The sequence below is a fragment of the Cnephaeus nilssonii genome (assembly GCF_951640355.1).
Source record: "Cnephaeus nilssonii genome assembly, chromosome: 10".
NCBI classification, from domain to species: domain Eukaryota; kingdom Metazoa; phylum Chordata; class Mammalia; order Chiroptera; family Vespertilionidae; genus Cnephaeus; species Cnephaeus nilssonii.
The window spans coordinates 18,695,729-18,839,907 of NC_137081.1; the positions used below are offsets into that span (position 1 = coordinate 18,695,729).

Below are 144,179 nucleotides of genomic sequence, written 5' to 3' on the forward strand. Positions count from 1 at the left end.
GAGGCTAGACCCCGTGGTAGCAGGGTGGCCAGCGTGCCTCCGGGCAGTGGCCACCACAGCATTGCTGGTGAAGGAGGCAGATAAATAGACTCTGGGCCAGGAACTAGCCCTGACAACACCCCATGGTGTGGAGGCCCTCCTTCGAGATGCTCCAAAGAGATAGATGTCAAACACCGGGATCACCCAGTGCCAAGCTCTTCTCCTAGACCAGCCCTGTGTCCGGTTCCATAAGACACTGGCCATCAACCCTGCCAGCCTGCTTCCAGATAATAATCCAGAGGAATCCATTCATGACTGCACAGGAGTAACAGACGCAGTATGAACAGCTCGCCCAGACCTGACAGATGTTCCGCTATCATCACCAGACAAGGTACTGTTCACGGTTGGGAGCAGTTATGCTCAGGATGGCATCCGATATGCAGAGCAGCGGTAGTCACCCTGGACCGCACCATTTGGGTGCAGTCCCTGAATAGGGGAACCATGGCACAGAAAGTCGAGCTTTTGGCCTTACTCCAGGCCCTCCGATGGGGACACAGTACCATCCACCGGGAAAGAGGGTTACCAACTGCAGCGAGAAAAGACATTAAAAATAAAAAAGAGATTTTAGCCTTATTAGAGGTCATCTGGCTCCCAAGGGCAGTTGCAATAGTGCACTGCAAAGGACATCAGAAAGGAGAGACAATTGAAGCCAGAGGAAATAGAGCCGCAAACCAAACTGCCAAGGAAGCCGCCCAAAAACCAATGGGGCCTTTACAAGTTTTAGTAACCCTGCCGTACCTGGACCTACGCAGACCCCTTCTTACACCAAACAAGAGGAGGAATTGGCAGAACAGAAACAAGCCATCAAAGGACCAGATGGTTGGTGGATACTACCAGATGACAGACTGTTGGTCTCAGAGGCTCTAGGTCGGACGTTAGTTGCCCAGTTACACCAGGCTACCCACTTGGCATCACCAAGACTTCTGAACTTCTGCGAGGCAGGTACTACCAAGCTTAGATAAAGTAATTAAAGGCATAGTCACTAGAAATAGTGTCTGTGCACAGGTAAATGCTAAGCAAGATAAGAGGGTCCCCCTGAGATTTCGGGACCCACGAAAATTCCCCAGGAGAGCATTGGGAGGTAGATTTCACAGAAATTAAGCCACCAGCATCAGAGTACAAGTACCTGCTAGTTCTCATAGACACCTTCTCGGGTTGGATTGAAGCATACCCCACTAGGACAGAAACTACCTCTATAGTTGCTAGGAGATTATACCTAGATTCAGGCTGCCAGTAGTCATAGGATCAGATAACAGCCCTGCCTTTGTAGCCAAGATATCTCAAAATATAGCTCAAGCCTTAGGACAGGCATAAGCAAGACTCAGAAAAAGAATTTAACTAAATTTATCCTAGAAACCGGTGAAAACTGGACCAACCTTCTGCCCTTCACCCTCTTATGGGCCAGGTATACCCCCTACCAGAAGGGGTTCCCCCTTCGTTTGTAATCATGTATAGTAGACCTTCCCCCATCCTTCCCAGGGTCAGGGAGAAACTGAAAGCTGGAATTCATAACCATTCCCTTACTCAAGTCCTTACAGGCTCTGCAGTATACCCAGAGAGCCACCCATAGGCTTGTTCGTGATGCTCTGCCAATGCCCACCGCGGACCCTGTACATCCCTTCCAGCCCAGGGACTCGGTGTGGGTAAAGAAGTTCACTGCCCAAGGACTCACCCCAACCTGAAAGGAACACTACACTGTTATCCTAAGCACGCCCACGGCTATTAAAGTAGACGGCGTCCAGACCTGGCTACACCACTCCCAGCTCCTGCACCAGGAAACGGCCTGGATCCTGGCAACCACCCGTGAGATCCCTAGCCTGGGCTCCACGAAGGCCAGGAGGAAACTCGACACCTGCAGGAGAAGAACTGGAATTCACTGTGGACAGTACTTTTGCGGACTGTAGTACTAGAGACCTTAGCTAGAAATAAGAGACAAAATAAAAATGCAAACCGTCTCATGATTGAGCCGGGTGTCCCAAGACAAGGGGGGAATGAAAGGGCAGAGCAGGCCAGCACAAAATGTACTGTACCCTCCATCCTGTGTAACTATGTATATGACTCCTTTTTCTTAGAAAACCGCGAGAATGTAACAGTTGCATAAACCTGCCAATAGGAGTGTAGAGAAGTAGACTCAGTCCAAATTAAGCAATCTCTGTAACCCACGTCACTTCCCTAAGCCCACCCAAATGACCAACCCTTTATAAACTACCCCTCCCCTGGGGTTCGCTCTCTTGCCCCACTGCTGCGTCAGGAGGAGGCTGGGAGCCAAACCCGGGTTTGAATAAAGACTCTTTGCTTTTGCATCGGAGAAAAGGCTCCCTGGTGGTTGATTATTGGGGACCCTGAACTCTGGGCATAACAATGTCTATACTTCCTCATGAAAAGTTAAACTGTCGGGGACTCTTCTCCCACCCCACGTGGGAGTCAGTTCTGTGGGACTCTTTTTCCCCTCCCCATGTGGGAGTCCATTTTGTGGCACTCTTCTCTCTCCCCATGTGGGAGTCTATACTTGTTCTTCAATAAATCTCCACCTTTGCTATAAAAAAAAAAGAAAGAAAGGAAGAAAAGTTAAACTGTCAGAATAAGCAGCTAATCGCGATGTAATTCTCAGGAACCTGGGATTGAGGGATTAGTGTTTGCTAAATCCTTATGAAGATAAATGGTCCTCCTGACAGCTGGAATTTGAAAAGAAATACAGAATTTCAACTATTTAAATAAGCAATGACTTAAGTAGAGCTTAGCATCATTTGTCATCCAGACAAACAGGCAGGTGCCTCTTTCTGCATGGGTTCTAACGAGAATCTGGAGGTCACATCTTAGCTCAATTACGGCCGCGTGGGAAGCCTCTTGCTTTCAGAGCTTGCCAACAGTGTTCCAGCTGCAAATGGAGTCTGCCTTGGTTTTATTAGTAAGGGGCTTTAAAGACGCTTATTGTTTTCAAATCCTTGTCTGATTCTTCTTTCAAAATAAACTCGTTTGTGATGACATTGCCTTAAGGGTTCTCAAGCAGGACCATACAGGGATGTCAATGATTAATTAGATATCTGGAATGCCATCTTATAATTAGCAAACAGGCAGTCAAGAAGACCATATGGATAAAAGCAGGGCTTGGAAAATTAAAATGTTTATAGGGGCAAAGCAAGCTATTTGAATAATTGTAATCGACTGTGTATGGAAAAGAATGCAAGCAATGTCAAATGATAAACAACATATTGCCACAGATTTGGTAACTCATTAGGGAGTGGTGGAGACTGTAGCATTATGGAGTGTGCATGCCCTATCCAAAAGTGAAATAGCTACTCAGCTGTTTGGTGCCATGCAGGAATATGGGCCTTGCATTCCTAGCTCTGTTTCTTTTCTTTTATCTTAAACTAGAGGCCCGATGCACAAAGATTCATGCAAGAATGGGCCTTCCTTCCCCTGGATGCCGGAGCCGCCTTTCCGCCTTCCCACACTGCCCAGAGGCCCAGAGCGGCTGGGGTGGTGCAGAAGCCTGCGTCATCGCCATCGTAACTACACAAGCGTACTGACCCACCCCCGGCTGCTCGGCGCCTGCGTATGCAAATTAACACTCCATCTTTGTTTGGTTAATTTGCATATTCATCCCTAATTGGCTGGTGGGCATCACAAAGGTACGGTCAATTTGCATCTTACTCTTTTATTAGTGTAGATTTGTCTCCTGATGTGTACATTTTGTCAGTTAATTCAACTTTTTTATATAGTTAGAAATATAGGAAATGTGCAAGATTTTTTTGAACAGTGTATTTAAAAATCTGCATAACTAAAGTGCTATTTCATATTTCTCAATGGGAAGACTCAACATTGTAAAGATGTTGACAAGTGGGTTCTCAATTACATATGAAAGAACAGCAAGTTCACTTAAAAAAAAGAGAATAATAATGAGATTTGACTTACTAAAGCCAGAATATAATATAAAGGAACTTAAACAGTATATTTTGGTACAGGAATAGACAAACACATCAATCAAAAAAAAAAAATAGAATGAAAAGTCAGAAATATACAAAAATGTATATACTCCGAGTTGTACACAGGACTGAAATGGAGTGTGAAGCGCTCATATGCTGCAGTGCCTCCCTCCTATCAACAATGCAGCAAGCAAAAATGTATATAGTAAATGTGTCACCTCTAGTAAAAGGGTTCAAGATTTCTCAGTAAATTGCATTTATGACAATTGGTTATTCTTTTGGGGAAAAAGAAATTTATTTTTAAAAAGATAAATATGACTTTTTTGAAAATTAATACAAACTGTGATGATAATGGTGATAATAATATAATTAAGTCAAGTGACATCCCAATATTTTTACTATTTTCCTGTAAATTTAATATTTGAAGCAATTTTTATGAAATATGCACAAATTTCCCTTTTACTATCTCATGGTTTAATTTTTATCACTGGTTACCGCCATCCTGTGTTTATATTCAGTTTTTCCATTGGTGGTTTGCTTGAACTATTTCCAGTTCTGCTTCTAACACTGTTTTAGAGCCAGGTAGCCTTTAGTTTCAGCCTCTTCCAACACATGTGGTCTTTACCTCAATTGCTTTTATCAGAGAGAAGATAACACTCAGCTATTAAGTTCAATTTCTTATCTAGTTCATAAAAAGAAGGGAACCCCATTTATGGCTTCCTACATACTGGCTAAACTTATGACTTCTTTCTTTATTTGTGTTACTCTTCATTTCTTTACTTGTGATATTTTTCATTTTCCTCAGCTTTACTGAAAGGTGTTCCAAAATGTTCACAACTTGGGTTTTTCTATATAAACTGCTTCTATTGAAGCTATTCTTTTAAAAAGCCTACCCTTTTGTATTCCAATCTAAAGTCTTACAATATATTTTTACCTGACAGAAGAAAGAGCTTTCATGTAAAAAAAAAAAAAAATTAAAATAAATGTGGAAACCAAATAAAACAAGCTTATCATAGGCTGTCAACTTAAAACTGATAGAAAAAAAGAAGCGACTTTGCCAATATTTCTCAGTAACACCTCAGTTGAAAGGGGTGACCCCTTCTGATTATGAATATTTTTAATATCTGGCCTCCCATTTACAAAGTGTCATGAATCCTTTGCCCACATGCCCCTGATAGGAGGAGATGCCGGAAAATTTAACTCTTTGGAGCATCCTATCTTTGCAAGACACAAGGCTGAAACACACTTGTGTGGCATTGTCAGTCTTTGTAGATGAATCCTAAGTGCATCCAATCCATTTTTTAATTATTTTTTCAGTGTTCGTTAGGCAATAGCATAAGACAAGACCAAGTGGAAAAGGTGGCCCCTGCCCAAGGGGCATGAAGTCTACACAAGGAAAACAAAACATCCCAGAAATAAAAACACCAGCTGGGGGAACGCCATAATTGATGAAATAGTGCCAACATGATTGTCGTGCTGCAATCACCAGGTGTTTCTGACACTTCAACGGAGACTGATGACTCGCGGAGAAGCGGACAGCCCAGGGACTCCCATACTCCGAGTTGTACACAGGACTGAAATGGAGTGTGAAGCGCTCATATGCTGCAGTGCCTCCCTCCTATCCACAATGCAGCAAGCAAAACTCACTGGCTTGCAAAGTCCTGTAATAGTCCTTAGTGACAGTCATTCTAAGTTACACCACTGCCCTGACCTTTGCAGAAAATTAATAGCTTTTCATGGCCTTACCTCATCCACGTTCAACCCAATTTATTTTTTTAGAGGGTATTGCTATTATTGTCTGAGGTTTTTAAAGGCTTTGGTAAAACATTAGGAAAAGTAGGTGGGAAACATAGACTGTACCAATATACTATGATCCCAATTTTGTTTTTACAGAATGTATGTATGCAAAGAAAAAAAGACTACAAAGAAAGAAACCATCATGCACTGGTTTCTGTGAGTGGTTGTTATCTCCAGGAATTGTTGTTGTAATAGCAAGCAGAAACCAACCATGCTTTTTTTCAGTATTTCTTCCACAAATCCACTCTATGATTTTGCCCCTGGAATGAAATTGCACAGACTTCTCAAATTTTTTTCTGGTGACTCAAGTAATAAAGGGATAGCCTCTCCAGATAATAAAAAGTCCATTTTGGTCTAAGAATCATACAGCTCCGGTCAGGTGTCATATTAAGACTCCAAATTCTTAGCCAATGTATATCTTTGCCCATATGAGCAGTAATGCTTGTTTAGACCAAAGACTGCACAGTAGAAAAGGGATGACAGCTCAAATTCTCCCCTTGCATCCTCCACAACTTGCTAAGTGAAATAATGTAGCCTCTGTGGACTTGGCTGAAGGTGGAAGGTGATGAGAGGTAAAGGGGCAGGGAAGGTTTTTCTTGAATGACTCACCTGTAATCTGGTGTTAGTGCCCTCGGGAAATGGCCCTTGGGAAATGCCTTTGGAAATGACTGTTTCTCTCATGGGGATCTTTTGCAAAGTCCTCAGAGATCCTCCACTGGGCATCTCTGACTATAGTTTCTTCTCACACCCTCAATGCCTATCCTCTAACATACTTCTAACATTCATTCCCTCAGCCCCTGGACTGTCAACGCTCCACATCCAGGTTGGGATCATATTGTCCCTTCATATGATATTCTGACAAAGTCCATTTTCATATAATCCCAGGCTGCTGCTCTCAATGGGGTCAACATCTAGTCCATGAGAAACACTTTGCCCTCCCTGCATCCCTGGTCATTCTCTGACCTTAGGATTTCTCCTGGAAGGCATTCAACCTTAGTTCTGAGTTCACCAAACTCCAGGGGACAAATGGCAACTCCTCTAAGTAGATCTTCTGATACCCCATGTCTCACTTGGCCAAGGTGAAGAAGAAGCAACTCAATCCCCTACTCCCTTCTCGTGGGAGCTCATCCTGGGTTAACACTGCTAACAGATTTACCCATCTCATGATGCATCCCGCTTAAGTGGACCATGTCTCTTTAGACTGAGGGGTATATGAAACCTATTGCACCATTCTTTTTCTTTTTTAAAAAAAATATATTTTATTGATTTATTACAGTGAGGAAGAGAGAGGGATAGAAAGTTAGAAACATCGACGAGAGAGAAACATCGACCAGCTGCCTCTTGCACACCCCCTACTGGGGATGTGCCCGCAACCAAGGTACATGCCCTTGACCGGAATCGGACCTGGGACCTTTCATATTGCACCATTCTTAAGAGTTTCCAGTTTCTACTGAAACTTGGTGATAAGAGAAATAACACTAATATATTGCTGAATTTTCTTTTGTATGTTTTTCTCTTTATTTTCTGATTTTCTTACATTTACATGAATTCTTTGACTGCATATCCAGTGTTAATTTTGTGAAAGCAATTTGAAAGTAGTTGCATATATTTGTTCCATAAAAATTTAAAATATTGTTTTTCTAAAATCATCATAGGATAATTCCCTTGAAATTTGTAATTATAAAAATATTTACAAGTATATCTTAGAAATTTGCCACATGTATAACCACAGCAAACCACCTCTATACCATGTCACCATGCCCACATCTATGCTCTTCTCGCCTCTTTCATTAACATTTCCTATTGTAACTTTTTTTAGGCTTTTAAAGTAACATTTATTTTTTTTAAGTTAACATGTGCATATATAGGAAACTGAAAAACACAAGCAAAGAACAAAGCCATCCATAATCACAAGCAGTTTACAGTTGGACCTGTCCTTCTAAGTCCTGTGTATCTATACAACTAAGCTTTCATTTGTATGTAATTAAGATGGTACAGTTATGTATCATGCTTTCTCACACATCCTATTATAATTTAAAGAGCCATGGTGATAAGATCAAAGGCTTATTAAGGAAAGACTAACAGGCTATGCAGAAAAGGTATTCAAGACAGTCCAACCCCAGAGGGAATGCAGGAGAGGGTGGGTGGGTAGGAAGAGATCAACCAAAGAACTTGTATGCCTATATGCATAACACATGGACACTAACAAAAGGGAGGTAAAGGCCTGGGGCAGGGGGTAGGGGTGGGCTAGCACATCTCTGGTGAAGTCACCATTATCCAGAGACTTAATTATAGCTCTTCAGTCTATAAATTCAATTTGATTAGGGTCACCAGAATTTAACAGACTCGGGATAACAACAAAAAAAATCCTATCTAATAAAAGGGTAATATGCAAATTAACCATCACTCCGTCACAAAGATGGCGGTGCCCATAGCCACATGATGTACCCAGCACATAGCACCAAGTCCTCTCAGCCCTACCAGAGTCCCCCAGTCCCAAGGGGGCAGCTGCTGAGAGCAGGCAGGATGAACGGTCTGGCAGAATGCTTGCTTCGTCGACACAGTGACGAGGCAAGTGTTCCGTACCCGGCCGCGGATGGGCTTCCGGGCCACGGAGAGCCTCTGGGCAGCAGAGAGCCTCTGGTCAGAGGGCGTGGAACAGCCAGGCCCACAGAGAGCTACTGGCACATGGATTCGTGTTCAGGGCTACTAGTAATAATAATAATAATAATAATGTAAGAGTGAATATGTCACACTATATGTAATGGGTCCAAATCTCAGATTATAAACCTAACTTGAGTTCAAGAAATGTTACTTTCTATGTTTCCAATTTGAATTTTTCTTTTATTTTGAGACTTCATGCTGCTGAGTGAAGAAATTTAATATTAGTCATTTCATGGTCATCTTTGGGTTTTCTCTATGGACTCAAGGTATATATACAGGGTGAGGGTGAATGGCTTACATTATTTTGGGAGAGCAATCTGGTCTTCCACTAGTCTTGATAAAACACCTCTTCCTCAGGAAAAAAAAAAATTATGCCTCCCCTGCCTTTTCTTTTTTCACAAATTTCCACCCAGCTCCTCAGGCATTCACAATTGTAGTTAATAGAAGTTGGCAGCTACCTCAACGGGATCACTCTAAAAAATAGCCTAGAGCCAACTTCTATGAGAAAGAAAAGTCTAAACAAATAAATAAGAGGGACAAAAGACAAAGCAGAAAAAATGGGCCAAATGGGATAAGAAGTTTAAAATTTATCCATTGCCTGCAATTTCAAAAGCCATGATAAACTACTTTACCATTTTCTGGTTCCAGGGACATCCATGTGGATTTAGGGACTAGTCTCAAGAAAGAACTCACAATCTCCCCAAAAGACAGTGAAGAGTTAAATATGGGCAACTCATCATCAAGAAAATAACAGTCTGGTAGAGGACCAGTTAATAAATTGTAGCCCTTGTGCATTAAATCCTGTGGCCTGGGAAAGTTAATTTTCCCCAAAAAAAGCTCCATAGGCATCCACCATTCTAGCTACCCTGGTGGGATCTACCCCAGAAACAATGTTGGATCCAATTCTTCAATAATACATTTATTACAAGCCTACAATGGAAAATACCAAGTCGAATCAGAGACAGGGAGTGTTTATGGTTGGGCTCCCAGAGAGCACACGTAACCACATACACAGTGGAAGGTAGGAAGGGCCCAAGAGAAGAAACGATGGAGTGTTAGGTGAGCTGAGAGGAAGGTATAAGTTTTTCAGGGAAGGGAATTGGGGACGGCTTTCTGGGGGTTTAAGCTGAGTCCCAAATGACAAGGATACGGATGTGTGGAGGTGATGGAGAAGGGCAGGCCAAGTAACTGGCCTGAGTGGAGGTAAAGAGCAGGAAGGGAGGGACTGTGAAAGGAAGATAGAATAGGCTGGAAAGGTGGGTTGGGGCACAGACAAGCAAGGCCTTGAAAATCTACCTCAAGAATTTGGAAGATTTTTCAGTTTTTTTTTTTGTGTTTTTTTTTTCCCTAAACTAGGGATGACCTTGTGATTATTGAGCAAGAGAGTGCAAATCAGAGCTGTGCTTCAGAACACAATGGGGCGGAGATTGCAAAGTGGATTAGGGGCAGGGATGGAGACAGTGAGAAACAAGAGTCTATTGAAATAGCAGAAAGCCTCATCTGGGCTGTCACCCTCTACCCACCACTACACGTGCAAAACAGGATGGGGTTAAATGATAGCTGAGTAAAGATTAGGGAGAGTGAATGTGTTAAGTTCTTCATCTAGTAAAAAATTGGAAAATATAACTTGAGTAAGACAAATGAGTTTTTAGAGAAGGATAACATTGATTTCTAAAGATAAATCTAAACCTAAGTGAGAAGGTTAAGGTCACCTGACACATGAGACCTTAGGGTCATGAATGACTGAATGACTGAAAGGATCTTGGACCTCTCTCACTGGCATGCGCTCTCTCTCTCTCTCTCTCTCTCTCTCTCTCTCAGAAAGAATAATTTAACAGGTATATTCTGTAGCCTTAGAATATATGCAACAATTTTCATTAAAACATAAATTAAATTTTTTTTTGCTAGATATAAATATATCACCTGCCCACTAAAGGTAAATAGTTTAATAATTTAATTGATAAATTGGAAAATTCAGAAAATCCCTTGTAATTCTATCTCCAGAGATAAGCACATTTAATTTGTTTAAACCTTTCTAAATATATGTAGATATGTGGACCATAAGACACCTGATTGGTAGATTTACAGGTAAGAGTAATGTATATTGGTAGGTAAACTTTTTATTTGGAGCAGTCATATAACCTCTTCATTATGTGAACTAAATCCCTGTGCTCTTTTGTTATCTTAAAATTTTGTCATTGTTGCTTTTACATCTCACAGAGTCGACTCAAGATTAAAATCTACACCGAAATTAAAGAACCCCTGTTTAGCTATCTCTTGGAGCACATTACTGTCCTTACTTTAATTACTTCTAATATGTATATAGAACATTTGCTGTGAGTGAGCTGGCAGGCCTCCTCAAACTCCAGAAAGTAAATAGGAACTACTTTTAATCTCGGTGCTCATATTCATAAAAGGAGAAATCCAGCAGTTCATAATGAGCTCAAGGTCACCTGGTTCTGGAAATCAAAGCCAGGGTTCTGCTGACTAAAACATTTACCCAAGATGGAAATGTCTTCAAAGCATGTTCAGGCCCGAAGATCTGGACCTGAGAAAGAGTCTTTTCCAGCTCTTATCTCTACCAAGAAGGAAGCAAAGGTGCTGAGAGGTTTGATAGCCTGCATGGGTCATGTGAATGATTGATCTAGATTGTTCTTTTCATTGCTGTAAAGCCAGACAGTGTACAGAATTTGACTACTTTTGGAGAAAAGATATTAATTAAGAAAGTTGCTTTTCAATATTTTTTAAAAAAGTTAATTAAAAACAGATCTTGAGTAGAAAATTAGAGTTCATGAAAAATGAAGATAAGATCTTGACTATTTTTGACTTGCGATTTAAAAGTTAATTTCAATTTTTTAAACTCAGTATCTGCTACTTCAATGAGTTTTTAAATTAAGTTATTAAGTCAATACATATTTTATGATTTTTAATTAACCTTACTCTTTAAACATTGCATAAAGCGCTGCTACACATTTAAAACAGATTTTGTCGATGTGTGATATAATCTATTCTTTTAATAAGGGGGGGCAGTGATTGGGTGTGTAGGTGTTGGAAATATCATACATCAAAATATTAACATTGGATGGTGAGATAATTTTTATTTACTTTTTCTTATCTGTGCTTGCTTATTTCTCATTTCTTATTATATATACATATACATATATATGTACATGTATATACTAGTATACATATGTACTAGTACATATATACACACACACATATGTAAAATTAATGATTTTCCAAGCCTTCGTGGGAAAATAGCCATCGATTGTATTTGAAAAGTAACGTGCAATGGCTCCTTGTGGCAGATACTGTGTGTGGCTTGCCTGCTTGATATCTACTGTATTCCAGCCTCCTTCCAGGACATCTCTCTGTCCTGCAGTGTTTGGAAAACTGAGGATGATAAACTCCTTTGCAGCTAGGGTTTCAGATGAGACTTGTGTTCTGCCAATCAGAAACCCTCATGCCCAGCTAGAATTTGAAAGGAAGACAGGCTGTGGGGTGCAGATCATAGCAGCAGCCCTATGGTTCTGCCATTCCCAGTCCCCAGCTTACTGATTCTGCAGATTCTGGCAACATGGTGGCAACATCATGATCACAAAAGAGGCAGTGGATTCTGGGGCCAGGCATGGCTTATGGAAATTCTACCGACCACCTGCTTCTTCTGCTTTTCCGATGATATCATAAGCCATCTTTTTTTTAAAAAATTATCTTTATTGTTGAAAGTATTACAGAAGTCCCCTTTTTTCCTCCATTGACCCCCTCCTGCCCGCTCCTGCCCCATCTCCAGGCCTTCCCTGCACGATGGTTTGTCCATGGGCTATGTATATATGCATACAAGTGCACTGGTTAATCTCTTCCCTCACCCCCCACCCCCATCCCTTCCTTCCCTCTGAAATACTTCAGTCTGTTACATGCTTCAGTTGTCTCTGGGTCTTTTTAGTTTATCAGTTTATTTTGTTCATTAGATCCCACATATAAGTGAGATCATGTGATACTTGTCTTTTCTCTGACTGGCTTCATAAGCCATCTTATACATAGTAAAATCCCATTCTGCTTAAAACTAGCAATGCCAATTCTATTGCTTGTTCAAAATGTTCCTGTATACCCTTCCTCCAGTCCTTAAGCACTACCATTACTTTTTTTTTCTTTTGTAGTTAAAACAATAATACCAGCCTATTGTAAAAAATAATAGTAATAAAATTAGCCCATATAAAAGTTATACACTAAAAAATAAAAATCAGTCTTCATGGTCCCCACCCCTCATCCTATATTCCAAAGGAATCCACTGTTACTAGTTTGTTGTTTCATGTCCTCCCATATTTTTCATGCCTGTAGAAAGTATGAAAACACAGAGAAGGATTTTTTGCATTTTTACAAAAATTACATGACACTACATATACATAAATCTGGCAACTTGATTTTTTTAAATCTTTTTATATTTGTATGTTCTGAGCTATCTTTTGAATTGCTGTATATTATTCAATACTCTGGAGAAACTCAAACATTCTCCTATGGATGGACATGATTTAACATTTATAAACAATGTTGCAATAATCATCTTTTATCATAGATCTTTGTGTGTACATTTGAATATTTCTTGAGATAGATTCTAAAATCTAAATGCAAAAAAATGAAAGGTTAGCAGATTGTATTTAGCAGTGTTTCTAAAGGATAATGTCTGATTTGCTTATTACTGTATCACTGGTACTCAGAACAGCATCTGCTGTGTAGAAGGCACTAAATAAATGTGTGTGATGTGAATGCCAAATGAATTATTGAAAATAGATTGGGAAATGCATTAATGCAATCCACCACATGAACGGATTAAAACAAGAAAAAATATATATATATCCGTTATGATGGATGTCCCACACATCAGGTAAAACTCCACATTCATTCCTAATTTTTCAGAAACATTATTCACCAAGAAATAGAAGAAATACGATTAACCCGATAAAAGGACTTATCAGAGATCAACAGCAAAATATATTTCTAAATATTTATAAAAGAAATAACAATTACCTCCTTCAAGAACTCAGCAATGAATAAAAATAAACTCACAGGCCTGAGATAGGAAAGAAGGCAAAAATATTAAAATAAGATATAAAATATTAAAGACCTAGACACTTCCACAAAGAAATGCAAAGCAGATCTAATCAGAAAGCAAAATCATGAGCCACAGAGATGCATTGAGTTTACTCTAAAGTTCATCATTTTGGGGGCAGGCTCAGTGGTCCCATTTTAATATCCGGAAAAGTGCTGGTCAGACAGGGATAGGTGCTCAGGGAGCAGTGACTGGGCGGCTGCTATTCTGTCCCTTCCCAGGACTCCAGGCCTCATCAACAGAAACAAAACCTATTCACCTCTTTTCCCTAATGTTCTGCTGTATCAGCTCTAACTGCTTCTTAGCCCCTAATTATGTTCATTTGCAGAATATAGACAGGCCAAGAACAAGGCTCTTTTTAATTTCAGGAAACTGTGCTATAAATTCAAATTATAGGAAACAATTAAGTATGCCATAATTTGGAATATTATGTAACTCTTCAAAAACATAGGCAGCTTTGTATGTTCTGATATGGGTGAAAAAACACCTTGAGATGTATTAAGTGAAAAAATAAGGTGGCAGTATATATAGTGTAATCATATAGTCATCATTTTTGTCTCTACCTAATATTTTTGAGATGTCATTTATATAAGTTTACCTACTTATAATTTTGTGATTTTAAGCATATTAGAGTTGTGCATCTATCACCAAAATCTTATTATAGAATATTTTCATTATCCCCCAAAATAATCTCTGTACCCATTAAAAGCCACTCACCATTCTCCCTCCCCTGTCTCAGGTAACCACTAAAAGACTGTTTTTATGCAGTTACCTACTCTGAACATCTGGTATTAGTGGAGTCATACAATCGGTGGTCTTTCATAACTGGCTTCTTTCATTTAGCATGCTTTCGAGATTTATCCATTTGTAACATATCAGTACTGCATTCCTTTTCATGACCCAATGATATTCTGTTGTGTGGATATATCATTTTATTTATCTACTTGTCAGTAGATAGACATTTGAGCTGTTTCCACTTTTCAGCTATTATGAATAATGCTCTGAGCATCCGTGTAGAAGTTTTTGTGTAGACATACGTGTTTATTTACCTTGATTATATATTTAGGAATGGAATTGTTCTATGTTCAGCATTTTGAGGAACTATCAGACCATTTTCCAAAGTGGTTGCATTTTACATTCCCACCAGCCACACTTGAGAATTCTAATTTCTCCACATTCTCACCAACATTTGTTAATGTCCATGTTTTTCATTATAGCCATCGTACTGGCTGTGAAGTGGCATCTCATTTTGGTTTTGATTTGCATTTTCAAAATGACTAATGATGTTGAGCATCTTTTCATGTGCTTATTAGCCATTCATAGATCTTCTTTGGAGATATCTCTATTCAGGTCTTTGTCCCATTTTTCAATTGGGTTATTTGTCTTTGACTATTGAGTTAAAAGAGCTATTCATATACTTTGAATACTAGTCTCTAATCAAATATATGATTTGCAAATATTCTTCCATTCTGTGAGTTGTCTTTTCACTATCTTATGATGTCATTCAAAGTAAAAACGTATTTAAATTTTGAAGTACAACTTATCCATATTCTCTTTAAGAACTTGTACTTTTGGTGTCATGTCTAAAAAATTTTAACCCCAAGTGTTACATACATTTTTTAAAGGACATGAAATTCTATGTAAGCATATGTGCTTTTTACTCTAAAGAGTCACAGAAATGTATATTAATAGTGGGTAACTTTGTGGGGAAGCACAGAGGAAGGAAAGAGAATTTTACATTTTATTTGATTCATATGTATGTCTTGAATTTTTATCATCTATATGTATCATATCTATTTTAAAGATTTTTTTAAAACCATCTTTTTAAAAAATATATGTTTTTATTAATTTCAGAGAGGAATGGAGAGGGAGAGAGAAAAAGAAACATCAATGATGAGAGAGAATCATTGATCAACTATCTCCTGCATGCCCCTTATTGGGATCAAGCCTGCAACACGGCCATGTCCCCTAACCAAAAATCGAACCCATGACCTCCTGATTCACAGGTCGGTGATCAACCATTGAGCCATGCTGGCTGGGCTAAAACTATCTTTGAATAGCAAGTAGCAATTGACTATTGTTGGCACTTTCGAAGGTCTGATAAGTGACAATTTTGTTTTCTGCCTGAATTCAAAGCCAATTGAGATATAGACACAGGAATCAGAGAGATGGAAGCCATATGCCTGATTTCTAATCCAGCCATATTAAAGGAAATGGCGTGGAATAAGAGCCAAACTGATCTGTTAAAACACCTTGATCTCCCCTCCCCCACCTGATTTATATCTTGAAATGGTCCACCCAAGAAAACATTGGAGTCTAAGAGTGTCCACATTCCCTGAGAATCAGTGCACGGCACTGTTCAGGGGGAAAGAGATCAGCAATGAGAGACAGTATCCTCCAGGCCTAAGAACTTTAACTATATTGGCTCCACCCAAGAGGAAGTTGTAAATCAATGCCTTTTACCCACCAACCAATTAGCTCGCTCTACCTCCATCACAAGAACTAATTGTGGAGATAAGAGGTTTAATACACTTTAAAATAAGCACCTCCCTCTGACAATTACCATGAAATTTTAAGCTATAGTAGATAGAAATTTGTACTTAGATCTTATATCTTGTCCCTGACCATATATTATAAAATTGGTTTGTACATGCTAGTGATTGGTAATTAAGTAGCACATTGAGGACCTAAACTACCTTGGAAACTCCAAGGCATCTGGATAGGTATTACATTTCCTATGAAAGAAATATTGGGGGGAAAAGCTCAAGATTTTAGGGTAAAGTATTTACACTCAAAAAGCAAAACAAGAGTGTTTAGGTTCTAAAGTACATGAATGGAGCTGGGAAGTCTAAGTCTTTTCAACACAGAAAAAAATCAATACAATACAGTACTTACTGAACTGTTTCTTGCCTACCACTGTGACAGGCAATGGATGAGGCCAGAGCCTTCTAACCCATGTTACAGTACCTCATGTCCCAAGAGATTGATGCTATTAGCCCTCAGGAAAGATGGGCAGAGTCTGGAGTCATTAAGGCCCACAAGTTGGTCACCTCCAGCCCGATCAGCTTTTTTCATTTTCTTGGTGGGTCACTGAAGATTAATATTTTTCAGTGCCTGTCTTTATATGAACGACATTGGAAAGCACTGTGACATTAAGATATAGTGAAGACTAAGGTACGGTCATGGCTTTTAAAAACCTCCACTTCACTGAGGAAAACCGATAACTATACTTACTATAAAATTCCATGCACTAAGTGCTAAAATAGAAATGAGCACAGATGAGAACCTCAGTCAAGGTACCACTATAACAGTTTCTTTTTGTTGAGTAATTATTGTGTTGTGAAGCCCGCTGGTAAGCAGTTTACAAACATTATTTCCATTGTGCATTAGAACCCTCACAGGTGGGTTCTATTATAATTCCCTTTTCCAGATGACAATATCAAGACACAGATGAGTTAGGTAGCTGAAGTTCACAGTGAATAAGCAGAGGAAAGAGGATTTGAATCTTGCTGTTTGAGCACTGACCATGGATAAGTTTTAACATCCAGTTGTGATCAAGTATAAAGTATTTAAATATGGCACTGAATGATATCTCTCTAATACCTTCTCATTTAGTTATTGAACATTGTTTTACATTTGTTCTTGTTTGGAATATACCAGATTGAATGAGTAACAAAGGTCAAAATAGCCAATAAAAATATGAAAGCATTGCATACATTTAAAGGTAAAGCTCTAAATGTGGTAGCAGCTGAGCAAAGACTCACATCTTCATGAGGACAAAGCAGGTAGAATACCTTTTTCATCTTTGGGTCCTTAGCACAGTATCGGTGAGAAACTCAACAATATTTGTTGGGTAATGAACAAATAAACAAATGGAAGAACAAAGTAAAAGAGCTGCTGGACACAAAAAATAACAACAGTCACAGAGGAGAAACAAGGACATCTCATTACGCAAACAAAATTAGTAGTGCCTTGAATATCTGCAATGATACAAAACAAAAGCTATATGAAGATCATAGTTCACACTCTTGACATTGGGCTTATTGCATTGTTTGAACTTTAGCATCTATAATAATAAAAGGGTAATATGCTAATTAGACCAGATGACCTTCGACCTTCCAGATGAAACCGTGGCTGCAAGGGAAGCCCGGGTCTGGGTGCTAGCAGTGGTTCTCAACCTTTCTAATGCAGCGACCCTTTGATACAGTTCCTCATGTTGTAGTGACCCCCAACCATAAAATTATTTTCATTGCTACTTCATAACTGTAATTTTGCTACTGTTATGAATCATAATGTAAATATCTGTGTTTTCCAATGGTCTTAGGCGACCCTGCTAGCGGTTCCCACAGGTTGAGAACCACTGCTGTAGAGCCTAAGACCATTGGAAAACACAGATATTTACATTACGATTCATAACAGCAGCAAAATTACAGTTATGAAGTAGCAACGAAAATAATTTTATGGTTGGGGGTCACCACAACATGAGGAACTGTATTAAAGAGTCATGGCATTAGAAAGGTTGAGAACCACTGTACTAGAGGGAAGTCGGTGCTGGCAGCTGTGGGAAGGAAGGCCTACTCTTGCATGAATTTCATGCATCGGGCTTCTAGTATTACATAACCAAGAGACATAGAAGATATCTACTCTGACTCAATTCTGCAAGTTTCTCTTGTGGCCTAACAGGATATCATTAGGCCTCCATTTGAACATGTCCCACTATATAAAAAGCTGCTTGGAACCAGCTTAAATTTTTAGGTATACAGAAGTCTTTCTTATCTTGACCCTATATCTGCTTTCTGGTCTTCTACTGAAAACCACATCTAATCTTTCTAGCTCATGATGGCTCATTAAATATTTGAAGACATTTATCATACTTTCATGTTTGTATTCCCTTATCTTTTCTGTTTTCTTAGAATAGTATTTCTTCCTACTGATTTCATATCACAAATGCATATGTGTTTCAACGGGATGATGGCATAATTAATGGACAGGGGACATAATTGTGGTTAGAGGCTTGAGAAGTCCTTTAACAGGACATATTCAGGAGTCCTTAGAGACAAAATCGCTCCTGGATGGAGAGTTCTGCACGTCTTCAAAGTTCCCTATGGGAGTAACAAGTATAAATACTATCTACTCCTCTTCCCAGAGTGAGAATTCTCCTTGGCGTATAAATCCACTTTTGTATTTTCTTGGGGCAATTTTTATATCCTCATGGCCTCTTCTCCTATCTGCCTAGTCTATAGTTTGTGTTTATGTACTCATCAGGTGCAAAGAAATAATGCAACATGGCCCTGACCCTAAGTGTTTACTGTGAGACTAACTTTGAAATGTCAAGTTTACAGGAGCATCCCTCAGCAAGCCTAGGAGTCTGGCCTGGCTACGTTTCATTCCTACATTCCAGAGTTTTTCTGTTATCCTAATTTTCCTCCTCTACTCTTGCTTACCTTTTCCAATATCCAGTTCTCCATCTCAGGAGAATGAAGGATCCCACACACAGCAGGCTAAATCAGTATTGTTGCAGAAAAAAATCAATCCAGACTCAGAATATAAAAACAGGACTTTGCTATTGGTAAGAACTGCCCTGCAGGCAGTAAGGGGCACTGAAAGAAGGGACCACGGTATCCAGTCTCCTGACACATCTACCACACAGGCTTCCGTTGGTACGTGAGCACCGCTCAAGGCCCTCCCAGGTTTGCTTGTGGTCAGCAGGGCAGGTGGGTGATGTGACATTCATGGAAGGAAAATGAGATTCTCATGACATTCAATTGAACAGAAAGGGTGGAATGTGTTCATACACCTTAGCACACTCCACAAAGGCTATATAAAAAGGGTGTCAATAACATACATCTGAAAGAGGTCACGGGATCATACAAGAAGACATATACCAGTAGTATCTATAAAGGGTCACAGTGTTTGTCCAGGACGAGAGGACATTGTAGATTTATACACATGTCTGACTATCTGCCCAGGAGGATAAACTATTAAGGACCTCTGATAGTTGAGAGTTTTATCTCTTTTAAACTATGACACGGAGTTTTTGGCTTGTGAATCCTGTTTTCATCCTCAGTACAGAATGGGCTGTGAGTCTCATCTCTAAAGGGCAACTTGTCCGTTTGCGCTCCCTCGAGGAAAAGGCTTCCCATTGCTTACTATGCTGGGAGCTGTCCTGCTTACCGGGTGTCATGCTCCCCATCACCATTCCCCCACAGGGGACTTTTAATGTTTTAATGGGGGCAGAGAGGAGTTTCAAACTGTCATCACTGAACTAAAGCCCCATTTTAAAGGGAGAAAGTGTCTACATATTTATCTGGCCCTCTACACTGAAATTATACTAAGGAATTACTTCTCATTTTTTTAGAAGCCATTTTTTTGCCATTTAGCAATGAAACATAATTTACAAATCAATGTTAATTTATGACAATGAAACAATAAAATATTGATGAAATAAAAATCCCTAGGCTTCAGTAATGAGAGCAGGCATTTAAATTAATTCTTCACACTGGCACCAAAGCAATCTTCCCCAAACACTAACCAATTCGTATTTCTTGCTTACAACACTTCACTAGCTTCCCACCTTTTGTAAAATAAAGCCCAAACACATTAGTAAGATAAAATATTTCCTTTTGGGTTGGCTCTTGCTTATTGCTTATATTCCACCACTCGGATCTGCCCTCTTGTTTTATAGTACAGCCATGCTAAGCTACTTCTAGTTCCCTAAATACATCATGCTGTTTTGTGCCTCATCATTCTAATGGAATTCCCTTTGCCAATGTTCACCCAGTAAGATCCCACTCATCTTTCAAAATCTAGCCCAGACTTTACCTACTCCAGGATATCTTCTTTGTACTAATGCTTCTCTAAATGCATTTATCACTTTCTTTTTACTGCCACCTCCGTACCTTATCCATATTTCTATATTTCTATTGTTTCATTGAACTGCAATGTCTCTTAGGCTCTTTGAAAACAAATGAATTTCTGTGTCCCAGAACATAGAACACTCTATAAATGCAAACACTCTATACAAACTTTTCAATTACATGACACAGTGTAGATTATTTGATACACACTTTATATTTTATAGACTCTGAAAAAAATGAATGCAGATACTAGTACTTTAATGTAATATAGCTCAGACATGATCCCATAGTAATCTTGCAAAGTGAGCAAGACAAATATTTCCATATCATTAATACACAAGTTAGTAAGTGGAAATGCTAGAATAAGAACCTAAGACTTTGCCTCTTACCAGGGTTGTTGATAAACCTCCTGCAGTGCACATGACAGCCTTCTACAACAAAGAATTATCTGGTCCAAAATGTCAATATTGCTGAGGTTGAGAAACTCCGGTGCAGAAAACGTAAACTAATCTGTACTGACAGAAAGAAAATCAGTGGTTGTTTAGGAATGTGGGGAGCAGGGGGAGGGGACGATACCAAGGAGACCAAAAAAATGCAGCAAAAACTATGGTATGTCACTCCCAAGATTTATTTTATTTTGTTTTTTAATTTATTTCTTCAAAAATTTTTTTAAATATAGTTTACATTCAGTATTATTTTTATTAATTTCGTGTTTACAGCATAGTGGTTGAGCAATCATATTCTCACTCTCTTCCTCTCTCTCTCTCTCTCTCTCTCTCTCTCTCTCTCTCTCTTTCTTTCTCTCTCTCTCTCCTACATATTCTGGATTAAGCCAACTACCATGTCATGGCCAGCCTTATGGAGAACCCCATGTGGTAAAGAACTGAGTCTGCTGACCAACAGCCATGTGTGTGAGGATCCTCCAGCTTCAGTCAACCCTTCAGATGACAATTTAACTACAACCCCACAAGAGATCCAGACAGAATCACTCAGCTAAGCCACTCCTGACCCTCAGAAACTGAGTGTGGTAATAATAAACACTAGTTGTTTTAAGCTGCTAAATTGTGGGATAACCTGTTATGCAGCAATAGGTAACTAATACACCCACCTACTCCTGAAATGTGGGAGTTAGACGTAAGTCTACATTTGGTGTGTACATGGTCTTAGGATGCCCATGTCCCAACCTATTAGCTACTTCTAGGATGGCATCTCAGCACCTATAAATGATCCAATATGTTCTCAGATGCTGGAACAAAAAAGCAATAAGGGAGCAGATGTAACCCAATCTGGGCTCTCTGGTCTGGTAAAGGAGCTGGGTAAAGGAAGGACACCCCTATGACTGCAAACAAATACCTGAAGCTGGATGGGAAGCACAGCATGGAGACCGTCACGGAGGACCTTCTTATGTTCCTGTTCCCAGAAAACAGACCAGGCTGGAATGGGATTCACAAGCTACGTAGAGGTTTATTGCAAAATATTGCTCTTAAAATATGCACTCTTAGAGCCACAGTTTTTTATGGGGATAAGACATTATCTCCAGAAGAGCCCAATTAAAATGCACATGCCACCTGGGAGAAGAGCAGAAAACCTCTTCCACTGACACTTATAGAAGAGGGATTGGTTAAGAATGTTGTTGTTTTTAAGACACAAGAAGGAGAGGGAAAAAATGAAAATAGAGACCAAGTCTGTATCAAATGTGGTGCTATTAGGGGCAGTTGATTAAGAAATAAACAAACATTAACCATAACAACACCAACATACTGGTTCACAACCTTAGCTGGGTAGAATACTTAGGGGGCTTTCAAATGGCTGTGTTATTTTTTAAGGCTTCCTGGATAATTCCAATAGATAGCCAAGTTTGAGAACCACTAAGCTGTGGGATATGAGACATCTAAGAAGGAGGCTGAGAGAGCGAGGAGGAAAAAACAACAGAGCACTGAATTCAGCAAATTTGTGTCTTTCACAAAGACCGCCGAAATGCTCTAGCTGCTGCTGTTTACTGGACAACATAAACTCATCAAACTATCTCAGTATTGTATTCCTCATTTTTCACAGCACCAAGCATGCTGTTGCCATCCTATAAATGTTAAATAGTAACAATGGTCTGCTGTCAGTTTTTTCTTTATAGTTGTCACTATTATAGAGCTGGCTATCAGGGAAGAGGTTTTGTTCAGCATTTTCCAAGTATTTGGACAACAGTGCTGGTCAAATGAGTCTAACACAAACCCCAGGGCAATGAAAGTACAAGGGGAATGTCAAAAGCAGCAGTTCCTGGAGTGTTACCTTATTTTCCCATAGCGATGTGGATCCATTGGCTTTCCAGAAAATCTTGGTCTCCATCTCTCCTCTCTCATCTTGCAGCTCTGTATTCTTCTCCATTGCTAGGATTTGCTGTGGGCTGAACACCAAATCCAGCAGATCCTCTCCCAGAGAACTGGCCCTCTGGCTCTTCTCCCTCTTAACAAGACATTTCTAAGATCACCTGGTGTCGATGTTCAGGGTAGTTGTTAGAAAAGGAAGACTGAAAAGCATGCAAGGTCTGGGAAACCCTCCAGGTGTTGATAAGCAACAATTAACGATCAAAGTCTTAAGAAAACTACATTTTCAATATCACACATAATGACCTTTCATTGTGAGTAGCTTAGAATTATTGCACGTCCAGGCTCTCATGTGTCTATCTAGAATCTTGACATTACAAAATTCAAGCTTCTGCTTTGTTTTAATAATGTCTTTAGGCTTCCACTGGGAATTTCCTCAATACAAGAAGATGCTAATTGGCGAACAAGAAAAGGATTTGAGAGAATTCATGACCTGCAATCATTCTTTGGTAGAGTTAGATATTTTTAAACATACTTCGACAAAGGAACCTCTCACATCTGTGGGGTCTCTGACTCTCCCCTTGTGCAGGGTTCCCATATATGTGTATGTATGGTTCTTTCTCTTACTAAACATAAATAAAATAAAATAAAATACTTCAGCAAGATAGTATGGTATATATTTGTATGTTCATTATTCTTAACTTATTCCTGTACCCTGGAGGCTAATTAATATTTGAAATGCCTTTAACAGGAATACAAACTTAAATAATAATTAGCATATTAAGCTGTTAATCAAAAGCCCACATTTCACAAACAATCTAAGATAATCATCTTATCAGTCTTGCTTTCTGATCAGTGGCAAAATTCATGTTAGTTTAAAAAAATAAATTTTATTGATTTATTCATGTATTTAGAAATATTTATGTAGCAACTATATAATAACAGGCATTTTTGGCACTTGCCCTACATCAGTGAACAAAATAAAGATTCCTACTCTTGTAGGATCTAATATTTTTAAGATGTTTTTATGGATAAGATAAAACAGATTTGGCTTATGTTCAATAGATTAAATAGTACCTGATTTATCCCCCGCATCCCCCCCCCAAAAAAAAAAAACACAATTGGCAAACCAAACATAATATGAAACAAGTATTTACAAAGACTGAAAATTAGGGAGCAGCCCAGCCAGTGTGGCTCAGTGGTTGAGCATTGACCTATGAACCAGGAGGTCACTATTCAATCCCTGGTCAGACCTGGGTTGCGAGCTCGATTCCCAGTGGGAGGCATGCGGGAGGCAGCTGATCAATGATTCTCTCCCATCACTGATGTTTCTAAATAAAATAGTCATTTTTATCTCTAGTTTTCTATTTGGAATTTTGTATTATTATTTTTTCATAAGGAGCACTCTCAGAACTATTTAAGCTTTAGGCCACACAAGGGGCTGCCAGAGAGCCTGTGAGAACAAGGAGATGGCTCTCCATCAAGCTTTCAGAACAGGTGGTATGACTGTTTTTGTGCTATCAAAAGTTTTACTATCAAAAGTTTTTATATGTGACAGAATTGGGTCTAAGACTTGTTCCAATGTAATATACTGCCCAGTAAGGAGGTTGTCATGGAGGAGACCAAAGCAGGGTAACTGTATAATGTATCATCTAACCAGGACACTTTAAAGAGAGCCAAACTGAACGGAATAGCAGGGTCACAGGTGCAAACAGATTCTGGTCCAAGCAAATGGAATCAATAGCCCCTCATCTCTCTCTAACTACTGGATGCTACAAATAGCTTCCAAAAAATAACTTTTGACAGACCAAATGGGCTTAGATCAGTCTGTAACAGTTTGAAAGTATATATGTATACATGCATACAAAACATACCTATGTATGCATGTGTACATATATCCCTGTATATACATATAAGTGGGCATAAATATGTACCTATATGGGAACACATATGTGTATATGTATTTTAATTTTTCAAAAGTAAAAACTAAATCTGCTGTCGAAATTTTTCTTAAAAATTAACTTGATAATCATTTCAAATATGTAGTGTCGTTGGAAACCATTTAAGAAGTGTTTTTAGCCTGGCCGGCATGGCTCAGTGGTTGAGCGTCAACCTATGAACCAGGAGGTCGTGGTTCAATTCCCGGTCAGGGCACATGCCCGGGTTGCGGGCTCGATCCCCAGTGTGGGGCATGGAGAAGGCAACCGATGAATGATTCTCTCTCATCATTGATGTATCTCTCTCTCCCTCTCTCTTCCTCTCTGAAATCAATAAAACTATATTTTTTAAAAAGATGTGTTTTTTAGTATCACTTTTTAGTCAAAAGACATGGATACTCAAGGACAAAGTGAGGGACTTTTTTAGGCAGAATAATTATATTATTGGTGTTATTTGTCTTCTTTATAAAACCCTGAACTCCCCTATTAGGCACAGTAAGAAAACTATGGACCTCAGTGCTTTCTCAGAATCCCATCAAGGCAGAGATGAGAGTCTTGATGGGGGACAGGGAGGCATTTAAAGGGTTCTGAAAGCAGGAGCTACATTAAATGTTTCTGGGTGTCTTCTCTCTACGTATATGGTTCTCACTTTCCTCTTTATATGTAACTATCCTCAAATGGAATATCATTCAGAGACAGTATACAGTTTCCTTCATTATAATCCCATGATATCAGTGCATTTGACTAGAATTCTCACAATCTTCTATTTTGGCATGATTTCTTTAGACTCTAGAATCTGAAGTCAAACAATAGCCATCAAAAATTATCAGAATTTTAGCATGTAGTTTTAAAGTTTTTAAAACTGTCAAATATTAATGACAGATTCTGTGTTTATTTCCTATTTGGAAAGAAATCTAGCATCTCTTATTTCTCAAAATAGCTGGCAATGGGCTTTCATCAGAGGAGGTTTTGGACACACTTGTCAGTCAACACCCAAGTTTCCAAATGCAAGGTGATAGCAGAGTCATTAGGAGAAAATATAGACTTGGTGTGACTTCACACCTGAATGGCTTTCGATTTCCTGTTTGACAGTATGCTAAAGGCAGTGAAAAGTAAAGATGCGCAACACAGAGAAAACAAAATTGTTCAATCTTTAGTGTCCGTGATTAAATCAACATTTATGTTAAGGACAATTTTTACAAAATAGACTCTCCGTCAATGACTGCAATGAAAAAAGTAAAACCAGAAACATAGATCAATGGAAAAGAATAGAGAGCTCAGAAATAAACCTACAGCTATATGGTCAACTAATGTATAACAAAGAAAGCAAGAGTATAAAATGGGGTAAAGACAGTCTTCAGCAAACATTGTTGGGAAAACTGGACAGAGACATGCAAAAAATGGATCACACTATATGCACAAATAAACTCAAAATGGATTAAAGACTTAAATGCAAGACCATAAAATTCCTAGAAGAAAGGATAGGTAAACTCTTTGATATCACTCTTAGCAATATTTTTTTTATACATCTCCCCCGGCAAGAAAAAGAAACAAGTGGGACTGTATCTAACTAAAAATTTTTGCAGAGAAAAAGGAAACTGTTAACAAAATGAAAAGACAACCTACTGAATGGGAGAAGATATTTACCAATAAAGCATATGATAAGAGGTTAATATCCAAAATATATAAGTAACTCATACAACTTAAGACCAATAAAGCAATCTGGTTAAAAACTGGGCAGATGACCTGAAGAGACATTTCTCCAAAGACGGTATACAGATGGTCATTAGACATATGAAAAGATGCTTAACATTGCTAATCTTCAGAGATGCAAATTAAAACCACGATGAGATATTACTTCAGAATGGCAAACAAGTGCTGGTGAGCAGGAGGGAAAAAAGAGAACCCTTGTGCTGTTGGGATTGTAAATTGGTGCAGCTACTGTGGAAAACGGCATGGAAGCTCCTCAAATAATTAAAAACATATATGACCCAGCAATTCTACTACCATATAACCTAGAAATTCTACTTTGGAGTGCTTATCTGAAGAAAACCAAAATACTAATTAAAAGATATATGTATCGCTGTGTTCATTGCAGCATTATGTATAAGAGCCAAGATACAGAAGCAACCCAAGTGTCCATCAATAGACAAATGAATAAAGAAGTGGTACATAGTATATACAATGGAATATTACTCAGCCATAAAAAATAAAATCTTACCATTTGCAACAACATGGATGGATCTAGAGGATCATTATACTAAGGGAAATAATTCAGACAGTGAAAGACAAATACTATATGATTTTACCTAAAAGTGGAATCTAACTAAGTAAATGAACAAACAAAACAGAAACCAATTCACATATGCAGAAACACACATGTAATTACCAGATAGGAGGGGTATTTGAGAGTTTACTATGATAGGAAGGTGGAAAAGGTAAAAGGGTTTAAGAAGCACAAATTGCCAGTTATCAAAATAATCATGGGCATGTAAAGTACAGCATAAGGAACATAGTCAAAAATCTTGTATTAACTATGTATAGTGTAAGATGGGTACTAGACTTATAGGGGTGATCACTTTGTAAGGTCTATAAATGTCAACTCACTATGTTATACACCTGAAACTAATATAATATTGTATATCAGCTGTATTTGGAACAAAAGGTAAAGACATATCCCTCAAATTTGTTCTTAAAACATGTTTATGCTTATTCATGGACTTTTATTTTTCCATATAAATTTTAGAAGGCCAGTTTCTCCAATTTCATAAAAGCATCCATAGAAATTCCAACTGGAATTGCATCGAATTTAAGATTAATTTGGGGAGAAATTAAGTCTTCACTATGTCACATGATCTCAGCCTAGAATAAACTGTATCTCTTGATGTAAATCTACTTTTACTAACTGAAATGGCTTTATAAGATAACTCTACTGAAAAATTTTGTGCGTTTCGCTAGGTTTATTTCTGAAATTCTTATAGGTTTTTTTTCTTGTTATGAAAGGTATTTTATTTTCTCATTTTGTTCTACTTAGTTTTATCTTTTGCAAAAGAACACCATTGACTTTTGAATGTGGAACTTATACCCACGATTATCTATTTAGCTATTTTCTCCCTTCTGTTAACTCTCTTTTCTCTTTCTGGGACTATATTTTAAAAAGCTTGACATTTTTACCTCTAGTCTTTATATCTCTTTATTTTCCTTTCAAAAATTCCGTTGTTGTTGTTTTTTTTTACCCTTTTTTGATGCTTTCATAGAGAGTACCTCAATCTGATCTTCCAACTTACTATTTTTTACTTGTTTTATTTATTCTTCACTTCAAACCAACCATTAAATTATCTCACCTGCCCAAATATTAATTGAAGACCACCAAATCACTCTAATTGACACCACATGGTATAACAGATTCAGGTGAGTTGTGCCCAAATCCTTGACCCCAAAAATTGTGAGATAAAACATTTTTTTCCCTTAAAGATGACACTAAGTTTGGCACAGTTTGGCATACAACAATAGATAACTAGGTCATCATGAAATGATAGTAAACAACACTGTTACTTTAAGAGACAGATGAATCTAACCATGGTCTAGATTTTGAAAAAATAAAAAGAACCTAAAACTGATTTAATCTAGACTTTACAAAGAAAATAAAAGCAGCCCAGACTGGTCCCAATGCAGGCAATCCTTTCCAGGCTCTTACCGCTCAATGATGTCATAGGAGTCATGGCATCTTAGAAATGTCAAGCCCCCAGGAGCCTTCCACATCACTGGATTCATCTGTGTGGACCATTTGGGAGACACTTCCGTTCTTAGTGCTGAGGCTTGTTTATTAACTGAAGTAGCTAGCCTCATTATGATTACATCAAAATGTGCTTGTGGTTGCTCTTTGGATTCTCTGAGTGATTTTTAAAACACCTTTTTGATAAGCTAAGAGCCTCTAATGAGGACAGAAACCATCAATTCAAACGAACATTAGGCTGCAAAAAGAACAGCTAACTACCTTTTTGGCTGTTGACAGTCCACACACAGGGGTCGAATAATAGATTTTCATTCATCAGCAGGTTTCACTAAAGAAAACGACCTACCACTGACCTTGAAGAAAACAAACATGCATTTGCCTTCAATTTGTCTCAATAATGTAACATTCAAAAGCCTGTTGCCCAGGGGAGAGCATTGAGCCATGATGTAAGGGGAGAAGGGTATGAAGCTGTTAGATATGCTAAACCCAATGTCCACCTGTTAAGGGTAGAAAGATCCTTAGGAAAGTTTAATTTTTTCCTACTTAGCCTCAGTTTCCTCATCCATAAAAAGAAAATAATAATACCCACTGTCAGGACCAATGTGAGAATTTATATCTAAATTGTCTAAGAAGCACTCAGTAAATGGTAGCTGTCACTTTTATCACTAATAAAGGAAGAATGAATCTCAGTAATTCAAAACAGGGTTCAAACCTGTGAAAATGTCACTCCAAAGCCAGGGATGCTCTAGATTGACTCGAAAAACACCAGGTATACCACGATTAAGTCATTATAATCCTCAACAGTAAATCTGTAGGTAGAGGGCAACACAAACAAAATAGGAGGGAGAGATATCGTGATCAAGAACTCCTCTTGGAGAGAGCGCTCACTGAGTGGAAAGAATACTTTAACAAGGGGAGCAGACACCGTCAGTCAACATCTTCTTGGAGTCCTCTTCCTGTTTCTGTGTGTCTCTTCACTCCAGACTTAATGCGCATTTGCCTCCCAGGGCCCACAGGGGCACCTTTTCTTTGAGGGGCTGTGCTCAGGCTACCAGAGCCCTTAACCTGCATGTAATGAAGCCTCAAGCACAGTGGTCCCCACTTCTCTACGGTTTCATTTTCCATGATTTCAGTTAACCATGGTCAACCGAGGTCTGAAAATATTAAATAGAAAATTCCAGAAATAGTTCATACGTTTTAAACTGTGCAGCTTCTGAATAGCGTGATGATATCCCCTGCCATCTCGCTCCATTCCATCTGGGATGTGAATTGTCCCTTTGATCAGCACATCTATGCTGCTTGTGCTATCTGCTCACTCACCATATAATAGCTAGTTTGAATATCAGGCCATTAGCAGCCATGGTATCAGTGTCTGTGTTTGAGTAACATTTATGTAATAAAGGCCCCAAAGTGCAAGAGTAGTGATGCTGGCATTTTAGGTGTGTCCAAGAGATGCCATAAAGTGCTTCTTTTAAGTGAAAAAGTATGTACGTATAGGAAAAAACATATAGAGATGTGGTGCTGTGCATGGTTTCAGGAATCCACTGAGGGTCTTGGAAGGGATCCCTCATAGGTAAGGGGGTGGGAGAAAACTATTGTACCTGACAGTTTATTACCCTTCAGGTTGAACCTCGGCCAGTGATCGATGGTGCCAGAGCACGGAATGCCAGTCTTCTTGCCTCAAGTCACAAACTATGAGGTGTAATTTATTGACCATAAAATCTGGTCAAGTCCAGGACTTCACCTGTGAATACACCTTTGTTTGGCTTCTTCCCCTTCGGTGTTCTGCTTCCCTCACTCCTTTTCCAGTTTCTCCTGGGAGCACCTCACCTTAAAGAAAGCACCTGCCTTAAATTCTCATTTCACGGGTTGCTTCTGGAAACAATGAGCCACTGGGTGCTGGCTGTAACCTGGAAAGGATGCATAGGTAGTTGTTATTGGCCTTCTAAAATGGGTGAGTCCTGTTAATCTGAGGCCCTCTGTTTCAGTGGGTTTGAGGATATAAATTTAGTAGTAGGTGCTGAGCTAGAGCTGGTGACTCATGTGGTATAACCACACCCCAACCACTGCACGCACACATACAGATCATCTCCTCCATGAGATCTCAATTGATGTCTGCCACACTCTGATTTGTTTACACACAAGGGGATTCGTGTGCAGAAATGGACCATGTGCTGAGTTATTCATTGGGATAGGCAAGAAATAAAAATAGAAATTGTTCTTGTTCAGCTACACCAGGCCAGAGAATTCGGGCGCATTTCCCTCTGGTTACACCCATAACAGACAAGATGTTTAAGTCGTGACCAATAAAATGGAATGGAAAAATAACCGTAATGCTATTAGCCTAATCCTTAATTTATTTGTCCTCCCTTTCCATGGACTCTTTAATTATATAAGATAATTAACCCATATGTGCCACACTTGACATCCTGTTATCAAAAGTCTAACATAACTGAAATATTGGCTTCCCTCCTTCCTCCAGTGATCAAACATGACTGTCTACCCAACTTCTGGTAGCTCTTTTCCCATCTTTCCCCTGTCTCTTTTTTTGTGTGTGTGTGTCCTCCCACCTTCCTTTAATTGAAGGCTGATGTCATCTTGAAAGAACATGCACTCTCTATTTTCAGAGGCTCTGTCATCACTGCAGCTGTCTGGCATCCCGTCATTGCCCATCTCTGTCAGTCACTACAGGAGCACAAACCTTCGGTGACATTATGCAAATGTGTAACCTTCCCGGGAGACTCTCTGCCGAGATGAAAAGGTCTAGGTTGCACTGAAATAATATTGTCCATTTAGATAGCTGTAACCTACTCTCATGTGTGGCAAAAAAAAACAAAACAAAAAATAAAATAAAGAAAAATTATCTTTATCTCATTTGCTAAGGGAATCTATAATTTCTACAGTGGAACAGCAGTCTAGATCAAAGATTCCACAGGAAAAATGTCTCTAAAATGCCATAGTCCATGTCATCTAAGAGGTGCCCTCAATAGAAGTAGAATTTGAAACTCATTGAGTAAAATTGCCTCTGCTGGTGCTCCAATAAGTAATGGGGGTTTTTCATGATCTGTACCCCACCCAACCTGAAGGACAGAGGAAATCCACTCTTCCCATTTTAATCAGGCTCCCCAATTCTCCCCTCTCTGTGTTCCTCCCCTTTCAGTGCATTAGGCCAATGAAAGTTATCAAGATGCACTAACATCCCAAGATCAAAACATATAAACTACTGCTATGACCTACAATTGCTCCTCATGGCCATTGTACCCCTCGTCTTCCCTCTTAGCCTACCTTGCTTGTTCTCAACAAATATTTAAGGACTATTAACTGTCTTCAAGCACTTAATATGTCCTGTGAAAAAACAACATGGAGTCACCAAGGGCCTGTTCTCAATGACCTTGCAACTTCGTTGGGGAACCAAGACCCTTAAAATCAGTGCGAGATCATGCATTATTTTGATGACCTTTCAAGGAAAGGGTCAATCACATTTATAAGCAAAGATAGAGAAGGAGGTAATAGTAACTTTCTTTTTGCAGCTCTAAAATATTGCCACAGATTTAGTGGCTTAAAACAACACAGTTTGACCCTCTGGAGATCAGAAGTCTAATATGTTTCAGAGAAACAATATCGAGGCACCAGCAGCAGGGCTGGTTCCTTCTGGAGGCTCCAGGTCAGAATCCAGTCCTTGTCTCTTGTAGCTGCTAAAGGCTAGCTTGGCAGTTCTTAACTCTGAATGGCATCACTTCCATCTCTGCTTCTGTCTTATATCACCTACTCTTAATTTGATCTCTTGTGTCCCTCCTATAAGGTTCTTTGTGATTATATCAGGCCCACCTGGGTAATAAAGAAGAATCTCTCCATCTCAAGATTTTTTTTAATATATTTTTATAAATTTCAGAGAAGAAGGGAGAGGGAGAGAGAGATAGAAACATCATTGATGAGAGAATCATTGATCGGCTGCCTCCTGCATACCCCACACTGGGGACCAAGCCTGCAACCCAGACATGTGCCCTTACCAGAATGGAACTGTGACCTTCTGGTTCCTAGGTCACTGCTCAACCACTGAGCCACACCAGCCGGGCTCAAGATTTTTAACTAAACCATTTCTGCTCAGTCTCCTTCTGCCCATGAGGTAGCATATGCATAGGTCCCAGGGATTAGGACGTGGGCCTCTTTGGGGAAGAAGGGAAATTATTCAGCCTTCTACAGAGGTGTTCCAGGCCATTAAAATGTTCTGATAAAAGGCATGGAAGAAGGGGAGACAGTTATGGCCACTTGAGCAATGGTAAGGTGAAGGTTTATGCAATGGAGGTGGAAAATCTCCATGCACGTGGTAGGACAAAATAGCACTGAGGAGGCTGAAAACGATTTAAAGATAACTAGAAACAACGAAAGTGCGGAGTAGAGCGTGTGTTTAACAATTAAGATAACAGTGATGTGCAGAATGATTTGGGAGAGGCGTCTCCGATATAAATTTGTACCTTAAATGGGTGCAACGCTCTCAGTGTGAAGAGAGCCTGGTTCTGGGGGAACCGGGGAGTACAGGGAAGCACAGGCTCCCTTCCAGGGGGCCAGCTCTGGGAGCCCGAGCCAGCTGTTGCCCCGAAGGATGTAGAGCCAGTTGCCTTATAGCATCAATTTTTCCCAAGAAGCGAAAAATCAGAATTTTCGATAACATCTCTCAAATTTTAAATATTATTCATTGTTGAACACCTTTTCATAAACATTATATTATTGGAACGAAGCCTTCTGTGGGCCGGACAAGCCCCCAGCTGGCAGCTGGCAGCCTCTGGGTCCGAGCAAGGCGAGGCGTGTCAGGGGACCTCCCCACCCAGCGCTCAGGGCAGTCTTTGCTCTGCACATGGAAGTGAGACAGAGACTAGGAACGCGGTTCTGGACTTCATCCCTAAACTGTCCTTTCGCTGATCTTCAAATGCCAAAGTGTTACACACCATTCCCATCTAGTTGGGCAACTAGAACACAGAATGAGAGGATAATTAACTGCAAAAGGTCAGATATGCTAAGTGTCAGTGAGTGTTATACCCACAGTTGCTACAGGAATCAAAAGGACACGCTGATAGCTTGGCCTGACAGGGGGCCTTTTGGAGAGTGTATTTCATCACAACTGATCTCAGTTGTTTGGCCATGGTTCTGACATGGACAATCAAATATCTTTATTCCTGCTTTAGACATGGTTGTGATCTATCCAAGAGCCCATCTCACCCTTCTTCTTGTTAACAGAAACGATTCTATGCAAGAACCTGTATTCTTGTGTTTTATGGGGAAGCTGGGCCCCTCCCCAACTCAGGGGGAAAATCTTGTTTAGTATCAGCCAACCATGGTAACTCCGTTCCCCTCCCAGGAACTGGTTTCAGAATTGGTCCAGCAATCCAGTTCTGACCATTGAGATGGGAAGACTATTCTTCTGGCTTAACTTAGAGGGGAGTTTCCTTTGCTCTTATAAAGGTATAGGCGTTGTTCCAGAGATGGGGAGGGTGCTGTGTGAGGTCTGGAGCTGCTGCAGCCACCTTATGCCCATGCCAGGGCCCCATGAAAACAAGGACCAACATACTGAAAAAGAACATGGACAAAAGATGGCATGAACCACTGTCATGGGTGATACTGAAAGGAATTTTTGGGGGTGAAATAGGCAGGTTTAGGAAATCTTAGGAATTAAGGGGTCCATGGAAAAAGCACAGGCTACAGAACTGCAAAGGGTACATTTCCATAAGATAAGGGAGCTGAGAGTAGCAAAAGGCACACATTTACAGAATAAAGGGAAGGAAGCCCCTCATTCAAAGAGGGAGGGAGAAAAGCCCAGAGGGAATAGGGGAACAATAAGGGAGAAGAAGGAGGGAACCTCAAGTACTTCACCTCAGGAGTTGCTACAGTGACCAAATCAAAGGGGGATAGTGACCAATCAGAGGGGATATAAGGCACAAAAAACTGCAGCCTTTATAAACCATGGAAAAAGGCACTCGGTGGGACTCTTCCCCACTCCCCACGTGGGAGTCTGTACTTGTTTCTCAATAAATTTCCACCTTTGCTATACCATCTTTCATCCGAGGTTTCATTCTTCAACTCCACCGGACAAAGAGCCCAGGAACCATCCTGCCCAGGGGAACATTGCATGTTCCAGTCCAAATTTCCCATATCAATATGGCAAACATGGAACATTGCAAAGGGTGACATGTGGTTGGTTCAAGAACCAGAAGGAAGGAAATCCACCAACTTTCAGAGCAATGGTAGCAGGAGTCAGGCCTCTCAGCGCCAGAGCCAGATTGGTGGGAAGAGCAACATGCAAAGCGAGAAAGCAGGGAACAGATGAGCACAGTGAAGTGTCAAGGGAACAGTTAAGATCAGAACTGGCTGCAGAGCTTCCGTGTAGAAATAATCCAGGGGCAGAAGATAGGAGCACAGCAGCACAGGGAAGGGATAAGAGACAGCTACTCGGAGCCCTGAGGGCATCGCTAGGACCACGCCCGTCCAGGCAGCCCAGCAATCTGGAGAGGATTTAGTGAAAAGGGAATGATTTTGTTGTTGTTAGAATAAGATACTTTATTTCATGTCTGGGTAGTACAAATGGTAGTAGCTTTATTATATTTCTTTAAAGTATATATAAGTTTTCATATGCTGTTTCACACACATTTTTTAAAAAATATTTTATTAAATTTTTACAGAGAGGAAGGGAGAGGGATAGAGAGTCAGAAACATCAATGAGAGAGAAACATAGAAACATCGATCAGCTGCCTCCTGCACACTCCCCACTAGGGATGTGCCCGCAACCAAGGTACATGCCCTTGACCAGAATCGAACCTGGGACCCTTCAGTCCGCAGGCTGACGCTCTATCCACCGAGCCAAACCGGTTAGGGCTTCACACACACTTTTTAAAAACTTTCAGAAATGATTCATATACACACACACACACCCAAATTTTTTTTTAAAGAAAAATTTCAAGAACTGCCTAGACAACCTCAAGTGGCATCACACTGAAACCCTGCATGCTACACAGTAGCAAAATCTGGGGACACTTAGTGAATGGGCAGGTTACTTCCTACTCAGTTAGTAGCAAGCTAAATTCTATCAGCTCAAACTTAGAAATAACTGAGGCTGTAGGGGGACAGGATGCATGGTGAGTTGTGATAAAGCAGTGGGGTAAAACAACAGGGTGTCTGAGAGAAAGCCAAGGGACAAAGACAGAAGCCGCAGAATATTCATCTTAGAAAAGAATAATGAAATTGTCATGCAATTTAAGTAGAATAATTCAACTAGAAAAAAAACTTTTAGCAACAAAACATGATTTAAATAAAACACTAGATAAACTATAAAAATTATAGTCCCATAAAGCTAATAGGAAATACTCTATTAGAAACACAATTTGACTAGATTATTTTACATGATTCTCAATGAAAAAGGAAGAAGTATTCTCTGTCCCCGTTTATTGAAAAATGAATACATACATTATTTTTATTAGCCAATGTATTACACCTGAGTAATATGTCAGAAAGTGCTTTATTGTTTGACAGTCCAATACTGCTTTAAGAAGCTACATGTATTTGGGGGGAAACTATCAGCAAACCATAACAGCAATTTTTCAATTTCAAAGATAAACTTATTACTATTAATACTTAATACGATTTCACAGGTTAAAATGCAATCTATTTAGTGACTATTTAACAAAAATGTTATTCTAATAAGGGCCAGTGAATAACATTCTTAGAGAATTTGACCAGTATAAGGTACAAGGTAGTTACGTGCCTAAATACCAAGGCTTCAGGTATCTCAATAAATAGAGTCTTACACATGAGTCAGAGTTTTTTATAACACAAAATCAGCCTGGGCTAGCATTGCTCAGTGGTTAGAATGTCGACCTTTGCACCTAAGGGTCACGGGTTCAATTTCCAGTCAAGGGCACATACCTTGGCTGAGGGTTCACTCCCTGCCCCAGGTTAGGGTGCGTGCAGGAGCCCTAACTCTCTCTCTTTCTCTCTCTCTCTCTCTCTCTCTCTCTCTCTCTCTCTCTCTCTCTCATCAGTGTTTCTTTCTCTGTCTCTTTCTCCTTTCGTTCCACCCTTGCACTGTCTCTCTGAAAAGCAATGGAAAAAAATATTTGTATTCCCAGATATGTACTATCCGAATTACCTACATTAGTGGTTCTCAATATTTTTTCAGCTTTGACATATGTAATGGACACTATTCATGTGTTCTCATTCCCATGGTTATGTAGACTTTCATGAAACAAAGAATAGCCAGGACCTAAGCAAACAGTCCCACGGATATAATGTAGAATTAAGATTTTCATTCACAGACTCTTTTCCCTTACTTTCTTCCTTATTATAAATTTAACCTTTTGGTAACAAATTTTTAAAAATAATTAGAATTGCAATTGACTAGGATTTAAGTGATTCATAATCGCTCACATATTATCAGTACATTAATAACAATTGAATTCCAATGACAAGGCTGTGAATTAGGTACAATTTCCACCCAGCTAATGAATAACAACTCAACCCTTTTTCTCCCATACCAGAAAGTAGGTGAGAGAGATAGCCTTGGGTCAACCTTAATTTTTAACAAAAGTTAGCTCATTTATAAACTTTAGTATTCATGTTAATAACAAATGACCTATGCCTGGGTTCACAAACCATTTTACTGCAGATATATAAGCGTAGCTTGACATTTTGAGGATTGCTAGCCTGCTAAATGTAAACTAATGTGTGTTTGCAAAGAAAAAAATTCAATTTCATATGTTTGTTCCTTCAGTGGAAAATAAAAGTGTTCAGCATAGTAACTCTGGATCATTATAGAACACAAATTTGGAGAGCGGGGTCAGAGCATATTAATAATTTTTATTATTTTCTGTCTCCCAAAGTCACTGCATTCATTCTACCTATGAACCACAGTTTAATGAAAATAGGAAATGTTATTATAAAAGAAACTGCATAAGAAAACACATTCATCACACAGATCCTATGCAGATTTTAGAAATCTCATTATAATCTTAATATGCAATTTCTATTGTTCTTGGTGCCTGGTGATACTCAGTGGGGGGGGGGGGGAGGGGCAGCAGGTAAGACGTGGCTTAAAGGATTTAGGACTTCAAGTTGATAGTCAAGCTTAGTGTAAGTCCGCTGTGGCAGGAGGCAATCAAAAAGTCTCCCACATTCATTATTAGAAATGTAATATTTGGAATGAGTTCTGTTCCATCACTCAGCCTCTCTCTGGATGGATGCAGGCTGTTTGGACCTGACCTTGAGTGGGACATGGACAAACAGGAGAGAATTCAGAGTGACTGTGATGGTGAGGGGGGTCTGATATCCTCTTGTAAAAACAAACAAACAAACAAAAAAACTGCTTGGGACTTTATGCTAAGTGAGATAAGCCAGACACAAAAAGACAAAAATTGTATGATTCCACTTAAAGGAGGTACTTAAAGAGTATCAACTTCATCAAGACAGAAAGTAGAGTTTGCCAGGGGCTTGTGGGAAGGGGAATGAGAAGGTGATGTTTAACTGGTACAGAGCTTCAGTGAAGAGTTTTGGAGATTGTACAGTAATGTGAATGGACTTAACATAAGTGAACTACCCACTTAAAATGATGAAGATGATAACTTTTATGTGATGTGCATTTTACCATAATTACAAACTTAAAATGTGCTGGGGAAAAAGAAGATCGTTTAATCAGAAAAAAAGAAAGACGCGTGGGCAGCATAGAGAAGGAGGGCACAGCTGTTAATGAAGAGTCACTACATGGAAAAGAAACTGATTTTTCTGACCCTAAGGAAAAACTAGCACCACCTAGTATTAGCTACTGGGCTACACATTTTAGCTCCACATAAATAAGAATAATTTAATAGTCAGAACGCAAGACACTCTGATGCTCCTGTGGTCCACGATCATAGTTGCCCTGGATAATTCATGCCCAGGAGCCAGGCGGTGGCAGGACAGGTGTGGCGTAGTGGGAGAGAGCATTGGGAAGGCAGCCAGAAGACCTAAGCGTAACCCACCTGTCACTTCTCAGATGAGTTACTATCTCTACCTTAGTCGTATTGGTAAATGAAGGGCTTGAACCTCAGAGGGAAGGAGGGGGAGGGAGGGTGGGTGGGAAGAGATCAAAGAACTCATATGCTTATATACATAACCAATGGAAGTGGTGAAGGCCTGGGGCAGGCAGTGGGGGTGGGCTAGAAGGGGTCAATGGAGGGCGAGGGGGAAGGGGGCATATGTAATATTTTCAACACTAAAGATTTATTTATTTTTTTTTAAAAAAAGGACTTCCAAGTTAAATAGCAACTGAGGTGTGTACTTAACTCCACACAGACTTCTATTCAAATAATCAAAAGAAGAAAAAAATTGTATAACTATTTCAGAAACCAGAAAATATTTGGCAGATATCCTACACCTGGGTTAGAGGGAAAGCAGACACCAAGATGCTACCTGCTGTAGCTCTTACCAGCAAAAGAGCATCTCAAGAATAAAAGGGGTCTCCGGAGCATCACATTATCAAGATAATTAATCAATTTAATTTAGAGGAGTCAGCCAAGCTGATTTAGAGGCGTCAGACCTGAATTCATGGCTAAGCCCAGGGAGGGATGGAAAACACCACTTGGAATCACTCTGATGCTGAAGTGCGTGCCAGATCGGCTTGTCCAAGACCGTGGGCTGACTGAACACGTGCTCTCTCTCTCTCTCTCTCTCTCTCTCTCTTAAACCCCATTCAAATGACAGTGCCACAAAGACTAGATGAAGGCCTGCAGCAGATGAGCTATTTCAACATACTAGCATTTCTAGAAGAGACAAATAGATGGAAGAGTGTTGGTAAATGAGATGAAAGTGTGGAAGCTGTAGTCTAGAGTTTAAACAAAGTAGGAGTGGGTGTAGTAGAGAGCTAGTCAAGTCTCCAGACTTAATACAAAGAGCAGGTCAGACAAAGGACATGAGGGAGAGGGGAGGCAGAAACTAGGATAATTGATCATAGGTCTGTGTATGCCACAGAAAAGGTGATTCGCTTCCCACTCTGCCCCCACATCCCCACCCTTCCATGTAGAGTCTAGGTAGCCAGCATTTATATCCAAGCAGAGGTCATGTCTAGATTTCTATTTTTATTTTTTTTAGATCTTAGAATAGGACAGCTAGTCAGTGCGGTGTGCCCTTGAGTATATAGCCCTTCTGATTCTGACCCCTGGCAATAATTGTTTGCTCCCTCAACACTCACTCCGGGAAAAAACAAACAAACCTGGTGTTACTAACTCTGCCCATGTCCATAGAGCTCCCACCCATCAGTCTCCCTTTTCAGAATGCGATTCAATATCAGAAGTCCCCAAAAGTTGGAAAAATCTATAACATTAGAGATAAAAATCAAGATAAACACCCTCAGATGAATCAAAAGCTATTTTGTGTCCTCAAAGATATTCAAGGGAATAGTGCATAGAAAACAAGAACAAAATTAGAATGAGTCTTTTAAGTATTAGCTTTTTAGTAATAAAACTGAAAGGAAATGTTTTATTAAAATTATAAAGTCAGAAACATTCTCAAGGGTTCCAAATTTATGTATTTTTCTCTCATCATCGGTTTAAAAATCCTACAATTTCTAAGAAATACTCATAGATCTAGATAAACCTATTTCCATGTTAATTTTAAGTAAATCTGATACCACTGTAGAAAACATCAAGAAAAAAACTAAGAACATATATTTATATTATATAGAGAACAAGAACACCTAAAATTTAATATGTTTTTGAAATAAAGTTTTCAATAGATAAGATGGAAATGCAAGAAAATTTCCCAGAAGGTAGACTAAAAGGTATAAAAATTTTCAGGAAAACAAAAAATAAAGAAAGAAAGAATATACCCAGAAGTTCTAACTTGGACTGGTAGGCATATCAAGAAGAAGATAAAAAAGAGTACATGCGGGAAGCCACCACTTTCCCGATACTGACAGAAGAGTGCACCAAGGAACGCAGAAGGCCTTCTGATGGACCTTGGATGATTAGCAGGGCTAATACCATGCTCCATTGTTATGTTGAGATAGGGGTGGCTCGAAGCAATTTCATGACCTAATAGCCTCAAAGTAAATGTTTACTGAACCTTACTGATCTTTATTGACCTTAGAGATGGTCTGTCTGCTACCTGTTTGCCATGCTTTACTGAGGGCAAGATATGTATCTAAAACTAAACAAAAAGTGGATAAGGCCAGGTTTCAGTGTGCCTCTCCTAGAGAGAGGTCTCCATCTGGCCTCTCTTGCCTTCTAAATTCATATTTCTTGTCTAGTGTTTTCATTTGTGCGTCGGCCCCTCCTTCAGATCCCACCGTAAACGGTTGCGGCAAATACAGAAAATATATTTTGGCTGCTAGTTTTAAAAATACTTATCTGTATAACGTCATACTCAGAGATTCTGATTCAGAAGGTCAAGGATCAGACCCTGGTAACTATAATGCTATAATTGCCTCAGATCATTTTGACTTTAGTGTTATGTGCTAAAGAAAGCTATTACTATTTAGAATTATTGTCACTTGATAAACTGTAAAGGCTAATGAGTACTCTTCCCAAAAGCACTTCTCCCATCCTTTATTCTTAAATGCTATGAAGTTATACCTATGGAGAAACATAAAAGCCTGTATTTCACCTCAAGGCTGAGCACACATGGTCCAATATCTTGCAGTCTTTATGCTTAGTTTTTTTAACAAAGATCTCCTTGCAAAAGAACAGGACTTTAGGAATACTTATTAGAGAAGATGCAAAGTTACAAGAAAAGGGAAAGACAGGAGAAAGTGGTCCCTCTTAGTGCTGTAAGACACATCCCTCCCATTACAAGTAACCCACATCTCTGAAGGACCCTTGATTGTCTGCTTGACCTACAAGGAGGAATTAGGCCCTTTCAAGTTTACAAAATGTTTTCAAGACCAAAATTTAGCCCAGCCCATGTGGCTAAGTGGTTGAGTGTCGACCTATGAACCAGGTCAGGGTACGTACCTGGGTTGTGGGCTTGATCCCCAGTGAGAGTGGTGCAGGAAGCAGTGTAAAAATCTCAGTAAGACTTTTCTTCTGGAAGTTATTTTGAGTACTTTAAGGAGAATGACACTTACTGATAAGATGCTTTCCTTCAATAATAAAAAAGAAAATCACTTAGCTTCTGGTAATGTCATTTTATTGTCCTATTGAATTGACCTTTGATTTCTAATACTTTTCAGAAAATATTTCCTGTAGCTTAGCAAGTTTATAAGTTCAGAGCCAAATTTCAATTGAATATATTTTTACTCCCTGTCAAGCTCAGACTACATATATTTTTTAGATTCCTCTCATGTGTTACTTTGTGAATTTAATAGTCTATGCCATTAAAGTCCCCCTTTCTAATTCTTGAAGGTGATACTGAATCTATGCATGACTGAGAATCTAATGTAAAGATTAATCTTGATTGCAATTTATGATTCTCCTACACTACTGAATGTAATTATGAGGAATAGCTCAGGAAAATATTTTTTATATACTATGAGCTTTAAAAAAATTAGAGGTCTTAGGAATAAAACATTTTCATCTAAAATATCTTCTTAAAAATATAAATAAACTCTTTCAAGAAATAACTGGCTACCTTAAAGTAATATGAGGAAGGATGATAAATAATTCATATTATCCAAACTACATAATAGTTGTATCTGGTGTACAATAAAGGAATTACATAATTTTAAGAGTGTAAGGTATTTTGTAATGATATCATTGATTTTATTTACCTTTGATTACATGGAATATAAAATATTTCAATTTTAAATTGGTTAATATTTTGACAATATTTCTATTGCAGATCTTTATCTTGGAACTAGAGAGCTCTGGGAGGTGCTGCCCATTTAAAATATCAGAGCTATGTGATGTCAAAAACTCTTCCCATTTCTCTGACAGCCCATCACTTCATCTGCCTTGATCAAGTACATATATTGGCTATTTTTTCCCCTTGATGGAATAAGCCCTGAGTTTAGAAAGGCGAGCTTGGTGTCCTAAGCCTCCTAAAGTATAACTCCTTGTATCAGTGGAGGTCCTAACAATTTACACATCCCTTCTTACTTGATGCTCAAAGCAACCCCATGGGAAAGTCAAAGATTATTACTTTTTGATTCAGGCAAGAAAACGAGACCCTCACTGAAAGGCCTTGCCCAGGTTGGCAGTTGGTAAATGGTCCAGTGGAAGCCAAGCAAAGCAGAACTTCAACTCCTTGTCTCTTGGGCTTGCTACTACATCAGGCTGCTCCAGACCACGCAACCGGGTTTAACCTGAGGGATTTATTGAAGTACCTACAACCACTGACTTAACAGGGAAAGTGTAAATTTATTTTATGTTGCGCTAGAAATTTCAGAATATTGTAAAGGACAGGGACATAAAGTATGGTTATTGTCCAAAAGAGCCTCTTCAAAACAGTATCAGAAGAACATATATTTCCTTCCTGATGTCCTCTGACTCCCATCTGCTTAGTTTACTCAGATAAAATAAATATTTTACTACCGCCTCTTCTGAAAATCCAATATTGCCACAGAAGAGCAAAATGCAAGCTACTCTGCCTCATGAATCAAAACTATTGCTAAATCCTGATTTCATAGTCGCCATTATTGGCAATAGTATACAAACCAAAGGAAACTTTATTTTTTAAAAAATAAATAAATAATGGTTTCTGCCCTGATCACTGTAGCTCAGTTGGTTGAGCGTCATCCCATGCACCTGGAGGTCATCAGTTCGATTCCTGGTCAAGGCACATTCCGGGGTTGCTAGCTCAACCCCCAGCAGGGGGCATGCAGGAGGTAGCCGATTGATGTTCCTCTCTCCCTCTCCTTTCCCCTCTCTCTCTCTAAGTCAATTAAAAAAAAATAAATACAAGAAAAATAAATGGTTTCAATGCTATGTTCTTAATATATAAAACAAAATATCATTTGACAAAATGTTATATTTGAACCATTTCAGAAACCCTTGGATTTGTTCTGATAGAGATGAAAATGCTTGACATGTTAAGGCTTGGATATGAGTGGGTGCTCTGATCTAAGAGTTGCTTTGCAGTCACAGATCTTATTATCAGGAGATGGTGATTCAATTTAATCAAGCCTTGACTTTTATGTGGCAGAAATATGTAGCAAAGCTCCAAGAAATTGAGAAACCTTGTACTGGCCTAATCATGCCTAGCAGTGATTTGGAATTCGTTAGGTAAAGCAGAATCCTTCAAGCCACAGAGAGTACATCTACATAAATATCGGGCGCTCCGGTCCCATTGCATCAGCTCTTCTCATTACAAAAGCAAAACCCAGCGGCGGAAGCCAGCAAACTCCATCAAGGCCACGATGAATCCAGCCCCACTCTTAACTGTGGGACACAAATGTGCCTGTCTAAAAATTCTGCACTGTTGTTCTCAAAGACAGTTCAGCACTCAAATGTATCTCCAAAATTTTAATGTTCCTTTTGTGCTAGATGGGACCAATTTTGCCTCTTTTCTGCATTCTTTGGTTACTAGTCCATTTTACCTAAAAATGCAAGAATATTCTCTAAGGTGGCCTATTTTATGAAAGGGTAAAAATAAATTCTATCAGATCAAAGGCAAAGAAAAAATGCATATAGGCCACTCTCCTCTCTCAAATGTGGGCATATTAAAATTGCATTACCTTCATATTTTAAGGCAGATAGGAGAAAATCATAGTTATCTTCTTTAGCTGGGCCATTTTCCAGCATTATAAGAAATTCACCACGAGCAGTGAACTTAGACAGTATTCTTTGTGGGTTGTATTTCTATCTGTTTCGTCTATTTTGCATTGGAACTCTTGAAGATTCTTTTATTTTACTCATTAGCTACATGGCTGAAAAGAAGTATGGACCTACTTTGTATGGGGAGGTGGCAAAGTTACACTCAGAGGTTGATTTTGTCTCTGCCAGCCAGTTATTTAACACAGGTTTGCTGTGGGGAATTATAATAATTTTAGAAGCCAATAGCATACAGGATAACATCTCTTAATAAGCTCAATTAAGAAGTAATGTACTCCAAACAAGTGACAGATTAATCACACCATTGTTGCAGGCCAGGGGAGAGGAAAGAAATAAAGCCCAAATTTAATTGGAGGTATATCTTTTATGAGTTTGGTTTCTCTGGAGAGGTGGCTTAACCAACCGGGAGGTGACTTCCAGCTGCCAGCGCAAAAAAATGAAAAGTCCCTGTTGTTTGAGGGCATTGGCGGGCACCAGAGGCACCTGTGCTGCAGGAGAGGCGAGGCTGCTCTGAGGGTCATCGCTCCAGGGACCAGAGCCCTTCTTAGCACCACTGCCGACCATCTCCTCAGCCACAGCAGGAGCGAGGGTCTCAGGATCTTTGGAGAACTATGTAGGTCAGCCAAGTGTGCCTGCCCCAGACGGAGTCTCTCGAACAGTCCTCACAAACTCTCTGCTCTCAGAGTCTGAATGTTCCTTGCCACTTTCTTCTCCACATGTTCTCATCAGGAAGACCTGGCGGGGCGGGGCCCCTCAGCAGCTGGGCTGCTGACTGCTTGTCAAGGAAGGATGGCTGCTACTTCATTTTTATCTCCAAACAGCTTTACTTCTAGAAACAACGGTCGGTCATGAACAAGTGAATTTGAAATCCTGTTACACCAAGACACAAGTCCCTTTTGGTGGCCAGAATGCCCACACGCACCCTGTGCAGCTCATCACGGAGCTCTTGTCTTCAGGAGCAAAGACAGTGCCATCAGCCCATTCCCTCTGAAGGGAATGTTTCATGGTTTTGGTTTGCATTTCCCCTGGGAGTGGGGACGGGGTGAGAAAAACTCACATTCATTACTGTCTGGACGACAATCATTCATGAGGTTGGCCAAGGACAGAGGATAAGGAAGCAGGTAGTGAATCCTCATGGAGTTCCAGCCCAATATATAGAGGCTTTTTGTCATCACTCTACCTAGGCAATAAAGGTAACTTCTTAAGGCCTAAACAGGAATATATATATAAACATAGAGACATATGTGTTTGTGTGTGCATGTTTGTATATATTTGCATGTCATTCTTTTGCAAGCTCACTTTTCCTGTCTTAATGTATGTAGCAGGAACATCTCATTCTCTCCCAACTGAGTCCCTCCAGCCTCAGCAGCTGCCCTGCTGGTGTGCTGCTGGCCACAGCTGCTGCTCCAATTCCTCCCTAGTTTTGTGGCAGTTTGTCATTTCTGCTACTGCTTCTGGAACATACTACACACGTGTAATTACCATGTACAAACCCACATGCACACACACATACAGAGTATGCTGGCTGGCCCCTGCTTCCTCACCAACAGCTCCATTTTTGTTGTGGTTAGAGTCAACACCATGCAGATGGACTGGTCGTGTGACTTTCTGGCCAATGAGACATAAGCAGATTTGGGGTGTGGCTGAGAGATCTGGGCATTTGCACTCTTTTCTTCTTTTAATTTAAAATGCAGACATGGTGTCCAGAGCTGAAACACCTGTAACAATGCTGCAAGGTTGGGACTAGGACCTACTTGCCCTAGATTTCATGTTACATAAGACAAATATCATTAATTCCCTATCTGCACTGCTGTTCAGATCCATGTGGCTGATCTATTGCTCAGACTGGCCCTCTGTACTGATTACTCGATTATGTCAAACACATTATATTTCATTTTCATGACCCCTCAATACATTATTGTCCCCGTTTTACAGACAAGGAAAGAAACTGGCAGACACAGAGTTACCTGCCCCAATCACTCAAGTTAACTTTTATACCTTAAAGTTAGCCCATTACTCACCACTGTGGTCTGTGGCCTCTCTAACACTGCTTTTCAGAGTTCATTCTCTTTAGACTTGTTGCTGCAATCAGCTGGGGGGCTGGTTCCTCACGCCAAAGCCTTTTCTGGAGTCATGTCTGGGCTCAGAGATATTGTGGAGGCTGAGGTTCAGGCTCTTGAATCAGACTGAGCTCCACTCTCAGCAGAACTAAAATGAAGTTTTTGGTCAAGCCCCTTAAACACTCAGAACCCAGCACCGAGGACATGAAGGCCTGGAGAGAATCCAAGAACCCCGTGTAACATTTTTTTCCTCTTGGATGACAAGCTAGAAAACAACTGGAGAGCCTCTAAGCTCAGAACTTGAAACTGAATGCCACTGAACGGTGAACGAGGGGCAAACACACAGAGCAAAGCAGGAGAATGGTGACACCCAGGGGAATGGAGATTCGGCGGAAGTAAAAAACAAAGGTACACCAACGACAATGCAAGCAGGCTTCTGTTCAAGACTCAGGACAAAGATGAGGCAGAGGCCTCTCCTTAAGGAAAAACATTGACAACATCTGCTGACGGAACGGGCGAGAAGAAAACACCCAAGCATAAGTGGAGAAAATGGGGAAATCTGATCAGGAGGGGAAAGCTCTGAGCTCCAATTCTGCTGCCTTTCAGCTTATGTGTGACGTAACCTTTTTAAACAAGCAGTAAGCTGCTTTTAGTGATCCTGATGCTCACCTCCAAATGGAAATGATTTATGAAGGAATAAAGTTTTGGAAAAGGTTCAGAACAAGAGAAGGAAATGGCTCAGGCTCAAGTTTCTAATTCGCAATTTCCGGACACTCAGCTCATGCTGACAATTTTAGTAGGAAGGAGCCCATCAGGGGCATGTTCAGTTCTTAAATTCCTCTTTTTTATTCTATGAATTCATTTCCTTCCAAAGTTATTATGTAATATCTAACATATTCCCCAGCGATAACCACCTGGATATATTTCTAGAGATTATTTACTACCCGAAGCAAGCTCGGTGGTTTATTGCCCCCAACTCCCTCAATGCACAAAGAGAAAACTGGATGACTATTTTCTTATAGATGAAAAGCCACAAACCCTACAAACTCATCTTCTAGTGAAGAGGTTTGGCTTACCTACCAATTCTTAAGAAATTATAGTGTAACTTAAAAAGACATAAAGCAATTCTCACACACACTTCAGATGTACACACACTTCAAACGCACACTTCAATGTGCCAATTCTTTCTCCCCATTTCCGCAGCTGCAGGAAATCGACTGGCTTTCTACTGGATGTTCCACCCCCAAAATTTCCAACGGGTCACCATCCATTGTCCTTATCTTTTTGTATTATCAAATGGTGGCTCCTTCCTCCTCTTCTTTTAATATATTTTTATTGATTTCTGAGGGAGAGGGAGAGATAGAAACATCAATGATGAAAGAGAATCATGGATCAGCTGCCTCCTGTATGCCCCCTACTAGAGATTGAGCCCGCAATCCAGGCATGTGCTCTGACCAGGAATCAAACAGGTGACCTCCTGGTTCATAGATTGATGTTCAACCACTGAGCCACACCAGCCAGGCTGATAGCTCCTTCTTTAATGATGGCTTTTTAAAACCCTCATCACCTCCCTACCTCTACGTGACTTTCATCTGCATTTTAGCAGATCTCCTGTGAGTATTGCCTTTACTTTTAGGTTACACAGTTTCTTAATATCTATAGTGCTACCTAAAAAAAAAAAAAAAAAAAAAAGTGCCTTCCCAGAAAACACTAGAAAGGCTTCCTGCTAAAATAATTAACCATGAATGCACTCATATTATATTAAAAACAACCCTGGCTTCTCATGACTACATCTGAATTTATAAAAAAAAACAAAAACCACTTGAATATTTAAAAGATGCAGTAGATAAATCTGGATATCTTTACTGTTTAAATTGTCTTGAGATCAAATTTGCTAATTTAGCAAATCCAACACTGAGAACAAAAAACTCATTTCCTATTCATGGCTTAAGCAGGCTGCATTTCCTATTTCTGACTTGACTTCCTAATTAAAGAAAAAAAAAACAACCTTCTAACAAACTATTGATGGAATGTCATTCTTTTCTGCAAAACACTGAAATCATCACTCAAGGGGAATCAGAAAATGGTTAGTGAGAATAATGGGAAATAGTAATTCATCTGGTCCTAAGAATGAGTTGTAGATATCTTTTCAGAACTAACCTGATTAGGTCCAGAGCCAACACTAGCTGGGTCTTGTGCCCAGCGAGTCATGTGTGGCGAGGTAGCCTCCTCGAAGTGTGTCCTAACCTAGTTGCAGGGGCTGCCGTGCCAAGAACAACAGCTGTGCCACCACGGGCTTACCTGTGTGGCTCTCATACAGTGTCAGCCCCTCCAAGGCTGTAGCCGTCTTGCTCACCTTAGTTGCTCCAGGTGAACAACAAGGCAGGATATCCAGTGGTTTCCCAGTAAGTAGCTCATGAATCAATGTACAAATCAGTAAGTGAATCAGTACCAGGCTCTTGTTCAACCTCTTTTGAAAATGTAAAGCTAGATACATATTTTTTAAAGGAAGAAGGTAAAATGCATATGTCTAATTGCTAGTGAATCTTTGCATAGCCCTTTATAAATAAGAGGGTACATCCTAGAAAAGTCTATTGCCTTTTTCATAAGAAGGCTTAGCAATTCTGTCACATACGTGGAAAAGAAAGGTCAATCGAAATCTCCAGACTTGGTTTACGTTTCAGAACGTCTGAATTCCCTTTTAAAAGTAATTAAACGTTATATTTGTTAATCACCATTCCACAACCCAGAAAAATGATCTGAATTTACCGCCAGGTGTCTGGACTTCAGCAGATGACTTTAAGGCATATCAATCACCATATTCTATAGCAAATGCCTTAGCTTTAGAAATGTGTGTCTTGGGCAATCAGACAGAAAACATACATAATACATGGTTACATTTAGTCAAACACGCACACACACTGCATTGCAATGGGCACCTAAATCAGAAATAAATGGTACCAGAGCAGTGACTTACAACTGTGGGAAGTGCAGGCATAAAAATCACCTAGAGAACTTTTAAAAATTATATTCCTCCATCCTATTCTCGCTCCGTCTTTGTCTCCACCAAAAGGCGATTCCTTTATCCCTCTTTTTTCTGGTTAGTTTCAAACCCCTAAGAGCTGGAATGTTTTCAACCTTATATGTAGTCTCATCAACTCATGAAAATCATAGCAATCAATTAAGGCTCATTTTATAATTTTTATATTTTAAGCATAACTATACATCTTAATCTAAATGTATATGGTGTGCAGTGCATTTTGTAGAAATGGTAATGACAGAAGGTGACAGCATTACATTTAAAAAAAAATCTTCCACTCCCCTCAGGACCAAAATTTATTACTATAAACATACTAGAGGCCCGGTGCACAAAATTCATGCACTGGGGCAGGGGGGGAGGGGTCCCTCTCACAGTCCAGGACCCCTTGGGGGATATCAGGCCAAAACTGGCAGTCAGACACCCCTCTCACAGTCCAGGATCCCTCTCACAGTCTGGGACCCCTTGCTCCTTACCACCTGCCCACTCGCTGCTCCTTACCTCTCGGCTTGCTGTTCCTTAGCGCTGCTGCAGAGGCAGGAGGCTCCTGCCACCACCACCACCACTGCGCTCACCAGCCATGAGCCCGGCTTCTGGCTGAGCAGTGCTCCCCCTGTAGTAGCACACTGACCACCAGGGGGCAGCTCCTGCATTGAGCGTCTGCCCCCTGCAGGTCAGTGCACATCATAGCGAATGGTTGTTCCGCCATTCAGTCGGTTTGCTTATTAGGGTTTTATTATATAGGAATATAAGTATGTTTATATAGCTTTATCTAGAATAGAAATAATCCAAATATTCAACAGCAGGGATTTGGTTAAACAAACTATAACATATGTTGTTGATAGATAGGATGCAACTATTAAAAATCATGGACAAGAATATTAATTACATGGGAAAATATGGAAAGTATATTCAAGGTTTATGCCTTAGTTATAAAAGCTGTGTGTGTATGCTTAAATAAAAAATAAAAGATAAGAATGTTAATAGTTATTTTGGGCTGTGGGTTGAAAATATTTCCAAGGCCCAAGTAAATAAATAAAATGGAAGGGGACAGACAGTAAGGAGTAGTGGGGACTGCAGGGAACTGAAGCACTCGTGCCCTTTCAACAGCATTCAATGAAAAATATTAACACTATGAAGGCCAAACAAAACAATTAGTCACTTTATGATTCCTGAATTTGGGAATTATTTTCTTCCTTGTGTTTCTGTACTTAGCAAATTTTCTACAGTAATTATGTAATACTTCTGTAGCCACATTGGTACAATTCAGGAAAAGGCCTTTATATTTCATTGACAGCAAAGTATTTTAGTAATATTTTAGCCATGAAGCAAATAGGAATGATTTGGTAAATCTGTAGTATTAATAATGTACACGAGTCTCACAAACTATGGATTAAAGGTAGAAAAGACCAGCCTCCCTTTTTAAGAAATATGTCAAGTAAGGTTATTCCAAGGTCATACAGCAGAGGGGCTGAGGTGACTGAGCCCACAACCCAGGCTTGTGACACAATGCTGATGAAAGTCTGGCCAGTCCTTCCTAAGGTGGGTTTCTAAGCAGTCTTGGTATCCAAAGTAAGTGCCTCCAAACAAAATCATAGCTGAATGGACAGGATAGCTACTGATGGGGAAACTTCACTCATAAGTGGGGAGAAAAATCAAAGGTGAATAGTGTAGTGCCTTTCCCACTTCTCTCACAGACCCATTCTTATAGAAACTTCCAGGTATCAATTAAAAAGCATTAGTGTTTCAAAAGATAAGTGTTTATTAGCTGAAAGATTTCCTCACAAGTCTTACTGAGTCTCATTCTCCAGGAGTAGAATAAACCACCTCTAAGAAGATACAGAAACACAAATAACTTTTAATAATTTAAGGTAAATAAAAGGATGCTTGAATCTATGATTAGAAATAAAAATAATTACAAGTATATCTATGCAGAAAGTACAAGTTTCAAGAGTCTGACATCAATCCACTGCCATCAAAATAAGTATTTAAAGAAAGCAAAAATAAAACTGCTGAATAGTGGGGGGAAAAATACGACAAAGAGCGAGGAGGACAGACCAAGAAAAGGAATAAAGAAAAGTGAGCAACATCCCCAAAGGGGTTTTTACAAACAGGGATTCAGATCAGAGGAACAGACACACACCTGTCCAGGAATGCGACCAATGAGCTAATAGAAAATGATGAAAAGTCAGTTATAAATCAAAAATGACAACCCAAATCCCAAAGCATCTTAAATTCTTCCATCCAGACATTATCTAACCCTCAGCTTTGTTTGGTGCTGTGGTGTTCATCATTCTCCATTAGAATGAAATGCAGGACAAACACATTACTGGTTGGAGTTTCAGAGCTAATTCACCCTTGAAGGTCAGGATTAGCAGTACATTACTGTATTCACATAATATATTTCTTGATATCGAAAAGTAACATGTCTAAGAAGAAACTAAAGTAAAATTTATTTTGAATAATCTAGACTCTTCAACTTTAAAATAAATGAATCTTAAAATGTCCATTAACTTCAGGCTCTCAGTATTCCAGTCCAGTGGTCATCCAACTGTCCCTTTGGCCCAGGAGTGACCAAGCTGACAGGTGTCACAGTATCTTCCTTCCATGTCCTTAGAGTTTTAAGAACATTTAATTTGTAGGAAGACTTCTTAAAACATGTCTTTAAATGACCTAATGTACCTTGCAGATCCACAAACGAGAACACTCAGACTGGAGTAACCTCCCAGGTCTCCCCATTCTCAGGTGGCCTCCTGTCCACTACTCCGCAGCCTTGACTATTTTGCTATTGTGAGTAAGTTCTTCCCACTCCTACCTCTAGACTTACTGTTATGGCCTTTTGTGCCATCTGGATAAAATCTGTTCTAAATAAAGTAATCCCCAACTTCTGCCTCCACAGCAACCTAAAAATTTTAAAAGTAGTAGTAGTAGTAGTAGTAGTAGTAGTAGTCGTAGAAAAAGAAAAAGAAAGGAAGGAGGGAAGGAGGGAAAGAAGGAAGAAAAGAAGGAAGGAAGGAAGGAAGGAAGGAAGGAAGGAAGGAAGGAAGGAAGGAAGGAAGGAAGGAAGGAAGGAAGGAAAGAAGGGAGGGAGGGAGGGAGGGAGGGAGGGAGGGAGGGAGGAAGGAAGGAACAACAATAACAAAAAACCTTATGAAGGAAGAAATTAAGACCTTCAAAAATTATTTTAGCAATAGGTAGAAAGGTCTACCATTTGATTGACAATTTGCTAGTCTGATGAGACATTCTAAGAAATATTGATACTAAAATATGTCGGAGAAAATGCTTGAATTATGTATTCATAGAGATAAATACAGCAGCAACAATAAGCAAGTGCATACAATAAAAATATGTGCCATGAGCCAATGCTGACTTTCATCACCAAAGAACAGCTAACGCTAAGGTTCAAATCATGATTTCCTGATAAAGAAGCAAGATAAAAATAAGGGATAAAAATGTAGCTACAGACATCCAAGAAAATTATAAGAAACTAAGTTATAAGAAACAATGTAAAATGAATACAACTGAAGAGAGGAGAAAAAGTTAACACCTACCAGGTACTGTATTTTCATAACAATAAATTATCTGACAATGTTTTGTTTACTAAAGAATGACAATTTCTGCTGGTGGCAGGCATAGATTATTTCATCAAAAAAACATTAAAAGACTGAGACATTACTGACACCATTTGTTATATCAACCAATAGTTCTGATACCCTCTCATTAATCTTTGATAGCTGACAATTTGAGTACAAAGACATGATGAATCAAAACATATATCAGGTTTAAAAAGAAAATCCTTCAATGCAATCTCAGCATCTAAATGGTAAACACAGAATAAATTCCTAATCTGACATAAGATTGTTTTTTAATTCAAGGGAAAAAAATATGAATCAGTCTACCTATTTAAAAAATGAGAATGATCAAAACAGTGAAAAGGCTGGGTCCTCACACTGTCTACATTCAATCTGAAGTGTGCCTGTGGCGTAGTACTCAGCTGTCAAGAGGGAGCAACTCAAAGGAGATCACACAATCTATAAACCAGCTGGAAGGAGCCATCCAGACTTTGCCCTGACGAACCCTCTCTGGGCGGTGACTGGACACATCCTCGTAGATGATGTACTGCGTGCAGAAGCGCTGGTCAGAATCGGGTTTGGCGTGGTAGGCGACTGTGTTGATGGTCTGAGTCACATCACTGTCGGGCTTGGGCTTTCGTCTGAGGATCTGGCCCCCAGCTGCAGTGACGAGCTTAATAAGGTTGTCCTTGGGATGGTGTTTGAAGATTCCCTCAAAATAGAAGTAGCATCCATCAAACAGCTTTGGCAACTGAAATAACAAAAGAAAAAAGCTTGTACCCTAGCTGGTTTGGCTCAGTGGGTAGAGCATTGACCTATGGACTGAAGGGTCCTGGGTTGAATTCTGGTCAAGGGCACATGCCCAGGTTGTGGGCTCCATCCCCAGTAGGGAGCATGCAGGATGCAGCTGATCAATGATTCTCTCTCATCATTAATGTTTCTATCTCTCTCTTCCTTCTTCTCCCTTCCTCTCTGAAATCAATTAAAAAAATATAAATTTAAAAGAAAAAAGCTTGTTAAAAGCAGATCAAAATATTTTAAAACACTGCATATAAATGAGGGAATTAAAAATACAGTCAGGAGCAGTTAAGCAGTTACTTAAGGAGGTGCTAAGATGTGGTGTATTTCAAGTGAACTCTCTGGGTCATAATAAAAGACTTACACATTTATAGGTTTCCTAGTTATACTTTTTTCCCTAAGACTCACTCACCATCTCAGGTACTTTTGACTCTCATCAGATTTTAGATGTGTTTTGTATAAAACAACGACACAAAAAAAAGTAAACAAAAACTGTTCATCAAATTTCTTTTGTCAAAAAATTCCTATTTGGTGGGACCTAAAAGCCCAAGGATTCCTGGGTATCTGAAATATGCTTCAGGGATACGGGCTCAAGTTAAATTATAAGGATACCATCTTTTCCATGGACTTTTATAATTCTGCCCATCTATATTCAGGTCCCTATATATTAACAGCCTAAGGCTCTAGGGCAGCTGCTCGGGAGTGCGGCTACAGGGTTTAGAGATGTATTGCATGGAGCACAATACATTATGAAGCCATGGCCAAGGATCCAATTAGCTATGAAACACACTTCTGTGTGCTTTATGAAAAAAAAAAAATTTTTTTTCAGAATTCCCTTGTATGAAAATTTTTCTTCTTCATCATTTCTAATATACATCAACAGGATAATGGAACATTATCCATTAAAACTGCAATATATGGCAATAAAGACATATGGTAACTAAATCCGAGCAGCAGCTGTAAGTCTTCTTTCAAGTTCCTTCCTGTATCTGCGACTTCACCTCAGATTCTGAAAGGTTTATGGCAACGTTCAAGATGCCAAAAACCCATTAACAGTGTGAAATTATTACCTTCTGGGTTTTACTGCTCTTCGTGATCATCTCTTAGAACCAAGTGCTTGAAATAAGTACAATTAAAATTTTAATCAGTCACCTGGACTTGTTGAAAGGGCAGGAGAAGTTTTTCCTGATGTGATAATAATATTCAGATATAAGAACAATGAAAGTAGTAGCAAAAGGAAAATACCAGCTGTTCGCGGTTGAGCCTGCTTCTCTGTGGTCCTTGAGGAATCTCATATTTCTCTTCCTGTTCGCATTGTTTGCTTTGTAGACATGCCTTCACCCCTGACAAAAAACAAGAATGAGAAATAAATTATCAAGTGAGCATGGCTTCTTTCTCATTGAAAGTAAGCAATTTACCTAAGCGATTCTTCTTCTTCATGGTTAAGTATTATTTCAAAATAAAAATAGAAATTCTACTTATGCTAAAACAAGTGTAATAAAATGGGCTTTCCATATAAAGAAAATATAAATCTTTCCTTCAGAGGACTGAGCAATGAAGTCATACTGACACTAACAAATTTGTTTCCTTTCTGAAAAACCAAAATCAATACACTACTTCATACACAAATAAAACTCTAAGTTATCAAAATGAAGGTGAATAAAAAGTCCCCTTTAGTTCAGCCCACAGCAATCTGAACTTGAATGCTATCATCCGCATGCTCATTCTCCAATCATGTCTCCTCTCCTGTTGGACTATGAGCAAAGTGCTCTGGTCCACAGCACCTGGCTCAGCTGGCCACACTACAGGGCTCCATCTCACAGTGCTTGTTACAATCAGCAATAGGCTTCTCCCAGTCACGTCTCATCTGATAATGGACTATGAGCAATCTGACAAGAAGGGAAGTGATCGGGTGGCCACACTACAGGGCTCCACAGTGCTTGATACAATCAACAACAAGCAGAGCCTGCAACGCAACATGTTTGGGATCCGACAGGTACACACTAAAGTCACCCTCTAGAGATGACTTGGTGAGCGACACCGCCTTAGAGCTGCTTCAATTGAGATGTCCCAAGATGTTGCTCAATTCATAAAAGTCAGAAGACTGAACAACTCCATACTCTGTCTCTCCAAAAGCAGAGCTTTGTCAAGAGGCTAAATATTTTCTAGACTTGGGGCTATTCATGCATATTCAAATGCAACATTAAACCTTGGCCAATCTATAACCCCTATCTTGTGATTCTTAATTTGTTAGTTTTGCCTGTGCTTTGGTGTCACTTTCCCTCAATGTTTTTAATAAAAGAATCCTATTTAGCCATGTTTGCTACACTCAATATCTAAATCTTATTCTTCTCACTAATTTATCATAAATGTCATGGTTCTATAGAAATTGTTTTTGCATGTAGTAAAACTTATATTTTACAAATATAATTTTTAATAATCACTCAATGAGTAAAAAACTTTTTCTAATGAAGCTATTAAAATAGTAACTTGACTGTGTATTAAAAATGAGCCTCAAAATGTCCGACTAGGTCAAAGTATTATCCCAGAAATATTGCCAGTGTGTTCACATTACATCATCTACTATTTCCATATTTAACACCAAACCCCCAAAACATTAGCAATCTAGCTATATCACTGACTTACATCACACTCATTATTTTACATGTAAACTATTACTGCAACTTTTTATCAAGCACAGAGCCCCATTTCTAAATCTCCTTTCTTAATGATATTTGCAGAGCATTCATAACAGAATCTTTAGATAAATGAATATACCAACCTATAAAGCCAAGGAGTTAACCCTGAATACTCCTATGTATCTAATGTAACAAGTGGATGGCTAATGTCTAATTACAGAAATAAATAAATGGGCCATGACTATACTTGTTGCTTATTCATTATGGTTTTATTTACTGTCAAAAAAGCATATTAAGATAGTATCTATCAATGCTGGTAATGTACTGACATTAGTCACTCAACAGAATGTAGCCTTAATAGATACTAGAATGAGATAAGCTGGCATCAAGAAAATGAGATGGCAGACACCATCAGGGAAGCACGGCCCCTCCACAGGAAGATGCCAGTGCCTTAGAGTGTAAATATGCTTCAAGTCATAGACCTTTCAGCTTTATGGCAGTTGTTCAGTAAATTCCTGTAAAGTAAGGCAGAAAAATCCACATTTAATTACTGAGCTGAATGAATACATCCCTCTGATATTCTCTTATTCTAAGGAACAATGTGCCAACTCTCTAGGCTACCTAATGAAGCTCCAACTAAAGAAAAATGTAGTGTGTTTCCCCTGCTGAAAACTAAGAAACAACATTTTGAATGGTGACAAAGTGCTCTGTTAGAACTGCTGCCATAGCATAAGAAACATCAAGAATTTCTTAAAAGCTGGGAGTGACATCTAGTCCAAGGGTTGTTAACTATAATGTCTACAAGGGCCAATCAGATTCCAAACAGCTGTGAGGAGCCTGGTGTTAATTAGCAGGAAGTTGTGGAGACAGCAGTGAATGAGAAAATACACATCATACTCAAAGACACAAAAATTAAATGGGTGTGCTGGACACAACCACATAAATTGTATCTGCTTTGGCCTGATGCTGCATCTAATCAGTCTCTTCCTTTCATAGATAAGGAGACTTAAGTCCTAAGAGACGGAAGCAGCTTTCCCTGTGACACAACTAAGATGAGAACTCATATAGCCTCCAATTCCTAGATTAACTTAAAAATGTTTCTTCTTCTTTAATCTTTATTCTTTTTCTTTTAAAGCATCTTAGGAAATGCCAGGCATTCTCTACTCAGATTTACTATATTGTTCCTCTCTTATAAAACCAGTTATTAAATGAATAATAGGAGGATCCTTATTTGAAAGAGATTAGCCAAAGAGTATATGAAATGGCATAAACTGCTGACTACCTTGGAGAAGGAGGTGTGGGGGGAACAATGCATTTGGCTTTGTCTTCAATGGGTTTATTTAATCTACCTACTGCCAAAGTCGCCACTCTAATTTGTATCCTAGGAGTTTCAGAATGAAGATGTACTGCACAGTAGACACGATAATTACACATTTATATCAACTTCCTAGTGAACCTGTTTTGAGATTAACTGTACTGAGTAACTAAACAAGTAGAAAAACAAGAATGAAAAACTTTAAAAGAAACTTTCAGCAATTTCAATGGTGATACATAACATCAATGAGGAAATGGAAGCATCTCCCAGCCAAAGCATTACCTAATGAACAAGCCTAAATACAGAAGATGTTTTAAGGTTTTGTTTACTCAATAAAAGTTAATTTCTAGCCCTAACCGGTTTGGCTCAGTGGATAGAGCATCAGCCTGAAGGGTCCCAGGTTTGATTCCGGTCAAGGGCATGTACCTTGGTTGCAGGCACATCCCCAGTAGGGGGTGTGCATAAGGCAGCTGATCGATGATTCTCTCTCATCGATGTTTCTAAATCTCTATCCCTCTCCCTTCCTCTCTGTAAAAAATCAATAAAATATATATTTTTTAAAAAGTTAATTTCCAACAGGAATTCTTAAGTCTACTTTCCATGTTTTCCATGTTAAGCAAAATATCAGAACTTTCCCAACATTCCTAGTCATAAACTCACTGAAAATATGATATATACTGTAACATACATCAAAATTTTAAAATAGGCCATTGTTCAACAATTTAAAAATACTTTTGAAAATTTAATATTGTCTTTTTCCAAAAAAGAAGCTTATACTATACAGAAAGATATTCCTTTATTCTAAATCTCTAGTATCCATTCTTACCTCCTACTTCATAAAAGTATATGCATCTATAGGTGTTTATTTTTATTTTAGCTGTGTGAACCAGTAGTGATACCAATGAATCTATATTAAGCTTAGTCATTTTCATCATTTTAGAAGGAAAAAAGAACCATACAAATGGCAAGGGGTAGGAAAAAGGGGGTTCCTGAATGCACTGCTACACACCCATGATTACAGATATAATGAAGACAGAATAATGCTTCAATATGAAGATCTGCTAAATGTCCAAAGGGGGAAAATACCCCTCTATGGAAGGCCCCAGAATTTGCCCAGTCTTTTCAAAAGCTAGAGCTATAAATAAATTCGTATTTTAAAGAATTGTTCTGGAGCTACTGTAAAAGTAAAATGAAAAGTAAATGCTCTACACATGCCATCATAAACATCTAAATTTGTAACTGAAATACTAGTAGCATTGAAACTCAGAATTATGTATCACTCTTAGTTAACACCAAATGTCCTAAAAACAATTAAAATACAGAATCAAACATCACTCTGTCAAAAGCAAAAGTCCTAATAAATACGTCATTAGAGCCCAGCCAGTGTCACTCAGTGGTTGAGTATCAACCTATGAACCAGGAGGCCACGGTTCCATTCCCAGTCAAGGCGCATGTCTGGGGCTGGGGCGTGCAGGAGGCAGTCAATCAATGATTCTCTCACATCATTGATGTTTTTATCTCTCTCCCTCTCCCTTCCTCTCTAAAATCAATTAAAATTAAAAAATATATATGGTCATTAGGTCTAAAATAGGCACTTAACGTAACTCAAGACAAAAGCATATTAATGCATTTTTTGAAGAATTTCCCTTCTGATTCTATTAGAAAAATAACACATTGTAAAAACAAAATAATTCATTTTTAAATGCTTTTCTATTAGTCCTTTTAGTAAACTAGGCTATGATATCACTAAACTTGATAAAAAGAAATTCACAAGAGGAAACTTTAAACCAATGACAAAAAATGGAAAAGCAACAACATACATACAGCAATTTTTTAAAAACTGGGTGACAAGAAAAAGAAAATATAAGGCCAATATTATTAAAATCCACAGTAAAGAGCAAAAGAACAATTAAATAAAGGTTAAAAAAAGTAAAATAAAAGCTAAGTACTCCACCTGTGCCAGCATAAACCTCTAGATTTGGAATATCACAGAAAATACTGTCACCAATCATTAGATTTTTGTGATTCCAGATAAATACTCTTTAACAGCTAGTTATTTCTGGATACATTTAAGCCAGTTATCTAATTATAAACATATTTACATATAAAAACATATTTCCTCATATGATAGCATGCTATATTTATTTTACTTAATGCATATTAAGAAAACAGGTCAAATTCCATCATAACATATTACTGCATTATAAAATTTTCATAGGCAAAATTTTAAATAGTAACTTTAAAACTTTGAGTAATAATATCAAAAGAATTCTCTTTATAGCTGTGGTTAAATGACCAAGTGGGAGTCAAATGTCCAAAATTTTTCTTAATTAAATAAATTTAAAAATTTATAGTTGATGTTTTTCAGCTATATATTTAAAGTTCAAATATTTATGTAAGAATATCTGTTTCCTTTCAGGGGAGGGTGAGGGTGGAGGTAAGAGATCAACCGAAGGACTTGTATGCATGCATATAAGCATAACCAATGGATGCAAGACACTGGGGGGAGGGAGGGTGGGCATGTGCCAAGGGGGTAGGGGAGGCCGGAGGAAGGTCAATGAGGAAAAAAAGGAGACATATGTACTACTATTTGTAACACTTTAAACAATAAAATAACATTTTAAAAAAGAATACCTGTTTTGATTAGAACAATCACCATATGAAATTGTATTTGCTAGGTCTGCCTAACAGGTATAAAAGATCTGGTGGATCAGAGCAGAGAAGTGCACACACACAGGTTATAATTTCCCTGACTGAGACTGAAGCCCTTACCTATCCAATTACTCTTTGGAAAAACTGCAAAGAAGATACTATTATTGCAACTTGAGAAGTAGAATTCCTTTCCAGAGAACTTGAATTCTGCTGAACAGACACACTGTTTTTAAAATGGTTATAAACAAACAGGTACCTACCTACTAATCTACTACTGTTTTCTTTTGATTATTTCTTTGCTGTATGCATTCACACATTTATATATTGATGAAAGTAGAGATATTAGTTGTCCTATACATTTTAAAACTGAAACAATCCTGTTTTTCATACTTCAGTGTTAATAATCATATAAAAATATAATTCTTTTCAGAGAATGTTGCTAAGACTTCCAGAATTTTCTTATTTCATATTTAGGTTATTCCCCCAACTTCTTGCTATCTATAATAATAAAAGCATAATATGCTAATTAGACTGAACAGCCAAATGACCTTCTGGAAGTCATTCCGGACGAAGCCTCATAGCGGGGGCTGAAGCAGAGGCAGTTAGGGGCAATCAGGTAGGCAGGCAGAGTGGTTAGGGGCAATCAGGCAGGCAGGCAGAGGAGGTTAGGGGCGATTAGGCAGGCAGGTGAGCAGTTAGGGGCGGTCAGGCAGGCAGGCGAGTAGTTAGGGGCGATCAGGCAGGCAGAGCGGTTAGGGGCGATCAGGCAAGCAGGCAGAGGTGGTTGTGGGCGATCAGGCAGGCAGGCAGAGGTGGTTGTGGGCGATCAGGCAGGCAGGCGAGCAAGTTAGGAGCAATCAGGCAAACAGGAGAATGGTTAGGGGTGATCAGGCAGGCAGGCTAGTGAGCCATTAGGAGCCAGCAATCCTGAATTGCGAGAGGGTGCAGGCCAGGCTGAGGGACACCCTCCTCCCCCCTCGCCATGCATGAATTTCATGCACCGGGCCTCTAGTTAGAAATAATAACACAAATAGTTTTGTTTTTTGTTCTTTTATCTTCATTACTTGATTAGGATAAATTCTCAGAAGGGAAATTATTAGACCAAAGGATGTTTATTTATTTTTATTTTTAGAGAATTTTGGTAAAGAATTTCTGTAAGCATGAAGTTGCCTAATCAATCTTAGTTGATATAAATTCTTTGGTATATTCATTTTTTGATAATTAGCAAAGTTTGAATAAAAAAATAATTACATTTATTTTTTAAAATTCCACAGCATTCTCAATATTCATTTGAAGAAACAAATTTCAATAGAAAAGTAAAAGCATATTAATCTGATTACAAGGTTTGTAATAAAATGACATAATGATTGTCTTTTAGGTTCCATCTTCCTCAACTTAAAACAAAAAGGAAAAACCACCCTATTTGGCCCTTCCGAACATCACAGACACAAGTCCAATGTCAACTGTTTGGCACATTCCCACAGCAATTCCCTTAGGTGCTGAAGACTTTCAAAACTTCTACAGCAGCAATTATATTTAAACTTAAATGAGAGTGGGGAAGAGGGAGAGATTATTAAAGAAAAGATGACAGCCATCTGTTCTCCCCTTCACAATGATGAAAAATGAAGAGGCAGAATTAAAGAAAAAAATTTTTAAAAGGTTAGACTAAAGGAAAGTTTGAAAGCAGTATACTAAAAGGGCAGGTCAAAAGATATTTTCTCACTGACAGCTCATTTACATCTTTAGGATGCAGTTCTACCTTATTTATACTCTAAGGAATAAATGAAATGACATTTACATATTTTCCATTGTTTCATTCTAGTCACCTCCCTACCAAAACTCACCCTTACACAGAGCTGGTTATAAGTTGCCTATGAGGAGGTTAGTACTAAAACTAGGACTAAAATAGAATCTCAGTCAAAAATTTAATCTTGAAGAAGGAACTTTTCCTGTCTCTAGCTCCTATTTCTATAAAATATCTGAAAAATACATATGATGAGACAGAATGGTTCAATAGCAAAATTATGGCTGATTTTCCGAACCTCATGCTAAATCCATTAAGTGAAACATTCTAATACACTCTCCATATACAACGTAGAAAAATAAGGGTTATTAACCAACAAAGACAAAACATGTTTAAACAGAAAACTTCCAATAAATTGAACAGTTTTTCTTTTTGTTAATTTGTTTAATTTATTAAATAAGTCAATTATCTACAGAGAACATTTAGTTTCCCCTTGAATCTCCGTAGTTTATGGAAAATCCCATTAAAATAGATTATATTAAAGTTTCTACATAGTTAAGCCAGTAAAGATTTTGTCTCCAACAAACTAATGAATAACCTCAAATGCAATATCTAGTTGTAATGAGTTACAAAACTTTACAATTAACTTTGAAAGCTCTGCTCCATATTTTCTTCGTTTAATATACATGGTTTTCAGATAGTTTTGAATAGTCCTGAACTTTTTTTTTAATCAAACTGGATGCCTAAGACTAAGAATATAGAAACTGCAAGAAATACATATTAGGAAAAAGAGGTATTTTGAGCATTCTTACCTATTTTTTTACAAACCCAGTGACTATTTAAAGTAACTGTCTCAAGCCCTAAAGCTATTTCTCTTTGGACTTTGTATTAGAAAGTATAGGGTTATGAACGTCAATAAGAGATTCCATCCATCCTTTACACTGAATCACTGATATTAGTATATGTTATTCACTACTGTGAGAATCACCAAATAGCACCCTATTAAGTCAGCTAGAGTACATCAGTGATTCTATAAAAATGACACTGACAAGCCATTCAATTGACAAAAACTTCCATTTCTTAAAGAAGGCAGATTTTATGGACATGAATCATGTAGCCTGTATATATAATCAAATGCAAGTTCAGCATATTCACAAGAACCATATACTCAAGTTAAGTGGTAAATGCCGTAACATTCAAAATTTCACATGGCTTCTTTATTACTGACACCTTATTATTATGAAAATCTATTCCTTCCTGTAACCACTGGCAAGATTTCTGACACAGATTCAGTACAAAAGCATCTAGAATCATGGAACCATTTTAAATCAATTTTTTAAACATTGAGGCCCAGTAAGACTTGCCATGAATTTGAAAGGGAAAAGAAGTTTCAAAAAAAATAGGAATGAGACAAAAAGGAAAACTTTTTTTTTCCTATGTAAATGGTTAGTCCAATTTCTTACCATATTTTTTAAATTGGTCATGATTGGGAGAGACTAATAACAGAATGATGAGGACAGAGGGGGTGCCATTGCCAGTCACATCCACTTAGCTGGACAGGAACATATCAGTGGAGACCAGCATCACAAGACAAATGGTAGCTGCATTTAAAAAGGACATTAACACCGCCCTGACCAGGTAACTCAGTTGGTTAGAGATTTGTCTTAATAGGCCAAGATTGCTGGTTCAATCCCTGGTCAGGGCACAGACAAGAATCAACCAATCTACACTAATAAAAGAGTAAGATGCAAATTGACTGTACCTTCATGACACCCACCAGCCAATCAGGAGTGGGTATGCAAATTAACACAACAAAGCTGGTGGGTTAATTTGCATATGCAGGCACAGAGCAGGCAGGGGCGGGGCGGGACACTTGCGCCATCGCCATGGCGATGACGAAGGCCTTCTGCACGGCCCCAGCTGCTCCGGGCCTCTGGGCAGCATGGGAAGGCAGAAAGGCGGCTCGGGCCGGAGTGAAGGCATGCTGGCAGCCAGGGGAAGGAAGGCCCATTCTTGCACGAATCTTCGTGCATCGGGCCTCTAGTAAATGAATAAATAAGTGGCACAACAAATCCATCTCTCTCTTTCTCTCTTCCTCTCTCTAAAAATCAATAAATAAAAAGCTTTCTTTAAAAGTACATGAATACAAAATGCTAAAAGGAAAGAGTTTTATAAACCAAATCAACTTCAAAGTATAAATTAAATTAATAATAAAATTAAGAACTTAATAAATCAAGCATTTGTACCATAAAAACTTCAAAGCACAAAGCCATAAAACAAAGTTTTTAAAAACTAATTCTGACCCATTATTTGCTTCTTAAAAAAAAGTTTCATAAAAAAATATATATTATTCTTTGTTTCTTTAAATGTTTAATGTAAAATAATTAGATTCATAGGAAGTCCCATGCAGTTTCCTCCAGGGACCAATGTTAACATCTTACCCAACTATAGCACAATATCCAGTCATAAGTTGACATTGATGCAATCCATAGCTTAGTCAGATCTCATCAGTTACACAGGCACTTATGTGTGTGTGGTATGTGTGTGTCTATAGATCTATAATTTAATTACCTGTGTGGCCTTTGAAAGGTAACCCCCACTAGGATAAAAATACTCAACTGTATCATCACAAGACTCCTCCTTAACCCCTTTACCACCACTATTCTTTTCTACAAAAAAGGTCAATCTATTGTCCTATTTTAGCCACTGTAACCAAAGTAGATAATTTTGCTATTCAGGAGTAGAAAATAACCTTGTGTGAGTTTTCTTTTTATTTGTCTGTAAGTCCTAAGTGAATCCAAGGTTAAGAAAAGCAAACAAGTCAAGAGTAGGGAAGGTGAAAGGCAGCTCTGATGGTGTTATCTGACTACCAACAAGAAGCGGGTAATGGGGATACATTTGCAGCAGGTCTAGATAATAGTTGATATAATTGCCCCAAATCAGGTGTTACACAAGGTAGTCTAAATTTCTCAGCAGCTTCCTAAAATATACCAGATTAGCTGAGAAAGGCAAAAGAGTGTTTACATATAAGTTTTTAGAAATCATAGAGGAAAAGCAATAAAGTACTTTTATTTCCTAACAGTATATTTAAAACATGCATTTATTAATTTAAATTGATCACTTAATAGTAATATGGATTGCTTGGGCTTAAAAAGTCTACTATACAGCCCTAGCAGGTTTGGCTAAGTGGATAAAGCGTAGGCCTGCGGACTGAAGGGTCCCAAGTTCTATTCCAGTCAAGGGTACATGCCCAGATTATGGGCTCGATCCCCAGTAGGGGGGCGTGCAGGAGGCAGCTGATCAATGATTCTCTCTCATCATTGATGTTTCTATCTCTCTCCCCCTCTCACTTCAGCTCCGAAATCAATAAAGATAAATTTTTTAAAAAGTCTACTATACAATCCATTTACGCATTATTAAAATAGTTGGTATTGTAGAAAAAAATACTTTGAAACCAGAATATATCTATGGGCATTTACCAAGAACATCAAAATACCATAAATATGACAAGCTTTTGTAAATTGCAATACTAACCAGAGGTAAGAAAATTAGTCTAAGTTCCTTAAATAATTATTGGCAACAGTAAACTATAAAAAATGAAATTAGTGTACTTAATTCACTTTGTAATTCTCTCAAATCTAACACTTACATTCAAATTTCAGGATCCAGCATCCATTGAGAATCCCAAGCATACATTTCAGGGTACTTTGAACTGTATCACCAGAAATAATGACATGAGTCACTAGAATACAAAAAGAAGCAAAAAGAGAAACAGATACATAAACCAAAATAATTATTTAACCAGTCTGCATTTTATAACTAGTCTGCACCTTATAAACTTCTATCTGAATTTTCTTCAAAACAATTTTTAAGTTTAGAAGCCTTCTTTGGTTATCATTCTGTAGTTGTGCTACCAACATGAAAAATCATTTCATAAAGCAAATATCTTAAAGTCACACTAGCATGTACCATATTTTTTCCTTTATTTTCAAGTCAAAACTGAGGATTTAAAGCATTACATGCACTACAATTTATTTATCATTAGCAAACTCAAAAGTTTGCTTTTCTGATATATTGTTCTGTACTAAACTAAGAGCAAACTTTACATTTCCTAACCAAATTAAGCCTGTAAGTAGTTTATAACTATAGGAAGATTTTAGATTTATTACAACATGAAAAGTATATAGTGATAACCCAATGGAGTTCTACAAAAGAATCACCTATTTAAAATTTTTTTCTACCAAAAATGAATAAAGAATCCTCACCTGTACTGTCAAACTCAGCACATTTTTTAGCCTTAAGAATTGCTGCAAGCTCACTGAGCATTTTCTGTTGTTCTGAAGAAAGCCCACTGCCTATGAGTACAAGAGGTCCATCCCTACGCTGAGCAGCATGCACCTGTGAATAAAAAAGATGCCACAGTGTTAAAAACATTTAAGGACTAGAGAAAGATAATAAGCTGACCTTCACTTGATGTAAGCTTGAATTTCATTACTTAGCTTACTCTGTCTACTAATTCCCAATATTTCCATTCATTCATCACTCAAAACCTTAATGCTCAATTCATTTAAATAACCGCCCTCCTCCCCTCCCCATTTAAAATGTTACCTGGGATAGCTCTTTTCACTCAGGGCATCTTGTTTCCTTGATTCTAAATTGCATCTCTTTAGGGTTTTACAACTTCATTCTGTCACCAATAAGCTTTTTTTTTTTTTTTTTAAAGTAACCCCAAATACCCATTTTAAATGATCAATTCCCTGTCTCCGCTCCACTAACTTATTCTAATAGAGTTGAACTCAAACTTGGTCTATTTAGTTTAAAATAAATTATGTGCAAATAAAATATAAAAACACTAAGACATCTAGTACAGCAGTAATCTCAAAGATAGAAACATATTTTTATCACTGGAACAGTTACTTTTCAAAACCAAGAAAATAAAAATAGATAAGAGAATACAAAAGTTAGACCAGATTCACCTTAGTAGTAAGTCAATGCAGCTCATGGAAAGGAAAGAAGTGCTATAGAAAGACTTAGAACTGTATTACTGGAGATTAAAAAAGACAAAAATAAAGAGAAGTCACCAATGGATGGCATTAGGGAATAGAAGTGAAAGCTTCAAAAAAAAAGTAATGGGACAGATAGTGTATTCAACAGTAGCCAACAGATATTTAATAAATGAAATTGGAATCAGAATTAGCTGAAAGCTATCTGATTTAAAAAAAGCAATGACTGAGCAATGAAGAAAACAAAAGGTAAACCAACACAAATGTATTAAAGAATAAAGCAAAAAAACAATAGTGCAATTTTCAAATATAAGACCTAGGGTTTTCCTCTGTGTGAGTCTCTATGTGTACTGGATATCTGGTATCTCAAAGCTCCAAAGAACGTGAGTGAATCACTGACAGTATGATCACCAACACAATTCAGCAACTAGATTAGAGAAAGCTGGTATTTATACATGCACTTCACCTATCATAGAGATCATTCATCCAGTCTGATGCCCTACAATACTACATCTACATTGTTGGCTATATCTACAAATAGACCTCAATAATTCATTTTTTAAAATATATTTTTATTTATGCCAGAGAGGAAGGGAGAGGGAGACAGTGAGAAACATCAATGATGAGAGAGAATCATTGATAGATTGCCTCCTGCATGCCCCCTCCTAGGGATCCAGCCTGAAACTGGGGCATGAGCCCTGACCCGGAATCAAACAGTGACTTCCCTGGTTCATGGGTTGAAGCTCAACCACTGAACCACACCAGCTGAGTGTAAAGGTACTTTTACTGGACATGCTATGTACATCATACACACATTTACATCACATTCCTGCCCATGTATCTTTCCTACTCACTAAACTATAACACAGGGGTCCTCAAACTTTTTAAACAGAGGGCCAGTTCACTGTCTCTCAGACCATTGGAGGGCCGGACTATAGTTTAAAAAAAACTATGAACAAATTCCTATGCACACTGCATATATCTTATTTTGAAGTAAAAAAACAAAACGGCAAAAACACCCGCATGTGGCCCGTGGGCCGTAGTTTGAGGACGCCTGCATAACATGTTGTAACCATGTCTACCCTAAATACTGCAAACACTCCATAACATGAAAATAGTTCAGAGTACTCTATGGATTGTTCAATTACTATTCCATGGTAATATTAAAAAAAAGTTTTTCAATAATTCTTGTCAGTTATACAAATAGGTGCCATAGGATAGCTCTAAATGAAACATTTTACTATCCAATTTATATAACTTCATTTCAGCTAAATTAATTCTCTACACAAGAGTGAAAAGTTACAACTCCAAATACAGGACATGCAAGTATTTCTACCAACCCAAGGAAAGCACCAAACATGGATCAAGCCTTTTCCTATCACAGTTTTTAAATTTGAATATTTTTAAAAAAGAAACTGGCCATAATTTCTTATAGTTAAGAAATTCTATTAAAAACAAAACATAAAGCAAACAGCTGCTGAAGCCACATGCCTATATGAGACAGTGGTGAAGGGAGAGGGTAGGAGACATTTGGTTTGAATAAGCAGAGGTCTGAGAACCATGAGGTTCAAAAGACATTCAAAAAACACCCCAAGCCCAGCCGGCGTGGCTCAGTGGTTAAGTGTTGACCTATGAACCAGGAGGTCAGGGTTTGATTCTCAGTCAGGGCACATGCCCAGGTTGTGGGCTCAATCCCCAGTGTGGGACGTGCAGGAGGCAGCCAATTAATGATTCTCTCTCATCACTGATGTTTCCCTCTCTCTCTCCCTCTCTCTTCCTCTCTGAAGTCAATAAAAATATATTTTTAAAAAAACAACACACCCCAAGGGGTTCAATACCCTGATTTTATAGCGATTAGATACCATGTACACTGTCATTAAACTCTTATTTAAAGGATAACTGGATATGGAATGTCTTCTTAGATAAATCACTTATTCTTAATTAATGAGTTTATAAAAAATATGGTTTAAAAACTATGAAAAGAAGGAAAAGGACAAAGATGTTGCTCAAAGGGAGCATGGGCAGAGACTTCACAATATGAACCTGGAAAGCAGCTTTTTAAGTCTTTACGCTTAAAGACTGTTTCTCAAATTTAAACGTGCTTTCCAACAGCCATTAACCTTTACTTGAGACTAATAAAACTTCTAAATGGGAAGGAGAGAAACTCAACCCCCACCTACTCATCACCCCTTCTTCTTCATGAAGCTTCCTGAATCAGCTCGCAGAGTTTAGAAATCACTGATTTGAAGGATTTCAGACTCAACAATGAAGCACTTGTGCTTGTTTCAGGAGCAAGTGTGTATATGTGTGTGTGTGTGTGTGTGTGTGTGTGTGTGTGTGTGTATAATGAACAACCAGCCCTCCAGAAGTCATTCATGCAGGCAACACAAACTTAAGAGAGCCGCTATCTGCCAGACACTGTTCTAAGTAAACTAAAGAGCAAGTGCCTGCCCTCACACAGTTTATACTCTAGCTGGGAGGGCTGGGGGGGGGGGGGGGGGGGAAGCAACAAAATAATAATGTCAGGTCAGGGATAAGAAGCACCGGCAGGGTGCTAGTTCATATACTGTAATTCGGAGCTCTCTTTGGTGACTACAGTGGAGTCCAATCTGAAGAGTAAGGAGCCATTTGGACTTCTGGTCCCACATTTGTTCCTGGCAGAGATAAGAGCTAGTGCTGCTAAGGACCTAAAATGGGGCATGTTTGGTGGATTCAAAAAACTGCAAGACAGCCCATGTGGCTGGAAAAGAATGAGTGAAGGGAGTCTGGTATGATTGGAGGAAGGCAGATCCCAGAGCTTAGCTTTTAAGATTGCACATAAAGAAAAATCCCTTTCAACTTAGAACTTATCATTGGTTACGGTATCTACCATTACTAGCAAGTATCTACCATTAGTACCTTAGAACTTATCATTGGTTACGGTATCTACCATTACTAGCAAGTATCTACCATTAATATAGTAAATAATGATATTCATTGGCCTATGTCCATGTGACACACAGAAAGTATAGGTTTCCTACATTTAAGAAAAAACACAATAGTAATTGGATAGTTGAACTGAGAGGAGGATAATCACGTTGCTTTTTTCTGAAGGGCATTAATATCCTCAGACTCAAAGAATTTCATAAAGATATCTTTATTTTTGACATATTTAAAATAATATTTCTCTGGCTTTTACATAAAAAGAACGTTGGCAAATGACAACTTAGTTATGCTATGTCCTGCCAAAAGAGTTCAAGTTCAAATGAATAAAATAAGCACCAATTTATAGTTGTTAAGTATGCTGAGACTGAATGAGCACTGACCTAATAATTTGTGTTCTAATGGATCCATTCAAAAAAATGTTTCCGGCTGATTAACCCAGGGCAAATCACAACCTTTCTAGGTCTCAACTTTCTCATTCCTAAAATGAAGAAATTAACCTGATTTCTAGGTTCTCTTCCAGTTCATTACCACTGCCCTTACTAGACAAGAAGTCTTCTCTAATGGTCCTAGATGTCAACATAGCCCTTTTTCTTATTTCCCCCATCTGAGCAGTTGCCAAATATAGGGAGTCCACCATCCATCTCTCTAAAACGCTCTTCTCCTCCCCATCCCACCTCACTACCGCCACCTGCAGTTCCAGTCCTGACCACTGCACACCTGGGCTCCACCACAACAGCTTCCTCACCTTCTCCAGTCTTGCCCCACTCCCGCCCACCCTCTGCAGTCCCACTCCATTAAAAACACACTGAAGGTGCCCCACTAACCAGGGAAATAAAAGTCAAAACTCCTCCTCAGGGAATTCAAGGCTTTTCACAATCTGATCGCAACCTAGCTCTTCACTGTCAATTCCTCTTTTATATACCTTATGTCCTCTCACACTAAACTCTAATTTCTCAGATTTCCAAGGTCTTTATGCTTCCTTGTCTCTGAGCAGCGGTTCCTTTTATTGGGACTGCCACACTCACTTTGTATAGCTGATTGCAGTGGGCAATGTTGGTGGATTATTTTTAGACTATTTTATTTAGATTAGCTTACACAGTTACAATGTTTCCTATCTCCCACTAAAATGTAAGCTCCTTGAGAATAAGAGTTCTATCAGTCATGTTCACTATGGATAAATATAGAGGGGGGTTTCAACAAATATTTGTTGATACATTTATTCCAATTATGTCTTCATATTCACAAGAGCTAATACACAGGAAGTGCTCAATAATTGTTTCATGAATGAAAGCAATTTGCAAGCTGGAAATTTTTTAATTATGCTTCTTTCATAACCAATTTCAGTAAAAGATATAAATTTCCCAAAGCTAAATCCACACTTACTATTGAGCAATGGCGAGTGGATGATGATTCATTCTTCTCTGGCGGCAGCAATAGCGATTTCATAGTCTCCCTGTCTGCATAATCCACAGGTCGCCGACCAAATATGTTACTGGTAAAATAAGTACAAATGGGTTAAGTACATAAAATATGTGATTTGATTCTTAACTAAGGAAACAGCAAAATAATTTTTTCAACTTCCTTAATACATTATTTTTACTAAAGAAATGACTCAGAATTCACATAAAGCATAAGGATCAAGTATACACAAGCAGCTGAATTCAACGGAAAAAAAAGAGGTGAAACTTCAATTTGACACCAGGCAATCACAGGGGGTATTTTTAGTTGAACAAATTGTTACTTACACATGATTTTTTTTCACAACTCTGTATTCTTGTGTTCATATTAACATTTTAAATCAATCACTATGTGTGAGATGTTTTCAAATGCAAATAAAAATTATTTACTGTAGCAATTATAGGCTCTATCATCTATATAAATAAACACAGAAAACAGAAATCAAATAAATTCACAGGATAGGTAGTTGGGTCCACTAGAAGGAAAACCAATGCCACATGACAAACAACTTAAAGTAGTGACTTTTAAAGTTAACTTTAATAGGTATGTACACTACTCTCTGTAATAACCACACCATCACAGAACACACTGGAATGGTTCAGAGAACAAGCAGACTTCTCAACATGTATTACCTAATTCACAGGTCACAGAATATCACACTGGAGGAGACCTTATACACACAGAACCAGAATGACTGCTGTTTCAAAGATGAGAAAACAGACAGAGAAAGGTCCAATGACTTGGCTTAAGGTCATGTTTTTCTTGTTCATCAACAGTAATATTCATTATTGCCCATCATTAGTCTTTCATTTATTAGTAAATTCTAAAAATTATACAACTCTTGCTACTATCCCACTTCTTTACATACGATTTCAAAATTATTTTAATATACTACACCATGGCAGAAGTTTTCTAAATGAGCATTTCTCTTGTAATCTTTTATAGTTTTTTTAAAAATATTTTTATTGATTTTTAGAGAGAGATCAAGGGAGGGAGAGAGAAACATTGATGTCAGAGAGGAACATTGATCAGCTGCCTTCTGCACGCCCCTATTGGGGATGAAGCCCACAACCCAGGCATGTGCCCTGACCAGGATCAAACCTGCAACCTTTCAGTGTATGGGACGACACCAATGAGACATACTGGCCAGGGCATAATATTTTATGGTTTTTAAGATTATCATATATCCATGTAACAGCCACTAAAGTTCACATGAAAATGCAATGTATTATACAGGATATAAAATGATAAACCCAGTATAATACCAGATTTTACAACTGTATTGAATGTGTAGAAAAAGACCCGGAAGGAAACAGTGAAACATTAGGGAAGAAGGAGGAGGTGGGGTCACCTCTGATACTGAATGGAGGGCACTTGGATGAGAGACACACAGATAAGAGACAGAAGCATCTATTGGGTTCAGGGACAAGTCATTAAAGACCTTAGAGAAAGTTGTTTTGATGGCACAGAAGGGGAAAAAAGAAAATGAATTAAGAAAAAAATGTTTCTCTAATGACTGCTATCCATGACTATTGGGTTTAGTCACTATTCCTTATTGGGACAGTGCCAGGTAAACACTGATAGATTTGTATTTTCAGAGTCCCCTTTGTGCCCAGGTTTAGGTATGTGTGACCTCTCTCTGACAACAGTCTTCTTCCAGACGAGGTATACTACTATCAATTGCACTTCAGCTTTCTGATTTACAACAAAGTGACACACATCTCTGTCCTGGAATTTGGGTCTTCACAAATTCCCATGTAGTTAGAGCAGACAATCTCAGCTTATTTCAAAAGTAGCTGATCTCATCACTACACTTGATACTTCTCAATTGCATTCCCTAAATTATTATGCCCACATGTCAACTATCTCTTCACAGACATACTCTGTAAGTATGATAATCAAAAAATAGAAATCAGAGTTCAAAAACCAACATTCCAGGTCTTAAATCACCAAGTGCAAAAATGAATAAAAACAAAAAAAGTCACAGTATATGCCATCAAAAAAAATCACTGCTCATATAAAGACTTTTTAACAAAGACAAATGTAGAATTTGTACTTCAAAGAAATAAAATGTAAGAGCCCAATCACGTGCACTTGAATGCATAACTGCAGCATACTTACTTTACATGAATACAAATCAAGTCCACAGTAACAACATGAAAAAAATGTTGATGAAAGTACTTCCCAAAGTACCTGGCCATCAGCTAATGAGTACTTTAAACCAAAAACTAACAAATAAAACAATGGTCTCATAAGATGCTTTTACTGTCTGAAGAACTGCTTCATTAATGACTAGCAGGAGTCTAATTTATATTTACACTCCTTTACACAAAGCTTACTATCTCATCTGGTCTTTAAACACTGTGGTTACTCTACTTAGATTGTGATTGGTTTCTACTTATACACAATTCACTAGCCCCTTAGCCTTCCTGTATTGTTAGTGAACTAGAGAATGGCACATTACAAATGCCAGTTTGAGAGATATCAGGTGTACCAGTTAATAATGCGGATTTTATCAATAGATGGAGTTACACATATGTTGATATATATGCGATTTGATATGTATGCTATTTTGTTGTATTGACAGCAAGCTTCAAAACTTCACATGTCAAATTTTCTGAAGGTGTTAACATCATAGATATTTTTACGCTTAAAAATGTCACATTCCGTGCCATAAAAAGAGCATTTGTGGGAAGTTTTAATTCATTACTTTATTTTGAAGAAAAAGTTATTGTATACTTCGGGAAGCTTATGGTGAACATGCTCCATCTCAAGATACTTGTGAACACTGGTTTAAACACTTTAAAAGTGATGATTTCTATGTGAAAGACAAAGAACATCCAGGTCAACCGAAAAAGTTTGAAGACCAACAATTACAAGCATTATTGAAGATGCCTGTCAAACTCAAAAACAACTTGCAGAAAGATTAAACGTTGCTCAGCAAACAATTTCCAATCATTTACAAGCAATGGGAAAGATTTTAAAGGAAGGAAAATGGGTGCCACATCAACTGAACGAAAGACAAATGGAAAACTGAAAAGTCATCAGTAAAATGTTGCTTCAACGGCACAAAAGAAAGTCTTTTTTGCATTGAATTGTGACTGGTGATGAAAAGTGAATTTATTTTGAGAATCCCAAATACACAAAATCATGGGTTGATCCAGGTCAACCATCAATATCGACTGCAAGGCCAAATCACTTCGGAAAGAAGACAATGCTCTGTGTTTGGTGGGATCAGGAAGGTGTGGTGTATTATGAGCCTCTAAAACCAGGTGAAACCGTTAATACTGATCACTACCAACAACAAATAATCAATTTGAACCATGCTTTGATGGTGAAATGACCAGAATGTGCCAGAAGACATCTCAAAGTAATTTTGCTTCATGATGACGCACCATCACACACTTCAAAACCAGTTAAAGACACGTTAAAAGATCTTGCCTGGGAAGTATTAACCCACCCGCCATATTCACCAGACCTTGCTCCTTCAGATTATCACTGGTTCCGATCAATGGCACACGCACTTTCTAAGCAGCACTTCAAAACATACGAAGAAGTGGAAAATTGGGTCTCTGGTTTGCCTCAAAACAAGAAAAGTTCTATTGGGACGGTATCCACAAATTACCTGAAAGATGGGGGAAATGTGTAGCGAGCGATGGACATTACTTTGAATAAAGCACTTTGATGTTTCTCTTGAAATAATCGTGTTTTCTTTGATTACAAAATCCGCATTATTAACCGGTACACCTGTAATCAGTTAAACCTCTGCATCATGGGAGATGGAGCCTATTAAATCGTCATGTTTCTGTGATGTTGTGGACCACTGTAACTTGGAATTAGACACAAGATTTTAAATGGCAACTTCATAAACTAGAGCAAGAGAAGGCAGAACATATGCACAATTTCTCCTTTTTATTACAGGGGCACAAAAAAGTCATAAAACCTTTTTCCTTCCATATTGATATATTTGAATGAGCTAACACTTTGCTTACAGAATTTGAGTGAAAAATCAGTTTAAAATGTTCATAATTAAATTTATTCTTTTTAAAAAAATAGCTAACACAAGGAGGAAAAGTCACATGTCACACAGGGACTACCAATGTGATTGTTTTTTAATTGAAGACCGTGATAAATCTGTTATTCTCCATTACTACATAGGGAAGATATATTTTTTTAGATCTGCCACAACACCATGGACTCAGGCTAAACATCAATAATTTCATTAGAATGAGTTCCTAAGGGAGCCTTCAGACTGAATTTTTTCGAAATGTTCTTAAATATAACATATTTTCTATTTTCTGACATACTTTAACCTAAAACCTAACATGTAAACTAGGTATTTTGGAGAGATATGTAAGACTTAAAAAAATATTGTCCTTGCCTGTAATCTTAAAGGAGATATATTCATTCAACAGATAAGTATACAACTGACAAAGTATAAACCAAAGCACAAGTAATGAGGTGAAATATGAAATGTGTTCCAAAAAAGGTAAAGAACACACATTAGCAAATAAAATGGCCTTAAACCCAGGACTAGAAACTGGAATTTAGTGGATGAATGTGAAGGGCATGTGGAGGGAATAAGCAACATGACTGCTGAAATGAATGGAATTAATGGAAGAAAGCCTTCCATCAAGGCTGAAGAGTCTAATCACTGCACGCTCATGTGTAGGAGCCAAATACGATATGGAAAATTGATGAAATAATCAGGCATGAAGCAATGGGCATTAGAGACAAAGACAGCATGTAGCTGTGAAAATGGAAAGGCACAGGCGTCGACTAGTTAAGGTCTATGGGCCAATGTGACACCAGTATAATGAAGGCTGTGCTCAGAATGTGGAAAAACGTCAGCATCTTCCCTGTTGATTTTACATGTAGTGCATGATAGTCTATTAACACCTGTCATATGCACCACTTCTGACAGTTCAGTTCTCTGAATGCCCTTTCAGAGGAAGCCTCTCAGAATTCAGTGAATTCCAAATGATTAAAATGATTACACAGATAATATGCTTTATCTATATTAAACCCTAAAAATGTATTTTTCTGGTTATTGAAACATTACAGAATCACTAACCAAGAAGATACCACTTTGATTCTGATTTTTTTTCTGTTCCTTCACAACACAGTACATTGGAAAATTTTACCAGTTTTATCCCTCTAATGTTTTCTTGCTCTATTCCTTTAGCTGTTATTTTCCATCATAATCTTGAAAATATATTTCATATAAAGCTTTTAGTGGTTGAAGATTTTAAACTTACTTTAAAGTCTTCGCAGAAATCTAAGTGTTCCTAAGTTATTGCTTTTTGCCATCGAAAGCTACTAAGAAATATTGGAGAATCATTGCTACTGATCTAAGTTAATAGATTCAATGTAAAAATGGCTGTATATTGAATATACATACACATAACATACATCTACCAGAACTAGCAATAATCAGTTAATAATTATTTACTTAATACACACAGAATGAGCACATGTATATAAACATGGGGGTTATGAATATCATTTGGTAATCAGCTTGGCAAATATTCATTCAATAAGAAACTCTAAGAACTCTTTCAGTCACTAAAGAACCAGTGAGCTTCTGTCCTCACAGAGCTCGGTGGGACAAAGCAGAGGGAAGCAAATAGGAAGGACTTAAAACTGGTAAAACTTCCTAGACGTGAAAGAAGGAAAAGAAGGGGATAGAGAAGTAGAATACCACTATTCCAGGAGAGAGGAAAGTGTGTGCAAAGGCACTGAAGAGAGCTAGTGCGGCAAATTAGAACAACAAAAAAAGAAAGAGAAGAGCAAGAAGACAGAAAAAGAAAAGGGATAGAGAGTAAGTAAGGCACACAGAGAGGCAGAGAGAGACAGACAGACAGAGATAAAGAGAATGCACATGAGAAAGGGGTGCTCTGGAAATGTAAGCTGTGGCCAGATTAAGTGAGAACAAAAGGGTGGTATTAGAGTTGGACTTTATCCTAAGGACACCAAGAAACCATGAATAGCCAGCTCTCTTAATGGTTGTAAGGAGAAGAGATGGCATCAATAGAGTATGGTAGATAGAGCTGGGGTCGCAGAATCAGATGGCCTGAATTTAGATTCTAGCTTTGCCACTCAACAGTTGTGTGACTTTAGAAGAATTACTTAACCTATTGTGCCCATTTCCTCATCTGTAAAATGGGAACAATAATACAACCTACCACTTTATAGGATTGTTGTGAAGACCAAATGAATCCATACACCAAACGCACACAAAACAGTGCCTAGCAGATAGTAAAAGCTCAATGACTGCTAGCTATTAACATGATTAGATTTGCCTTTTTGGAAGACAGATACAGAATGAAGACAGGACCCTTATCTTCATTTTCCCCAACATTATAATGCACTTCATATGTGCTTTGTAATGATATGTTGGAGGTTTACCAAGGAAAAGTACAGTAGCCTGTTTTCTTAATAACATGAATATCGGAATAGATATTCATTTTCCTATGCAAATCTAAAGACACACAGTATGTACTAGTTTACCCTGAAAATACTTTTTCTCTACTAGTATTCTATTTTATCACTAAGACTGATGAAAAAGAAATACTTATCCAATGGTTAAACCACAATGTCTAAAGTTTTACCCCAAAAGAGGTTTTCAGAACATAGTATAACCCTGTAATACCCTTTCCCCTCAAGAATGATATATTAGGCACCTGCCTACAACTGTACCTGTGATGAGCTACACCACTATTAAAAGTGGGGAGGGCCGAAACCGGTTTGGCTCAGTGGATAGAGCGTCGGCCTGCGGACTGAAAGGTCCCAGGTTCGATTCCGGTCAAGGGCATGTACCTTGGTTGCGGGCACATCCCCAGTAGGGGGTGTGCAGGAGGCAGCTGATCGATGTTTCTCTCTCATCGATGTTTCTAACTCTCTATCCCTCTCCCTTCCTCTCTGTAAAAAATCAATAAAATATATTTTTTTAAAAAAAGTGGGGAGGGAGATTTGGGCACATTTAAACTTACACTTGGCATATACAGGTCACTCAATCATAAACACACATAAGCAAAAAGGCATTTTTACTGATGCTAAACCTATCACAACTGACAGGAGGTAGTCCATGAATAAAATCGTTATGAAAAACCATGAAATTGCAAGCACATAGGTTTTAATTTTTCAAGTCACTTGACTTGCTATGAAGCAGGGAAAAAGCATAGAAATTCAAAAGAGCAACAAGTTGTTGTTTTAAGCTATAAAACATAAATTATCTGTTGTAGGAAATTAATTTTTAAAAAATTTGGTAGGGCAATTGAAAGGAGCAATGGTCCATATAATATTTTCTAATTAAGAATTCTACACCCTTCCAAAGAAAACTCTGCTAATGGCAGATCAAGTTCCAAATCCTAAACTACATTTCTGTAAAAGAGCATCTGCTATTCTCCATGCACTCAGAATGGTTCTAATGTGACTGACGAGCTCGTCTTAGGCTCCCACCAGGGACACAGTGTAAAGAAGGCAGTGGGGAGGAAGGACCGTCAATGAAGTTCTGAACAGTTACCAACAGAAATATTCTCAGGCAACAAAGTACAGAAGATATGAACCCTTTTCTCATTATCTGAGGTTAAAATAGAATTCATCTTCCCTCTTGAAAAATGGACTCTTATTTTAGCGCACTAGAGGTAAATCTGTCATGAAAATAAAAGTTCAGAATTAAAGGAATTAAAACTAAATTCAAATTTAAGATGCACTTAAAAATATGCCAAAGTTTGCACAGCAAAAGTTCAAAGCACATAATAAAGTACTCTAAGTAAAATGGAACTTTAAGAAAAATCAGTAAGGTGTTAGAATATTAAAATTAAAGCAAAAGGTAAAGTCTCAAGTAGATATATGGCCTTCTACTATATACATATTTCCTCCATAATCATAATGATTTAAGGCCCCAAAACCTTGCAGTAGGAAAATTCATTGTTGAAGATCATAGCCTCTATGGGAAAAATACAGTTGGTGAACCTATGGAAGTCCCAGATCTTTTCAATTAAATCATGAAGTTGGCAAATAAAGTGTCAGTATTTTAAATTAACACTGTATATGGTTAATTCCTAGATATCATGACTTGCCTTATAAGGTTTCAAGATTTCCCTCCACTGGTATTCAGTAAGATGCTTTCCACCTCACTTGGCTTTGCAGTAGATAATGTTCCATTCTTCCTTTCCCTAGGCCTGGCCTTCCATAACCATTCAATGCCTAACTATATTACTGAGTTGACTCTCCCCACTTCCTGGGCCACAAAAAGGCTCTCAGTAATCTTTATGTTTTATAAATTACTACTGAGAAGATAGTTCTTGAGCTTTTCTCCAATATTTAAAGTCATGTGGTATTAGCATCATTCATGCAATTTAACAACAAAACATAACAGATACAGAACTTTCTAACGTAGGCCCTTTAGCCCTTTCTCTCTTCTAAACACATTAAAGAAAAACTCTAAGATTGGATTTTGTCTTGGTGTTCTTTTCTCACACAAGGCTAAGCTACAAAAATCTTTACTCCTGCCCTAACTGGTTTAGCTCAGTGGATAGAGCGTCAGCCTGAGGACTGAAGGGTCTCAGGTTCAATTCCGGTCAAGGGCATGTACCTTGGTTGCAGGCACATCCCCAGTAGGGGGTGTGCAGGAGGCAGCTGATCGATGTTTCTCTCTCATCGATGTTTCTAACTCTCTATCCCTCTCCCTTCCTCTCTGTAAAAAAATCAATAAAATATATTATTAAAAAAAAATCTTTACTCCTCTCTATAAGTTTGCTTTATCCCTAATTAAAATAATTCTAATAAAATTCTACAGTAACAGAAAAGGTGCAAAATCAATCAAAAATATACCCAACGTTGAGTAAGAAGAATGAAACCACAGCTGGTGTGAGGACATAGGTCTTTTATCAAACATGCTCTCACAGGAAATCCATCAACCATCACTTCCTTGTGTCTATAGTGCAGTGAGAATCAATGGACATAATGCTGGCCCAGAGGCCTACTTTAGCTCATAGGGCCCTGAAATATGTAGAAACGAAATTCTTTTTAGCATTCAGTACACAGAAACTATCCCAACATTTGCCTAAAAAATATATACAGGAAGGCTTGAAGCTTTATGGGTTTGAATGCTGATATACCTGTGGGAAATAGACTAGGGACAGTGCTTCCTCGCAGACCCTGTCTCACTGGTGTGCCCTCTGCTAAGCATCAGTGAAAGGAAATTCCTGGGCATCCTCCTGAAAAACACAGCCTCAGGTTAAACTGCAAAATGGGTAAATTTTGTTTTTATAGTCTACAAGGACCATTTAAGAAAAAATTTAAAGAATAACAAAAAATCCACCTGGTCTTGAAGTATCTGTAGTCTATTATTAATATATTAGCAGTTCACAATGATAATAACCACTAGTAACAAAATTAGAGCACTCTCCAAATCTATAATAATAAAAGGCTAATATGCTAATTAGACCAGGCATCCATCTGGACAAAGCCGGGGCCGGAGGGAAGCCAGCCCAGGTCCTGGGTGCCAGAGGGAAGCCAGTGCCAGCAGCCAGGGAAAGGAAGGCCTACTTTTGCACAAATTTTGTGCATCAGGCCTCTAGTATTATATAATATGCAAGTTATCAAGATAGGTAAATGATGTACCAGGTGGGGGGTAGGAGTTTATTTCTGTAAGATACTCCATTTATCTTCTACCAGAGAAGGTGGAAAGTATCCTAATATCTTAAAAAAGCTATGAGCATAAATTTCATATCAAAATATGAGGGCAAAAAAATTAAAGATAAAACCACAAATCATTCTATCTCTAATTACAGATGCAAAAGTCTAAATAAAACCCTAACAAACTAATGTAAAGTGCAGGTTCAAAGAATAACACAGCAAATCAAGTTTATCCCAGGAGTGCAACATGGTTTAATATTTAAAATTTTATCAATGAAATCAAAAGACAAAAATGCTAAGATCATCTCAATATAAGCTGAGAATCTACCTAATAAAACAGTAACATGCTAATTGACCGTACCTTCATGACGCCCACCAGCCAATCAGGAGTATGCAAATTAACCCAACAAAGATGGCGGATTAATTTGCATATGCAGGTGCCAAGTGGCCGGGCGGGACACTTGCATTGTCGCCATGGTGACGACGCAGGCGTTCCGCACAACCCAAGCTGCTCTGGGCCTCTGGGCAGCGTGGGAAGGCAGAAAAGGCTCCAGGCCAGAGCGGAAAGGCGGCTCCGGGCTGGAGCGGAAAGGCTGCTCTGGCCAGAGTGAAGGCAGTGATAGCAGCCAGGGGAAGGAAGGCCCATTCTTGCACAAATCTTCGTGCATCAGGCCTCTAGTTATTTAATAAAATAAAATACAGTCTTCTTATAAAATAATAATATAATTGGAAGAAAGATCTTTATTTTAATACTAGAGGCCCGATGCATGAAATTTGTGCAAGAGTAGGCCTTCCTTCCCCTGGCTGCCGGCAACAGCTTCCCTCTCGCACCCGGGACCGGGGCTTCCCTCACAGCCCCGGCTTCGTCCGGAAGGTCATCCAGTCTAATTAGCATGTTATGCTTTTATTATTATAGATTGATTTTTAATAGTAACAGTAGGTTTACAGTCAATAAGAATAATGAGAATAAAGCAAGCCATGTCAAGAGTCTATTCCTGGTTATTGAGAAAAAGAGTTCCATCCAGAGTAATAAGCAGAGGGAAAACATGTTTGTCAAATCAGATTCCAGATTCCAAAATATTAATGACTTAAAAGAAATAAAAGCTTTAGGCAAAAAAAAAAGAGTAGTAAGGAATCCATATACTCCCCATGCCCCCCACTTCCTATGCTCCCCTTTAGAAAAGGAAGAAAGTACAGGAATAAATTTCATCTACCCTAGCCTGTCAGTACTTTACTCAGGAAAGACAATATAAAGAACAATGGTAGAAAGGTAGACCTTGAAGGTGTCAAGACTATAGGAATTACCTTGGGTAGCCATGATCCCACTAGAGGTAACACACTATGAAAGCACAACTGGGCGAGAGACTAAGATTCTACCAGTGAACACACATCACTTATCCTAACTTCTACCAGGAGCCAGTTCTACTACCTTAGCAAAGGTGCTGCCGATGGAAACTTGGTTTTAGACATTCTCTTCACATTTACAGTGAAACTGGGAGAAGAAAAAGACAAATCCTATCTTACCCTTTATAAAAGACAGGACAAAATATACCATCTTTTTATGCATTCACACACATACTAATTCACTCCACAAATACATGTGGGTACAGACTACGTTAGGCAATTGTCAGGGCCTGGGACAGCAGGCATGATACCTCAGAGACTGTACAAACAAATCTATCTATCTATCTATCTCTCTCTCTCTCTCTCTCTCTCTCTCTCTCTCTATATATATATATATATATATATATATATATAAAAGCATAATATGCAAATCAACCCGATGGCAGAACGACTGGTCACTATGACAGGCACTGACCACCAGGGGGCAGACGCTCAACACAGAAGGTGACCAACCTCTCAGTCCCTCCCTCGGGCCAGCAGGCTCCGATCACCTGAAGGAGAATGAGGAACTGGGGGGTGGTTGGCACCAGGCCAAGGTGGGTGCAAGCAAGCAGGGCCCCAGTTGCCCCACACACAGAGAGCGACTGGCGGTGGGGGGCGGGGCCATGGGGCGGGGCCAGTGAGCGGGCTGGAACAGCCAACCTCTTGGTCCCTCCCCTGAGCCAGCAGGCTCCGATCACCCAATGGGGAATGGAGAGCCAAGGGTGGGTGGCAGAGGACACAGGCGGCAGGGAGTGGGGCTGGCTGCCGGCAGCCGGGGAAGATCAGCCCTGATCGCAGGCCAGGCCTAGGGACCCTACCGTTCACAAATTTCATGTGCCGGGCCTCTAGTAAGAAGATAATATGAAGCAAAGATACTACTACTTAAGTTCTATGACTGGAAGGAAACGCCATATATAGACAAAGGAATCAAGAGAGGCAGGCAAAAGGAAATGCTAACTGAGATGAGAAATTAGTCACCAAAAATGAGTATTCTAGACAAAGGGAAAGTCTATTTAAAGGCTAGAAGACAAAACAGCCTAGCACATTTTAAGGAAATAAAAAGTTTTAAAAGGTCACTCAAAAAAAATGTGTGAAGGAGGAAGAGTAGAAAGACAAGGCTGAAGAGGTAAGTAGTGTCAGACCATCCAGGGACTTGGAAACCATGTTGTGAAGTTTGACTTTTATTTTAAAAACATTAAGAAGTGCCAGTGAAGTGTTTTAAGCAAATAAGTAATTTGGCGGCCAAGCTTTTATTTTTTGAAAGCTCTTGGGCTGTAAAACAAAAAATAATCTGAAAAGAAAAAGACCAGAAAATAGTGAAGCCAAATAGGTGAACAACAACTACTATGAAATAAAACAGAAAGAAGAAAATACTTAAGTGTGATGACTAACAGTCTGGAACAGAAGGAACAACAACATTTAGAAACAGCTACCACACTATTAAACCCTAGACCCGTGGTTGGCAAACTGCGGCTCGCGAGCCCCATGCGGCTCTTTGGCCCCTTGAGTGTGGCTCTTCCACAAAATACCATGGCCTGGGCGAGTCTATTTTGAAGACGTGGCGTTAGAAGAAGTTTAAGTTTAAAAAAATTAGCTCTCAAAAGAAATTTCAATCCTTGTACTGTTGATATTTGGCTCTGTTGACTAATGAGTTTGCCGACCATTGCCCTAGACTAAATCAACCCCTGCACTTGCCCTATAATTGTCTTACTACCCCTTATCCAACATCATTCCCAACCTCTCCTACCACATAAACCCTCCTTCCCCACCATCCGAACTGTATCAACCAACATCCAACACGGTGGCCATTTGGCACATATGACTATTTAAATTAATTAAAATAAAATTCATGTTAAAAGTTAGTTCCACAGTAGCAATAACTACATTTCAAATGTTCAATAGCAACAGATGGCTAGTGGCTACTGAGTACCCTGCACAGCTATAGAGCATTTCCCGCACTGCAAAACGGTCTATTGACAGGGCTGGGCTTTAGATATACCTAAATCTGCCACTTTACCAGGTAAATGTCTGCCTGAGAAGGCACCTGTGAAGACAGATTCATTCACTGTCTCATGCCCAAACCTTGTATATTAATAAGCTTCACAGTGCAGTGAAGACTCGTGGTGTATGAGCCACAAGACAGGCTCTGTGTTTGGGCTCATTAATCCTCACTTTGCTCTGAAGAAATAGAAAAGTAACAGGCATCACCCATGTTTTATAGGTGAGGACACAAGGCACAGAAATTAACCTGCCTGAGGCTATAAAGTCAATAATGGAGTCACAAACAGAACCTGGATTCCCTAACGCCCCAATAGTGCCCCATTCATTAAAGTAGTCATGGCTGATTTAAAAAGCCAAGGATAGAAACTATTCTATTTCACCTGACCCAAGCAACTATTTGCTTTATCAAATGGCTTGTTACATCCACAGGAGGGTCATATCTATTAGGTCCATATCTCATATCTATATACAGACCTAATGTAAAGTGTGTATGTGTGTGTGTGTGTGTGTGTGTGTGTAAAGAAAAAAATAAGAAAGAATATTCATCCCCTGAGTTTTCCCCAAGTATTTTATCACATATGATGGGAAAGAAAGGATATTAGACACACTTACTGAAACTAAAAGCACCAAGGTACTCTTGTATTAGTAATCTGTGTCATTTGGTTACCTATAAAAATTATAACCTATTAGCTCTGCATTTTGTAATTCTTACTTGCCTCTGTAACCTGAGTAAGTCTGACCTTTGTGTCTTCCTTCCAAACCTTCAGAAGAAATGGGGACACAGAGAAACATTTCCATTTCAACTACCTCACTAACTGAAAAGAGTAAAAGAATATATATGGAGACATGAACCAAGTTATAGATTAAAGATATAAAATCCACACACAGCATTTGCTTGACAGTCTTTACAATGGCAATTGTAAATGTAGCGGCCAGCACTCACTAAGCCATCTCTGCCCTGATCCTGCAAAACAATTTACCCAGAGCTTCATCTGAATGATGTGAAAAATCTTAGAAATAGTGTGACAGCCCTTGCCTAACATCTGAATTCTTAACTGTTGTTATATTAAATATACAGAAAGAAAAAAAAACAGGAAACGAATAGAATATTTAAAACAATTTGAAAATACTGGTAAGCATATAATAGTTATTCCTATGCTTCTAATTCTTTTCCTAATGATAAGTATTAATCAATCCAAAGAATATAAAAACCAATTGAATTCGTACAGGAAGTCACAGCTTCCAAAATAAATTGGACAACTATTTCTGAATTAAAAGAGCATATATCCCTCAAATATGTCTCATAAAGAAAAAGGGCATGAATGATGATTTTAAATCCAGAATTTAATGGTCACATCTAACTCTAATTGTGAAAGAGAAGAGAGCCATCAACTGGATTAAAAAAGTATCCTTCCTGATAGACCGTGATTTAGGAATACAAGTCAATGAAAAAAAGTCTGCACGTTGAACTACTTACACAGCGTTCCTGGAAGCTCCATGGGACAGTAACAGCTTGACTATATCCATGTGCCCATTCTTGGCTGCATCGTGGAGTGGTGAGTCGTTCTGATACCCAGGGGTGTTCACCAAAGCCTTGTGCTGGAGTAACAATTCCACTACCTTCAGGTGCCCATGACTACAGGCTTCATGCTGATTTTGAAAAAAGAAAAGGAGAAGAGTGATGAGGAAGAGCAATACCAAAATAAAACCACACTTTAGAAAAATAAATATGAACCTCAGTCAGCAAACTGGTTCTTACCTAAACACTCATACAACAGGCCATAATTTGTTGACAGAGTAAAAGCCACTATTCATAATCTTTGTGATAAGATACATGGTGATCAAGATCTGTGCAATTCATGAAAGAAGCCTGAGGTCAAGTGCTCTCATTTTAAAAGAAAATGTAGCTTTAAACCAATTATAGCTCCTAAATTATTCTACAATAAGAAATTTAAAACAAGGAAAAAAAAACTTAGAAAGTATTTAACAACCAAATCATGCATAAAATTTGAAATTCTCTAAGGCTGAACAGAATTCATTAAATCAGATGCTTAGCCATAAGCTAAGTGGTGTACCCACACATATACACTGAGTGGCCAGATTATTATGATCTCTGAACGCATAATAATCTGGCCACTCTGTGTGTGTGTGTGTGTGTGTGTGTGTGTGTGTGTGTGTGTGTGTTGGAAGCTGCCCATTGCCTTCACTAGAAGAAAGGGGTGGACAAGGAGTCCAGAAGGCTGGTCAACCTTGAGGCTCTGGCAAGGGTCAAAACCATACACCCACTGTCTGGTGGAGACAAAGGGACTTCTACCTTTTAGTCTCATGTAAATCCTTACTGATAAGGTAGTTTGCCTGTTACTGGAAATTGCCTGCCTAAGGGCTATAGGTGGATCCCAAACCTGAATAAAAGGGATGGCAAGGCCAGAGCAAAGCTGAGTCCTCTCTTGGGCTTCCGCCTGGCCCCAATTCCCAAATTAGTATTTTCTTGTCTTGTCTCTTTCATTTGTGTGCGGCCTCCTCCAGAACCCGAACCCTGAACCTGAACCCTGAACCACACGGGATGTTGGGGGACACTCTCATATATATATTTTAGAGGCCCAGTGCATGAATTCGTGCATGGGTGGGGTCCGGCCAGGTTGGCCGGGGGAGGGGACATGGGCGGTTGGCCAGCTTTCCTGCTGGTCGAACTCCTGGTCAAGGGGACAATTAGCATATTAGCCTTTATTATATAGGATGCGTTTATGCGTTCAGAGATCATAATAATCTGGCCACTCAGTGTATATAACAACACAATAAAGTGAATGAGTATAAGACAAGCTTCTCTTACTTGCTGAAGCTACAGATGACTGTACATCTAGTATCAATGATAACAGAAATGACATGGAGTAGATGCTTAAAAAGAGCTTACTAAATGAATGACATAACTGGTAACAATGGAATGTTCAAAGATATCTCACATGCAAATATTTCCTTATGTCTCATGAACTACTAACAATGCCACTTTGTTGTAATCTAATAAATTTCTGGCATAGTGTGCTATTCAATTCATAATAGGTAGTACATACTAAACATCTGTAGGTTTAGTTTATTTCTAGGATAAAGGAATCCAAATTAAGCATCAGGTCATCTAAAAATCACTCACCAACTTTTACTACAAACCCACAGAGTGAAACAATAAGCACTCTGATCCTAACTAAACCTTCCCACCTTAAATTTGGCAAAGAGAAGCCATTATAACATTCTAACCTAATAAGAATTTCCCAATTTTTGTAACTCTCCAGTTCCCAGAATAAGGCCATCCACCTCATCTGTTGACACAGCTATGGCTATATTCAAATCACATACTTACTGTCCTAATATAATTAACCCATATAGCACTTGTTCCATGTACTTGTGCCATTCTTTTCCCAGACTACTCTTCACACTACATTTTAACAGTAGTTAGCAGAGACTTTAAAAATGGCAACGAAGCAAAGTTTTACTGCCTCTATATATTTAGAATTGGGTAGGGGTATATACGTGAGGCTGAGATAGATCTTCAGTAAGAATCACTGCTAGTGATACCTTCCTAAAGCACCCATTTCCTCTGGTCTCTCTTTGCTCCACAAAATGCTTCCAATTGCATGCAGAGCTGCAGAATGGAACCTGATGTTGGCTCTCCACACATTTGCTGCTAAGTTCAGCAATACGGTATAACTGGTTTCTTAAATCTAAAGGTAGTCAGTCAAAAGGTAGCTCATTTAGAGCTAGATGTCAAATAATCATTTTCTCTTGTTGAAAATATGTCTTCTGATTTAAAAAGGGTGTACATATGGCAGAGAATGATATAGAAACAACTACATAACTATAAACTATTAATAACTAGGAGAAACAAACAGAATGGGAATAAAAAACAAACAGGAAACTACCAATGGTGTCCAGCCAGCGTGGTCTTTAACATTCGGGTCGCTTCCGTTTTGTAAGAGGTATGCAACAGAAGGTATGTCGCCCTAGTATAAGACAAAGAAAACAAAAAGAAATTAAAATTCATCGAGGAAAAAAATAAGATATTGAGTTTTGTTGTTGTTTTTAAAGATTCTGTGTCTTTAAAGATAAAATGAAACAAATATTTTCCCTTATGCATACTGCTCACAAGTTAACAAATAATAAGGTTTGTATGTATTCTGAACTATTTGAGGTACCAAGTCCTGGAATTCATATGGTACGTACATCCTTAAATACAGAGTACAAAATCTCTGCTCTAAGCAACCCATATTGAAATTCATTTCAAAAATACCAAATAAAGGACACTAGCCACAGATCATTTATCTGACCATAACAAAGTTTTTAAAGTCATTTCATTTGTGAAAAACATTCTTTTGAGCACACATAAAAATGGTCTCTGAGTATTGTTTAAAACAAAATTAAAGCCAGGAAGACTGCTCAGTAAAACCAATGTTAAGACTGCCAAAAACTGTCTTACGGGCTGTCACTCTATCCTTAATACATTAACTTAGCTTATATTCTTCACCTTATTTGCTCCAAGATATTTTTCTAGTCCAGGTGTCCTCAAACTACGGCCCGCGGGCCACATGCGGGTGTTTTTGCCGTTTTGTTTTTTTACTTCAAAATATGATATGTGCAGTGTGCATAGGAATTTGTTCATAGTTTTTTTTAAAACTATAGTCCGGCCCTCCAACGGTCTGAGGGACAGTGAACTGGCCCCCTGTTTAAAAAGTTTGAGGACCCCTGTTCTAGGCAGAAGCAAGGCTTATTTTTTCCAAAAATAACTAACAGAGCTCTCTCTGAAAAATAAATTTAAAAATTACATTTGACAAGTTACTTATGACACTGCTGTGTTTTGTGAAGCTCCTCTTTAGGGAGAACAAATCTGTCTCCACCCACTCCCAGGCCCTATACTCTTCTGAAATAACTTTTCAGCCTCTATAGGTTGATAACGTAGAAGTCATTAAGACCCCTTAATATAGTAACATTTGCTTTTATTTTATTGTTTTGGGCCACTATTCAAATGCAGCATATCTTAAGATGGTAACTTACTTCGTTTTCTGAAAAGCAAATCCACATGCAACATATATATTTTTATGTTCCTAAATTAACAAAATGACGTTAATATTCAACGCACCTAAAAATTAAGCATGCTATGTGTGTCAAATCAAATGCTCCAGTTCAAATAAAAAACATTTTTCCATAGTTCCTGAGGGGTATACATTCTATATCTCTAATGCAAGGTAACATGTATTTAGCAAATGTTGCTCTATATTCAAGTCAGTTCCAAATGAGATCAGGAAAATCTGACAAAATACAAATATGAATTTTCTAGAATAATTTGTGGCAGATGAACTGCCACAACCACACCCATTCCCAACCTTCAACATGAAAGTAAACACAAGAAGTAGACGAAAAACTTTCTCAAAAATTTCCTCATTCTAACTCTGCGTGGTAATCACAAAACCCTATTCACCTAAAGAAGCCCGTAAAATAACATACGCACAAGTGTGGGATGGAGGAGTCACATGGGAACAGTCACGTAGGAATGGAGTGACAATTTAGAGACGAAAGTCAGAATCCCCTGTAAGGCTGTTGGACAGTGGTGTTTTTCTTTCACGTCACCTCTTCATATCATCGAAGACGTCTTCTGTTACAATTGCACCCCTAGACTTCCCTGAACTGTATAGCTGATTTACAAACTGCTTATTTTTGTTCCTTTATTTTATTTTTTCCATCACCATTTATTCCCCTATACCCTCTTTCACCTTCACCCACCCCTCATCCCCACAATCACCACACTGTTGGCAAACTGCCTGCTTTTAATACCCAACCTGCTTTCTCTCCCTAAGTACTTAAAAATTTGACATATTTTCATCCTTCTCCTTTATGTAAATTTAATGTAATGCACATAAATAAAATTAAGATAATTAGATAGGATCTATAGTAACTGGGTAAGCTTGAACCAATATGAAGTTTCCAAGAAATAAATTAATTTCTGCTTATGATTTCTTTAAATTGCTTTCTTCTGTAACAGAATATTTTCTGAGTAATAAGCACTCACTTTTAGATTCCTCACAACTTACAAAAATAATTGAGACTTTTTTTATTAACCACAGCAAGAAAAAAAAATCACCTGAGGAAACTATTTACCAAGGCTTATAAGAAATTTTAAATGGATTTGATATTTTGAAGTAATACCTTAAAGGCTGAAAATAAGGAAGCATGCATGCCACACTGAATTTTCTTATTGCTAACCTTTCATTTAAAGGACTCTTCACACATTCATGCATACTTTAACAATATAAATTAACTTTCCAAAAACAAACAGAACGTTTTCCTTGATATACAGGTTTACACTTCCAAAATACTGTTAATAAACATCTTTATAAAAATAGTACAGGACATTACGAATAAGTGCAATAATCACGAGTTACCCCAAAAGGTTAAGCTTTTAACTGACCAAGTACCTAAAGTTTCTTTTAGCAACCAGATGTCATTAAAAAAAAAAAAAATCTAACCATCTGGAATGGAGCTCTCAAAAATATTAAACATTTCCCTGGCCGCTGAGCCAGAGTTTACTATTTGAATAAAATAATTTCACAGATGATTCTGACAATCTAGTCAGATGTTGCTGGTATTACAAAGGTGGTAGGTGACAGACAGAGGGAAAATGAATACGGACTCCAAGAGGGGTTCTAGAAATTAAAACCTTAAAATGTCACAGATGCCAGTGTGCTTTTGAGTCCTTTGCTACTTTCTCGAGAAGCTAGTAAGAAGGATCGTGTAATAATGTGACTCTACACACAGTATAACATGAATTACAAAGTCAAAGCCTGAAGGAGGCTTCTCACCAGGGATTTTCTCTCTTCCCCAGAAATCCTCATCACCTTTTTTTTATGTTAAGCACATCATGCCTTGTAAGTTGCCTTCAAAATAGTATCTATTATGTTTGTATGACAAATATATCATATGACATGCCAACTTCAAGCCATTCTTGTATTTCACAACCCATTCAACTGCTGTGGCATGAATTATGAGTAATCATTACCATTTTAAAGATCGGTACTAGAGAACTTTGGGGAGGTTTTTCCCAGCACCTCCAGCAAAGCTGACATATAGAGTAACAAATCAAAATCTTCTCTATGTCTAGAAAAATGTCAAATACTAAGGTGTGTGTTTTTTTCCCTTAACTTAGAAGAATAAACAACGTAAGTGTTTATCTTATAATAATAGGAAGAAAGACATACAAGCTAAGGGTATGGCCAAAACTGCTATTTTAGAGAAGTTAGGAAAAGTCTCTCTGAAGAGGTGGCATTTGAGCAGAAGCCTGAAGAAGGGATCGCACAGGGCTATGTAGGCAAGGAAGACGTTGGATTTTGTTTTAAGTGGGCCAGGAAGTTACTGGTAGGGGAGCAGAGAAATGACAAGTTCTGACTTAGGTCAGATTATGATGGCTGTCATACAGAGAACTGAATGCAGAAAAGCAGAGCAAGAAATGAGCCGCTACTTCATGGTGTGTTTGGAATAATGACCCCCCAAAAACTGTCTGTGTCCCAATCTCCAGAACTTGTATGTTACCTTACATGACAAAAAGGACTTGGTAATGTGATTAAGGGTACAGATCTAGATGGGAAGATTATCCTGCACTCTCAGGGTGGCCCTGGGTGTAGCCAGGTGAGCCTCTAAAACAGTGGTTCTCAACCTTCCTAATGCCGTGACCCTTTAATACAGTTCCTCATGTTGTGGTGACCCCCAACCACAAAATTATTTTCGATGCTGCTTCATCAGTGTAATTTTGCTACTGTTAATTAATCGTAATATAAATATCTGTGTGTTCCGATGGTCTTAGGCGACCCTGCTAGCTGGGAACCGCTGCTGTAGAGCCTAAGACCATGGGAAAACACAGGTTATTTACATTACGATTTTAGCCTGGTGAGAGCCACATCAGACTTCTGACCTAAGAAAATAAATCTGCCTTGTGTTTAGTCACTAAAATTGTAGGACTTTGCAGTGACAGCAACAGGAAACTAACACAAGTGGTCAGGGCAACAAGAAAAGACAAGTAGCTTCCACTAGGGTGGTAGCTATAAAAAGGTTATGGTCAACAGAGATGCCCAGAGGAAGGTCTGGAGCAGGATCCTACCTAATAAAATGGTAATATGTAAATTACCATCACTCTGCTACGCCCACGATTGGGCCAGCGGGAGGTGCAGGGGGCGGGACTCAGGGTGGCCGGGGTAGCTGATTGGGCCAGCGGGATGCTGAGCTCGCGTAGCCAGCAGCGGCGCCATGGCTGTGCTGCGGAACAGAAGGGGCCTCTGGGGCAGCGAGCTCACGTCCCGCCGTGGACCATCAAAAGCGGGGAGCTGGGTGCCTGTCTGCTCCGGCACCAGGCCTTTCAGAAGCCTCCGCCGAGCTGGAGGCTTCCGAAAGGCCTGGTGCACCAGCGGACAGGCACCCAGCTCCCCCCACGATAGAAAGCGAAAGCATGTAGGGGACCCTACACGTGCATGATTCAATCATGCACTGGGCCTCTAGTATTAAAGAATTTTGTTAATAATGTTACCAAATTCAGAGATCATTCTGTAAAGCCATCACTGCAGCAAGGGAAGCTAGCCAGCCGAGAACATTCAAACTACCAGGGTCCTCTGCCCTCAGTGCATACACCAAGCATGCATCACACAACCACAGCTCTTCGAACCTGAGGGGCAATGGAAACATGGGAAATGCACGTCTACCAAGACACTTTATGGAAAAATAACAACTACAATGACGACGACTAAAATCCATCTTTTGACACATAAAACCTGGTACTTCCCCTTATTTGCTCTGGCTGTCTGAAAGGTCCTCAAATCTATATTCATTATTCAGCAGCAGAAAGCCTTGTCCTCTTTTCTGTGCCTTGTTCATTTTATAGTAGTTTTAACTTTGGAGCCCCCCGCTAATCCTTTTCTCAAGGAGGTGGATACAAAACACAAGTTAAGACAGCAGAATTGCAATATTTGGTTTTCTAGTACACACAGATTATTTTGTTTTCAGCTGCAAATGAAAAAAATTAGGGTAAAAAACTAAAATGAATATTATTTATAATACACAGGTGCACACACACAAACAAATCCACTAAGTTTCTTTCAAGTATTTATTCTATTAGAATCAAGCTGAGTAGGAGTTAATTTTAATAACATTTTTAAAAAGACACTATTATTAAATAGTGATTTAAAAAACAATAGAAATCAATTAGCTTTTCACAAGTGTACTGCATCAGAACCTGCCAACTCATAACAATATTGGATAAGTTCAAAAGAATCAAAATGGGTAACTCTAATGCTGGAAAGACTCGCGTAAACTGACAATCTCACAGAAATAGTATGAAACAATCTTCAATGGAAAAAATTCACAAGGCAGCTCATGCCACCATGTTTTCCTGTCTGAAGATTCTACTGTGGCTTTTTCCCATGGCCTACCAAGGGTTGGCATACTATGGCCTGTGGGCCAGATACCTATCTGCTTGTGCATGTGAAGGTTTACTGGCTTACATATTGTGTATTGCTGCTTTTGCACTACCAAGACAGAGTTGAATAGTTGTTATAGAAACTATTTGACGTGCAAAGCTAAAATTATTTACTCTAACTGCCCTTGAAAAGAGCATTTACCAAACCATGTCCTAGATTCTAGGTCTTAGAGATCCTCATTAATAAAGATAAATAATTCTTCTTCTTAAAAAGAAAAATTATCACCCTAGCCAGTTTAGCTCAGGGGATAGAATGTTGGCCTGCGGACTGAAGGATCCCAGGTTCGATTCCGGCCAAGAGCACATGCCCTGGTTGCGGGCTCGATCCCCAGTGTGGGGCGTGCAGGAGGCAGCCGATCAATGATTCTCTCTCATCATTGATGTTTCTATCTCTCTCTCCCTCTCCCTTCATCTCTGAAATCAATAAAAATATATTTTTAAAAAAAGAAAAAGAAAAAGAAAAATTATCTACCAATATAGGTGGATGCTTACCTGGTGGTCTGAAAATAATTCCCAGAAAGCAAAATGTAGACACAAAAGTAGCCACATTTTTTTAGGTACTATTCAGAAAAGTGAACAAAAAATAATTATTATGTTAGCTACTCATGTCTATGAAGCATTAATAATATTATGCCAAGATTTATAATAGCTTTATGTATATATGTATTACGTGTATATGTATATACATTATATATAACAAGGAAGACAAAAAATAGTCTGGTTTTGAAAATTATGCTTTGCAAAAATCAAACTAGAGCTAATTCTGAAAACTCAAGTTGTTCAAAGGATATATAATCCTGAGTATGTAGTCATATTGCAGGTTCTCCCTCCCAACCTGCATCACATATAGGAAGATAAAACTAGGAAAAAATAAAACACTAACAATGGGAAAAGACTTATTTTTGTGCTTTTCCCTTTCTCCACACAAAAAATACAGGGGTCCCTGGACTCAATGTCTACCCCATGTTCTTCCCAGATGTTTTATGTCACCAACCTCACGAAGGGGTTCCTTCCAGACCTCCCAAAGTTCTCTATCCATACAAAGGACCCAAGGATTTCCCAGAGAATTTATTGGAATACCCTAAAACCTATCTTCATTTAGTATTAAGCTCTCCCATGTCATATTTTCCATTTCAAAGATGAACCACCTCATGCACCATAAACCAGCCAGGTTCCAAAACAGACATTGTCACACCCCAGGTGTTGAGGCAATAAATAAAGAGAATTAACTTCAACGAACAGGCCAGTGAAAGGAATGGCTGGCAGGAGGGCACAGAACAGCTCCTCTGTGGAGAACCACGGGAGCCACTCGCACACTAGAATTTCCTGATCTTTGGAGAAACATACAGATCACATCTTCAACCTTCCAAATTCTAGCTGCGCCCCCTAGGAGCTTGCCACCTCTCACAGTGCCCCTAGCTCTATTGCTTAGGAAGACATGTTGCCAGCAGTAACTTGGCAATTACCTTTATTCATAAAGCATGAGAAGAATTGGGTAAACAAAATGGTGAAAATGGAACAAACTATTATGGAATAGACAAAAACAAAAGCACCTGCCCAAAGAGAAGCTAAAATATTGAAACCTTGATTTTTTTTCCTAAAGATCATGTTCCTCAGGCCTGGGGACCCAACTGAGATGGGCTTTAGTCCCTATGAAGTCTATTTCTCTGGTTCAACCTTTAAGTATCACATCTGTGGGAGTTCAATCATTCTAGTCATTTTTCCTCATTTTTCACAAACTCCAAAGAAACTGTTCTATAGTTGGGTCTCATCCTGAAATTGTTATTTCAAAGTTAAGTTTCGTACCTTAATTGAAGCAATATGGAGCAAAGTCTCGCCCTTATGATTTCTTTTCACAGTCGTAAGGTTACCGGGTGTCAGTTTCATTGCTGAGGGGCTGGACAGCATTCGCCCGTAATTTGTACTATTCAGTGTAGAAGGTGGTGTACCTGGTGAGGAGCTCATGGATTCATCCAATATAGTCCTGGTTTTCCTCCTTCCTCTGTCTCCACCTTTAAGTTTGCTTGAAGGCTGCAAAGACGAGCCAGGCAAGGGGATGTTTTCCGAGAGCCCTGTTTGCTTAACAACATTCTCACTGGTGCTGGGAATGCTGCTTCTGCATCTCTTAGCAATGGGACTGGGAGGTCTCCTGTGACGCCCACGTTTTCCGTTCTTAGATGAAAGGTCATGTTCACAGAGATTCTTCTCAGGAGTCAGGACTTCATTCCTGCTCTCGATTTCTGGAGACTCTATTTGCTCAGCCAATGGTAAAGAGACTTCGGTTAAGTTTCCAAAACATTCATCTTCTGCCACAGAGCCACTTGCTAATAAGTCTATTTCACCGTTTCTCTGAGGACTAGCATTAACAGATGGTTGGACAGAGAAAGATACCAGCTTTTCCTTAAATTTCTCTTTGGAGTCAAGTTGACCATCTTTTTTGTCTGCCTCTAAATTCCACATCTGGTTGATTTTAGTTAAAGTTTTCTTTTTCTGTTTTTTTCCAGATCTCGTAGAAGCCTTTTTAGCTCTCGTGGAAGAGTCTACTGGAGGACTCATAGAAACATATTCATACGTCGAGGCCTGCTGAGCATTTTCATCATTTATCACTTGAGGCTGAGTTTGTACTGAAACTTTACTTACAACGTACCTGACCTTCTTACTTCGAGGACTAAACCACATTTTTATTGAATTCTTCTTACTTTCTGCATGATTAAATAAACTTTTCCTGGATGTTTCTTCTTTTAAATCTGATAGAAAAAAGGAAAAGAAATCTGTCACATCAGCTTAATCTCTCCCAGCTTGAGCTCCCACAGAATTTTGTTTATGGTTTTCCTAAAGTGTATCACCTTTAATTTATGTACGCCTTTCTCCTGTCCTAGACTATGAACTCTGTAAGCAGAGATATTTAGACATTCAAACAAATGTTCACAGAATCCTACGTTAGTCCTGACAATGTTCTAGGGACTAGAGAAGAAAACAGGGAACTTATATTCCACTGGAGATGACCTGAAAATATGAATAAGTAGTGCATACAGTATGCTGGTGGTTATAAGAGCCACATATTAAATATATAATTGATATATTAAATAAATAAATAATCTAAAGAGAGGAAAGCCAATGATATCTTACTACTAAGGACTGGTAACATCCACTGTACAGGAAATAAACATGTCATATTACTAAGGTGTTACATAAAATTGTCAAGTGTGCTTATTCTTGATTTCTTTTCAACTTTCTCATGTCTTAAAATATTAGTGAGAAAAAGGAAATTATAAAATATTTTAATTCCTTTTAGACATTTTTTCTTCACACAGAACACTTACTAATCAGTTCAAAATTAATAATACATTATAATATTATTAAACTAAAATCTAAAGTTCAAAATTAATTCTTCTATTTATTACCTCATGTTTCTTGAGTATAAAACTACTATCTTTACAAACAGATCTGCCAAAAACAAGTTTATAAAAAAGAAAGAAAAAAGGTGGATTATGAAAAACAAATAGTGTATATCTCAGTAGAAATTACAGAGACATGATCCCTGCCTAGCAAAAGAATTCTATCAAACTCTACTCCACTCCAAAGAAGTCATCCCTTCCTCCTGGTGGAAAAATGGCAGAACTACACTGGAAAGACTAACTGATAAACCCAGCTGAAGCAAGAGTGTGTCTGTGAGTAAGGGCAGACCCTCTGACATCCTTACAATGTCCTAGCCGAACAGCACCTGGTCCACCAAGGGTTATTAGGACAGGACCTTGGAAATCAAAACAGAAGAATGAAACATCCATTCACACAGAGACTGAATTTCTAAATTCAACAAGGTCTTTCCTCTGCAGTGATAAGTAGATTTCAAACTAAGTCACTTCTGATACAATCTCACGTCTAGAGGAAAGGTCAAAAGGAAATGTTACTGGGATTACTTTTTAAGAAAGACTCAGGATTACAAAGACTAAATAGAGGTGAACCCACTGGTAGTCTGTAATAACTTGTATTTAATTTTTTAAAATTTATTTTAAACATACATAATGACATTTTCAACTAAAAAGTCAAATCCTGAAGTCTCAATGCTCATAAAACTTACTGTAGAATTAGACATTTAATAAAAAATTAAGGCTTGTAAGTAGTAGCAACATACCCAATTGACTAAAAAATTCTAAATCTAAAAGGACAACAAATTTCACTCAGGTATACATATTTCTTATCTTATAAAGCAATAAGTGAAAACAGCATGTATTCACGTAATTTATAGGCACACAATTTCACTAGTCATCCAGTAGTACTACATTTACTCAGAATTACTTTAATTGTGTATCTTGTCCTACCTAAGCATGGACCACAACAACAAGTATGTTGTAAATTCTGGGCTTTACACAGCATATCACAGTTAAAACGATAAAAAGCATAACCCCCACCACTCCTAGAACATCAACTACACTATTGACAGCTGCAACAGTTCATATGGGTTAATGCTTCTAAGCATAAAAAATTATTGTATTCATTTCATGAAGAAAAACACATAGTCCTTCCTCTACATAGTAAACCTCATAATGGTGGCATTTAAAAGAATTCTATTCTCTGAATTTAAACATTTCTGAGTACTCCTAACTATCCAGGAACAGAAATGCACATGTGGCCAAGGAGCTGCTCAGCCAAGTTTATTCTTAAAATTTAATAATAAACTATAGGAAAGGCAAGCAATTAGCGAATGTGATTCAGCTATCATTAATCTACATCAAAGGATTATAATGATGAACACTGTGTGCCTTTCAAATGATCCTATTGTAGGTTTCACGACAGAAGCTGAGAAACCTCGTTGACAAACTAGCCCCTTATTAAAAATCAAAGGAAAGTACTTTGCTACCATCTGTGCAACATTAACGCCTTCACTGAAAGATGATTATTTTGTAAGTTAAGAAGTATTCAGTTCTACCTAAAAAATAAAAACACAGCTATTCAAATGCTCATCTTCATCTATTATAAAAAAGTCACAGCATATATGAAACACTATGTAATTCGCCACAGAGAGACCAGCCTCTCTCCTGAAACCAGAAAATAAAGCTGTGAGCCTATGAAAGCATAATCACAATTTTTTTTAACGTCACCAACACCAACATATATTTCACAGAACCTGACCAGCACCTGCAAGGTCTGATTTAATATGACGGGGCCAAGAGAAAATAAAAACTTTTAAACTTAACTCCATTAGTAGAAAGCAGATTATGTTATAAAGAATAAGATAAAATTATCCATAAATGCTTGTCAGAAAAATTTATGACAGACAGTCTCTTCGCTTTGAAATACATTGAACCGAGAAAAATTTATTCAACTATTTAGAAGCTGATTTTAGAGAGTATTACTGTAAATCAGGCTGCTTTATCTCCAGTGTATACCATATACTATGTCCCTGACTTGACAGGTTCTTCCTAATTATCCACCTTAATTACAGTGATTATATATTTTATAGTAAGTGCAAATAACAAGGTTCATTTGGAAGATAAATTGTGAACTACAGGTTAAAAAAAATAGAGAAAATGTGGAAGGAGTCCAACAATTCCACCTAATTCACCTTCAACACTAGACCAGTTATCCATATGATTTTGGAGCTACACCTTAGGAATCATTTCATCTAATACCCTTATTTTATGAGGAGATTATTTCCAATATCCTCATTATTTGATCCAACTATTATTTATCTCTACCTACTCAACTCACTCACCTTCCACCACTTTAAGCACGTGCTAGATAAACTAACATAAAGGTACTACATAAAATATATTGAATAGATAAACTATAAATAAACACTCTCAAATGCCCTTTCAAGCTTAGTTTGTTTTAAGGGACATCGAGAGGAAAGGTTGATGACAATTTAATTTACAATAAGTAGAAAAAGCTTCATCATGGAAATGAGAACTGGATTAGAAATTTATATTTCAGATACCATTTATATTTCAGAGAGAATTTATATTTATCATCTTCTATAAAACTAGCAAAGAAGAATGTTAGCACTATAAATTGAATTGTTGAAAGCACAACCTAAGAATTTGTTTTAAACTTGTTTTGTTTTGATTAAGTTTAGTGTCTGGGATATGAGTGAAGTAGTAATACTGCCAATTTTTCTCCAACACAATTCAACAAACATAATGAACACCTATACTTCTAACAAAAGCAATGTGCTAAAGGACAAAACAAACAGCAAGAAACTTACAATCTGACTGCCTGGCTTAACCTAGGTCCTTAATTTCCTTATCCACAGAATAAAGGGATTAAAGATAACCTTCTAGCTCCTAAAATTCTGCTTATATATTACGCAAAATGTGAAATTTCAATTCATCATAAAGTAAGTAATGCTAAAGCTAGCACTATTAAAGTCTGGTAAGGACTGAAGTAATTATCCTATCTAATAAAAGAGTAATATGCAAATTGACCGTACCTCTGCCACGCCCATAAGCCAATCAGGAGAGAATATGCAAATAAATCCAACCAAGATGGCTGCGGCCACAGAGAGCAGGAGGGAGGCTTGGGATTCCCCGGCGATGGAGGAAGCCAAGCTTTCCGCACACCCTGGCTGGCTGGCCGAGGCCTCCACTCCAGGCTACAAAGTTTCAATTATAGAACATAAATAAATCCAAACAGAAATGGCGGCAGCCACGGAGCTGGAAAGAGCAGGAGGCTAGGGTTGCCCTCGGCAATGGAGGAAGCCAAGCTCCTGAAGCCCTGGCCTGCCTTGGCCTCCAGTCCAGGCTACAAAGTTTCAATTATAGAAGATACATAAATCCCAACAGAAATGGCTGCCGCTACGGAGCAAGCAGGAGGCTTGGCTCCACTCCAGGCTACAAAGTTTCAATTGTAGAAGATAAATAAATCCCAGCTACCAGGAACTCCGCTTGGGTCGCCGGGGGGTGTGGCCTGCCTGCAAATCACCACAGGCCCCTCGCCCAGGCCGCCCCACACCCCAAGGGAACCCCCACCCTGATCCGGGACACCATTCAGGGCAAACCAGCTGGCCCCCACCCATGCACCAGGCCTCTATCCTATCTAATGAAAGATAATATGCAGATTGACCATCACCCCAATCACAAGATGGCTGCCCCCATGTGGTCAAAGATCCTGCCCCCATGTGGACACAAGATGGCCAGCAGGGGAGGGCAGTTGGGAGGGACCAGGCCTGCAAGGGAGGGCAGTTGGGAGCGATCAAGCCTGCAGGGGAGCGCAGTTAGGGGTGACCAGGCCAGCAGAGGAGGGAAGTTGGGGGTGACTGGGCCTGCAGGAGAGGGCAGTTAGGGGTGACCAGGCCTTCAGGGGACAGCAGTTAGGGGCAAACAGGCTGGCAGGGGAGCAGTTAGGCATCAATCAGACTGGCAAGGGAGTGATTAGGGGGTGATCAGGCTGGCAGGCAGAAGTGGTTAGGGGCAATCAGGAAGGCAGGCAAACGAGCAGTTGGGAGCCAGCAGTCCTGGATAGTGAGAGGGATGTCCCAGATTGGAGAGGGTGCAGGCTGGGCTGAGGGACACCCCCCCTCCTCCGTTCACGAATTTTGTGCACCGGGCCTCTAGTTCATTATATAATAAGGAAAACAAACAAAAAATGGCCTTCAGAAAACTAATCACCCTAAATTTTCCCCAAGTTCAAACCTCTACTCTCAGATGAGAAAGATGGCATTCTGAATGGCCTCAGATCCCACACAAAAACTTGTTTCTAAACTCAATAATTTTCCTAAATATATTTTTAAATGATGAAATGTTAAGCCATTTCACAATCATGGTCCACAAAAGATGAAAACCATACTGATAATTCAAACATCACTAACCAAGGTAAAATTTCTGAAGAAGTCCTCTATCTTACTTTTCTTTGCACCCATGGTACCCAGGCTCCATAATTTACCACACCTCAAGGGTTACTCTGTCACCATTAAAAATGTCACATTGCTGTTATGGGTTAAATTGTGTCCCTCCTAAAATTCATATAAAGAAATCCGACCCACAGCACCTCTGGATGTGACCTTATTTGGAAACAGGGTCATTACAGATGTAATTAGCGGTAATGCGCAGGATGGGACTCAAATGCAGTATGACTGGTGTCCTTTTTAAAAGGGGAAACCTGACCCAAACTTGTGAGAAAAACATGTGAATATGAAGACCACCATCTGCAAACCAAGGAGAAAGGCCTGGAACACAACCTACCCTCACAGACCCTGAAGGAACCAATCTTACCTACATCTTGATTTTGGACTAGCCTGAAGACCTGGGAGATAAGGACTTCCTGTTGTTTCAAACCTCTCCCCCCACCCCCCATGTGCGGTGTGCTCCTTCCTTATGGCAGCCCCAGCAAGCTAGTATCACTATAGTAGCACTAATAATCACTACATAGCAACTGGAGAAGAATCAAATCAAATCATCATGACAGACACAAATCTCGCAGCAGCACCCCAAACTTCCATCTTGGCCAATATTCCTAACAGACCACACATCTTTAAGAATCTCATGAAAACCACTTTCACAGAGACATGAACATTTTTCACATTGTATAATTAACTCAAGAGGCTCACTAATCCTTCCCCTCCACCCCCATCCCTGCCAAAGATGCACAGACTCTTGATTAAGGACTCCTGCTTTAATCAATGTTGGGGAGGGGGGTACCAGATCAAACACTAATCTCTCTAATCAGAAAATAAACACTATTAGCACTGTCTCTGAATAAGAAGGAAAAGAATACAGATGAACTTAATAATAAAACTTTTCCTCATTGTGTTCTTAAGAGATTTATAACACAGAATTTTTTCAAAAAGGTAAGTACTTTTAAAAATGTGTATGTGTATAATTGCATCTGAAAGTCAGTAAAATGTTATCACTATAGCACATTTTATCATAAAAGAATAGAGTAATAATCAGATAACTAGATGAAGAAAACTTTTTGTAGGTAATATGATTTTAATTCTTAAAAATATGGAACGAGTCAATAAGACTCAGTATTTATTTATTTTGCCAAATCACTTCACCATTAATAGTTGGCAGTGACACATCATGTCAGAAAATGAAGATCAAAAGATTTTAAAATAGAAAACCAGCCCTTTCATATGTGCATTATCAATCGTGGCATTCTGCCAGCCAAGAATAGGTTCTCCTATAAAGGAACACACGCTAAAAGGAAGTGATCTGGTCAATAAAAAGACAATTCCCATATCTAACTACGAAGACTCAAAACACTACTTTCTTTCCACAGCTAATTAGTTCTCAGCAGAAAGCACAATGGGAAGATACATTGTTAATACACAGAGTCTAAGAACAATTTGAAAAACATTAACCCCCATTTACATAGAAAAAAAAGTGAGTATTAGATTTTTGCTCTTCAAAAATGTGCTCATTTAATTCAGTCTAGAAAAGTGATCCATGGAAGGAGGTTGTATTCTATCTTATAAAAGTGTATTTAAGTGTGTTTAAGGATAAAATCACTACTCTCCACTTATTACGCAGACATGATCGTAACTGAAAAAGCAGGCGGTGGAAGTAGTAAAAGACTGGACTGACAATCAGAAGAAATGGACTGTTCCTCCTGCTTTTGGTACAACTACATGTGTGACTTTAGACAAGATCATTTAACCTCTGTGGCCCTTGGTTTCTCATCTATAAAAAAGGAGTGAGACTTAATTACCTCTAAGGTATCTGTCACTCAAAATAATTCCAAACACTATAAATCTTAAAATCTGAAACACACCATTCAGAGTTCCTGATAGCTTTTACACACTTCATGTGATCAACAGTTCATCGGTGACCTGAATAAGGGAGACAGTGCCAGTGCCCACCTGAAAGCTCATTCTCATGCAGCAAATTCCGAAGCTTACTACAGAGCTGGATCATGCTGTCCAACTGCCTGTTTATCTTCACATCTTGTATCCAGGCGGGGGTATTACACACTGGACATTCGGTTCCAAGGCAGTCACTTACACAGTTACTGAAAAAGAATTTTAAAAATATATGTAATTATCAACGCACTCAGCAGAATCTGAATTCCAATAAATAATGGCTGTTTATATTTTTTAATTTGACAATCTAAGGGAAAAGTGGTCAGTGCCCCTAAAAGTCAGGTATTGCATGTTTTAAAATTCTTGCATTACATTGGTTAAAAGTTGCTGGGATATATCCAAACCATCTTTTATTTATTTGTTATTTTTATTTTTTTTAATTTATCTTTATTGTTGTAAGTATTATAGATGTCCCCTTTGTTTTGTTTTTGTTTTTTTCCCATTGACCCCTCCACTCCGCACCCATTACTCCCAGGCCTTCACGAACCCTCTATTGTCTGTGTATCAAAACCTTCTTTTCAAAGTGCATGGTATTTGTGGCATTGCTCAGCACTTACACAACTCCAAATCTGCAAAGAATGGAACAGCTACTCTAATTCTGGGCATCACAGAATCCAAATGAACCCAAACTGTTCGGAACTGTTTCTTTCCTATGTTTATGTCATTTAAAGATGACATTTTCTTTTAAGATGTTCTCATGCCTCTCTTAATCTTTCATTGGCCATTTTAAGTCACAGACCCCTTTAGAATCCAATTAAATGTACGTGTGGCTCTCTCCTTCTCTCTCTCTCACACACACACACACACACACACACACGCACACACACACTCACACACATACATATATGCACGTTACATATAATTCCATGGAGTCTGTTATGTTTCAGCAGTTTGTCACTAATCTATTATGCACAGTGAGACAAAGTAAACCTGCTTGCTAGAGTAGAAACAGGGAGTGGGCATCGTTTCATAAGAGGATCATGGGAGGCCTTTTGGAGGAGGTGACATTTGAGCTGAAGTGTACCTGATGAAGTTACCTCACACGTATTTGGCAAAAATATGTTCCAGATGAAAGAACTAGCATGTGCAAAAGCCCTGGGCCAGGAGTGAGATTGATGCTTCATGAACTGAGAGGAGGTGGCTGGAACTCGGTGAGCCAAAGGGAAGTGTGGTCCAAGAGGGGAGCAGAAACTGGGTCCCATCCATGGTCTGTAGACCTTAGTGCAAAGTTTGGGTTTCATTCTGATTGTAACCGGAAGCCACTGAAAGATTTAAGGCAGGTAGCGGTATGGATGTGGTTTACACTTTAAGCGCACTGACAAGCATGAGGAAAGTGGGGGAAGGGACCACTTAGGAACTTTGTGGAGAGATAATAGGATGATGGCTTGAACTAAAGTGTAAACAGTAGTAAATACAGAAAAAAGTGAAAAAATTCAAGATTCAGGGCACATTTTGAGATGACACTGACAGAACTTAATGATAAGGAAGAAAAAGAGCAATCAGGTATGACTTATGGTTTCCGCCTTGAGCAACTTTGCAGTCAGTAGTATCACTTATTCCTATGAAGATCACCAAGGCAGGAACAGGTTGAAGGGGATGATGGTCTACAGACCTGCTCTGAAAATATCAAATCTGAAATCCCTTTCATCCTCCAAATGGAGATATCAGGTAGGTGATAGGTACCACTTCCTACCCCATCTCCTGCCAGAAACACCCCACATAACAAATCCATGTTTCTAGCAACAAAATTGGGACCCCAGGCACAGTTGCTTCCCACACATCCCCAACCCACTGAAGTCACAAAGCAAATTATCTTCCTATGTGCTTAAACTTCACATTGCAGTTTTCTCAGACCAGATAGTTCCATAGTCATAACTTGAAGTAATTAAAAGATTGACTCAAAGGAGGCTATATAAACCCTGCTCAAAGACAATTAAACAAAGACATTGAGTCCTTAAATTGATTTCTTCTGAATAAGAAACAGGATGAGATGAAAATCTAGTATTATATAAGCCAGAGCTTTCATATACCCCAATTACATGGATATAATTTCACAATAACTATTACAGCTTGAATTGTGTCCCCCAAAAAGTTTTACCTCCAGTACATCTTATTTGAAAATAGGGTCTTTGCAGATAATCATGGTAAGATGAGATCACTAGGGTGAGCCCTAATACAATGACAGGTATACTTATAAAAAGGAGATATTTGGACACAAGAGACAAACATGCCCACCATGTAAACATGAAAGCTAAGACCAGAGTGATGCATCCACAAGCCAAGGACTGCCAGACGCTGAAGTTTCTCCACCAGATGCAGGAAAGAAGGTGGGACAGTCTCCCTCACAGCCCTCCGAAGAACCAACCCTGCTGACACCTAGCTCTTGGACTTCTGGCCTCCAGAAGGGAGAGACAATACATTTCCAATGTTCTCAGCCACCCAGTTTTGGTGCTTTGATATGGCAGCCCTAGGAAACTAACACAATTACGATAAGAACTAGACTTTTATAGTTTAGAAAGTCTAGATTCGAAACTAACTGGAAGAAAAAAAGAAGACATATTTGAATTATATAATAGATATTAATTTTCCCCAAAATTTAGCAAAGCTGCTTATTAAACTTTTTAACTTTGATCAAGTCATCCTCTTAGAGCTTTGATTTCTTTCTTGTAAATTAAGATATTTATGAGGGTCAAAATGAGATAATATAGAAGTAAGTTGCCTTGCAGTATAAGACAGCTACACAAGCATAAAAAATATTATCATCAATATGAATACATGACTATTACTAGTAAAAAGCATAGTTGCTACATAGGTATATATTAATTATATATCTGATATATACAATATATAATATATCAAGCCATAACTACTTACCTACAGAATATGTGTTCACATCTTCCTAAACACACAGGCTCCCTCAGAATATTAGTGCTGTTTGAAGAAAGGAAAACAATCAAGACTTAGTCACTTATAGATAAATGATTTATACCCAACATTTCATAAGTCCAAGGCCCAACACTATTATATTTCTTTCTTTTCTCAAAGCAGAAGATGTTAAGGATGTGGTCATCCTGATTAAATATTTTATCATAACACTAGAGGCCCGATGCACGACATTCATGCACTTTGGGGGGCGGGGGTCCCCTCAGCCCGGTCTGCACCCTCTCCCACTCTGGGACCCCTTGGGGGATGTCCAACTGCTGGCTTAGGCCCGCTCCCGGGCTCGCTGCTCCTTAGCAATGCCTTGAGGGCAGCTCCTGCGTTCAGCATCTGCCCCCTGGTGGTCAGTGCAACCTCATAGCGACCGGTCATTCCCCCATTAGGTCGATTAGCATATTAGGGTTTTATTGTATAGGATACCTGTTGAATTCAAATAACAACTACCAAATTCGGTACAAATTGTAACATTTTTTATAACATATACCGGGAAGTCATAGAAAGGAGTAACTTTGTTCAGGCATCTCTAAACACTCTTAGACACTCAGGCATACAAAGCTATAACGCCAGATAGGCCCTATAGCCCACTGCTTCCTCGCCAGCTCTCAGGCTATGAGTAACCATCATAAAAAGACAGAATGACACACAAATATATCTCTATAAATTTATGTGGTAGCTTCTTTGTCTTTGTGCCGCTATCAAAATGATGTATTAGATGTTGGGAGTAAACAAACAAATAATACCCATGCTCCTCAATCCCATTAACCTTACTGCCGCCAAATGCTGTGAGCTTTTCACTACCTACTCATTCCTACCTCTTCACCTATAAGCTAACCCTCCCCTTCCACACACGGATAAAAATATCTCCTTCAGTCATTTTCCTTCTTAACATGTGCTACCATATTAGTCCCTAGATCCCGCATTTTCTCTGGCTCCTAAAGTATTCTACTCTCATCATTATCATCACCTTCTCCCATCGCATATAAACATGCACAGATCATCTCTCCTTCAACCTAAAAAAATAATTAAAAAAATGCTTCCTTTAGGTTGTGCCTCCCACTCTACTTTTTGACCAGCTCTCCCCTTCGCAAGTTATTTAAAGGGCTCTATCCAGCTTAATCCATCTCCTTACCTTGCTAGCTCTAACTTCCCACTGCTGAAACTGCTCTCCAAAGCATTTTTGGTCCTCATTCTCTGTGACCTCTCTGTGAAATAACATTTACATCACCCTCTTTCCTGAAACCTTTCCTTCCATTGAGCTTTATTTTTTTTTTTTTTATCTGCCTATTTCAGCACTTCTTAACCTGCTGCTTCTCCTATCTATCAATGTAGGCCTACCCCCAGGATGCAGTCCACAGCATTCTAGCTTTCTCTGACAATATTTGACTTGATGACTTAATTCTTCTGTTTCTAACCTTAAATTTCCTTTCTAAGATGACTGTGAACCCTTCACCGATATATTATTGTCATAATTAGCTAGTTTAGCAATATTAATAATAGAGAACAAAGGGGAGGCCAGACACTGTAAGCATGGTCATCTGGGCAGCTTCACCAGGAAGCCACAACTCCACGCTCCCCAGGGCATCCCCAGTCCATTCCCTGCAGGTCACTGGGGGAAGGAATTGCACCAAGAGGGAGATCGATACATGCACCGTGAAGTCGGTGTGACAAAGGAGAGGTGCTTGTGTGTCAATCCAGCCTGGGAAAAAGATCATTGTCTAGATGGGTGAAGCCACACTGCAAGAGAGCAAAATCTTGGAAGGTTAAAAATCCCCCAAGAGTTTCCTCTCCCTCGCTTTCTGCTTCTCCCTTACCCTCACCTGCTCCTTGCTTGACCCGCACTTGCTGGCCATGTGGCCTTAAACAGCCACATGACCCAGGGATATGTGGACCCTGTATGCACAGGGCTGTGGCTGGGAACACAAGCTAAGCTAGCCAGATGCTGGACTGGTCTACACTTTAATACAGAACACAAACTCTGGGCAGGGGCCTTAATCCTGGCACAAGAAGTCATTTTTCTCCCCCCTTCTAAGCTCTTCTAGCTAATAATCAAACTAACATGAGACAGATTAACAGGAGAAAATGCCCCAAGTTTATTACAGATGTACATGCAGGGGTGCCACTGACATAAGACCCGGAAAAAAAGACACTGAGCAGCTGAGGGTTATGTGCCATTTTGGACAAAGGAGAAAGGGATAGGGGTCTAGGACTTCCAAGGGGAAGTAGGCAATTCCCGAGTCCTTTGTTTCTTAATAACCAGTCTTGAATCAATATCCCGAAGGACAGATTTAAGGGTGGCAAAATTCTGGTCCCCAGCACAACCCTTTCTATCTCTGCTCACCAAAAACTCCGTGCTCTCCTGAGGCCAGTGTCTGTACCATTTCTCAAATACTCTGGGCCCAACTCCAAGCCCACAACTGCTCAGACTGTTCTCCCCCACCTAGAATACCCGTCCTCCGCCCCCAAAACTATTCAGGCCCTTCGCGTCACCCAAATACTGCCCAGGGTGATAAAAATGTCACTGAACAAAGCAGCTCAAGAATTCTTGGGTGTTAGTGTCCATGCCATCACTTATGCTACACCTGTACCCTGCACCAGAAATGTAAAGCACATGTAAACAAAAATCTTAACTTCCACAGCTGAAAAGGCTTTTTAAAAGAAAGGGTTTATTAGGCCATTGCTAGCAAAAAAGCAGAAAGACAGGTCTTAGGGCATGGAGACAGATAATGTCCACCGGCTAGAGTTTCACAAGTATTTTTTATACATTAAGTAGGCAAGAGAAAGAATTTACTGTAGCTATAGACGTGAGAAGGTGAAGCAGGGCTAGTGCTGGGATAGGCCAGCAGAGTCCTAGCTATTCTCTTTTTGGATAATCTTGGATATAGCCACCTGGAAATTAATTAGATGATTCCAACGTATGTGGGAACCCCTTTCACGTCCTGCATGGTTCAGGGTTCCAGTTCAGGGTTCGGGTTCTGGAGAAGGCCGCACACAAATGAAAAAAGACTAGAAAAGTATTAATTTGGGAATATTGGGGGCCAGGCAGCAGCCCACCTCTAGGGGGAGGATTACGCCTTGCTTTGGCCTTGCCATCCCTTTTATTCAGGTTTGGGATACACCCATTGCCTTTAGGCAGGTAATTCCAGTAACAGGCAGACTATCTTATCAGTAAGGATTTACATGATTATTTGGTGGGGAAGTTGCCTCAGTTACCATTGTCTTAATTAGATAGGGAGTGGTTGGCTCTGACCTTTCAGAGCTTCAAGGTTGACCAGCCTTCCAGGTTCCTTGTCCACACCTTTCTAATTAGTGAGACAATGATGGGTTTCCAGCATCCGTACACCAAGGAATGTGAGCAGCCTTTTGTTGGTTTTGCACTGCAGTTAACTGATGAACCCCTTTTTGTCTCTTCCTTCTACTCTCGGACCTGTTATAGTTTAACTTAAGACATCTCAGGATTTTCTCCTTGTGGGCACAAAGTTGAATGCGTTACACTCTTTCCTAAGGGACTTAGAATCAAGCTGGGTAGTTTTATAAGCCAAGTTACTATATATATGACTTATGAGAATTACAAAATGTTCGGAAGTTCCAGAGAGATGGTATCTAGTTGAAAACAAAATATTTTGTGTTTTATCTGCCTGATTCTGTTTTTTGTTTGTTCGTTTTTCTTGTTTGTTTCAAAACAGATTGTAGCCCTACAGACAAGAGATCTTGACTTTCATTTTTTTTCTGAGCTTCCCCAGCACACTATTACCTACCAACGTGGTGCTATATGAACAGCAGGATTCCAATAAATCCGTAGTGAAAGAACCAAATAGAAGACTCTACACAAAAATGCATGCAAAGGCATCTGCAGGGTAACAGGGTTTCTGTGCACTGAAAATTCTCCCTGCAGTAGCACTTTTGTTACTTTACCTGTACTGGGTTTGGAAAGATCGGTGCAGTCAGAGGATCATAACTTAGGGAAGAAATAACTAGAACGAACCAACTATTTTTTTTTTTTTTTTAAAAAAAAAGGTCCTATTGATATAAAATTTTCTTTGCAAAGGAAAAAATGGGTAGTAAATTCAGTTGAGATTATCAGGCAGACCTATTTCTTAACTGAATGGCTCCCAAAGCTTCCATAATATATCAACTGCTATTTAGTATTAGACAAGATAGCTACCACAGTACTCTTACATTTTAGAAAATCTGCAAGGTATTTTTAAATGTGGAACAACATATTTAACACCAAAATGCACAGGCCTCCAAGCCAATTAAACAATTTGCTGTATTCATCTTTACAAGAATAAACAAATCTGTTAACAAATAAGAAATATGCATAATGGCATGGAAGCATCATATTTAGTCATTATTTTATATGCCACATTCAAGCAAATCGCATGGGAAAAATAAGAAATCATATCTAATTGTTTAGTGTCAATAACTACTGAATAAATCAATGAGTCAAATATCCCAGAAGTCAAATGGACGATAGGATTCTATTATTAATGACTAATTATAATAGAACCTACCATGTGGGATGAGACAGACAAGCCACAGAGATTATATATACCCAATTGAAATAATTTTCGTTATTCTCTCTTCAATTCCCTTTTCTCCAAAGCAAAGCAGTAGCTAAGTAACTGCTGGTCTTCACCCCTACCACCTGATGTTCAAATGTTGAGTTTCAAGGCTCAGGCCTAGGCAATCATCTTTATACTCTCTTCCCTGCTCACTTCCAAAAGAATGCCTTCAATTACAATCTCTATGCAGATCTGTACTTCCAGCCTAAAAGCTCTCCTCTGAGCTTCAGATCTGCTGACCAATAACTTCATCTGTAAGACCATCCGCTATGCTATGGGGGACAGTATTAAAGGGTGCTCAGTGTGTCTGGTAGTTTCCCTGGTCGTCACAAGCCCTATGTAACACCAGGTATGTGTAGGACTGTAATAGGACTGTTCATGTTGTGGTTCCAGCTCGCAATCCCAGGGGGAAAGACCTGTACCTTCTATACCTGCCCTGCCCTTAGTGGTGTTTACTATGAGTAATTAACCCCAGGAACTTAGGGGAGCATTCATGGTGAGTCAAGTGAATTAACCAGGTCCTTCCAGTATTTCCAATTTCAAAGCTTTCATGCATTAATTTAATAAGCACTAAGAAACTATGTGTCTAGCACTGTGGCTGCAAATCTGAACCTGTCCTTATGAAATGTGTAGTATAACTGAAGACAGGCATCAATCAAAGAATTAAAATACAACATCCTATCTAATAAAGAGGATATATGCAAATTAACTGTCACTCCATCACAAAGATGGTGGCGCCCATAGCCACAAGATGGCAGCGCCCAGTCCTCTCAGCCCCACCAGAGTCCCCAAGTCCCGGGGGGAGGCTGCTGAGAGCGGGCAGCATGAGTGGCCTGGTGAAATGCTTGCTTCGTCGCCGTGGCGACGAGGCAAGTGTTCCACCCTGGCCACGGAGGGCCTCTGGACAGCGGGCACGGAGTGGCTAGGGGGCGGAGGAGAGAGAACACATGCATTGTCGCCCCGGCGATAAGGCAAGCGTTCTGCGCCCGGCCACAGATGGGCCTCTGGCCGCGCCCTACTGCAGATGGGCCTCTGGCCAGGGAGGGCAGTTGGGGGCCATAAGGCCAGCCGGGGAGGGCAGTTGGGGGCCATGAGGCTGGTCGGGGAGGGCAGTTGGGGGCCATGAGGCCAGCAGGGGAGGGCAGTTGGGGGCCATGAGGCCGGCAGGGGAGGGCAGTTGGGGGCCATAAGGCCAGCCGGGGAGGGCAGTTGGGGGCCATGAGGCTGGCAGGGGAGGGCATTTGGGGGCGATCAGGCCAGCGGGGCAGCAGTTGGGGGCAAGCAGGCCAGCGGGGGGGGGGGGGGGGGGGGCAGTTGGGAGCGAGCAGGCTGGCAGGCAGAGTGGTTAGGGGCGACCGGGCAAGCAGGCAGGTGAGCGGTTAGGAGCCAGCGGTCCCGGATTGCGAGAGGAATGTCCAACTGCTAAATTAGGCCTGATCCCACAGGGACTTCCCCCAGCAGTTGGTCATCCCCTGAGGGGTCCCAGATTGGAGAGGGTGCAGGCCAGGCTGAGGGACACCCCCCACCCTTGTGCACGAATTTCATGCACCAGGCCACTAGTAAGTAAATAAAATCCACAATATGGAGGGCTATATGATACATACTGAACACCAATGACCTTTTCTGTATGTATGTTAAACTTCAATAAAAAGTTTTAAATAGCATTCAATGGACACTAATAATTATGGAATCTGCAAAGTAGAGGGAGCCTTAAATATCAATTGGTCCACTTTCCTCATTTTATCGATGAGGACACTAGTCTCAGGAAAGCTACACGAATTGCTCTCCTTGGAAGTAAGTAACCGTAAGCATGTCTCAGAGATATTGTAGGTTTGGTTCCAGACCACTGCAATAAACCGAGTGTCACAATAAATCAAGTCCTAAGCTTTTGCTGGTGGGGGATCTTGCCTTTAATTTGTAAAAAAAAAAAAGAGCATCTGTGAAGCACAATAAAGCCAGGTATGCCTCCATCTGAACCAATTGAATAGTCTGTTAGGCTACTAATCACTCTATGATTTGACCCTGACTTAATTCTCTGCCAACCTGACTCACTCTACCTTTATTCTACAATAATTTTTAGCATATTATTTGCTAATGATCCCCCACCTGGCTCCATTTATAAAAATCTACCCAAGGCCTAGTTCAAAAGCTTCATAGGCTTTCCCTCTACTGGCTCCACCCAAGTACTCTTCTCGGCATCCCCTTGGCCTTCATCATAATTATCATAGTTTACCCTGAATGTGTACACATTTCATCCCTTAGAATTAAGCATATGCTCCTTAAGGGTAGAAAATGTCTCACCATATCCCCACCAGCACAGTGCCTCAGGGATTGCTTGTTGCCCTAATGAATGACCCTGCTTGTTGCCCTAATGAATAACCAGCGCCAGAGCCAACCAAAAGGAGTGATCATCTCAATTAAGGGTCATTGGCCTTCGTGAATGCCCCTGAACACTGGAAACTCCCAAAGAAAGGCAAGAGCTGACTGCTGGAGTCAGGAAATCTATCCTGTACTTTACAAACACTCATGTAGCACTTAGAGCCTAACCGGCCCTGTTCTAAGTAGCTCAGAAATATTAACTCATTTAATTCCCACAACAACCTTATACTACAGTACAAACTACTACTAATTCATTTTACAATGAAAAAAATGAAGCAAACAAAGATGAATTAATTGGCCCCAAATCACTGAGTAAGGATTTGAAGCCAGGGTCCAAAATCCATGCCCTTAACCACTGAGCACACTGCCTCCAAACCTGATCGCCTGTTAGATGACAAGAGATAATTCAGAAAAATAAAATCGCCTATTCTGAAAACTGCAAAATTACTTTTTGACTTGTTTCCTAAAAGTTGATTTAAAAGGTGCTAGAACTCCAAGTTACAATTCTCATGGACACCAACTCCCCTCCCCTCCCCCCTCCCCCCCACCCCCCCAATAAAGTGTCAAGGAACCTAATTGTTTTAACTCACAAAATAGTATCATCTGATACCTGGGCTTCACACTGCGGCACCTATGACCATTTCCTGCTTCCTTTAGGAGCACATTATGACTATGCTTTCTGCCAGCCTCTCAAATGATATGGTCTTCCTATCTCATATTTCCAAATCTTTAAATAGCTTCTATCTGGTTGTGAGGCTTGGACCTAACACAAAGGTCACATCTGGCCTCTTGAACAATTTCATCAGTTCACCTTGCAGCCATACTTTTGCTAAAGGTCAAGAAAAGGAGGCCCTATGATGTAGCCAATCTGTCCCTACCCGCAAGTAATGCTTGCTGCAAAATAGATCCAGCTGCACACTGAATGTGAGGGTAATGGGGCAATCACTAGCCCTCTGGGTAGAGCTTTGACACTCTGTAAAAGGACATACGTACCGACACACAATTTCTAGTAACATGACATCGCTTTGGATGGTAGGTAGCAAAAGCAAGGAGCAGACCATCCTGAGTTGCTCCTTTCGAGCAATGATGCCAGGCAGCTACTAGGCAAAGGCAGAGGTGAAAAGGTTTTGCCCAAATATGGGTGAGGAGCACCTGGCCATGCTGTCTTCACTACAGGCAGTGCCAAACATGCAGACACCAGGAGAGGAATGCAAAATCCTTTAATACTAAACCCGTGTGATATAAAAACTTTACACCAAAAAGGGATTTTTAAACTTAAGACATTTTACCTGTTAAAACCGAGCTTGGCAAACCATTGCCTACGTGCCAAATCAAGCCAGAAGGCTGTTTTTGTATAGCCCTTGAGCTACAAATGTTGCTTTTTAGGTTCCGAGTTATAAAAGCACAAAAATAATGAGACTGTGGCCAGCAAAGCCCAGCATATTTACTGTTTGACCTTTACAGAAAAAGTTTGCAGAGCCCTATGTTAAAATACACAAAGAAACAGTTGAGATTTAGTTACTAATCTAACAGTGGCTCACATAGTACTTTTTTATTTATTTTTTAATCATTGGATTTCAACATCATTCTCCAGTCAAGGAGGAGTTGTACTAAAAGTCCAGACCTCGCTACTTGATGTCTACTTGATGCGGCTCTTATTGTCTGCTCAGTTAGAAACCGGAAAAGTATTTGCTAAGGGATAAAAAAATGAAACTGGCTTTATTAAATTTCAGGACAACCTAGAGATTATTCATATAAATCACCTATTTTGTTTCTTTCTCCCAAACCATTCAGCAAGCAGACTACGCTTTTCTACACTTTTACAAGACACCTATTATCACGTATTCTATGACAACTACCATACTTGGCACTTTCTTTACATGTGTAATTTCATTTAGTCTCTTCACTCCCATAGAATTTTACCTTTATAAGGGATGGAGTTTTTTTCCTCACTTTGTTCATTAATGAATCCCAAATGCCTAGAACAGTGTCTGACAGTTTGTAGGTGCTCAGTAATTTTTTAAATTATTATTAATGAGCACTATCATCACTTAGATGGGGAAACTGAGGCACAGGGAGGTTGAATGACTTGGGCAATTCAATAGTGTCAAAGCTGGAACCTGAAATCAGGCAGCCTGACTGTGCAGTCCGAGTGAAGCCCTATGTGGCTGCCCCAGTGCCTTCCACACAGACACGTCCCTTCTGAACAACTAACTTTCCTTGAACTGACTATCCGGGCATGTCTACAACTGCTCCTATCATAGCAACTAGCAGAGGCGGTTCTAAATCTGATTCTCAGATGGATGGCCCCTGTGCTATGAGAAAGCACACACAACGCACTCGGAATGTCTTCAGGCACTCATTCTAGCAAAAGTGCCACTTTTTAAGTTTTAAAGTTTTTGTGAACAACATTTAAGTGCAAAACTTAATGTGACAATTAAGTCCTTTTCATTTTTAAAGGAAGAGCTGCTATATGACTTAGACTTTATGTGCAACTAAAGTTGCAAGTTGGAAATCAGAGGCGAAAAAAATCAAAACAGTCCAAAAAGGAAATATGGCCGGGACAACTACAAAGAGAGAAAACCTGACAGGGTGAGAGTGATGCAGAAATCCTAAGCTGTGCACAGAAATCCTAAGCTCAATAAATGCTTGAGAAGAAATGAAAAGTGAGACAAGCCCTTCTTGGGTTGTATAAGCCATCTTGGTTTCTACACTAGGAAGAGCTAACAGAAAAGAAGCAAGGAGTACAAGTCCTAAAAATGATGTCTTTGGATGGGATGAAAACTTTAGACGCAGGGGACTCACGTGGTGTAACAACAGGAAGGAAAACAAGCGATCTAGGTCAGGGCACGTGCGGGGGGTTGTGGGGGCGTGCAGGTGGCAGCTGATCAATGATTCTCTCTCATCATTGATGTTCCTATCTCTCTCTCCCTCTCCCTGAAATCAATAAAATATATTTAAAATAAAAACAAACAAAAAAAGAACACACACACACACACACAAAGTAGCATCTCTAAAGAGGAAACCCCAATCCCGTTTCCTTGACCTAACCAAAGAAACCTCCCAAACTCTCTCCTTCCCCCAAAAAAAGTTGCTACGGAGAAAAGGTCAGAGAGACTAGCTCAGCGAGGAGTGACAGCTGCTTCAAACTGTAGGATTTTGGAATTAGCTTGTCACAAGGACCCAGGGCCCCACAAAAAGTGCCCCTGCCTTAGCCCCACCCAGCCCCACCGATTCAAACTCTGGAGGCGGGCCGGGATCCGCATTCATTTCAACCACACCTTCGGGCGACTCTCACGCCGCTCAAGTTCCATAACTACCACCTGAGTTGGATTTGCTGGAAAAAAATAAAAAATAAAAAAAGCTAGAAAGCCACCCAGCAATGGGAATGGGGCCAGGGAGGGGCTGACTCACACCAGATCCCTGGGCAGGTACTACCTCCGCCAGCTGCGGGATCGGCATGGAAGGAGGACTCCGGAGGTGGGAAAAGACCCCCCGCCCCCGGGACTGGGCGACCCTCGCCCCCGCCGAGGCCCCCGCGGCACGTTCCCTCCCCGCCCCCCCGAGCGATCCTCTTTACCAGCGCGAGCAGCGCAGCAGCGTCTCCAGCCGGTTGAGCGCGGCGCGGCTGTGGGCCCAGGCGCCGCCAGACGCCGGCTCCATGGCGGGCGCGGGACGCGGCTGGTTCCCGGAGCGGACCCTCAGGTCCCGGTTCCCGGGCATCGCCCCGGCTTCGCGGGAAAGGCTCCCCGGAGAGCGAGGGGCGGGGAGGACCCGGACACCGACTCGGACGCCGCGGGCCTGCGAGCCGACCCCGGCCCCAGCGATCCCCGGGTCTGGGGCGGCGGGACGCCTGGGGGGCGGGGCCGGCAGGGAAACCCGCCAAAACCCCGGCGCGCGGGGCCAGGGGGCGGGGCCGCGAATGCGCGCCGGAGTTCTGTGGGCGGGGTCTCTGCGTGGAAGGGGCGGGGACCGAGAACGCTCCGCCCCTTCTGGGGGCGGGGGGATTTAAGGTAAAAAAAAAACAAACATAACTACGTGCAGAATGAAGAAAGTCCTTGCTTTCCTGGAACAGTGATGGCACCCTCCTCTGAACTTTTTTTCTTTTTATGCCTTTTTTCTTTTATTGTCTATAATTTATATACATACGTATTAGCCTCCTAATGGTTGGAATACCATATGATCCTTGTCTTTGCACTTAGGACTATTAGAATTATTTTATTTTATTTTTTTTCACCTTTTTTTAAAATTTCTGTATTGATTAAGGTGTCACATATTTGTCCTCTTCCCCCCATTCCCATCCCCCACCCCTCCCCATGGATGCCCCCACCCCCCTGTTGTCCTTAACCATTGGTTAGGCTTGTATGCATGCACACAAGTCCTTTGGTTGATCTCTCCCCCCTACCCCCACCCTCCCCTACCTTCCCTCTGAGGCCCGACAGTCCGATCGATGCCTCCTTGTTTCTGGGTCTGTTCTTGTTCATCAGTCTATGTTGTTCATCATTTCCCCTAGATGAGCGAAATCATGTGTTACTAGAAATATAAGAACCGAATGTCCTCCTCTGAACATAACCCATGAAAAATCACACACTGAGAAGCGTTTAGTTGAGTGTTACCTACATGTAAGGAGTGATGTTTCAATTACTGTTGAGCTTGGAAAAGCTTTGCTCATGACACTGAAAGTGCCGCTCCCTTTACTCCGAAGAAATAACTTTTTTCTTGTCTGTTAAAGAGTGTGTCTATCCTCATGAGGATTTTTCATTGATCGCCATAATTTATAGATAAATCTATTGTGCTCTTCTTATGCTTCTGCATCCAATTCACTACCAAAAATCCTTGCATTATTTCCCCTTAACTTACTCTCACACCTACCCACTTCTCTCCATCTTCACTCTACAACAGGCCCAATTGTATTATGCTCACCTGGATTGTTCCCATAGCCTCCTAGCTAGTATCCCTGTGTCCACCCAAATTCCCTTCAAGCTTCAGGCTGCACTGTAGCCGTCTAAAACATTTCCAAGTAAGCACTTGGTTCGTACAAGAAGAATGAATCAAACTAAATAAAATTTTATAGGATATTTTGATGGACCTATGATAGCACCGAAAACTAATCATTTTTTAAACTCAGATGTAGCCAAGAAGTTAATCTTTTATTATTAACCCTGTTAAGCCATTGTTTTTGCAGAGCCTCAGAGATACCAAACTCTAGAAAACGTAAAATGTTAAATAAACTTGGAGAGAGGCTATGGAGTGTAATGGAGTAAACTGGCGACTTCAGGAGCCAGAGAGTCCCACTTGTAATCCCATTTCCTCCACTAAGTAATTGTGTGATTTAAGGGTTGGTGCTTGGTTTTAATGGAGATGGTATATGTGTTTTTGAATTACCTTCTCCTCTCAGCCCTGAATCCTGAATTTGAAAAGCCATGTCATTCTCCTATATCCCTACATGTGTGCAGGTAAAAGATGGGCAACCTATCCAAGATGAGGCACATCAATGATGTATAAAGTCCTAGAACTCTGGTCCCAGAGAAAAACTTCCCCAGGGAAATCCAGTCCAGCTATGGGGTCTTGGTAAAGCCTTGGCCTAGGGCAGTGGTCGGCAAATCGCGGCTCGCGAGCCACATGTGGCTCTTTGGCCCCTTGAGTGTGGCTCTTCCACAAAATACCACGTGCCGGCGCGCACGTACAGTGCGATTGAAACTTCGTGGCCCATGCGCAGAAGTCGGTTTTCGGCCTGGGCGAGTCTATTGTGAAGAAGTGGCGTTAGAACACTCAAGGGGCCAAAGAGCCGCATGTGGCTCGAGAGCTGCGGTTTGCCAACCACTGGCCTAGGACATTAACAATATCCTCTCTTCACTTTAAGGAGGGCTTGCCCTAGCTGGTTTGGCTCAGTGGATAGAGCATCAACCTGCAGACAGAAGGGTTCTGGGTTCGATTCTGGTCAAGGGCACATGCCCGGGTTGCAGGCTCCATCCCTAGTAGGGGGTAGGCAGGTGGTAGCCGATCAATGATTCTCTCTCATCATTGATGTTTCTATCTCCTTGTAACTCTCCCTTCCTCTCTGAAATCAATATATATATATATATATATATATATATATATATATATATATATATAATAAAAGGAGTGTAATGGTATCTTATTTGCCTTTTCCTTTCCCTGTAAGGACCTCCTGAGTTCATCAAAGTTTAACTTTGTTGCTCCATTTCACTCCTAGTCTATTCTCCTCCTTCTTCCAATTAAGCGTATTCCCCTGTACTTTAGACTCTTTCAACATTATTCATTCCACCCCAGTGTAACACTCCAGTCCCATGGGGATTTTGAAGCAGACAAATTGGCTTGCATTAGCCTGTTTACACAGCCTTCTCTCTCCATGCCCTCTACCTCATGCTTTGATTACAATACTCCAAAGACATCTCTGGCCTGGATCTCTTTCCTGATCTTCAGGCTCAATGTAATGGTTTGTTGAAAACAGTCTAAATGCTAATTTTTTTGTCTTCTGTTGTGAAGTGTTGCATAAAGTAGTAAATCTTCTTCATATTTACTTGGATAAACATATAAAACAAGCAAAACGGGACACAGAATACTCAGACTTTCTTTCCTTCCATGGAAGGTGAAGCTCTCTCACAAATTCAACATGTACACTGATTCTTCTCTGGCATTTAATTATGGTGTGATATAGTAGGATTGACCACTTTGACTCTTGAGCACATTCTCATTGTCAGATATAAATTTTGTTTGCAAGGATCTCTTTCAAGAACCCTAGAGTTTTGCTTGGCCAGCATGACTCAGTGGATGAGTGGCAACCTATGAACCAGGAGGTCACAGTTCAATTCCCGGGCAGGGCACATGCCCGGGTTGTGGACTCCATCCCTAGTAGGGGACGTGCAGGAGGCAGCCAATCAATGATTCTCATCATTTATGTTTCTCTCTCTCTCTCTCTTTGACTCTCTCCCTTATTCTTCCTCTCTGAAATCAATAAAAATACATTTTAAAAAGTAAGAAACTTAAAGTTTCCCCCTCCACCCATGCCAAACAAAAAATTTAAAAATTCAGCTTGAGAATAAGTGACAGAGAGCAATCAAATGTGATAACTGATTGAGTGGAACAAACCTCACAGTATCTAGGAGTGTGGTGTCTGCTCTCCACGTTGACCGAGCTAGCCATCCTATGTGAGAAGGCCATTAACCAAAGTTAAAGTCATAAGCTCTGTGCTATGACTTTTTCCTGGAGTCCAGAGTAGAGTCATGACTACTTGCATAGAGCTCCGGGGTCAGGCAGAACTGGGTTACAAACCAAGCCTTGCGATTTCCTAGGACTGTGCCATAGGTCCATTGTTTAACCTGTCTTGGAACTTAGTTTCTTCTTTTGTAAATTTAGGGTTAATGTAAACCGACCTCATACTTGTAGGGTTGCTGTGAAAGCAATTGCAAATTATGAAACTGTCCTAAACCAAGTCATACAGCACAACCAATGGGAAGCCCATCACAGTGGACTGTAGCACACTTGAATCCATGTATTAAAAGCTTAACTCACAATAAATACTCAATACCCTTTCCATCGTTAGTATTGGTTTTAGCACTGAGGTGCACTAAGCAAGCCAGTTATATTTGCTTTAAAATTCTTGTATGAAAGAGCACATACTCTGAGCAAGAAGGAGCCACTTGTTCTGTGACTATTGGAGGCAGAGATACTTGCTGCATAGATTCCTTTGCAAACATGACACAGTAACTGAAGGGAAGCTTGAATTCTGTTTAATGACCGTAATCTGTTTTAGTATCATCTGAAATAAAGTATCCACTGGGTCTCTAACACCATTTCTGGCACGATATTAAGACCTGATAATGGAAGTCTTTATAGTTCTTATTTAATTAACTTGGGGAGTTTTTATTTACATTTTGTTCCTCCTTTAAGAGCAAATAAATAAATAACCTCAGCAATTAAAAACAGTAATTTTGTTCTGTCTGCCAGAGACAGTTTATATGAAGCAAACAAAACAGTAGAACCAAAACTAAGTAGTACCCAGTACTCATGGATGCCATGATTAATATGGATCCCTCCTTGATGGGCACAGTTGTGCAAATATGTATTGATCAAGTTATTGGCTGCAATGGACTGTGCTGGAATGTTTTGACAGACTGCAATCTCTTTGACTTGCACATATAGGCATACTCTCAATGCCACGTAGACCTAGGCATTTACTGAAAAATTACCTAGGTTCTAGAAGCATCTAGATATTTTGAGAAGGTTTTTGTAAGGACGTTAACTCCATTCTTGTGGGTACCTGCCAAATTTCTGTCACAGGACCAAAAGTAGCCAGTCTAAGGATATAGTTGCATTACTATGTCCCTACAACAGTGATTTTAAAGGTTTTGGTATCTTCTGTATTTCCTGATCATTCATCAAATTCAGTATGACACAGAGATTTCACTGGTCATTGTTTTTGTTCAGTAGAATCCAGAGTTCAGCCCATTCTGCTGCCTTTTATTGCTTGCTATTTTTAAGGAGGCACCTCAGTAGAAATCCCCTTTTTCTGTACAGTGTAATTACTGAAGCACATAAAGTGGTTATAGCAGGAATTTATCACTTTCAGGTGGAAATACTCCCAGCCAAATAAAAGATAGAGTAGGAATGCCAGAAGCAATTTATAACAGGCTCGCTGACATTTTATGTTGAGAAGCTCTACCACTGAATAAGCATCAAGTCATAAATCTCTGTAAACGTGATTAAAGCAAGCGAGTTATTCTTTGAGGGGACACTGCAATAAAAGAATGCTGTGATGCAAAGCAGGAAAATTCTGTTGACAAAAATCACCAAAAACAGCTGTCAGTAAAATCCACAAACAGCTTGTTTTAAATTCTGTTGAATTCCAGCAGCTGTTTGTTTGCACATAAAATGTTCATTTAGGAAATGAGCATTGGCCCTAGTTTGAGTTCCATTGTGTTTCAAAATTCTGTAATCATTTTAATCAAAATCCATACAATAATTTAAATTTCTTTTAAAGAACAAGTGAAAGGTAACCAGTCTACAGTCATGTGCTCCACAGTGACAATTCAGTCAAGCATGGACCATATACTAGTATATGAAGGAGGTCCCATCCTATATAATAAAAGGGTAATATGTAAATTGACCGAACGGTAGAATGACTGGTTGCTATGATGCACACTGACCACCAGGAGGCAGATGCTCAATACAGGAGCTACCCCCTGATGGTCAGTGCACTCCTACACTCCTGTCAGTCGGACATCCCCTGAGGGCTCCCGGACTGGGAAAAGGGCGCAGGCCAGGCTGAGGGCCCTCTCCCCCCGCCCCCTTCACCCCCCGCGAGTGCACGAATATCATGCACTGGGCCTTTAGTAAGATTATAATGGAGCTGAAACATTCCTATCACCCAGTGATGTTGGAGCTGTTGTAAAATCATAGTGCAATGCATTACTAGCACGTTGGCGGTGATGGTGGTGCTAAACCTATTGCTCTGCCAGTCATATAAAAGTGTGTCTCATACGATTATGTACAGTACATCAGACTTGATAATGACAATAAACAACCATGTTACTGGTTTATGTATTTACTCTACTATACTTTTTATCATTATTTTAGAGTGTCCTTTCCTATAGATAAAAAAAATTGTGCTGTAAAACAGTATGCTGTGTTCCACTGGCAACAGCCTCATACATCTTGTGTTTACTGTGTCTCTTGATTGCATCTCTTGTGCGTGATTTAACTTCACATTGTTTTATAAATGTAGTGTAGCCTATGTGTGCAGTGTTTATAAAGGCTGCAGGAGTGCACAGAAATGTTGTAGGCCTTTACATTTACTCACCACTCACTCACTGAGTTACCCAGAGCAATTTCCAGTCCTGCGAGCTCCATTCATGGTAATTGCCCTCTACATGTGTATCATTTCTTATCTTTTATACCATATTTTTACTGTACCTTTTCTATACTTACTAGTACACATGTTTAGATATATAAATATTTGCCAATGTGTTACAACTGCCTACAGTATTGAGTAGATTAACATACTGTGTAGATTTGTAGCCTAGGAGCAATAGGCTATACTATACAGCCTCAGTGTATAGTAGGCTATACCATCTAGGTTTGTGTAAGGGCACTCTATGTTCACACGAGGACAAAATTGCCGAACGATGCACTTCTCAGAACGTGTTCCCATTGTGAAGCAGTTCATGACTGAATTTAAGTATGCCTTACATACCATATGTATCAATAGGGGAATCAATGAAAAAACGTATTCCATTGGTTTTAAATTTCCAGAAAACAGTCTATAAACCCAGATTTGTCAAACAATCTTAATAAAAAATGATACAGAATCATTTGTCTCTCCATTTGACAGAGAAGGAAAATGGACGTTATATTGTTCAATAACTATCCCAAGGACACACAGCTTATAAGAGCAGAACAAAGAAATAGATCCAGTTCTGTCTGACTTCAAAGGGCAAGTTTCAAGCACCTATATAAACCAGTTTTAAGTAAGTGTAACTTCGAAGGACATCGTTTAAGGCCAAATCAGTTGCAATACCAGAGAGTACACCATTTTTCAGCACAATTATGAATTGTAAGATTACAGAAAAAATGTAAGTTAAGGTCTCTCCCCTCAGAGAATTTATCTGTCTGGTGACAGATAAGACTAATGCAAGAAACAATACAAATAATATAAGGCAAATTATAATCAAGTAGTCAATTGTGTGATGCATATATAACTATCACAAAGGCCAGAGGAGAGAATGCTTAAAAATGCATAATGAAAAATAGAGTGATCAAGGATTTCTCTGTGGGAGAGGTGAAAGTGGGAGTTAAGTCTTGGAAGATAAAGAGGTTTGAAGGGGGTAGGAAGATTACTTCAGATGGGCAAAATTCATTTTGACTAGATCAAAGACACTGAACTGAAGGTATTAGATATTAGACTGAAATCACTGCTTTTGTAGGTCAAACGTGGCCGGATAATAGCAACTTCATCTGACTCAACCTGATACATATTAGATAGTAGTGAGTAAGATAAGTACAGAGCTGAAAGCAATAAGAAACTCCTAGAATTTGGGGAGGAATCAGTGAAAAGTCACTTTCTGAGAGGGAAGCTAGCAGAAATGGCTGAAATGATCATCTGCTCATTTACAAACCCTAAAGGAGATTTGGAAATAAGTTGCTTAAATATTCAAAGAAAAGCCCCAGAGGAATCAAATTGAGTAAAATTAAAGAACTGAAAAAAAAAATTTTTTTAACTTGCCCTTTTCAAGGCAATTTGAGCCTGAGCATAAAAACTAAGTCACATTATTAATAGTAACAACACATTTATATAGCTCTGGCATCTTCCAGTGATGTGTGGCACATGGCACTGGACAAGCCATCTACCACAAGAGCCAGTATTAAATTTGTAGGAATTTTATTAGCTGTTTATTAAATGTAGCCATTATTAGAAACCATATTATTTAAACTTATAATTAGATAAATTATTTATTAAAGCAAAGGTAATTAATATTCAAAACTCATCACTTCCTAAATATTTTACTACATTTTCTTATCTATCCTCTTCATGTGGTTTACTTATTCTTTTTTTTTTTTTTAATTTCTATGTGGTGGAAATACTATAGTTTACAATGATGTACTCTTGAACATTTATTTCCAAACCATCTTCAGTAACATCACCTAGATAGCTTGAAATCAGCCAGTAAGAATTTACACAATGGACATTGGCCAAAGCTACAAGTAAGGGCTTGATAGTTTTGTTGTGGTTGTTTTTTCCCCCCAGACTTATATATTAATAACATAGATAAATATGCAATGTCTGTAGCTCTTGTATTGTGAATAAGTACAAAAAGGTTGATGATTTATTCTTCCAGTATTCAAAACTAATTCAGCAGACAATTCATTCATGTCATTGATAGACAAGTTTCACTTTTGTCTTACTCATTAAGGTGAATATCAGTCAACATATATTGGAATTACACTCAGAAAGCCAGTTGCTCAACATTTATCAGCCCATCACTGCATCTACTCATTGAGTCAGATCAGGTGTCTCCGCTGCCTGCCCCCTGGTGGAAATCTTCAGGCTGTATTTCACATTTACTCACAAACTCAGTACTATCTATGCAACATGGCATCCAAATATTCCCTCTTCTTAGGCTCTGATTCTGAGCCCCCCGGTGTCTCCTACAGGCTAGGCTCAGAAGCCAGCATACCCCAAACTCAGTCTGCCACCGCTTCTGGGCCCCACAACTTCTCCCATCCAAAGTTGCGTATAGCTGCTGCCATTAGAAGGTACTCCATATCAATACTGCTCCACTCAAACAGGGAGAACTCCTTTCCCCCAAATTTGTACCTAATCAACTAGTAATTGAGTGCCTTCAGTACTTCACAGAAATGTTGTATGAAATTGACTCTTCTGGTTTTGTTGTGATTTTTACATTCACATCACAAGTCCATGAGGGACTGGTTTAGAGAAACTCTACGTATCCTACTTTACCTTCTTTATGTTTTTCTACCAGATATCACTAGCTGACACATTATATATTTAACTTTTTATCGGACTTATTAGATATATTTATAGGATGCATGCTTCAAGAGAGCAAAGATTTTTGTCTGTTCTTTGCTATGTCCCCAGCACCTAGAATAGCACAAGGGTGTGGTAGACATTCACATGAATGAGTGAATGGATGAAAACAAAGTGACAGGCATTATACTATACTAGAGGCCCAGTGCATGATTGAATCATGCATGTGTAGGGTCTCCTACACGCTTTCGCTTTTCACAGTGGAGCTGGGTGCCTGGTGCCGGAGCAGACAGGCACCCAGCTCCCCCACTTCTGATGGTCCGTGGCCGCTGATGGGGGCTACCCTGCAGTTGAGAGGCTCAGGGGGCAGGAATCCCTCCCCCTGTGCCTCTCAACGGCCACTGAGGGGGGCTGCCACGGACACCTGGCTACCCTGCCGTTGAGAGGCGCAGCTGGGTGTCCGCGGCAGAGCCCCCTCAGTGGCCGCGGATCTGGCCGTTGAGAGACACAGGGGGTGGGAGTCCCGCCCCCTGAGCCTCTCAACAGCAGGGTAGCCCCCCTCAGTGGCAGCGAATCCGTGCCTCTCAATGGCCGGATAGGCCACCCTGAGTCCCACCCCCCAGCCTCCCACCGCCCAATCGTGGGCGTAGCGGAATGATGGTAATTTACATGTTACTCTATTATTAGATAGGATAGTCAGAATCATGTTGGCCCTTTGATGCTGGGAACATTATTTCTGGACTTAACTTGTTCTACATTCTCTTTACTTAGAATAAGTTACTTTCCTGGAGATTTGTAAATAATTTACACCTTACAAGTCTTCTATGACTAAATTCTTTTCCTGGGTGGGTACTGCTTAGATTCCCTTCCTCACACCATCCCCCAAAGCTATGTAACTGAGTGTAAAGGTGATGCTCTTTCATGTCTGAACAGTTAGGTCTCTTTTGTGCAAGTGAAGCAGCTGCACACATTATTGTTTATTGATCAGGGCCAGAGTACATCATTATGTGGTCAAAAAAAAGGGTAAGGTGGGGCTGCCAGTCCAGGACCTTAAATGATTAGAAACATATGAAACTGTTAGCAAAGAGGGTAAGGGCTCAGATTGGTGAAAGTCTGCCTTGAAATCTAATCTTTTGTTTGACCTCAGTAGGGCCGGGTAAGAAAAGCTTCTGGTTTGGTTTGGTTTTAATAGCAAGTATTTTCTGCCCCCAAGGAGAAACATTTTTGCTACCAGACGAGATGGGCAAAGGCTGTGGTGTTAGAAGGTATGGCAGGTTTCTATTGTCTCACTCTCAAACTGTACAAACAGCCCGTGAAACACAGGCTTATCCTCCCAGAGGCAAGAAATGACAGTCCTTGTGGGTGAAATATCTCACCTGAAATTTTTACTGATCAGATTATCTTCTCAATAGAGTTCTATTTCCACACTCAGTGACTTGATGTGAAAGATTTTCACATCTTTCTGGCTTATTGCTTTAGGTGAACGTGGATGCTGGCATAGCAGTAATTACTACAACCGAGAAAGGACAGGGAAAAGAAAAATAGCTTTTGTTTTCCAGCTATTTTTAACGGGTAAGAGTATTTAAACCTAAAAGGAGAAATATATTTTATTTCTTTTGTATTGAATTTATTGGTGTGGCATTGATTTAAATTATATAGGTTTCAGAGGCACAATTCTATAATACATCATCTGTATATTGTATTGTGTGTTCACCACCCACGTCAAGTTTCTTTTCATCACCATTTATGAGAAATATACTTTCTATGTATACATATTTTAAAAAGAATTCATTAGCATCTATTTTTTTGAAGGGATCATGGAGGGGGGAAATAGGAAGATGGACTAACTACTAATAATTAATAAGCAAAAATAACAAACAAACCAAAAGAAAAGAGGGCAGTATTCTTGGAGCTATAAGTTATATGTTCAAACCTTGGACCTCCCATTTGCTAGTTTTTGGGGTTTTTTTTACCCTAGTTAAGCCATTTAATGCATCCTTCTTGTTATTCGCATGGTTCAAATAGTTTTTGAGAGCTTATTATATACCAGTCACTATCTTAGGTGCTGGAAATACAGGGGTGAATAAGGCCAACTGACCCCTTCCTCAGAGAGTTTACAATCTGTGCTTACCTCTTATTACCTCTAAAATGAGGAAAATAATAATTGCCTTCCATAGTATTTCTGTGAGGATCAAGTGAAAATATCTTAAGTGAAAGTAATTTGTAAACCATATATGTGAGAGTATTATTATACTTCTCTTTGCCCAAACTCAAAATAAGAGGAACTCAGCCAACCTCACATTTGTTAAAATTAAAACAAAATTATTAACTTGAATTGCCATTGCACAATTGCCTCTGTAGAAGAAAATATCTCCTTTAAAATAACCTACAAAGGTTTTGTGCACCTCCCATTATGATAAATAGGCAATGTGGTTTGTTTTGAAATTTCTCCTCTGAATTTTATGTCCAAGTAGGAATTAAATTTCCTTCCTTAAATTATAGGTTGTCAGAATAAAGGTTTGATGCATTGGGCAAGAATCACAAAATCTAATTTATTCTCTTCAAGTACCTGAACCACAGACAAAAAAACCCCACAACAACTCTGTAATTTAGGTAGAGATATCCTCAGACTTAAGGTATTTTTTTATTATACAACACAATAAAAAAAATTCATTCCTAAAGATAATTTTTTAAAATATTGAATTCAAATAACTAATTTGCTCACTCGGAGAATAAATTTAATATCAAATCAAATAGAATCATAGCCCTCTATTTCCTCTTATTCTCATTTGTACATTGTACCTCTTTAAATAAAATTACAGAACCAACATGTTCACAGTTCAAGCCATCTTGACAAGTTCAGCTCTGCTAAATGTTTTATAATTATTCAAAAATTGTTAAGTATTACTTGAAGTGAGTACTTCTTGTATGGCAAGTATTACTTGTTGACAAGTTTATTATTTTTTTAAACAGTGGTAATACCAATTTTCAACAGTTTTTTTTTCCAATTGGTCTTCTAATAAAATTGCCATTAACCTTTGAGAACAATGGGTACCAATATAGACCTCATAAGGCAATAAAATAGAAAAATACAGCATCTTCTTTTCTATAAACTGAAATATGTGTGCAGTCTTCATCCATAAATCAGTATGAGTATGGATTTCTCTGTTGTGCTTTACTTAAATCTACAGCCAAGTGAGCATAAATGAACTACTATATATTACAATTAAGATAAAATGTATATGAGTGTAATAGTATACACATACAAATATATTATTGTATTAGGATATAGGAGTAAACTGACTTATTCTTAAACTCACAAGGTTAAAGAGTTACAGATTCTAAAAATATAAGACAGAGTTTTTCTGCAGTAAATTACCACAGACAATTGGACATTCTGAGGTGCAAACAACTTGGTTCATGCAAGCGTGAAGAATGAACAGATCACTAAATTTGGTCTCTGCAGTGGTTAAGCACAGGCAATGCCATTGTTGCCTTTATAAGGCAAATGTATTTTAAAATCAATTTGTAATGTGACAGAAAGCCAGTAAAATGGTTTTAGCAGTGGTATGATATACTGTGATAGTTTAGTTCTAAGCAAACATGAATCAAGACCTCCATATCCCATCAAGGCAACAAAGTCTCCAACTTTGCTAAGAGAATAATATGAATTCCAGACAATGCGCTTCTTAAAAGAAAAACTTTAGTGAAAAATGGCACCATGCTTTTTCAAAGAGAGGTACAATTATATCCCATGGAGATCATACTGCAGCCTCTATATCTTATACTAGCCTCCCATGTTATCCTCTTCTTCATGTACTACTTAGTACAAAAGGTTTATTTATTAAAATGCCTAGAAGAAATTTTGAATAAAAATATAGAACTCTATTTTACAAGGTTTGGTATGGTTTTTAGTATAGTAAAAGTTAAAAATGTTCATGTTTGTGAAAATCAATATTTTAACTCACTAAATGAAGTACAGGAAGAACAAGTTTAAAATTATGAATTTGTTTTTAAAACAATAAACCTTTCTGATTGCTTTCCAACATGATTTTAGAGGGATAATAGCTCCTTTTGACAATATATTACTAATATTCTGCATAAACAAAGGATATCATGAAACAAGTTATGAGTTTATAATCCCATCCATGAAGCACATTTTACTTAATAACTATTTAAATGAAGTATAATAAAATTCTGTATAACGCATATTTTTGTAGGAAATAATCATTTCACATTTTTAAATCCTTACCTGAGGATATGTTTTTATTGGTTTTAGGGAGAGAGGAAGGAATAGAGAAACATAGATCGGTTGCCTACATATAACCCCTCACGGGGGATTGAACCCTCAACCCAGGTATGTGCCTTGATCCAGAATCAAATCCACAACCTTTAGGTGTACAGGACAATGCTCCAACCAACTGAGCCACCTGGCCAGGCCATCATTTTACATATTATATTTGTAGCTACATCACCGGCTAAAATGTCTTTAGAATAATCTATTAAGGTCAATTGTAGTGTATCTGCAAAAGATAATTTGCAAATACATATAGCCCCTAATCAAACTCAACCTAAAACTTATGCCTAATACTCACTTCTATTATACATCTATAGTAGAATTAAGGGTGATCAAAAGATCAAGTTCAAATTACCTATAGTTAATTAGGATGTACCGGGAGAGTAGGTACCATTATTTCTTTTTCTTTCTTTCTTTTTTTTAAAATATTTTTTATTGATTTCAGAGAGGAAGGGAGAGGAAGAGAGAGATAGAAACATTAATGATGAGAGAGAATCATTGATGGCTGCCTCCTGCACACCCCACACTGGGGATTGAGCCTGAAACCCAGGCATGTGCCCTGACCGGGAATTGAACCATGACCTCCTGGTTCATAGGTCAACCCTCAACCACTGAGCTATGCCGGCAAGGCCGATCATTTCTTAATTCTCACTTGCACACATGGTCATGGCTGAATCATAACGAACAAGGCAATTCAGTCATATCCCTTTTTCAAAACTATGCAAGCTGGGAAGAGACTGAAATTTTATTTTGTGATGATATTCTCTGATACTTGGAATTAACAAAAAATACATTGAATAGGGAGAGAATGGAAGTGAAGAATCCAGACTAAAAGGGAAGATTATGAAAGAGATATTTTTACACACTGCATAATAGTAATACAAGAATGACCTCCTTTTGAGATTTTGCATTTTGCACCTGTTGATTTGTGAAAACTTGATTTTCATGTTAAAAAAAATTCTGTGGAGGTCAGAAAAGTACTTAGAAAGGTCTTTAAAATGTACCCATTTACCAGGTGATAAATAAAGCAATTCAAAAACATGATCCCTGATTTCCAAGACCTTCAAAGAGAAAGTATGGAGGGAGAGGGAAAAGTATCTAAAGAATGGGAACATTTAGGAGGCAGGAAAAGCAAGATGCTTAACGGGGGGGCGGGGGCGAGGGGGGAGGCATAGCGGGGATATTACTTAAACTTGAAAAACCTTATTTTGAAGAAGAGTTTGGGATTCTAAATGAATAAGGTGGGTACAGGGAGGAAGAGATGGAAAAATGTCACACTCTTCTTTTTAATACTCCTCCTATGCTAGGAGATCTTGGCCAAGGGTCGAGAACTGGGGGAAAGCCATAGAATTTGAATATATCATCCCCCAAAGAGGATGGCATTCCAGAACAGGCGTTATTACCTCTGTCCCAAAGGTGGCTGTTCTTTCATCTCTTGCAGAATATTGAGACTGAAATGGCTCAAGCTCATTCCTTTTTTAGTTGATCCGCACAAGGTTCTCATGATCTGACACTATTTGGTCCTGGGGAGAGTCCACTGAAAGTGGATCCTCTTAATCCTGGGGCCCACATGTCATAATATTTACTGAAGAAAGAGAATGAAAATAAAAGAGAAGAGGAGTAGAAGGAAGAAGAAAACGATGAAAGATATTTGATGGGTATTTAACTTGAAAATTAAATTGTGAAAATAAATGATCACACTTAACATTTAGGTTATAATTATGTGTTCATTTTTAGAATGAACAAAAGATTGTTACTGAACCCCAATATTTGAGTCTGTCTTCCTGTGCACACTGGTCAAAAGAAATGCATGAGCTCTGGCTTGCAGCCTAGAAGGGAAGTTTATGGGAATAGGACCATTCGGAATTGGCCAATCAGGAGTGTGGGCAAGCTCATGTTCTAAAGACCCCCCTTCCCAGTGGTGTGTAGACTACAGATTATATAGGGCAAAGTCACAAGACATCATTGGTTAAGGGTTCGGGTTCGTGTTGGGAGCTGGTTGGTCAGAGGTGAAGTAAGGGTAGTACATCATTTCATCAGATCTTTGGGACAGTTCTGAAGTATGCTCTAGCATCCCTCTATCTTGTTTCATGGAAAAGGAGTCAGGGGGTTGTTCTACTTTTGGGCTCAGGAGCTGAAACATAACTTTGATCAAGATATTATCCTTAGCCTTCCAGATGTCCAGACCATTAGGCATTAGTCAGATCCAGGCTATTGCCTTCTGCTGCTTGGTATTTGCTAAGAGAAAAAGGTGTAGAGAGTGAGAGAGAGATACTTTCTAGAGGTAGGATTCAAAGCTAAATTTAATCAAAGTCATAAGGACCCTCAGTTTCAAAATGAGCCAAAAATACATTGGTTGGCAGTATAACATGGGAAAGAAATGCTTTTGACAGTAAGACTTGATATTCCTGATCCACATCTTCCTGAGGGTCTCTCTTAATTCTTTGATATTCAAATAAGACTCTCTTGAAGCTTCAATCTTGTCATCATGCCTGTGGCTTTTCTTTTTGCCAGTGGTTGAATGGTTTAATTCTCATTTGCCTGTCATCCTAGCAGTTCTCCATGATCACATATAGTAACTTCAAGAAAGTTTGCATCTTGTGCAATATTTGCATTTTCACTTGAAATTTGATTTGCATTGTGCTTCATATCATTACTAGTAGCCCATCGCGTGATATCGTGTGCAGTAGGCCGCTTGGCACTTCCACAGGAGACTGCAGGAACCACAGCGTGATACTGGGAGCCATGTGGCTTCCGCGGGAGCCAGGAGGAACCCACGCCGATTCCGTGGGAGGCGAGCCCACTGTCTCCTCTCCCGGCTTGTGCTCAGCCGCGGAGGCTGCGGGCCAGCCCCCCTGTCCCCTAGAGGCCCTCCGCAGCCTAGGGCGTTGCCGCGGTGATGAAGCAAGCGTCCTGACCTGGCCACTCTGCGCTCGCTGCCCAGAGGCCCTCTATCACCTCAGTGACGAAGCAAGCATTCCGCCAGGCTGCTCACACTGCCCGCTCTCAGCGGCAGCCCCCCAGGACTAGGAGACTCCTGCGAGGCTGAGAGGACTGGGCACTGCCATCTTGTGGCTATGGGCGCCTCCATCTTTGTGATGGAGTGACAGTTAATTTGCATATTACCCTTTTATTAGATAGGATTGTCCAGATACTTTAAGAATGGGGAGTATAGAGGCTAGCATTAGGCATAGAGAATTCTGCAATATTTGAGTGGAGACTAATTTTATGAATGGCGAGTTTAGTAATATGTATCTGTAAATGTTTTGTATTTTGCTTTCCTATACAATCTTCTATAAATCTATAATTTGATTATGAAAACTCAGAAGAAAGACCTCTGTGATCTTTGAATAATCAAGAATGGCTTGTCTTTCTAAACATCCTAGAAGTGACTAGAATTTTATGAAAAGGAAATATAAAAGAAGAATGCTCTTATTTTACTCTCAGAAATATTGTCTTGCTTTTCTCTGTCATAATAATGTATTTTGGGACTATATGCCTAGTCTTTAGCAAGTTAGTTGTTCATTTCAAAATTGAACTACAAAAAGTAAAGCAGAAAAATAACAATTGCTTTTTCATTATGTAAGTATGGCTGCTGAGCTGTCAACAAACAAAGAAAATATTCTCAATTTTAATTGCTTTTCTCCATATAGTTCAAATTGGTAAAAATTATTTAGTCAATTTGACTTATCTTTATTGTTTGTATATGTAGGAATGATAACTATAAATTATGAAAATTTGAAATGCAAGATAATCTTATGATACAATGCATATTCATAGTCAGAAAAACATAGCATTGGTATGAGACTTGCTATGAAATGAAGCTATCTCTACTAATTAGTATTTCTGGCAATTTTCTGTTAAAGGAATGTCTTGATTCATTTTGAAAGTTTCCCTGGATTAATTTGAATTTTCAAATAATGTTGCTATAATAAATTAAGTTGATAAAAATGGTAAATCAAACTTCAGTCTATCCAATGCTTTTCAGAAAATAATTAAGAATGGGCAATATGCTCTGTCGGAGTGGCTCAGTGGTTGAGTGTGAACCTAAGAACCAGGTGGTCCCTGGATCGATTCCCAGTCAGGGCACATGCCCGGGTTTCAGGCTCAATCCCCACTAGGGGGCATGCAGGAGGCGGCCAATCAATGATTCTCTCTCATCATTGATGATTCTCTCTCTCTCTCTCTCTCTCTCTCTCTCTCTCTCTCTCTCTCTCTCATTTCTCTCTTTCTCTCTCTCTCCCCCCTTCCTCTCTGAAATCAATAAAGATATAATTTTTTAAAAAAGAATGGGCAATCTAAATAAAGCCCATTTATAATTTTAAATCTTCACATTCTATATTTACTATTGGGCAATCTAAATAAAGCCCATTTATAATTTTAAATCTTCACATTCTATATTTACTATTGGTGTAGAAAAAAATCATTATAATGTATCATGAAATTCATTTGTTTGGCTTTACAAAAATATATTTGCTTTTGAAAGAAGCATCTTTATTGCCCAAATTGCTTTGCATTTGGTTGGATTAGATCAACCACTAATCAGTAAGTGAACAGATGTGTTTCCCTTCTGCCATCTTTAGTGCTTTTCTATTTTAGTCATTTGGTCCATCATGGCCTTTTGAAAACAATATTCATTTTTAGTCATTTCCTTATTTGTAATTCTGTGGACCTTCTCATTGCTTTGAACAATGGGGATGACTTCTGAGAATGAGCTTGTTGATTTCATTTTCCCCTTAATCAGCTACAAACATGCTCTAACAATTATTAGAAGGGGCTAACCAAATTCCCTAGGACAATGGCTGTAATATATATATATATATATATATATATATATATATATATATATATATATATATATATATTTAGGTCTTGGTTTATGGCAGGGGCAAAGTACTCTATGTCTCACAAACTCTATTCCTCTCACTTTTCAACTATATATATATAGAGAGACAAAGAAGTGTCATTGTATATGGATAGGTTATGGAAATAACATAAGCAATAATGTTGTCTTAAGATGATTCTCAATTATTGTTAGTCTTGCTTTGAATTAAATTGCTCAATAAACTGAATTACACAGCAATTTTAATTTATGCATATCAAAATATAACACATCCCTAGAATTTAGTAGCACATAAAAATTACCTAAAGATTTAAAATTTCCCAAGGAGGTTTAAAATTATATATTGCTATGAGAGATGCACACAAAAGAATTATGAAGATGCTGGACCACTGAGACTGTTGTCTTTCAAACAATTCCTATGGAAACTGCAAATACCATCTGTTATTTTACTCTACCTCTCTGATGCTTCCAAATTCGGGGCAATATAAATCACAGACACCAAATTATGGTAGAAGAATCCTGAATGATAAGTCTGGATGCTGAGGTTTTTAACTAGGCTTTCATTCACTGGAGCAGTCAACATACTCATTCATTTAAGTTTCTGTCGCATCTCTTCATCTGCTTTGCTTCAATTTAATTTGTCTGCTTTAGTCAGACAAATTGCAGCTTGGTCTTTGCTGGGTGGATCTCTCACTTTTACTTGCTTTTGCATTCGTTTCTAGACCCAAAGTATTTTTTTTCCTTCCTTTTTTGTAAAGTATCTTTCTTCATGCAAGAAAATTAATAAAGATTTATTAACAACTCATGGATAGTTTTCTCAAGTTCAACCCCTTTTCCTCTTCACCTCAAGCGCTTAACAACCCTTTTAGTCTGTATACAGCAGTAACTGATAATGAAAAAAAATATGCACTTGGATATTCTCCCTTGAATTTATCATACCTCCTCAATTGTAGTTATTTAGAGGCCCTTATTATTCCAGAGGCTCATAAAATCATGGAATTCTTTCTCCATTTTTTTTCTAAAGAAATTATGCAATTAAACTCTTTACAATGACTTCACCAACCGAGTTAAGCATAGTTTTCAGAATACCTACAACATACCCACTCTGGTAAGAACTCTTGAAGTTTGAATATGCAAAATTTCAGTTAGGAAGATATTGGTCCTTAGATGACAGTTTACACAATATTAAGTTAGTAAGTAAGAAATAATGGACAGTTAATAGATGGTGGTGATAAATGTCAGAAATGTAAACTTCTTAATCTTACCCACCTCTGAAAACTTAGCTTCTCTTTCCTTCCCACCAGGAAAGTTTTATACCTCTTCCCACACCAGGGAGTCACTAGTGGGCATGGTGCTGGTCCTTTATATACTCAGGGTACCTGTCCTGGCTGTGCTGTGTTCCCCACTAAACAGTGGGGTGAAGCTAGGGGTAGGTGTTTGTTTTTATTTAACCTCTGTATCTCTACTGTCTCATCGGCAGAGACTCCTTTTCTACCATACCAGCATGCCTAGTATATAGAGGGCACTCAATCAATGTTTGTTGAATGAATCTAGCTCCTACAAATGCTATGTTCCTGGAGGAAGAGCAGTTTAATAAGAGGATCTTTCTCAAGGGCTACTCAGCAAATGTCAAGCCTTTTAAACTGTTGCCTAGGAAAAACCTGACACTGGCAACATTAACCTTTAGAAGCCATATTAGCATTTACTTGAAGGCTATGTTTTGCAATGAATAACAGGCTATATCAAAAGCCTGGTAACTTGTACTCTAATAACACAGGTTTAATAAAAATGCAAAATGGATTGAGACATTAGCAAAAACCATAAACTCCCAGCTTACTACTTTATAGCAAAGAACATGTTCTCTAGTTAATCTTCTATTTCTCAGTGATCTTTGGCCACTTAATCATCCCTAGAATCCAGGCAAATCAATTGCAGCGTTAGTTCTTACAGCTTCCAGACAGGAATATCCTTCATCTGCCCAAATCCTCACATTTCCCTGTGGATCCAGGTTTCATTTCATCACCAAGTGAAAGCTTATTTTTAAAATGACATGTTCCTTGAGTGATTTGTCCTATTTGAAAAAAGTGGAAAAATAGGGCCTTTGAATTCAGCAGCAGTACAACCGAAACTTCATCTGTTGCTAGTAAGGCTCTATCTATGCTCACCACCTTGATAAATGCTGTGGGACTTATAAAATAAGGACAAAACACCAAACTTTATGCAACTCTATATAGTATAGTCATATGAAATATTTAACAACATTATAAAGTCATGTATGATTGTCAAGTTGAGATATACAGTTAGGAAGTGCTTATGAAGTTCTGCTGAAAGAAAAAGACATCAAGAGAGGTCTGAGAGCCCACCCAAAGCAGGTTGAGGACATAGATTTCTACCATGGACAACAGATATTGGTTAGGGTCAGCTGTGAGAACTCTGAGCAAGCTGGGTGGCATAAACACAGTTGGCAGAACAGAGAGAGAGAGAGGAATAACCAACAAGGAGAAATTGAGAGGAGAAAATAAAGGTCTGCCCTAATTGATTTGGCTCAATGGATAGAGTATTGGGCTGCAGACTGAAGGGTCCCCGGTTCAATTCTGGTTAAGTGCACATGCCCGGGGTGAGCACTTGATCCCCAGTAGGTGTGCAGGAGTCAGCCAATCAATGATTCACTCTCATCATTGATGTTTCTCTCTCTCTCTCTCTCTCTCTCTCTCTCTCTCTCTCTCTCTCTCTCTCTCTCTCCTCTCTGAAATCAATAAAAATATATTTTTAAAAAAGAAAGAAAAAAGAAAGGTCTGAGCACATCTCCAGCTCACGGTGACTTACTTTTTTACTTGATACAGAAGTCCATGTGCAAATTAGTATTACTCAGATTATAATTTGCTGTTGGTATTAAATTGTTTCCCAAAGAATGTTAGATAGATTGCAAAAAAATGCTGGCAATAAAATAGAAAACTAAAATTAAAACATAAAGAATCCAAAATTAAAAAAAAATAGAAGAAAATTTAGAAGGTCAGGATCAAGGAGAAAAATCAAACAGAAAAGCAGACATGAGAAGAATTTACACAATTATTATATTTGAGCCACAGATTTGGGTCTGAGCTTTCTGGTGGTTAAAGAAGAAAGAGATATCATTATAATATTTTATCTTTTGCATTTATGTAAGGAACAATTAAACAGGGTCTATAGAACCTTTAATAGTCTACAAGGGGCCCACACACATCCTGAAAATTTATGCAAAACATCATTTTATGGAGATTTTTCTGGGGAAAGTATCCATAATTTAATCAGATTCTTTTTTTTAAATATATTTTATTGATTTTTTTACAGAGAGGAAGGGAGAGGGATAGAGAGCTAGAAACATCGATGAGAGAGAAACATAGATCAGCTGCCTTTTTCAGGCCTCCTACTGGGGATGTGCCCGCAACCAAGGTACATGCCCTTGACCGGAATCGAACCTGGGACCTTTCAGTCCGCAGGCCGACGCTCTATCCACTGAGCCAAACCAGTTAGGGTGTCAATCAGATTCTTAAAAAGGTGTTTGTGGCCTAAAATGTTAAGAACCATTGAAGAAATTATGTCATTAAATTCAAGGTCAAGTTTAAGAGTCCAAGAACCAAATTTGTCCTGCTGTATTTTGTTTGGCTTATACAACATTTTCTAAAAAAATGGAATTGCCAATGTTTAAAAGTATTAAAAAATTGAAAAGTCTGGCAATATGGAACTCCCACTGCAGCATGATAGTAACTATCTACTAAAGCTCAGAAATGGCTGCCCCTTGGACCCAAGCAAGTGTCCTCTCTAGCTTATTCCTTGCTCACCACTTCCAACAATTCTGGATCCCTTTTCCGCTTATCTCCTTCCTTGCTGCTATAGGTGTTTGTGTTTGAGAGTCCCAAGTTAAATAATTTGTGCAGAAGCTGATAACTGGACATAACTGTGGCTCCTATTAAGAATGGGGTTTACTATCCTAGTGGTTCTCAAACTATATGCCTGCAGGAACCCAGCTGGTACGCATTCACCTTCGTTTTTGCTACCATTAGTCTAACAAGCAAATGTCAATAAACATATCTCTACATAGTTTAGTTTATGATGCTTTACTAGTAGTCACTTGCTTTTTTCATGAGCACATGTACTCATAATTATTTTGCATGATATACATATTTGCATTAATTTGGCAAATATTTCTTGAATATGTACTATATACTAGGAACTTTTCTAGTCCTATAATTTATTCATATTCCCAGTAGTAAAGTATTTCCTAACTTATATGATGAAATTAAATATATCGATGTTTTATAATGTTCATAAAAACTGCTGTGAATCCATGTATTTGGCACCTACACACAACCACTGCCTTCCCCCAGCTACTGCCTATTGAACCACTTGTGCCTATTTGTTGGTCTTCTATGCATAAGAAAGATAACCTTAGAAGAACCATGTTTCTCTCCTCCCTAATTGCAGTGCAGCCAATACTAATTGATATATCTTTTCCTCCAGCTTGGTAGACATATTATCCTGGTATGCTACTTTTTCCTACCTGGGTTTTATACTCTTCCTAGAACTCTTGATTTTCCATTAGAATCTTAACCTTCCTTTGCTTTCCTATATGAGAAAATGGCACTGCTATTGACACAGTGCCTCAGTTCACAAATGTAAGAGATCCCCTTGACTTCCCTTTCACTCATTCGCCTCAATATCTAACCTAGTATTTTGTTAACTCTTGGCTTTACCTCCACATGTATCACAAATCCATTACTTTATCTCCATCTCCTCTGCTCTTACCCTGGTCCACACCATCTCTCACGTAGTCCACTACAAATAGCTTAGCTGTTAGTTTTCCTAATTCTACTCTTGCAATTCCACAATTTATTCTCCACACAGCAGCCAGAGTGGTGTTCTAAATGTAAACTGACTCTGCTACTCCACTGCTTAAAACTCTCCTGTGGCTTTTTCTTCCACTCAAAATAAAACTTAAACCCCTGACTTCGGTCTTCATGAGCTTCGTGATGTGGCCCCTACTTCCATCTCTAACTTCATGTCCCATCCCACTCCTCTCTGCTCACTGAACTGCAGCCACTCTGACTTCTTGCCAAAAAAATACTGACAAGGCCAAGCCTGTCTCTACTTTAGGACCTTTGCATTTATGTTGCCTGGGCCTGGAGCATTCTTCCCTTAGTTCATTGTATACTTGGCTCCCTCATATTTTTAGATCTATAATAAATTTCATGTCTTTGGAGAGGACTTCTTAGACATCCAAGCAAAATGAGTCACCCTCCCTTCCTTTGCCAATCAGTCTCTCTCATTACCCAGCTCCATAATCTTGTTTTATGTTTTATTTTTTAAAAATATATTTTTATTGACTTAAGAGAAGAAGGAAGAGAGAAACATCAATGATGAGAGAGAATCATTGATCGGCTGCCTCCTACACACCCCCTACTGGGGATCGAGCCTGAAACCCAGGCATATGACCTGACCAGGAATTGAAACACGACCTCCAGGTTCATAGGTCGATGCTCAATCACTGAGCCACACTGGCCGGGCTTATTTCTTCACTTTTAATAAAAATTAATTAGATCTTGTATTACCTTCTAGTTGAGAAAAATATATTTTATTTATTACAAGTTACTTACACAGAGCCTTACCTTTTAAAATAACTACTTTATTTCTGTCATATCCAACATGTGCAATCCAAACATTAGCATGTATTTTATATTTTCTGCATATCACTAAGGGACTATAATTTTTCCTTTGATGAAGTGTTACAAATTTGCATGATTAAAAATGATCATTGTCTACCCATATTAAAGTTTGTTTAAAGATTCCCAAGCAATTTAAGTGTTCCTGTTAGTGGTCTTTGTGCATCTGTTTTTTACGGCAACTAAAATGTAGTTTTAGAAAGCAGGCAGTGAATTATCCTGGGAAAACAAATTTAAAAAACCTGTTAGTTTCTCTTCTGTTAAAGTGATATATACTGCTTCTGTGGCTAGGTCAGATGCAATGCCCTTTCAGCCAAAACCCAATGAGCCACTGAGCCTTTCTCACACTAATGTAGTCACTCAAATGCAATCAACAAACAAAGAAAAAAACAAACCTATCCTTCCATCCATCTTCAAATTCAACTACCTACATCATGGGTGTCGGAAAGTCAGTATGTCACACATTTAGAGTCAGCACATTTAGACTCCAAGAGTGTTGGTCACATTTTACAATTTTTTTTATTCATTTATTCATTCACTCATGCATTCAACAAATATTTTTGTCCGCCATTGTGCCAGGCACCCATTTAGTGAACAAGTGCCTGATGCAGGCGTTCAGATAAATAGTGACATGATTCCCTGCTCTCATGGAGATTATGATTCAGCAGGTAGAAGTAGACAATAAGCAAACATTTAAAACAAGATCATGGCCCAGGTAACGTGGCTCAGTGGTTGAGCATCGACCTATGAACCAGGAAGCCAAGGTTCGATTCCCAGTCAGGGCACATGCAGGCTGTGCAGGAGACAGCTGATTAATGATTCTCTCTCATCATTGATGTTTCTATCTCTCCCTCGCCCTTCCTCTCTCTGAAATCAAACAAACATTTTAAAAGTGATGAAATTAGTTTTTTTAATAAATATCAAAGTTTAGCTCTTGGCTCAGATTTAATATTTCAAGTTGTTACAGTAGGCAGTTAGATATTAATGAAAGAGAAGGGAGCCACACATGTGATTAAACGGATTAACTAAGAAAGGGCATTGAGTAAGCAGGAAAGAGGCTTTTCAGTCACTGAGGGATCACCCAAACCAGTCCCCTGTGTTAACCAGGGAGGGAGAAAATGCAAAGGGAAATTCCTTTCACTGAGTGCATGCGCAGTAGAAGCTAAAATGATGCAGGGGGATATGCACATGCACAGCATAAGGCAAATGACAAAGCAGAAGTAGGAGGCAGGTACAGCACAAGCCAAAACGGTGACCATCAAGGGGGTGAGGACTAGCCTGGGAAAATCTGTGGAAAAGATCAGATAGGATAAGGCAGTGGTCGGCAAACCACGGCTCTCGAGCCACATACGGCTCTTTGGCCCCTTGAGTGTTCTAATGCCATCTCTTCACAATAGATTCGCCCAGGCCGAAAACCTACTTCTGCGCATGGGCCACGAAGTTTCAATCGCACTGTACGTGCGTGCCCGCACATAGCATTATGTGGAAGAGCCACACTCAAGGGGCCAAAGAGCCTCATGTGGCTCGCGAGCCGTGGTTTGCCGACCACTGGGATAAGGGTATGAAACCCCAGAACATCCAGGAAAGGGATTGGATAGTGGGATGGCACCAGCACAATCTTGGGAAAAGCCAGGAAAGAGATTGGGTAGTTTGAAAGAAAGCCTATTCTTTCCCCAAACCCAAGGAAATATACAGAAGCGGAACAAAGGCCCTTCTCTGTGACCCAATTCCTGGTCAGGCCACAGGCCCAGGTTGTGGGCTCGATCCCCAGGTAGGGGGCACGCAGGAGGCAGCTGATCAATGTTTTTCTCTCATCATTGATGTTTCTATCTCTCCCTCTTCCTCTCCCTTCTTCTCTAAAATCAATAAAAATATATATTTTAAATAGGAATAGTATGAATTCACCAAGTGATCTTTAAACTAAATGTGAAGAGTGTGTAACTGCTACTATAGCTTGCCTGCTCTCTGCTCTCTGCCTCTCTGAGGTTGTACTATCTCTTTTCACTCTAATAAATCTTGCCACTGTTACTTAAAACCCTTCTTCGTAGGTGTCCCTGAAATTCCTTACTCACACAGCTATCCGTCCTGGTCCTCTCTGGCAACAAAGTCATATAGAGAAATAAAATGCTCTTCTGGGGCAAAAGTAAGAAAGACTCGGAAGATTTCCACTGAGGCAAAAGAGAAAATTCAAAAAGATTTAAAAAAATCATTGCAAGACACATATATCATTCTATTCTTACAGAAAAATGCTTCTTGCTTTGTAAAAATATTTAGAACCTGTCCCAAAAATCTACATGGAATTCCAACCTCTACTGAATGCAGAACAGAATACAGCAACTTTGAGAGAGATCTGGGAGTTATGAATAAGGAATCTCCGGATCTGCCTTGAATGCCAATGAATGTGAAGTTTGTAAACTTACCAATAATAGCACCAACATTTGTGTAATAATGTATAGTTTATGGACACTTCCTAATAGAGCATCTCACTTGTTTTTCAGAGTATCCCTTAGGAACATGGAAGTACATTGTGTGATTTTACTGACAGGGAGAGGTCAGGGCAGGCCCAGAGTCACTTAGTTATGCACTGAAATAAGTAAAATTCTCCTTGTAGCTTCCTGTCACTTGGGCACAAACCCTTTTATTCCAGAGAGGACCTAGGTTTATCTTGCAAATGATCTGGGAGACTTACACCAGAATTTACATTTCCACTGAGATGCAAATGAGTGATTACAGATCCTTTTCTGTGGGAAGACTTTGGGAAGAAAAAGGTCAGAGGGCAACAGCTCTTAAAAAAGTGTATTTCCTTGGTGGAGTAGATTGCAGGAAGAAAGTAGGAGTCTTTAAAGGGAAAGCTGGCCTATTCACAGGTCCTCTGATGGCACCCAATCCTCACCTTAAGGCAGGCATCTTCAAACTACCGCCCGTGGGCCACATGCGGGTGTTTTTGCCGTTTTGTTTTTTTATTTCAAAATAAGATATGTGCAGTGTGCATAGGAATTTGTTCATAGTTTTTTTTAAACTATAGTCCGGCCCTCCAACGGTCTGAGGAACAGTGAACTGGCCCCCTGTTTAAAAAGTTTGAGGACCCCTGCCTTAAGGTATGCTAATGAATATCAGGTATGAAAGTATAGTTATGTTCTGGAAATTTGTGGTCTGTGTTGATTGTTTGAAATAATGAATAAAGGAATAGTATAGCCATAGCCAGTTTGGCTCAATGGATAGAGCATCAGCCTGAAGACTGAAGGGTCCCAGGTTCGATTCCTGTCAAGGGCACATGCCTGGGTTGTGGGCTTGACCCCTAGGGGGCAT

The 144,179-nt window shown here is 39.1% G+C and overlaps 1 protein-coding gene across 1 annotated transcript; it reads right to left on the bottom strand.

Annotated features, from left to right (window-relative positions):
- Positions 1 to 50,912: 50,912 nt before the first annotated feature.
- BARD1 (BRCA1 associated RING domain 1) lies at positions 50,913 to 117,393 on the bottom strand. The gene is made up of 11 exons (XM_079782629.1): positions 117,104 to 117,393; positions 106,517 to 106,573; positions 103,643 to 103,791; positions 95,650 to 96,590; positions 88,253 to 88,333; positions 85,819 to 85,991; positions 71,235 to 71,343; positions 66,189 to 66,321; positions 65,573 to 65,665; positions 54,819 to 54,916; positions 50,913 to 53,526 (listed from the first exon to the last, which is right to left on the bottom strand). Exons 1-11 carry the CDS (start codon positions 117,244 to 117,246, stop codon positions 53,194 to 53,196), a joined length of 2,310 nt encoding a protein of 769 aa, XP_079638755.1. The 5' UTR covers positions 117,247 to 117,393; the 3' UTR covers positions 50,913 to 53,193.
- Positions 117,394 to 144,179: the final 26,786 nt, after the last annotated feature.

Bases quoted from the DNA above. Each gene is read 5' to 3' on its own strand.
- BARD1 (XM_079782629.1), bottom strand. From the start codon at position 117,246: ATGCCCGGGAACCGGGACCTGAGGGTCCGCTCCGGGAACCAGCCGCGT. The intron at 96,591-103,642 runs GTGGGCACTGGC...TTTTTCTATCAG, and splicing joins GCATGAGAATGAGCTTTCAG to ATTTAAAAGAAGAAACATCC. The intron at 85,992-88,252 runs GTAGTTTCCTGT...TTTCAAAATCAG, and splicing joins ACGCTGGCTGGACACCATTG to CATGAAGCCTGTAGTCATGG.